Source organism: Apodemus sylvaticus, chromosome X (assembly GCF_947179515.1).
Source record: "Apodemus sylvaticus chromosome X, mApoSyl1.1, whole genome shotgun sequence".
NCBI lineage: Eukaryota > Metazoa > Chordata > Mammalia > Rodentia > Muridae > Apodemus > Apodemus sylvaticus.
The window spans coordinates 1,459,478-1,582,003 of NC_067495.1; the positions used below are offsets into that span (position 1 = coordinate 1,459,478).

At 38.5% G+C, this 122,526-nt stretch overlaps 1 protein-coding gene and 3 pseudogenes across 2 annotated transcripts; 1 reads left to right on the plus strand and 3 right to left on the minus strand.

Annotated features, from left to right (window-relative positions):
* Positions 1-8,926: 8,926 nt before the first annotated feature.
* On the minus strand, positions 8,927-9,023 carry LOC127675859 (uncharacterized; annotated as a pseudogene).
* An 11,140-nt stretch (positions 9,024-20,163) lies between these two features.
* On the plus strand, positions 20,164-24,080 carry LOC127675464 (NACHT, LRR and PYD domains-containing protein 5-like; annotated as a pseudogene).
* A 362-nt stretch (positions 24,081-24,442) lies between these two features.
* Positions 24,443-27,797, minus strand: LOC127675465 (NEDD8-activating enzyme E1 catalytic subunit-like; annotated as a pseudogene).
* Positions 27,798-31,135: 3,338 nt separating this feature from the next.
* On the minus strand, positions 31,136-119,533 carry Jade3 (jade family PHD finger 3). Of its 2 annotated transcripts, none has more exons than XM_052171093.1 (13): positions 119,454-119,533; positions 115,762-115,836; positions 111,659-111,746; positions 82,104-82,160; positions 81,141-81,220; positions 69,594-69,751; positions 60,115-60,305; positions 56,484-56,695; positions 50,849-51,016; positions 47,775-47,891; positions 40,518-40,988; positions 39,443-39,560; positions 31,136-34,077 (listed from the first exon to the last, which is right to left on the minus strand). In XM_052171093.1, the coding sequence occupies exons 4-13, from the start codon at positions 82,150-82,152 to the stop codon at positions 33,173-33,175; spliced, it is 2,469 nt and encodes an 822-aa protein (XP_052027053.1). In that variant the 5' UTR covers positions 82,153-82,160; positions 111,659-111,746; positions 115,762-115,836; positions 119,454-119,533; the 3' UTR covers positions 31,136-33,172. The 2 variants fall into 2 exon arrangements, with proteins under 2 accessions (XP_052027053.1, XP_052027052.1); XM_052171092.1 differs by lacking the exon at positions 119,454-119,533 and adding an exon at positions 119,044-119,359.
* Between the last annotated feature and the right edge of the window lie 2,993 nt (positions 119,534-122,526).

The window sequence follows — 122,526 nt, forward strand, 5'->3', positions numbered from 1 at the left end:
CTCTCTCAGAAATACCCTATGTTAGAGCCATGGCTAGAGCCTGGGACCTTAACTCTGGTGGACATTTTTAAAAACCCTGTGGAGATGTCAACAGCCCTGGCTCTGATGAGGTTGTCCAAGGTAGCAATGCAACAACTCCTGACCAAAGTGATCAACTGGTGCGGAGAGAATTCTACAGCCTCTTGATGGGGATGAAATGCAGTAGCGCAGGGCCACCTTGCAGGGGCGCTGTGGGGACTGCTTGCTCTCAGCAGCTTCTCCACACAGAGACAATGAGAATAGGGCCATGGAACTCACCATGTATAGCAGGCTGGTCTTAAAACTCACAGAGATCCAATTGCTTATGCCTCCTGAGGGCTGGGATTAAAGTTGTGTACCGTCACTTACAGCTGGGATAACTTTACTTAGGGAAAAAACCCTCATCATACAGAAAAGCTGTGTCCTGATTTCTTTTCTGGTGCTATGAGAGGGGAAGAAGTTTATTTGACTTACAATTTCAGGCTACAATCCGTTATTGAGAGGAAAGCCAAGGAAGGAACTGAAGCAGCTCATTACATGCAACCCACTGTGGCGAGCAGAGAGCAGCGACCGCCACTTGCTGCTCACCTGCTTGGACAGGCGGGGGGGGGGGGGGGGGGGAGGAGTGTCTAGCCTAGAGAGAGACACCACTCCTGGGCTGAGTCAGTTCTCAAGACAATCCCCTAGGGACATGCCCATAGACCAACCTAGATCTAGAGATTTTCCTCATTGCAATTCTCTTTCTAGGTGATTCTAAGTTGTGGCCAGTTGACACTTAAAACTAACCAGGAGAAGCTGCAAAACTAGTGTAAAGAATTTTTGATTATCCTTCATCTGGATTCCTTAAATGTTGAGCAGTTCTCCCTCTGTGTCTCTCTCTGTCTCTGTGTCTCTGTCTCTCTGTTTCTCTCCTCCAGCAGTGAATCTAGGTTCTCTCCATGCTGCTATACCACTATACAAGCACACTACAGAGGTACAGTCTAACCCACAAAGATATTCTCTTACATAGCGATAGAGCGAGAGCCACAATCAAACCACCAAGTTCTCTGACTCATGCCAATGAGAGCACAAACCATGAATAACCGCGCCACATCGCAGCAACAAAGCTTTAGATACAAACAATGCAAGGATTTGGCCCTGTGTAGAGTATGAGGACCGGATGCTGTCAGGAAAGGGGGATAATTCTATGATTGGGTATTTACATTTTATTATTTTACACGTATAGGTGTCTTGCCTGCCTGTAAGTCCGTGCACATGTGAAGGCTTCCTCCCTGCAGAGGTCAGCAGTGAATGTGGGGTCCTCTGGACTTGGAGTTAGTTACACATGGCTGTGAGCCATCGGGCAAGTGCTGGGAGTTTAGTCCAAGTCCTCTAGAGGACCAGCCAGTGCTCTTACCTGTGGAGCCTTCACTCCAGGCCCTAGTTAACTTCTTAAAATCTATTTTATGTATAGGGATGTTTTGCCTGTATGTATGTCTGTGCGCAATATGCATGTCTGGTGCCCGTGGAGGCCAGACAGAAGAGATGGATTGCCTATAGTGATTGGATAGTTGTGAGCCGCCATGAGGGTACTTACAGGGAATTGAATCTTGGTCCTCCAAAAGAGCACTTAGTGCTCTTAATCATCGATCTACCTCTCTAGTTCCCCATGATTGGCTATTTTAATTCTTGTCAAGAGGTGAACACAATGATAGAGACGTAGCAATTGTTTAATCCAGGATAGGGTAGTGTTTGATCATTTCTGTGATCTGGACATCCTACTAGTCTCCTTTTTCTTAATATTCTTTTTTCCCTTATTTTTATTTTTTATTTATTCTTTAATTTTTTTTAACAGTCCAGGCTTTATCCCCATCCTGGTCCATCCTCTGACTGTTTCTGCATCTCATACTTCCTCCCTCCTTCTCCCCCACACCCTACCCCCATCTCCAAGAGGATGTCCCCATCCCCACTCCCCCACCCAACCAGACCTCCCTACTCCCTGGGGCCTCCAGTCTCTTGAGTATTAGGTGCATCTTCTCTGACTGAGTCCAGACACGGCAGTCCTCTGCTGTATGTGTTGGGGGGGGGAGTGTCTCATATCAGCTGGTGTATGCTGCCTGGTTGGTGGTCCGGTGTCTGAGAGATCTTGGGGGTCCAAGTTAGTTGAGACTGCTGATCCTCCTATAGGGTTGCCCTCCTCAGGTCTTCCAATCTTTCCCTAATTCAACCACAGGGGTGAGCTGCTCTTGTCCCTTGGTTGGGTGTAAATATCTGCATCTGACTCCTTCAGCTGCTTGTTGGGTCTTTATGAGTGCAGTCATGCTAGGTCCCTTTTTGTGACCACTCCATAGCCTCAGTAATAGTGTCAGGCCTTGGGGCCTCCCCTTGAGCTGGATCCCACTTAGGGCCTGTCGCTGGACCTTCTTTTCCTCAGGCTCCTCTCCATTTCTATCCCTGCAGTTCTTTCAGACAGGAACAATTATGGGTCAGCGTTTTAGACTGTGGGTTAATTTTTTTACATTTATTTATGCCTCTCTATGCATGCACATACTGTGTGTGTGTGTGTGTGTGTGTGTGTGTGTGTTTTGTGGGGAGAGAACCTAAGGCTTTGTGCATGCTTGGCAAACACTCCATTACCTACCTATATCCCCAGCGTGGAACAATTTTTATGAGATCAAATTGGGCTTAATGATGGGAAGAATTTAACAAGCAGAATGAGTCTCCAAAAAGAAACATTTAAAACAATGTTTAAGGGAGAAATATTTAAATTTCTGTCAACTAACAGTTAAATTCAAAGTAGTGACTCTGGTCTGAGATGAAAGCCATCAAAATGATTTATTTTTTTCAACTAGGTGTGGTGGCATACACCTACCATCCAAGCATTTGGGGGTGGGGGTGGTGTTGGCAGCAGCAGGGACAGAGGCACAGCTCTACACTGTAGCCTGTAGCAGCCTCAGGAGTTCTCTTAAGTGGTTAAGGACCTTGATGAGGCAAAACCAGATCCTTGGCCCCACCACAGAAAAGATTCTGAGGATGATCCAGTAGGGAGCAGAGGTGAACTTCATTAAAAATGGGAAGAAAGGCAGGCCGGGGAAGAAGCCAGTACACCCAAGAGTATGGGTATGAGATTTTCAGAGAGGAGTCACTTTGAAGTCTTCTGGCATTGGCTACATAGATGATTTTGATGGTTCTCAAGTTACATTTCAAAGGGCTGCTAAGCAATCCTCAAAGTTTTTGATAAATGAGATTATAAGGTGGCTCTGGAGGAGCCTTGGATGGGGCTACAGCTGATAAGATAAAATCAGGAGCCACCAGGGCTACTCGAGGGATTAGGATGTGTCTTTGTAGAGACTCTAAAGGGGTATCTGGTGAGATTCCTAGATCATTGCAGGTTTTCATCTGGGAGGGGGGGAAAGACAAGACGTTCAGCAGTTGTGAATTGTGTTGGAAAAAATTCAAGTTTTATGTATGTGCGTGTCTTTGTGTGGGTATGTGCACATGAGTGTGGGTGACTGAGGAGGTGAGGCTGTGGGATCCCATGAAGTTGCAGTTAAAGGCAATTGTCAACTGCCTGACATGATTGCTGGGAACCAATCTCAGGACTTCTGCAAGCACTGTCAACCACTGGAAGAGCCATCTTTTGCACCTGACCTTGGGAATATTGATTCTTGGTTGCCGAGAGGCTTCAATCAGACTTTGGGGTGAGGGACTCCTTTCCTTTGTCCCTATAATTTCCTCTGTCTTTCTATCCTCCTTCAGGGGCAGGAGGATTTGGAGTTCAAGGACAGCCTTACCACTAACAAAGAAACAAAAATGATTTGTGGGGTTTTTCTCCCTGGAAGGGAAGAAGACTCTCAGAGGTAAAAAATAAATAAATAAATAAAAATGAATGAATGAACGAATGGCTGAATCAAACTCACTTGTGCATATACATACACTACTTATTTTCTTTATCTGTTAGAACTGCTGATGGACACCCAAACTGATTCTGTAACTGCCTTCTCATGTTGCTGAGAATGGCTATCAGCCCTGGACTCTTCTGCTTCTTCATCCTAAGTACTGCAGTTATAGAGCACGCACGACCATCCCTGGCTGTTTTATTTTTTAAAACAAGGTCTTAACTCTGTGGCCCAGGCTTGCCTAGAACTCACTATGTAGCCCAGATTTATTTCAAACTCTTAGCAATCCTCCTGGCTCAACTTCTCTGGTCCTGGGATTACAGGCATGTGCTACCATGACTGGTACTACATCACTGCACAACAGATATATGTACCCCCCCCCCCCAAAAAAAAAAACATTTCTTAAAGTCACCAGATCAAAAAAGGAACATAGACTGAGTGTCCTTCCAGTAGGCAGCCGTGTGAAGTCCAATAAGCAGGATGAAGTGGGAAAGGGGAAGAAAGATTGCTGAGGAATCAGGAAATTAGCCCTGGACTGAAGTGATCTATTTCTTAGTCAGTGGTTTCTGGAGGGTTGCTAAGAATTCTTAGGGTTATTTTTTGGGATGAGAAGGTTGGGTGCTAGGGATCAAACAGAGCCTGGTGCGCACTTACTACCCAGTTACATTCTAAGCCCAATTCTTAAAGTGGCCCTAGGGAATGACTGTTCAACGGTCCCAGCAAAGGATGTTTGCCAAGTCAGGAAACTGGAATTGCAGCTTTGGAGTTTTATGTGGTATCACCAGCTGACAGTGCCTGATAAGGTCTTTTCCTTTAAGTCTCAAGGGCAGTTTTTTTTCTGGCATCTTTTAGAAAACCCAGCCTTCAGGTTTGAAATTTTTGCACAGGTTTGGGGGTGGTTTTTCCTCTTTGCAGCTTTGGTGGTGAAACTCAGGGAAGCCTCCTGTTGAATTCCGTTCCCAACTGAAGGACTGTGTTTGGAAAATGCCACTTTTGCCTATTGTTGATTAAGTTGAAATTATGTTTGAGACCCTGCAATGGTTGGCCATATCCTCTTAGGATAAGACAGAATTGGGAATTGGGAATACTTTCCAAGTTCCTGGTCAAATTGATTATTTTTCCTTTACATTTTTAAATTATTATTTCATGTGCATTGGTGTCTGTGTGAGGGTATCAGATTTCTGAGAACTGGAGTTACAGACAGTTGTGAGCTACCATGCGGGTGCTGGGAATTGAACCCTAGTCTTCTGGAAGAGCCGCCAGTGCTTTTAGCCAGTGAGCCATCTCTCCAACCCTGCAAACTTTATTATAACTCAGAAGGAGGTAAACTTGAGACTGCCAGAAGAGACAGAGCTTTTTGTCATCAAAAAATGACAGCAAGCTAGGCATGGTGACACACATCTGTGATTCCAGAACTTGGGAGGCAGAGACAAGAAGATCAGGACTAGTTCCAGCCTTATACAGAGTTCAAGACTAGCCAGAGCTATACGAGATCCTATCAAAACAAAACAGCTGTCTAAAATCTGGTGAGTCAACTATTTCTTCTGAATGATTAACTTATTTAATGGTTGTGTTTTAATTTTCATCTCTGTTATATCCATCTGTGAATATAGTCAGGAAAAATGCAACCACATTTTTTTTTTTTTTTTGGTTAGAAACACATGTTAAAAGTAAACATTTTGAAGATTTTTTTTTTAACTCATAAAAGAAACTGGCCTAGAAGATTTCCCCCTTTGAGGTGTCATTCTTCTTTATTTTGATTTGATTAATTAATAAATCAGTAGTGAGTCTTTAAGTTTGTTTATGTAGTAGATTGTATTGATGGATTTCCGTATATTGAACCATCCCTGCATCCCTGGGATGAAGCCTACTTGATCATGGGTGAATGATTGTTTTGATGTGTTCTTGGATTCAGTTGGCAAAAATTTTATTGAATATTTTTGCATCAATATTCAAAAGGGAAATTGGTCTAAAGTTCCCTTTCCTTGTTGGATCTTTGTGTGGTTTAGGTATCAGCGTAATTGTAGCTTCATAAAACGAGTTGGGTAGTGTTCCTTCTGTTTCTATTTTGTGGAATGATTTGAAGAGTATTGGTGTTGTCTTCTTTGAAGGTCTGGTAGAACTCTCCATTGAACCCATCTCGCCCTGGGCTTTTTTTGGTTGGGAGACTATTAATGGCGGAGTCTATTTCTTTATGGGTTATGGAATAGTTTAGATCATTTATCTGATCCTGATTTAACTTTGGTACCTGGTATCTGTCTAGAAAATTGTTCATTTCATCTAGATTTTCCAACTTCTGTTGAGTATAGTGTTTTGTAGTAGGGTCTGTTGATTTTTTGGATTTCCTCAGTTTCTGTTGTTATGTTTCCCTTTTCATTTCTGATTTGCTGATTTGGATATCTGTGCCCTCTGGTTAGTTTGGCTAAGGGTTTATCTATCTTGTTGGTTTTTTCAAAGAACCAGCTCCTGGTTTGGTTGATTATTTGTATAAATTTTTTTTTGTTTCTACTTGTTTGATTTCAGCCTTGAGTTTGATTATTTCCTGCCGTCTGTCTACTCCTCTTGGAGAAGATGGTGGCCTCACCTCTAAACATGGGAGCCAAATCCTTCCCTGTAGAGCAGTTCTCCCCTGACAGGAAAGGTGCACAGACGGCTGTGGCGCTGCCCAGCTTCTGGGTGCAGGCAGGGCCCTAGCAGACCCTGTGCCTGCTGTTCTGGCACCCAGGTGTTCCATGCACTCCTGGCTGTACCTGACTGCTCAGTCGCAGGAGCCAGTTGGAATCCTCTTAAGGTTATGTTTATTTCAACTATATTGCATGTCATTCCCTGGAAGATGAACTTTCAAATACCAACTTCTTAGCTTATGAGAATGATGTCTGCAGGGCTGGCAAGACAACTCAGAGGGTAAAGGTGCCTCTACCAGGTCTGATGACCTGAGTTTGATTCCAAGGATCCACAAGGTGGAAGGAGAGAACCAATTCCAGGAAGTTTTCCTCTCTCTCTCTCTCTCTCTCTCTCTCTCTCTCTCTCTCTCTCTCACACACACACACACACACACACACACACACACACACACACGCGCGCGCGCGTGCGCACACACACACACACACACACACACACCATATACCCTAATATATACACAGAATCACAAATGAACACACATGGTATGTACTTGCTGATAAGTGGATATTATCCCAAAAGCTCGGAATACCCAAGATACAACTCACAGACCTCATGAAGCTCAAGAAGAAGGAAGACCAAAGAAGTATGGATACTTTGATCCTTAATGGAAAGTGGCTCAAAATACCCATGGCTCACAGCCATCTAATGGACTGAGCACAGGGTCCCCAATGGAGCCGCTTGAGAGAGGACCCAAGGAGCTGAAGAGGTTTCAGCCCCATAGGAGGAACAACAATATGAACCAACCGGTACCCCCTAGAGCTCCCAGGGACTAAACCACCAACTAAAAAGTACACATGGAGGGACCCATGACTCCAGCTACATATGTAGCAGAGGATGGCCTGGTCAGACATCAATGAGACGAGGGACCATGGGTGCTATGAAGGCTATATTTCCCAGAATAGGGGAATGCAAGTCAGGAAATTGTGGGGGTGGTGGTGAGGAGGGGGAGGTGGAATGGGATAGGGGGTTTTCGGAGGGGTAATTCGGAAAGGGGATAGCATTTGAAATGTAAATAAAGAAATATCTAATGAAAAACTCACAGTAAACAAACAAAGAGGATTCAAATGGATGACACTGTGGTTGAATTTGTTAAGTAGAATGACTTAGACAAAAAAACTCATTCACAGGCAAAAGGTATTCATAAGATTTCTGTTTACTTATCTGTTTTTACTTTGTAATTCTTTGTAGTCCTCAGAAGGCTTTTATTGTAAAAATAAAATCTATCCTTTCGCTTAGGCTTCTTCCTTTTCTCTTTCTTTCTTTCTTTCTTTCTTTCTTTCTTTCTTTCTTTCTTTCTTTGGGTAGTGTCATTTTAGGAAAGAAGAATAAAATATTGTATTCATTGGCCAGTATATGTTATATGTTTCCTACTTTGAACTGTCGGTTTATAATCTGTCTAGTGTATTTATTAACCAACTTTTAAAAAATGGGTATTGCATTTGTTTATTCATTTAGTATGTATACACATGTCTGTAGGCACAAGTTTGCCATGGCACGCATCTGGAGGTCAAAAGACAACTTGTGGAAATTGGTTCTCTCCTTCTATCAGGTGGGCCCTAAGGAATGTAATTAAGATCAGGCTTGGTGGCAGGCACCTTTACCTGAGGAGCCATCCTGCTGGGCTCCCAACTTAATATTGTATCCAAAGTTTTGTACTTAGAATCTGAAAGTTTCTGTTAGAGCTAACACAAGAAATCCTTATCATTTGAAGCAGCAAAGTGAAAGTTTTATAAGGTTGGACTTTTTTTTCCAGGATGTCTGTTTGTTAGCATTCCATTTAGCTGGTTTCCTGTGTGTGCCATTGTAGAAACAATGGAGACTCACTTAACTCATGGGGTGGGGTGGGGTGTGTCACTAAGAGGCAGAACTCTTGTTCCTTACACAGGAGGCTCCAGACTCCTTTTGTAGCATTGCACAACACAACAGCAAAGCCATAGAGAGTTAGTTGTACAGGGAACGTTTAAAAGTTTAAATAATGTAATCCTTATTCTGTGCAAACTGAGAGTCCATATATGTGCTGACAACTGAATTTTTCTTTATTCCCAGCACTCTGTGAGGCCGAGGCAGGCAGATCTTTGAAGACTAGCCTGGTAGTGAGCTCCAGGACAGCCAAGGCTATGAACCGAGAACCTGCTCAAAACAACAAAAAGCAAAACCACAGAAGACTCAGCTGTATCAGAAGCTCTTTTCCTTTTATTTTTATTCGATATATTCTTTATTTACATTTCAAATGATTTCCCCTTTCCTGGATCCCCCCTCCCCGAAAGTCCCATAAGCCCTGTTCTCCCATCCACCCCTTCCCACTTCCATGTTCTAGTATTCTCCTACACTGCTGCACTGAGCCTTTAAAAAATATGGAATGCTTCACGAATTTGCGTGTCATCCTTGCACATGCTAACCTCTGTATCGTTCCAATTTTAGTATATGCGCTGCTGAAGCGAGCACAGAAGCTCTTTTTCATATTGGAATTAAGTTTCTTTCTTTTTCTCATGACCATAACAGAGGTGTCTTCTCAATTAAAAATATTCACAAGATCCACACCCACACAATTTAATAAACTTTTCTTTCCTACTTATAGATACGGCACATTTGATGCTTTTATCTGGACACGATATTCGTGAAGTGTACCTATAACAACTAAATGGTTTCTTTTTTTGGGGGGGGGTTAATCCTTAACATTTTCCCAAGGGGAGTAAAAGACAGGGAAGGCAAACAACACCAATGAAAACTTCAGACGGAGCTTCCTTTAGACAAATGTGCAGTTATCACTGTAAAGGGCTTTGTTTCTTCTTGAAGACCAGAGAAGAATACAAATATACAAAGTTCATTTGGATAAATGTACTGTGAGGGAAAGGAGCTAGATTGCAGCAGGTTCAGAAGATAACTTGACTTTTTTGGGGGTGGGCAGTACTGGGGATAGAATCCAAGGTCTTGTTCATGTAAGTCAAGTGTACAACCAAGGAGCTCGAGCTTTGGTTGTATTGACGTGTATCTCATGTAACCCTGGAGAGCTCTGTAGAGTAGGATATTCTTAAACTCACAACTGGCTGGCTTCAGTTTACTAGATTCTGGGATTAGGGGCACAAACCATCATATCCATCTTCAGCACTTCACAATTTTGCCAATCTGGGGAAATGTAAGGTTAACTACTCCTTAATTCTTGAAATATAAAAGCAGAAAAAGTGGAGTATTTTACGTTACATCAATTGATGTAAAAGTGACCTTTTTCTGAGATAAACCCCACCTGCATAATCTGTTGACCTATTGTGGGATTCAGCTTACTAAAATTTGCTTTTCTTAAGGTTTTTCTTAAAAGCTGTCCATAGATATTTATGGAGAATATCATCAGTCTGTGGTTTTCTTTTGTGTTTGTCTGACTTTGGTACCAGGGCAATGCTGGCCTCCTAGAAAGGACTGCAAACTCTTTTCTCTTGCTCATTTTTGGGGGATTTACTGTTGAACTAGTCATATCTGTTCTTTGAAAGCTAGTTAGATTTAGTGGTGATGCCATCTAGACATGGACTTTCCTCGAGAAAGTTTTCAGCTCTGTTTTTCAATAATTAACATCTATGCAGGTATCCAATTTTTCTGTAGTGAGCTTTTAATGTGTCTTAGGTACCTGTCCACTATCCAAGTGTTCATCTGGCATTGACTTTTTAGGTATGATTGGTTATCATATTTTGCTGTTATTTCCTTAGTGTCTGTACCATCTCTTCTTTCATTTTCTTTTTTAACTTTTTCCAAATGATTTATTTATTTTATATATGTGAGTACACTGTTACTGTCTTCAGACACACACACATCAGATCCCATTACAGATGGTTGTGAGCTACCATGTGGTTGCTGAGAATTGAACTCAGCACTTCTGGAAGAGCAGTCAGAGCTCTTAACTGCTGAGCCCCATGTCTCTCATTTTCATACTGATAATTTGCCTGTTTCTTGGTAAGTCTCATAAGACTTTTATTTATTTTATTTTAGTTTTTGAAAGAACCAACTTTGGAGCCTATAACCCCAGTATTGAGGAGGCTGAAATAGGAGATCAACTTGTCATCTTCTGCTGCATAGCCAGTTTGAGGCCTATTCCAGGCTACATAGTAAGATCTTTCAAGCAACAATAACAAAGGTAAAATAAGTCAGCAAGTAGACCAAGCAACTTTTGGTTTCAAGACGTTTCTTTTTTATTTCTTTTTCATTAGATATATTCTTTATTTACATTTCAAATGATTTCCCCTTTCCTGGTCCCCTCCCAAAAGTCCCATAAGCCATCTCCCCTCCCCCTGTTCCCCAATCAACCCCCTCCCACTTCCCTGTCCTGGTATTCCCCTACACTGCTGCATCGAGCCTTCCCAGGACCAGGGGCCTCTCCTTCCTATGATGTCCAACAAGACCATCCTCTGCTGCCTGTGTGTCTGGAGTCATGGGTCCCTCCATGTGAATTCTCTGGTTGATGGTTTTCTCCCTGGGAGCTCTGGGAGTACTGGGTGGTTCATATCATTGTTCCTCCTGTGGTGCTGCAAACCCCTTCAGCTTCTTGGGTCCTTTCTCTAGCTCCCCCATTGGGGACCCTGTGCTCAGTTCAATGGCTGGCTGAGAGTGTCCCCCTCTGTATTTGTCATGCACTAGCAGAGCCTCCCAGGTGACAGCTATATCCAGCTCCAGTCAGCAAGCACTTGTGGGCATCAATAATATTGTCTGGGTTTTGTAACTGTATATGGGATGGATCCCTGGGTGGGGTAGTCTCTGGATGGTCTTTCCCTCAGTCTCTGCTCCACACTTTGTCTCTCTGTCTCCTCCTGTGGGTATTTTGTTCCCCTTTCTACAAAGGACTTTCTTCCACCTTCTTGGGCATCATTTGATATGTGAATTGTGTCTTGGGTATTTCGAGCTTCTGGGCTAATATCCACTTCTCAGTGAGTGCATACCATGAGTGTTCTTTTGAGACTGGGTTACCTCACTTAGGATATTTTCCAGTTCCACCCATTTGCCTAAGAATTTCATGAACTCAATAGTTTTTATTTTATTTTATTTTCTATATTCTTTGTTTACATTCCAAATACTTTCCCCTTTCCTGGTTCCTCCCTCCCCATATGTCCCATAAGCCCTCTTCTCTGCACCTATTCCCCAATCACCCCCTTTCATTTCTCTGTCCTGGTACTCCCCTACAATGCTGGATCAAGTCTTTCCAGGACCAGGGCTCTCCTTCCTTCTTCATGGAAATCATTTGATATGCTAATTTTGTCTTGGGTATTCAGAGCTTCTGGGCTACTTAATATCCACTTATCAGTGACTGCATTCCATGTGTGTATATTCTTTTGTGATTGAGTTACCTCACTTAGGATGATATTTTCCAGTTCCAACCATTTGCCTAAAAATTTCATGAATTCATTGTTTTTAATTGCAGAATAGTGTTCCATTGTGTAAATATACCACATTTTTTTTTTGTATCCATTCTTCTATTGAGGGACATCTGGGTCCTTTCCAGCTTCTGGTTATTATAAATAGGGCTGCTATGAACATAGTGGAGCATGTGTCCTTATTACATGCTGGGGAATCCTCTGGGTATATGCCCAGGAGTGGTATAGCGGAGTCCTCCGGAAGTATTATGTCCAATTTTCTGAGGAACTGCCAGACTGATTTCCAGAGTTGTTGTACCAGCTTGCAACCCCACCAGCAGTGGAGGAGTGTTCCTCTTTCTCCACATCCTCACCAACACCTGCTGTCTCCTGAGTTTTTGATCTTAGCCATTCTGACTGGTGTGAGGTGAAATCTCATGGTTGTTTTGATTTGCATTTCCCTGATGACTAAGGATGTTGAACATTTCTTTAGGTGCTTCTCAGCCATTCAATATTCCTCAGGTGAAAATTCTTTGTTTAGCTCTGTACCCCATTTGTTTTTTGTTTGTTTTCGAGACAGGGTTTCTCTGTGTAGCCCTGGCTCTCCTGGAACTCACTCTGTAGACTAGGCTGGCTTTGAACTCAGAAATCTGCCTGCCTCTGCCTCCCAGAGTGCTGGGATTACAGGCATGGGCCACTACCGCCTAGCCTGTACCCCACTTTTTTTTTCAAGACAGGGTTTCTCTGTATAGCTCTGGCTGTCCTGGAACTCACTCTGTAGACCAGGCTGGCCTCGAACTCAAAACTTCGCCTGCCTCTGCCTCCCAGAGTGCTGGCATTACAGGCGTGCACCACCACCGCCCGGCTGTACCCCACTTTTTAATAGGGTTATTTGGCTCTCTGGAGTCTAAGTTCTTGAGTTCTTTGTAAATATTGGATATTAGCCCTCTGTCGGATGTAGGGTTGGTAAAGATCTTTTCCAAATTTGTTGGTTGTTGTTTTGTCCTATTGACAGTGTCCTTTGCCTTACAGAAACTTTGTAATTTTATGAAATCCCATTTGTCAATTCTTGATCTTAGAGCATAAGCTATTGGTGTTCTGTTCAGGAAAATTTCCCTGTGCCCATGTCCTCAAGGGTCTTCCCCAGTTTCTTTTCTATTAGCTTCAGTGTGTCTGGCTTTATGTGGAGGTCCTTGATCCATTTGGAGTTGAGCTTAGTACAAGGAGACAAGGATGGATCAATTCCCATTCTTCTGCATGCTGACCGCGCCAGTTGAACCAGCACCATTTGTTGAAAAGGCTATCTTTTTTCCACTGGATGTTTTTTAGCTTCTTTGTCAAAGAACAAGTGCCCATAGGTGTGTGGGTTCATTACTGGGTCTTCAATTCTATTCCATTGATCTACCTGCCGGTCACTGTATCAATACCATGCAGTTTTTAACACTATTGCTCTGTAGTATTGCTTGAGGTCAGGGATACTGATTCCCCCAGAATTTTTTTTTTTATTCCAGATGACTTTGAGAATTGCTCTTTCTAACTCTATGAAGAATTGAGTTGGAATTTTGATGAGGATTGCATTGAATGTGTAGATTGCTTTTGGCAAGATGGCCAATTTTAGTATATTAATCTTGCCAATTCACGAGCATAGGTGATCTTTCTATCTTCTGAGGTCTTCTTTGATTTCTTTCTTCAGAGACTTGAAGTTCTTTTTTTTTTTTAAAGGTTTATTTATTATATGTAAGAACACTGTAGCTGCCTTCAGACACTCTAGAAGAGGGCATCAGATCTCATTTTGGATGGTTGCGAGCCACCATGTGGTTGCTGGGATTTGAACTCAGGTCCTTCGGAAAGGCAGTCAGTGCTCTTAACCACTGAGCCATCTCTCCAGCCCCAAGACGTGAAGTTCTTGTCATACAGATCTTCCATTTGTTTGGTTAGAGTCACACCAAGATACTTTATATTGTTTGTGGCTATTGTGAAGGGTGTCATCTCACTAATTTCTTTCTCAGCCTGTTTATCCTTTGCGTATAGGAAGGCAACTGATTTGTTTGAGTTAATTTTATATCAGATCACATTGCTGAAGTTGTTTATCAGCTGTAGGAGTTCTCTGGTGGAGTTTTTTGGGTTGCTTAAGTATACTATCATATCATCTGAAAATAGAGAAAGTTTGACTTCTTCCTTGCCAATTTGTATCCCTTTGACCTCTTTATGTTGTCTAATTGCTCTACTAGAACTTCAAGTACTATATTGAATAAATAAAAAGAGGGGGGCAGTCTTGTCTAGTCCCTAATTTTAGTGGGATTGCTTCAAGTTTCTCTCCATTTAGTTTGATGTTAGTTACTAGTTGGCTGTATATTGCTTTTACTATGTTTAGATATGGGCCTTGAATTCCTGATCTTTCCAAGACTTTTAACATGAAAGGATGCTGAATTTTGTCAAATTCTTTTTTCAGCATCTAATTAAATGATGATGTGGTTTTTCTTGCTTTGAGTTTGTTTATGTAGTGGATTACATTAATGAATTTCCGTATCTTGAACCATCCCTGCATCCCTGGGATGAAGCCTACTTGATTCTGGTGAATGATCGTTTTGATGCGTTCTTGGATTTGGTTGGCAAGATTTTTATTGAATAATTTTGCATCAATATCCATAAGGGAAATTGGCTTGAAGTTTTCTTTCTTTGTTGGATATTTGTGTGGTTTAAGTATCAGTGTAATTGTGGCTTCATAGAATGAGTTGGGTAGTGTTCCTTCTGTTTCTATTTTTTGGAATAGTTTGAAGAGTATTGGTGTTAGGTCTTCTTTGAATGTCTGGTAGAATTCTACACTAAAACCATCTGATCCTGTGCTTTTTTTGGTTGGGAGATTTTCAATGACTCCTATTTCTTTAGGGGTTATGGGACTGTTTAGATGGTCTACCTGATCCTGATTTAACTTTGGTATTTGGTATCTGTCTAGGAAATTGTCTATTTCATCCAGATTTTCCAGTTGTGTTGAGTATAGGCTTTTGTGGTAGAATCTGATGTTTTTTTTAATTTCCTCAATTTCTGCTGTTATATCTCCTTTTTTATTTCTGAGTTTGTTAGTTTGGATAATGTCTCTGTGCTCTCTGGTTAGTCTGCCTAAGAGTTTATCTATCTTGTTGATCTTCTCAAAGAACCAGTTCCTGGTTTTGTTGATTCTTTGTATAGTTCTTTTTGTTTCTACTTGGTTGATTTCAGTCATGAGTTTTATGATTTCCTGCCTTCTACTCCTCTTGGATGTATTAGCTTTTTCTGTTCTAAAGCTTTCAGGTGTGTGTTAAGGTGCTAGTGTATTCTCTCTCCATTTTCTTTTTGGAAGCACTCAGAGTATGAGTTTTCCTCTTAGCACTGCTTTCATTGTGTCCCATAAATTTGGGTATGTTGTGCCTTCATTTCCTTAAATTCTAAAAAGTCTTTGATTTCATTCCTTATTTCATCCTTGACCAAGGTATCATTGAGTAGAGCATTGTTCAGCTTCCATGTGTATGTGGGCTTTCTGTTGTTTTTGTTGCTATTGAAGTCCACCCTTATTCCACAGTGATCTGATAGGAGGCATGGAATGAGTTCAATCATCTTATATCTGTTGAGGTCTGTTTTGTGACCAATTATATGGTCAATTTTGGAGAAGGTACCATAAGGTGCTGAGAAGAAGGTATATTCTTTTGATTTAGGATGAAATGTTCCATAGATATCTATTAAATCAGTTTGGTCCAAAACTTCTGTTAGTTTCACTGTGTCTCTGTTTAGTTTGTGTTTCCCTGATTGGTCCACTGAGGAGAGTGGGGAGTTGAAGTCACCCACAATTATTGTGTGTGGTGCAATGTGTGCTTTAAGCTTTAGTAAAGTTTCTTTTACGAATGAGGGTGCCCTTGCATTTGGAGCATAGATGTTCAGAATTGATAGTTCTTCTTAGCAGATTTTTCCCTTGAATAGTATAAAGTGTCCTTCCATATCTTTTTCAATGAATTTTGGTTGAAAGTCAATATTATCCAATATTAAATGGTTCCAGCTACTCTGGCTTGTTTCCTGGAACCATTTGCTTGGAAAATTGTTTTCCAGCCTTTTACTCTGAGGTAGTATTTGTCTTTGACACTGAGATGTGTTTCCTGTATGCAGCAAAATGTTGGGTCCTGTTTACATATCCAGTCTGTTAGTCTATGTCTTTTTATTGGGGAATTGAGTCCATTGATGTTAAGAGATACTAAGTAATAGTGATTGTTGCTTCCTGTTATATTTGATGTAATTTTTATGTTTGTGTGGTTATCTTCTTTTGGGTTTGTTGAAAGATGATTACTTTTTTGCTTTTTCTAGAGTATAGTTTCCCTCCTTTTATTGGTGTTTTCCATTCATTATTCTTTGAAGGGCTGAATTTGTGGAAAGATATTGTATAAATTTGGTGTTGTCATGGAATAACTTGGTCTCTCCATTTATGGTAATTGAGAGATTTGCTGGATATAGCAGTTTGGGTTGGCATTTGTGTTCCCTTAGGGTGTGCATGATATCTGCCCAGGCTCTTCTGGCTTTCATAGTCTCTGGTGAGAAGTCTGGTGTAATTCTGATAGGTCTACTTTTATATGTCACTTGACCTTTTCCCTTACTGCTTTTAATATTCTTTGTTTAGTGCATTTGGCATTTTAATTATTATGTGACAGGAGGAATTTCTTTTCTGGTCAAATCTATTTGGAGTTCTGTAGGCTTCTTGTATGTTCATGGGCATCTCTTTCTTTAAGTTAGTGAAGTTTTCTTCTATAATTGTGTTGAAGATATTTACTGGCCCTTTAAGTTGGAAATCTTCATTCTCTTCTGTACCTATAATCCTTAGGTTTAGTCTTCTCATTTTTGTCCTGGATTTTCTGTATGTTTTCGGTCAGGAACTTTTTGCATTTTGCATTTTCTTTGTTTGTTGTGTCAATGCTTTCTACACTTGATCTTAGCCAAAAGGCCGAGAAGCGATGTGTCAATGCTTTCTATGATATCTTCTGCATCTGAGATTCTCTTTTCTGTCTCTTGTATTCTGTTGTTGATTCATGATTCCTGACTTCTTTTCTAGGTTTTCTATGTTCATAGTTGTTTCCCTTTGTGATTTCTTTATTGTTTCTACCTCTGTTTTTAGATCCTGGATGGTTTTGTTCAATTCCTTAACCTGTTTGTGCTTTCCTGTAATTCTTTAAGGGCTTCTACCTGTTTACCTGTGTTCTCCTGTATTTCTTTACTGGAGTTATTTATGTCCTTCTTGATGCCCTTTATCAGCAGCATGAGCTGTGATTTAAAATCCAAATCTTGCTTTTCCAGTGTGTTGGGGTATCCAGGACTTGCTGTTGTGGGAGAATTGGGTTCAGATGGTGTCATGCTCCCTTGATTTCTGTTAGTAACATTCCTATATTTGCCTGTTGCCATCTGGTTATATCTGGAGTTGGTTGTTCTTGCTGTCTCAGGCTGGTGCTTGTCCCTCCTGTGGACCTGCAAGCCTGTCTCAGTACCCCTGGGTGACCAGCTCTTCCCTGGCAGAGTGCTGTGGCACTGTCCAGCTCCTGGGGGTAGGTGGGGCCCTGGTAGACCATGTCCCAAGTGACCTTACAACTTGGATGTTCCCTGAGTTCCTGGCTACATCCGTCTGCTCAGTCATAGGAGCAAAGATGGGGGCCTTACCTCTAAATGTGGGACTCCCTGCAGAGCAGATGTCCCCTGGAAGGGTAGGTTCATAGAAGGCTGTGGTGATGCCCAGCTCCTGGGTGCAGGTGGGGCCCTGGCAGGCCGTGTCCCAAGTGATCTTACACTCCGGTGTTTCCTGCGTTCCAGGCTGCACCTGTCTGCTTAGTCACAGGAGCAAAGATGATGGCCTTCTTTTTTATTTCAACACCAATGTTTATAATCGCCTTTCTTCCCCTTACTTGAAATTTCTAAACATTTATTCATTTGTTGACTATTTATATGTATGTGTGTATAGATGTGTGTGGCATATGCACTTGTTAGTGTGTGTACATGTGCATGTAGAGGCCAACTTTCAACATCAAGTGTCTTTCCTGGGTTGTTCTTGATTTTAATTTCTTTAGACAGGGGCTCAACCTGAAGCTCATCTGCCCATCTGGGTTTGCTGCTCCATGAGCTCTTCCTGCCATCTAGCTGTTGGGATTACAGGTGTGCACTGTTAGGTCAGGCCTTTGACATGGTTCTAGGGCTCTAAAGTCAAGTTGTTTTGCTTGTATGGTAGGTACTTTAGAGACTGAGGCATGTCCCCAGCCAGTTGTTTTGTTTGCTTGTTTTTGAGATAGGATCTCATTATGTAGCCCTGATTGAACTGGAACTATGTAGACCAGGCTGGCTTTAAACTTGTGTCAATCTCTCACTGTCTGCCATCCTAGCATTATAGTCTGCCAGGACACCCACTGGACCTTTGCTTTCTTTTGTCCTATAATTTATTTTTTATTCACATTACATCCGAATCATAGTCTTTTCCCCTCCTATCCTCCTACTCCCACCCTTACAAATCCTTTCTCCCATCACCCTCCCCCCTTCTCCTCAGAGAAGAAAAGCCTTCCTTGGGTACCACTCCACCATGGGACATCTAGTTTCATTGAGGCAGAAGCAGGCAGTCCAGGTAAGGAAAGGGGATCCAATGGCAGGAATAGAGTAAGAGACAGCCCCCTACACCAATTGTTAGGGGACCCATTTGAATACCAAACTGTACATTTGCTACAAATGGGGGGGTCTAGGTCCATGCCCTGAATGTTCTTTTGTTGGTGGGTTGGTGGTTCAGTCTCTGTGAGCCCTCATGTGCCAGGTTAGTTGACTCTGTAGGTCTTCTTTTTTTTTAAGTAGACAATGTTCAAATTTATTAATAAATAGTGCAAAAGCATCAATGGTAGCTGTTTAAACATTAATTTTCTTTGAACAGCCATGTCTTGGTTTAAATTTGTGTATACTGTTCTCTGTGGCATTGCAAAAAATACATGAAAATATTTTGTATTTTTTATGCACAGGTGTGAATCTCTAATAATGTTTATATATTATTATGGACAAGTTAAACTGCATAATTAATACACACATGGATAGTCACAATCACAATAATGAAGAAACTGCATATGTTTGATATACTTTAGATGTCAGGTTGTAAATATTTAATGTTCTTAAGACATAATTCCTCATTTCCATTCAAGGATACATTTCCATACACATGGATGCTCAAATGCACATTGAGAAATATGCTCTTTGACCATAACAAACTTATACAAAAGACAGTGTTTGTCCTGCTTTAAAAAAGAAATACATTTGTTTATAATCTTTCCTGGAGGCATAGATTTCCATATCACTAAAAGGAAAATGCTTACTAGCTCAACTCCAAAGTTTAGTCTTCAAGAGAAACTTATAAAGTTAAAAAAGAGTCATATATATATGTATATATATAAAATTCTAGCTACACTAATGCTAAAAATGACATCAATTAATTTCCTTTCTTGATTTTTGCACCAGGAGACCAGGGAGCCAGGCGGCCTCACAGCCTTCTGTGCACAGCTCACCAGGAGAGAGTGATCTCCCAGCAGCGCTTTCACTTCTGAGCATGGAGGTAAGATCTCCACCTTCTCTCTAGAGGGGAACAGTGAGGAGAACGCAGGGTATAAGATCAGTGGAGCAGCTGGGACAGAAGTCTTCTGGCCACCATTTGCACCAGGGAGCCAGGAGACTTCACAGCCTTTTGTGCACAGACCCTGCCAAAAGAGAGTTGGTCTCCCAGGAGTAAGGACACAGGCTTACAGGCTCTCAGGAGGAACAACCTCCAGTCAGAGACAGCAAGACCAACTAGCACCAGAGACAACCAGATGGCAAAAGGCAAGCATAAGAACCCTACCAACAGAAACCAAGGCCACATGGCAACATCAGAACCCAGTTCTCCCACCACAGCAAGTCCCGGATACCCCAACACACCGAAAAGCAAGAGTTGGATTTAAAATCTCAGCTCCTGATGCTGATAGAGGACTTCAAGAAGGACATAAATAACTCCCTTAAAGAAATTCAGGGCTTGGCAGTGGTGGTGGCGCATGCCTGTAATCCCAGCACTCTGGGAGGCAGAGGCAGGTGGATTTCTGAGTTTGAGGCCAGCCTGGTCTACAAAGTGAGTTCCAGGATAGCCAGGGATATACAGAGAAACCATGTCTCGAAAAAACCAAACCCAAAAAACAAAACAAACAAACAAAAAAAGAAATACAGGAGGTAGAGTTGGCTCTCTTTTTGCCATGGCTATAGTTTTGCAGAAAGTAGGATCTGCACTTAGAGAAAGCACAATGAGTTTTCCAGAAAAAGACAGCAAAGTAATCCTGAAAGAACACGGACCAGAAGAGGAACAGGCATCAGAAAGCACAATGAGACCTCTAGAAAAAGACAATAAAGCAATCCTGAAAGACCAAGGACCAGTGGAGGAACAGACATCAGGAAGCAAAATGACTCCTCCAGAAAAAGATAATAAAACTCTAAAATACCAAGGACCAGACTAGGAACGAACATCAGAAGCCTTACAAGCTGAGGAAGGAGATGCAATGACAAAGGGGTGAACAGGGTGACCTACAAGACTACAAGGCCCACGTGATAGCTAAATTTGACAGAAGTGTGGATCTACACTATGACAGCCCAGAGATGAAAGTATTGTCTTATGCTTTTAAAGCACACTGGAAATCCTTCAGGCCTCACACCATTATCCTACATGGAAGACCAGGAGGTGGGAAGTCAGCTTTGTTCTGGGCTGGGCACATTGTAAACTTTACCAAGACATGTCCTATGTCGTCTTCTTCTCTATTAGAGAAAGAAAGTGGACAGAGAAGGGCAGTTTGGCACAGCTGATTGCCAAGGAGTGGCCAGACTCCTGGGCTCCAGTGACAAAGATCATGTCCCACCCCGAAAGACTAGTGTGTGTCTTATGTCTTTGTTTTTTTGTTTTTGTTTTTTCTGAGACAGGGTTTCTCTGTGTAGCCCTGGCTGTCCTGGAACTCATTCTGTAGACCAGGCTGGCCTCTAACTCAGAAATCCTCCCAGAGTGCTGGGATTACAGGCATGTGCCACCACTGCCCGGCAGTGTTTGTCACAGATGGTTTGGATGATGTGCATGCTGTCCTCCAACATGACAATATGACACCCTGCAGACTGGAAGGATGAACAGCCCATATACATCCTAATGTACAGCCTCTTGAGGAAGGCCCTCCTACCCCAGTCCTTTCTCATAATTACCACCAGAAACACAGGCTTAGAAAAGCTCAAGTCGATGGTGGTGTCCCCCCTCTATATACTTGTTGAAAGACTGTCTGCATCAAGGAGATCTCAGCTGATCCTTGAGATCATCTCTGATGACTCTCAGAGAATGCAAGTCTTCCATTCAGTGATAGAGAATCACCAGCTATTTGACCAATGCCAGGGCCCCTCTGTGTGCTCACTGGTCTGTGAGGCTCTACAGCTACAGAAGGAGCTGGGAAACAGATGCACTCTACCTTGCCAAACTATCACTGGTTTGTATGCCCCATTGGTGTTCCACAAGCTCACCCTGAGAAGGCCTTCCCAAGGCACACTCAGTCAGGAAGAACAAATTACCCTAGTGGGTTTGTGCAGGATGGCCGCTGAGGGAGTGTGGACCATGAGGTCAGAGTTCTATGATGATGACCTGAAGACCTACAGCCTAAAGGAGTCTGAGATCTCGGCCCTCTTTCACATGAACATCCTTCTCCAGGATGGCCGCAGCAGTGAGAAGTGTTATATTTTCTTCCACATCAGCCTGCAGGATTTCTTTGCTGCCCTATATTATGTTTTAGAAGGGCTGGGGAAATGGAATCAACATTTTTCCTTCATTAAAATCCTAATGAGCATCATGGAGGTGAAGAGATCCGACAACACTCACCTCCTCGGGATGAGACATTTCTTTCTTTTCTGTTTTCTGTTTTGTTTTTGTTTTTTTTGTTATTTTGTTTTGTTTTGTTTTTGAGACGTTTCTTATTTGGCCTCATGAACAAGATATCTTGAAGACTCTGGAGGTTCTGTTTGGATGTCCTGTGACCCTGACTGTTAAGCAGAAGCTGGGACACTGGTAGGACACTATCTCTCTGATAGGTCAGCAGGTCAATGGCACCAGCCCGATGGACACCCTGGATGCCTTCTACTCTCTCTTTGAGTCTCAGGATGAAGAGTTTGTTCACACGGCTCTCAATGGCTTTCAAGAAGTGTGGCTTCTGATTAACCAGAACATGGACTTGATGGTATCTTCCTACTGTCTCCAGCACTGTCAGAACTTGAAGGCAATCTGGGTGGATATCAGAGACCTCTCTGGATTATACTCTCCTGTGCCCCGTTGTTACTCTCCCGGAACACAGGACTCAATGGAAGCCCCTCCTCATAGAGTGGTGGGGAAACTTCTGCTCTGTGCTTAGCACCCACCAGAACTCGAAGGAGCTGGACTTTGGTGACAGCATCTTGAGCAAATAGGCCATGAAGTTACTCTGCCTCAAGCTGAGGAGTCCGACCTGCAGTATAGAGAAGCTGACATTTAAGAGTGAAGAGGTCATCTCTGGCCTGAAATATCTATGGAAGCTCCTTGTTAGCAATAAGAACTTAAAGCACCTCAATCTAGGGAACACTCCCATGAAGGATGATGACATGAAGTCAGCCTGTAACACGCTGAAACACCCAAGCTGCTCCCTGGAGACTCTGAGGTTGGATTCACTGATGAGAATCTCCACACTCCTCCTTTCAACCACCAGTCTAAAGTGTCTTAGCCTGGCCAAAAATAAGGTGGGAGTACAGAGCATGATATCCCTCGGGAATGCCTTGAGTAGTTCAACGTGTCCACTGCAGAAGCTGATTCTGGACAGCTGTGACCTGACACCTCTCAGCTGCTGCATTCTGGCCTCAGCCCTTTTCAGCAACCAGAATTTGACTCACCTGTGCCTGTCAAACAACAGCCTGGGGATGGAAGGAGTGCAACAGCTGTGTCGGTTCATGGGGCATCCAGAATGTGCTCTCCAGCGGCTGATACTGAATCACTGCAACATTGCAGATGATGCCTACAGCTTCCTGGCATTGATGCTTACAAACAACAGAAAGCTGACGCACCTGAGCCTGACCATGAACCCCATAGGAAACGGTGCAATGAAACTACCATGTGAATGGAGTACTATTCAGCCATTAGAAACAATATAATTCATGAAATTCTTAGGCAAATGGATGGAGCTGGAGAACATCATACTAAGTGAGATAACCCAGTCTCAAAAGATCAATCACGGTATGCACTCACTGATAAGTGGATATTAGCCTAGAAGCTTGGAATACCCAAGACATAATCCACATATTAAATGATGTCTAAAAAGAACGGAGGAGTGGCCCCTGGTCCTAGAAAGGCTCAGGTGCAGCAGTGTAGGGGAATACCAGGGCAGGGAAGTGGGAAGGGGTTGATTGGGGAACAGGGTGAGGGAAAAGGGCTTATGGGACTTTTGGGGAGGGGGGATCCAGGAAAGGGGAAATCACTTGAAATGTAAATAAAGAATATATTGAAAACACACACACACACACACACACACACACACACACAAACGAAAGGGGCTTGCCTACCTAAAATCAAAAATAATAGAACTGTGTGGAAAAAAAAAACCTACTGTGTGAAGCTTTAAATGAGCCCACTTATTCCCTTCAAGCCCTGGAATTAGTAGACTGCCAGCTCACAGAGAACTGCTACAAGGACCTGGCCTATATGATCACAACAACCAAGCACTTAAAAAGCTTGGATCTTGGTAACAATGCCCTGGGTGACAAAGGAGTCACAACCTTGTGCGAGGGACTGAAGCAAAGTAGCAGCTCCCTGAGGAGGCTTGGTTGGGTTGGGAGCATGTGAGCTGACTTCCAACTGCTGTGAGGCATTGTCATTGGTCCTCTCTTGCCACACGCACCTGAACAGCCTAAACCTGGTGAAGCATGACTTCAGTACATCGGGGATGTTGAAGCTGTTCCGACGTCCTGACTCTAACCTGTGGATAACTGGCCTGTGGAAGCAGCAGTACTATGCCCAGGTGAGAAGACAGCTGGAGGAATTGCAGTTTATCAAGCCCCACGTGGTGATTGATGGATTGATAGTGACTGGTATGCTATTGATGAAGATGACCGTGACTGGTGGAAAAACTGAAGACATGAGTCCCCTCTCCTTTATGTCCTAGGACTTCATTAACTAGGAAATGCTTGTCTCACTCGGAGGATGTAGTGAGAATGAAATAAACACAAAGCATTTAGAAAATAAAAAAATACAGGAGAACATGGGTCAACAGGCAGAAGCCCTTAAAGAGGAAACGCAAAAATCCCTTAAAGAATTACAGGAAAACACAAACAAACAAGTGAAGGAACTGAACAAATCCGTCCAGGATGTAAAAATGAAAATAGAAACAATAAGAAATCACAAAGGGAGACAGCTTTGGAGATAGAAACCTTGGAAAGAAATCAGGAGGCATAGATGCAAGCAACAACAACAGAATATGTGCAGATTTATTTTCCTTAAGTAAAATGAAGTTTGAATAGTACAGCCTGTGGTGACATCAGCAACAGCCAGTTCTTATCCATCAACTAGTCCCAGTTCTTTTTTGTTGTTGTTGTTTTATTTTGTTTTTGTTTATTTCGAGACAGGGTTTCTCTCTGTAGCCCTGGCTGTCCTGGAACTCACTCTGTAGACCAGGCTGGTCTCGAACTCAGAAATCTGCCTGCCTCTGCCTCCCAAGTGTTGGGATTAAAAGGCGTGCACCACCGCCGCCCGGCAGTCCCAGTTCTTTTACTGTTTTGGAAAGATTGGGCCTTGTTTGTTCTTCAATAGACATTACTGACTGTAAGTAAAGTGTCCTATTTTCCCCCTCTAATGTGGCTGTGATAGCTGGAGACTTCATTTGCAGAGAAAAACTATTGGTTAGATAGTCTAAGACCTCTTGTAGTTTAGTTGATAATAAAAACTGAATGTTTTGAGGAAGTTGGCTACATGCAGAACAGTTTTCCTTTCTCTCTGCTTCAAATGTGTAAGAGTGCAGTCCATCTACATCACTGCTTACCAAGTAATTATTAAGGGGAATGTACACACTTGTAGCTACCTTGAAAACCTCAGTGGCACACACAGCTGCAATGACTGCATTTGTAGAAGCTACTGCAGGAATGATTCATTTTACTACCCCTTGAATGAGTCTGTAGGTAACACCTCTAATATTATATATTGTGATGCTCTCTCTACAGACGTCCACTGAATATGTTCAGGGTCATCTCCATCTAATAGAACCCCATCTCCAAAAGGCTGCTCTTTAGGCCACTGCAACATCCTTACATACTAGATATGGTGTTCTGGGACTCTGGGCACAGATGCAATGGTATACATAGGGAAATTGACCTGTGGTGGGTAAAGTTCCAAAGGGCACTCAATACAAGCCGTCATTCCAGGCAAAGTCATTTGGGCATTTCCTTTAAAGCCTTCTGTCCCCCCCACTCCCATCTCTGAAGGCACAATAGAGCTCGGATCCAACACATCGTCTTTATAATTTAGAAGAGATATCAACATTCCATTGATCCATCTTCTGGCTATGACAGAATCCAGGCCACATACAATAATATGAAATTGTCGGTAGAAAGTGTCATTAAAATCTTGAATCTTGTTGAAATGTGGGACCACGTTGCAGTTAGGAACTCTGTCATTTAGGAATTCTGCAGCAACTTTGGCCTTGGGTCTTCCAACATCTTTAGGCCTAAATAAAAACTGCCTATTTAAATTGGAAACATCTATAGTGTCCATGTCTATAACATAAATTTGGCCGGGCGGTGGTGGCACACGCCTGTAATCCCAGCACTCTGGGAGGCAGAGGCAGGCAGATTTCTGAGTTCGAGGCCAGCCTGGTCTACAGAGTGAGTTCCAGGACAGCCAGAGCTATACAGGGAAACCCTGTCTTGAAAAAACAACAAAACAAAACAAACCATAAATATGTCTAAAAGTAGACAATGCCAGATTTTTCAGAAGCTCACATTGTAAGCCACCAGCTTCAATGACTAGAACTTTACATAATAAGGCCCTGGGTTTTATTCCCAGCAAGTGCACAAAACTATGTTAGTTAGGTTTAAGTTTCTCAAGAGCACCTCTTTCAAAGCAATGAGTTAGAGCTGGAGAGAAGGCTCAGTGGTTAAGAGCACTGTATGTATGAATGCTGAACAAATGCTCTGTTATTGAGTCTTGGTCTATCTTAATAAATGTTTCTTGCTCACTTTTGGTTTGGTTGGTTGATCAGTGTATATTAAATCTACCTACATGAATTTTTATTAAAATCTACATTTTTTTACCGTTTTTCTATCATTTATTCAGACTATATTTGTGCAATTGTCAATTTCTCTTTGTAATTCTATCATCTATCATTTGATGTATATAAATGTAAGAATGAGAGCTAGAGCTGAGAGAGAGGTGGGGGAGAGAGGAGGGGAGAGAGAGACGGAGGAGGAGAAAGGAGAGAGAGAGAGAGAGAGAGGGAGAGAGAGAAAGAGACAGACAGACAGACAGACAGAGACAGACAGAGAGAGAGAACATGCTACACTGCATATATGTAGGTCAATGGACACCTTTGTGGAGTCAGTTCTCTTTTCAGCTTTACTCGAGTTCTAGGAGTCAAAATTGGGTCATGAGGCTTCTGTGGCAGGCTTAGTTGCTGTGCCAGTTCACTGACTGTTTAATGTATTGTTTATGCTCTCTTGATGAATCTGTCTTTGTAGGCTATTAATATAGTGATTCCAGTCTTCTTTTGCTATCTCCCTTTTGTTCTTTTTGAAAAGCTGGGGCTTCACTCTACATCTCAGGCCAGCTTCCAATCTGGTATCCTGTGTTAGCTTTGTGAGTGCTGTCACACCAAGAGTGCCACTAGACCCAACCTCTAGCACTCTATTTTCTTGGATTTGTTTGTTTGTTGGGTTGGTTGTTTTGGGGACAGGATTTCTCTGTGTAGTCCTGGCTGTCCTGAAACTTGCTTTGTAGACCAGGCCGGCGTCTGACTCAGAGATCTGCCTCCTAAGTACTGGGATTAAAGGCAACTGCACCACCGTCTGGGTTATTCTTTTGGTTATTAACTTGTGTCTTTACATTTTATAGGCATCATAGAGTTGTGTTCCTTAATTCACTAGCTCTACTCAGGTGTCTGGCCTCTCTAAGAACTCCCTGTCAGGCCACTCACTTTCTTGTACGTTTTGTATCACTCCTCTCTATGAGCTAGTCCTCCCTTCTATCCTCTCACATCTGGATGAAAACTTAAGGATTTATTTTTACTTTCCAAGGACACTGCTTCAGACAGTAGGAATATACAAACTTATGCCAACCTTACAAGCAGTGCCAGACTTGTAGGGTACTGGAGAAGTACTGAGTGCTATACTGGAAAAATTTTGAAAGGCAGAAAACAGAAAACTATATTTCTGTAGGGGAAGATTTTACTGATAGGAAAAAAATAGTCATATGCTTTTCATTTCAAGAAAGTGTTTCAGTTAAGAGCAAAAGTAAGGGCTGCTGCATGGGTCAGTGGTAGAGAGCACTTTCCTAGCATGCACAAGGTCCTAGATCCAGTCCCTAGCACTTCAAAACCAAAGTGAAAGTACAGGACCAACTTCAGAATATTCCAGTCTAGATAGGTCTGTTGAGGACAAGGGGCACCTCTCTGAGAGGCTGGGAAGCAATTGCTCTATGCCCAATGTATTGGTTTCCTACTTCTGATGCAACAAATTGTCACAAATACAGTGGGTATTTTTATTCTTCAGAAGTCTAAAATCACAAGGTAGGAAAACGCTGAGTTCCTTCTGGAAACTTCTAAGGAGAATGTTACCTGGCATCTTTGTACTTTCTGGAGACCATTGGATAATGGCTCTTCCATTGTCACATACCCTGCTAGGAACGTCCATCCCTTTACCTTCCTACTTTGTACAAAGTACCCTCTGGTGGTATTGGATGAGCATGCCTAACAATACAAGATAAGATAATCTCCTTAGTTCCAGGATTTTAACTTTAATTACATTTGGAAGGCACCTTTAACCAATACAAGTAACACAGTAGGTTCTGGAAATTAGGGTGTGAGTGTATTTGGAGAGTCATGCCTTAAGTTTTCTATAGCCAGTTAGAAGATTGGCTAATTAGACAGAAAATAAGACCTCCAGGTTTTAGATTTACTGTGGGGTTTACCCTGCTCAAATTTGTGTGAACTATTCTGTTCTTTGGATATAAGCTTGTTTGCTTTTGTATAAGTTGTCTAAATCTTTAAAGATTTATGTGTATGAATGTTTTATCTGCATGCATGTATCTCTACCATGTGCATACCTGGTACCCACAGAAGCCAGAAGAATGTGTTGGTGCCCCTGGAACTGGAGTTGTGGATGATTGCAAGCTACCATGTATGTACTGGGAACTGGGCTCTCTGCAAGACCAAGTACTCTTTCTTAATCACTCAACCATCTCTCTAGCCTAAGATGATTAATTTTGATTTATAAGTTCTATCAAAGATGGCAAGTGTCAAGTGGCATCAAATCAATGACTAGCCCTCAACAAAAGTTGTTTCATTCAGGGAGAAAATGTGTAAGGATTCTTCAAGAGGGTATCCTAGACACAGAAATCAATGATTGTATTGGCTTCCAGCTTGATGCTAGCTGTGGGGCCTTGAACAAGTTTAACCATTTGGTCTGCTTTTACATGTGCCAAAAGGAGCCAATAGTCTCATCTTCCTGTACTTGTGGATAAGCCCGACATATCAACATTTTATTTTTTGAAGTCTTAACTGGTCCCAAGTATATTTTCTGTTTTATCCTTGGTTGTTCTGTAAGGGACCTAAGTTACTGTCTTGGCAGTAACCTTTATCCTCAGTCCATGGGGGGGGGGGGGCGCTTGAGGTCAACAATGGGACAAATTCTCTGAGAGGGAGGCAAGCCTGTTCCTCACTACTCCATCATTACTATTCAGTTTGAAAGTATAACTGAAAAGGTCGAGTGGCCACTGCACTGATGCAGCCTTTCGAACCCTCTCACTGTTTTCACCCCTTTAGCCCCTTGCAGAGACAACGGGGAAGAATTGAACTAGGATTTCTGTTTTCCAAAGTAGAAGGAAAAACTCTGGTGAACAGAGGGGAAAAAAATGCAAGGATCACAGTGTACAGGGCAGGATTATCAAAGCATGAAGACTAATCTAGATAGAGACTGTCCAGGCATGTTTGTTTATAGGGCTGACGGCATTACTTCTAAATTTTAAGCTTTTAAGAGTTTAAGGTGAGAAATGACTAAAGCATCCCACGATTTCCACATGTGCTTCAGGAAAGTACCCCCGTTACAGCTCAACACTTTCCAAAACTCAGCAAAAGGCAGTTCTGCAGATGTTCTCTCAGCTCCAACTTCTGGCTGTGATGGGCACAGCTTGAGCTGCACAAGGTTCATCTTTCCTGACTGTTGCTAAGCTATTTGCCACTTATTTATCCTAACTGAAATGAAAGGGAATTGAAGTAGTAGTGAAGGAAGGGGAAGAATGTTTGGAGCCTTGGCGGGCAGGCCTCACAAAATGCTCACACCCCAATCAACCGCAACATGATGATAAATGTATTTGGAAGCATATGGCAGAGGAACTTACCAGTGACTGTTGTGCAATTCCCTGCCTGTCTCATTGCAAAGGCAAAGTTTAGATCATTTATTCTCTTCCATTCTGTGATGTAAACTCAACTGAACTCCCAGAAGCCTTCTTTAACAGTGCTAAACTAAGTGTTAACTCTGTTCCTTTAAAACCATTATCACACAATTGCTGATTTCCACAAAACAGTCATACTGAGAAAAATCAAATGCTATACAATACATTGTCTTTGAAATAATAACACATCAAAATTAATGGGTGCTGAATATACTTTTGCTGTTGGGTATTTTTCTTCAGTTCTAAAGTCAGTAAGGGGCTTTGTAGCTCAGTGGGAGAGTGCTTATCTAGCATGCTCAAAGTCCTGGTTTCTATCCTCAGCATGGCAAAATGGGGAAAAAACCCCAGCATTTTGATCTTTGGGGGGGGGGGACCTGGGACTGTGAATCGGCTGGCTTGCTCTCTACATTTAAACATTTCTTTTTTTATTGGATATTTTTGGATATTTTATTTATTTACATTTTAAATGTTATCCCCTATCCTAGTATCCCCCTGGAAGCCCCCATCCCATCCCCCTCCCCCTGCTTCTATGACGGTGTTCCCCACCCACCTACTCCTGCTTCTCTGACCTGGCATTCCCCTACACTGGGGCATCAAGCCTTCACAGGACCAAGGGCCTCTCCTCTTATTGATGCCTGACAAGGCCATCTCTGCTACATATGCAGCTGGAGCCACGGGTCCCTCCATGTGTCCTCTCTGGTTGATGGTTTAGTCCCTGGGAGCTCTGGAGAGTCTGGTTGGTTCATATTGTTGTTCCTCCCATGGGGTTGCAAATCCCAAATGTTCACCTCCTACTGGAAATGTACACATTCTTATAAACCAAATAGCCTTTGTTGGCTTTAACACAATATATTTGTAGTTTAAAGTCTTCATCATGAATTACCAGACCAGTTACTTATTAACAAGCAAGTAAGGTGGGCAGAGGCAAAAACAATCATTTTATCTATTTTTTACTACTGATTTACTTAATGACCTTTGACAACTTGAAAATATTTACCACACAGTCCTGCCACAAGACCATATAAACCTGATTATAAGACAGACCCCCAGAGCTCTGTGTAGCATGAGTATTATAAACAATAGCCTTTAGATAGGATCCTTGTCCCTGGCTATTTTAAATGATGATTCTAAAGTCTTTTCTTACTGGCCTGATGAAATCATGGTTTCTGGGCAAAGTACAAAGGGTTCTTTTTGCCTTCTGGTATTGACTTGAATTCTGAATGTGTGATTTTTCTTTTCCTTCTTCCTTTCTTCCTTCCCTCCCTCCCTTTTCTCCCCCCCTCTCTCTTTCTTTCAGACAGGGTCTTATTATGTAGCCCAGGCTGTCCTAGAGATTATTTTACTGTCTCAGCTTCCTTCTGGGTTGCTAGCCATGCATCATCATGCTCAGATGATTTGTGCTTCTAAACATTCAATTCTTCTTCCCTGAACCCCGCTTCAGTTTGCTTCATTTGTATGGCTTTTTAACATACAGTAAATTTAATGTAAAAAAATCAGTATGCCAGACTAGAAAATTATCACACTGACAGAGGTTAACAGTTTTCATAATTTAATGAAAAAGTATTGATAAAAAGGTGACATTTGAAAAAAGATTGAATTCATCTTCGAAACTTGTATAAGACAGGACAAAAACATTAACAAAGGTTAAGAGGTAATACTTCAAAGAACAAAATGTAGCAGATGCTTGGGGCATTTGGAATGTATACAACGGAAGGCTGGCTCATTTGTTTACCCAGGAAAAGTCTCTAAAAAAAAAATACCATTTTATCTCCCTGACTTGACTATTTCAGGCAATACTCTCTCAATGGCATTATATATGGAATTTGGCTAAAGCACTGTTTCCATGTTTGCTCCCCCTGCTCAGAATTCAAAAGCATGAAAGGACACAGGCAGCCTGCTGGCCTTTAAGGGATTTACAACTCAGCTTCATTATACTCATTACCACGAAAGTGTCAAATCTATATGTGCCCTATGAGTATTCAAGTCAGCACAGAAGCTGAGGGTATGAAGAAAGGAAATTCTCTTCCTCAGTTTTTCAACTAAAACAAAATACAGGACACCTACTATTCATGTTATGGTGTGTTCACACATGTTCATAGGCACAAAAGGAATATTTTGAAGATGCAGCCAAAGGAGAGGCAAAACACAGAATATTTCAAAACAGGAGAAAGCAAAACTCCAGAGAAGCCTTTAATGAGGCTCTAGGAATGCGGCGAAGGAGAGGCCACTGCAGTTTTAGCTCCTTCGCACCGGCACCTACTGCAGCTGGCTTCTTTCACCAGCAGGAAAACTTCAGAAATTGAAAATGGCCTCTTGTTTGAAAATTCTCTCTATATGTTCCTGAACTAGAAGAAAGAGAATATTATTTTAAGGCTAAGAAGAAAAGGAAGCTGAGAATTACAGTCTGCCTCACATTTTTACAAACTGTTACTTTCTCCTTTTTCTTAAATGGGAAGCAGATTTGTTTTATCCGCTGCTTCAAAATTCTCTTTGTCTAGAAATGAATCAAGGCTGATTATTTGGTAATGTGGTATAAGCAAGTTCTGAAAAATGGCTCCAACTTTTATGCTTGGGAAACGGCCTTGGATTTAAAATTCATACAAAGCTAAATTATATCCATGTGTTAAACACATGCTTTCAAATTTCTGACAATAAAATCTGTTTCAAAATTAAAGCAGGTAAGAATACTTAAGCCTCTGTGCATTACACTATATCTTAATTATTCCTCAATAAAAATTTTATAAACATTAAAGCAGGTATACAAAAACTGTCAGCCAAACTTTAGTCAAACTTATTTGAAAGCAACACAAAAAACCCTGACCTGGTACAAATATACCAGAAAAGGTCACACTTTGGGAAATGTTCTGGACATCTTCACAAATGCCTTGAGAAGCAGAGCATTTTCCTTGGAAGTAGTACTTCTGTACTTTTGTAAACACTATCCACAAGTTAGCTTGTTAGCTGGATAAGAGAGTTATGAGTGTGTCCCCAAGAAGCAGGTCTAGGAACAGGCACTGGGCACTCAGAAGAACTGACTTTTTTGATACTGTGAAAGAAACTCAACCTTGCATGAAGCAAGGAAGACAGCAGTAAGTGTCAGGATCTGAGGATGATGCTCTCCTGGTCTCTCTCATTAAGAGGTTTACAGATACCAGTGGAATTAGAAATTTTCTACAGATTTGAGCTTCAAGGAGTCACATGTTATACTTTCAAAAGGTAAGTAGTTTTAGTGTCTGTCACATCCTCTTGCAAATCCATTGACAATGCAAGGATTATTAATATGTAGATTAATCAGTGTGTTAATGTAACGGGAAAGCTGCCCTGAAGTACTCACTGAGCAAATACTCTGGGCCCAACTGTTCCCAGCAGCCTCCGACAAAGCAACCCCAGACAATCTGCAACTCTTGTAATGTGCTTATAAAAACTAGACCTGAAATGCTTTCAAAAACTTCAAACCATCATTTTCCCTGCAATTCCCCCTAATATACACTAGAATCCTTTTGGTGTTTAGATATCCCCTTAGTATACGGGGCAAAGGCAAAGGCTGGGTTACCCTTAGGCTTTTCTGATCACCTTTGCATTGAGCTGTGGGAATGAGGGTGTGTCTTACTTTTCCCATGGCACTCCCGGGCAGAATCATGGGAAGGATTTTCTCTGTCAGAACTCTCTCTCTTTACCCTTACTGTTTCTATATTCCCCTCCCCTTCTGCCTCTGAATCACTGGGCTCCAAGTCAGGACAATAGCCATCAGTTTCCTGATATGAAGCTCTTCCTGCAGACCTCCTGAGAAGCTGTCTACCCCACAAGTGCTCCTTAGAGCTCACATTCTTAGTTGGCTTAACACAGTACTGGAGATCCTCAGTAGGCTTCCCCCATGTATTGGTGGCCTCTTTAAAGGATCTGCTGAAATGTTCCATGCCAGATTTTCTAATGTTGCCCGGACTGGGCAAGTGGGAGCTGAGCATGGATTCCTGGTCACAGCATATCTCACTTGAATTAGCTTTCTGGGTGATATTCCCAGACCAGTTACCCTCCAGGCCATTGGAACTAGAAAGCCTGGAGTTAGGCTGACTCTTCCCATTACCAATAGAAGCCTGTCCATGGAGGGCAGCCTGAAGGGCTAGAGGCTTCCCCAATGACTGCCCAGGATAGAATTCTGCAGATGGAGCTCTCTGAGTAGGACTGGAGCTCCTGGTTTCACCTCGAGAATGGCTTCGGCTAGCCAGCAAACAGTTGCTTTCTGGTGGATATCTTGGATATATTTCCATATTCGTATCCAGTGGCTCCTCAGGCATCTGGGGGCTCCTTTTACTGTGACCAGGGGAACTGCTGCCAGGAGACGAGGGTTGCTGTTCAGTTTCTGTGGAGCTGTCTCTGCAATCTTCTGAGGTTGATTTAGGCATTTTTAACTTTAAGGTAATTCGTGGTGGTGGGTAAAACAGTGAGTTCTCTAGTGCATTTGTCAAAGAAAGACCTGAAATAAAAAAGAACGATTTGTTTAACAACCGGTTTAATTATTAGCATATATGTTTATCACCAATTAAATTCACAAACCTATTTGTTCTAAGTGTCTAATGAGCACCTGTCTTTGATGATACGTATACCATGGTGAGTAGCTAAAGTGAGCTGCAGTAGAGGATGAACCCAGAGACCCACAGAAAACACTATCCGTGGCTCCCATCCTTTCTATCTTTGCTTTCCTAACCTACAAAACAAGCTCAACAACCAGTGTGCTGTCATACATCCCTATCTCCATGTCTTTCATTTTTTGTGTATGTGAGGGTGCAACTGTACACACATGCATGCATGTGGAGGGAGGTTGGTGCTGGTTATTTTCTTCAATTGTTCTCTACCTTATTTTTTTTATTAAACTATTCCCCTTCCTGGTCCCCCCTCCCAGAGTTCTTCACTCCATCCCTCTCTACCTTTTTTTTTTTTTTTTTTTTTGAGACAGGGCTTTTTAACTGAACCTTGAGCTCAATAACTGCAGAGACTAGCATACTTATGGGATACTCCTTTTTCCACCTAACCAGTGCTAGAATCATATTGTAAGGCTTTTGAGTGCTGGGGCTTGAACTCACAGAGCTCTTCCCCTAGACTTTTCCTTGAATTTCATTTCTATAAAGAATGTCACTCAGTGGTTTAAAATGAGTTTTTTGTGTGTTTATGACTGGGCATATGCATAGTAAGCAGGACTGAAGATATGCCTCATAGGTGTTTCTGATCTTATTCTCCTATCATCTCTGATAATTCAAATAGAAAACCTCAGAAACACAAAACAGTTTTTTGTGGGGCAAAGGTAAATATGCATTTTAACTTGGCTTTAGGAGCAGTGAGTGGCTCCTGAATATTTCATGCCCTTAATCTCTAATTTCATGATTATAGGGTATAGGATAATTTAAAAAAATATTACTGGACCAATGTATGGGCACAGGAATATGTATGTAGATGTGTGTAGAGGTAGATGACAATTTTATTCAGTCAATTCGTTCCTTCCATCATATATAGGTTCTAAGGATCAAAGTTAGGCCACCTGGCTTTCAAAGCAAGTGCTGTTACCTGCTGAGCCATCTTGCTGGCCCTGGGCAAAGTATGATAGTGGTAAGGACTGCAGGAAAGAATGACAACATAAAGGATTATCCAGAAAAGTATTAATTATCTGGATGTCACCCTACAATTGGCCTTTGCCCTTTATCATCTTACAACATACAGCCTTTTAAAAATGAGGTATAGAGAGGATGGCTTGCAGGTATCCTAAAAGGCAGCATGTATTCCCCAAGGGTCCATTTTGAACAACTACAGTTCCCATGTCTGCCAGGATTTGCCATTTGTTGATGTTGTAAATCGTATTTTTTTCCCTTGAGGGTTTCTCTGTGTAGCCCTGGCTGTCCTGGAACTCTGTAGACCAGGCTGGCCTCCAACTGAGAAATCCTCCAGCCTCTGCCTCCCAAGTGTTGGGTTAAAGGTGTGCATCACCACTGCCTGGCTCATATTCTTATAATCAGAAGCTACTTGGCTAAACCCAATCTCATTAGCACACAGGCTCCTCCCTGTTGTCTTTTGCTTCTTATTGCCATGGTAGTCATGTTATAGGGTAACCTTGTGGCTGAACAGCTCTGCTACTTCCTGCTATGCCAGTTAGCTGTGACCTATAGTCATAAAGCTTTTGACATCTATTTTATTTTATGGTTGGCTTTTAGCAGGTGCTGATTTTATACATTAAGAGCAACTCTTAGTATTCAGGTTCTCTCACCTATCTTTATCTTAAAAGAAACACGGGGAGGTGTCACTGTATATGGCTGTCATTATTCTAGTCAAGCTTCTGCTTTGGTACTGTAATCATCATCATCATCATCATCATCAATCTATCTCTCTCATTGTGGTGGTTTGAATATGATTGGCCCATGGGGAGTGGCACTCTATTAGGAGGTGTTCTTGGAAGAAGGGTGTCACTGTGGGAGTGGGCTTTGAGGGGTCCTAGTGCTCAATCAAGCTCTGCCCAGTGTGGAATGAATCTCCTTCTAGCTGTCTGCAAAAGATGGTCTCTTTTTGACTGCCTTCAGATCAAAATGTTGAACTCTCAGCTCCTTCTCTAGCACCATGTTTGCCTGCTCACTGTCATACCTCTGGCTATGATAATGGACTAAACCATTGAAAGTGTAAGCAAGTCTCTAATTGTTTTCCTTTATAAGAGTTTCCTTGGTCATGGTGTCTGTTCACAGCAACAGAAACCCTAACTAAGACAGGTCCCAGGGACTGGGATATTGATATGATAGCCCTGACCATGCTTTTGCTTAGAGGAATGTGGATTTTGGGACTTTGGTTTGGGAAAGCAATGGAATGCTTTAAGTGGGAATTAATGGGCCATCCTAGTAGGAATATGTAAGACATTGGTACTAAAGGTGATTTGAAATGTTGGGGCATGGCTCAAGAGATTTCAGAAGAGAAGAATGTTAGTATGTAGCCTAGAGACTATTTTATGATATTCTGGTAAAGAATATGGCTGCTTTTTTGCCATTATCTGAAGAGTATGCCTGAGGCTAAAGTAAAGAGATTTAGATTAATTGCATTAGCAAAGGAAATCTCAACACAGAGTGTTTTGATGAAAAAGAACAAGCTGAGAAAGGAAAAGATATGGTTAAGGTATTAAAGGACGCCAGGAAGTAGAATGGAGCTGAATCCTATGTTCATGGAAATAATCAGATTAAGGGAGTAGTGACCTCAGGTCAAGATCCCACCTAAGTTTATTGTTTATATGTTTGCAGTCAAACAAGGGATAGTTATTTCTAGGCATTATTATACCTGGTTCTTGTTTTCATTTGGACACATATGTCAAATTGACAAGGGGTGGATTGTGATGGCTATTCTCAATTGTCAACTTGACTATATATGGAATGAACTACAATCCAGAACTTATAAAGATCTTGTGAACATTTTTTTTAAACAACTTAGGCCCAGGCATGGTAGTACATACCTTTAATCCTAACATTCAGGAGATAGAGGTATGCAGATCTCTGAGTTTAAGGTCAGTTTACAGAGCTAGTTCTAGGATAGCCAAGCATAGGCAGTAAAGGACATAACAGAACAAGTGGGCAAGGTTCTAGTCCTAGCAAGCAGCAGAACTTGTCAGTGTCAGCCACATGGCTCTAGCTTTAGAGTCCAGAATAGAAGCAGTTATAGGTACAGCTGATGCTGGTTGGCTGGAGCTAAGAAATTAGCAGTGATTAAAAAGAGACCAGCATCACGAGGTGAAATCTGGGAAGTGTTTTCTGAGAGCATAAAGAATCTTGTGTTCCAGAGATAGCCAAGGTTATACCTTGTGCTGACGTTGGACTTGGTAATGTGTAAGAGTCACCCAGGTGGTACTGGTTTTGAAGGCATGGAGGGGTCATGAAGAGCTGCTGAGGCCATGGAAGGCATTGGTGAAGGTGCAGCCTCAGTTCCAGTTGATGGCCCAGGACTGAAGGGGTCATGCAAAGGAGTTGAGGTTTGGCACCATGAAGAGAGTCTATGAAAGGCTATTGGTGAAGCCTAGTTGCAGAGGAAGACCTCAGTATATTGGAGATACCAGTACTATGGGATGACCACCAAGAACAGCAGCATCAGTGGAGTAGATCAACCTGAACTTAAGAGTGCTACAGAGGGTAGAGCTGGCGAAGTGATGCCAGCCCTTTGGAGGAGCCCAGGAGATCATGTGTGGATCCCAGGCACTGGAACAAGAAGCCGTGAAGCTGAAGTTGCCTTGGAGACCTCAAAATGTTAGACACTCCAGAGCTGTGGGACTCCTGCTGGGGAAAGCCGTTAACAGGGAGTGGAAACAGCCCAAGACAAAGAATTGTGTTGCAGTCAATAAAGGTAAAAGAAGTTAGACTTCAGATGTGGAGATGCAGAGTTTGGAGCTTGCCCGGCTCATTTTTGTCTTGCTTTGGTCCTCACAGTATTTCCTCACTATGTGATCTAGTTTTTGGTATTGATCTTATATGGGATTACAGTTAAGAGAGTGCATGAATCTCAGAAGAGACTCTGAACTTGGGACTTTTAAACGTTGTTGAGACTGTGATAGACTGTGGGGACTTTAGTATTTTTCATTATGTGTTGGCTATGTATGCCCTCATAGACTCATGTGTTTGAACAAACCTATGGGGGCCAGGGAGTGGAATGTGGTAGTCTGAATATGCCTGGCCAATGGGAGTGGCACTATTAGAGGGTGTAGCCTTGTTGGAGTAGGTGTGTCACAGTGAAGGTAGGCTTTGAGGTCTCTATACTCAGTTGTCTCCCAGTGTGGAATGAGAGCTTCCTCCTGTTTGCCTGCAAGACAGTCTCCTGTTGCCGCCTTTGCATCAAGATGTAGAACTCTTGGCTCCTCCAGCACCATGTCTGTCTGGACAATGCCATGTTTTCAATCATGATGGCAATGGACTGAACCTCTGAAACTGTAAGCCAGCCCTAATTAAATGTTTTCCCTTGTAAGAGTTACCTTGGTCATGGTGTCTTTTCACAGCAAAACAACCCAAATTAAGACACTTACCAAGTGGGTAGTATAGAGAGTCTCTCTTATTGACTACTCTTTCTAGTTTATTTCTTAATCCCTAGAACAGTGGTTCTCAATCTTCCTAATGTGGCCAATCTTTTAATAAAGCTCCTCATGTTGTAGTAATCCTAGTAATCTAAAACCATAAAATTATTTTCATTGCTACTTTATAACCATAATTTTGCTACTGTTATGAATCCTAATGTAAATAACTGTGTTTTCTGATGGTCGTAGGCAACCCCTGTGAAAGGATTATTTGACTTTCTCCCTGGGGTTTCAACGCACAGGTTGAGAACCACTGCCCTAGTAGCTTCTCAATAAAAGTGAATAAATGAAATATTATCAATATATCTCTTTTAACTTCTGGTTGAGGAGTATTTTAACAGATGACTTTTAAGAGTATCGGTTATGAGTAACACTAGAATTAAATGGTTTCTGGGAACTGGGATTTGGTGCTAGCTTCTTGATTTTAAGTGAATCTGATAATTACAAAATACTTCATGGCTATTATTAATGGCATTAAATGTTTGTTTGGGATCTAGATTATCTGCCTCAAACTTACAACTTCTTAAATCCTATCCTGGAATTTCTTTTCCTTCCTTATTTTTTTTGGAGTGGGAACATGTTTCTTTCCAGGAGTTTCTTACCTTGCAAGTTGACAGTAAAATAGGCCACATTAATTATCAGGATTAGACAGAAAGAAATGAAACAATTTTTAGATGATACAAGAGATATGATACTAAATTGTAAAAGTAGGATATAACTAGATTCTCTATATTTTCTCGGACAACTTTAAGAAGCATTTTACCTTCTGTAATTTCTTCATTGATAAGCTGGACTTCCAAACCGAAGATCTGTTCCTGCACTTTGGTGTGTGATAGTTTCAGCTTCTCTCGTCTGCTTATCATGTAGCACAGATTTCGGACCTGCAAGAAAATCCCCAGAAAATAAAGATGTTTGTCATATTAAGCAAGTTTACAGTTGAAATTGTTCAGCCACATTAAGACTACTGAATTCTGGTGGCTATGGGAGTAAGGAGTGAAGACAAGACCCAAGGGCCACAAACCATGACCAAACCTCTGAAACCTACTCTCTAGTCTACAATGTAGTATGATCAATTTAATGTACACAATCTACCAGGCGAGATGATAATGATATCGTAATTTAGCCTTCCCTTTCTATCCCCGAATATGAATGATAGCACTTGGCATCTGTATCATCAGGCCTGGCTCATTTCAATAATTATACAATTACAAAATTCTCTAGAGTAAATACAGCACCAACCTTTTCTTTGAATTCTTGTAGCACTTAATTTACCTGATGAATATATCATAAGTTAAACTGCCTGGTGAAGTGGCTATCAACCAGAGGTGATTTTAACCCTTAGGAGGAATCTGGTAAACTTGGAAAACAATTCTGGTTGTGAGAGCCAAGTGTGTAAGGGATGATATTAGCATCTAGTGGGTACAGATCACTGATGCTAAATATCCTATTCTGCCACTTACAATAAATGGCAGCCCTGCACAATAAATAACTATGCAGCTCAAAATGTCAATAGTGCTGAGTTTGAGAAAACCCTGAGACAGTATTTTTCTGGAGAAAGCTCATTCTTTTAGGCTTTAGTCTCAGGAATATGTTAATAAAATATAGCTGAGCCATTTTAGACTTGACAGTGAACAATCAACCGAGAACAATAAACTCAAAGTTAAAGTTCATAGCACAAATGTATCAAAATTTAAACAGAACTCAACATCTGGAGCCACAGTGAATTCAGACAGTAAGAAAGGACACAGAAGTTCACACTATAAATGGGTGGTCATTTTAAAACTCAAAGTGGTATCTTCTAGCTCTATGCAGGCATTAGTCAAAGCTGGTCACCTTACCCTCTCTAGGTCCTGCCGCAGATGCATAAACATTCTCATCCGAGTGTGAATGCTTTCTTCTTTTGGCTGAACCAAGCCATTTTGTTCATCCTCTTTTGGGGGGATTAATGGCTTATTGAAGTTGCTTTTGCGCTTTAGTTTCCAGTAGTTATAGATAAAGTCGACAGTGAACGTAGATAGCTCCATCTCTTTGGCAACATCTTCTACCTGGACTAAGGTATAGAATTCTTCTTCTAGTTCACGAAGCTTCTGTGCCCGTAGGCTGATTTTCTCACTTTTTGCCTGGCTCTGCTCGGCAACTCTGTGGTGGTGGTACTCAGCATCCCCGAGTTTTGGCTTGTTTTGGCTATGCTTGAGGCAAAATGACTTGAACTTTACTTCATCCCCCTCATCTAGGATGGTCTTCATTTCCAGGCCGTGCTCAAAGGCACAGGTAACATGAAAGGCAGTGATACAGCTTTTCACAGAGCACTAAAGGAGAAAGAATGTGTCAATATGGCAGATGGGTATCCCTAGGTCCCTAATGTGAGCTTATAGAAAAAGGGTGGTTTGACCATGAGAAATATTTTACAAGTAAAGAAAAAAAAATGAAACAAAAAGGAAAAAAATATTTTACAAGTAAGAAAACTTTTATAAGTTATCCAGGAAATATGCTTATATAGAAAATAGCAAAATAGAAACAAAAATATAAAATTCCCATTTTTAAGGTTTCAATTCATGCAGCACCACATTCAGTTGCCTTTTTTTGGGAGAAGTCTCTGATTTATGTAAAGTTATATGGTTTCTTCTCTGTGTCCTTCATATCACCTATATATACTTTTATTGTAGTACTTTTCACATACTACTTACTAATAACTGAAAAAAATCCCTGGCCATAAAGCTTAAGACAGAAGCTATGTCAATTACATATATACCTGTATGTCATCAGTTCAGGCAACACCATACACTACTCAAAAAGCAGTTGCTTAGAACAAATGAAAGAAAAGGCATAGTTTATATTGTTGCCAGGACATCCATGACCGTAAAAGTCCACAGAAACTCTAATACTTAAACAACTTAACTTCCTAAAATTGTTCTTATACATCTGAACCATCCATCAGATTAGACAACTAGTCATGAAAATCCATTTAAATTTAAATTAATTTCAATATAGCCAAAATGTTGTTCCCCTTTAGAAGAACACTTCTGTTGCATGTGCAAGGCTCTAGGTTTCATTACCTAAACTAAAAAAGTAAAATATTAAAATTACATAGAACGAGAACAAATGGCTCAGTATGTAAGAGGGTCGGTTGTCAAAACTGATGACAAATTTAAACACAGGACCCACAAGGTAGGAGAGAGCTGACTCTTACAAGGTGTCCCCTAATCTCCACACGTGCTCCCCTCAATAAATACATGTCATTTTAAAAAATGACATACACTGAAAAATTTAGCTTCTCAGTCATATTAGCTACATTTAAGCTAAACTAGACAACACACACACACACACACACACACACACAATTTTCATCACTGTAGCCAGTTTTACTGGAGAATATGGTTAGAGGCATTTTAAAATTAAGTTTGCACTATTTAGCTTCCCACTGATAGATCTAACATATTTATTAAACATTACTATGGATCACATACTGACTACTCAGAGATAAGAGTAGGAAGAACTTGATCCATGACAGATGCATTCTTGTGCTTAAGCTCTCCTTTTTAAAAACATAGGGGCACACATACATGTTACCACAAGAGATTTTATTTCTAAGAAACTGGGATGATATCATACACACTCTAAAAACCTTCTAGATTTAGTCTTCTAGATTTAGTTAAATGTCTTTAGTTATTTGAATTAAAAATTAAGAGTAAATATTTTTTAAAATGAAAGGAAAATGGTGGGATTTTTTTCCATAGTTAAAGCAAGTGTTAATTCTTTTGAAAGCCTACCATTTGGAGGTCACTGTGCTTAGTATACACATGTTGGAATCTTGATAATTAAACAGAGAATAAGCTTGGAAATGAATAAAGATAGAAAGAACACAACGTATGACAGATCTTAGAAATTCAAGATACTCAATAGAAATGAAAACAAAACATTTGTACGAGTTTTCATACCAGCATTATTTTGTATGGTTGGCTTTTCTTCTTACTACCAAATGTAAACCTCCAATTATAATACCACATGACTTTAAAAATATTTTATGTGAATATGTATGCATGTTTACTATGTGTATACATTACTCATGGAAGTCAAAAGAGGTGTCAGATCACCTAGAGCTGGAGTTATAGAATTGTGAGCAGCTCTATGTGGGGGCTGGAAACTGAATCTGAGTGCTTTTAACAGCTGAGCCATTTCTCCAGCTCCTAGAATGATCTTTTCAGCCTGGTCTACAGAGTGAGAAACCCTCTCTCGAAAAAACCAAATCCAAAAAACCAAGAGAGAGAGAGAGAGAGAGAGAGAGAGAGAGAGAGAGAGAGAGAGAGAGAGAGAGAGAGAGAGAGATTAAACTCAAGTGTGGGATATGGGCTGCTTCAGATTGTCCACAGCAGCTGACTATGATATACCTCCTGCTCTACCAGGGACATGATTTTGTCAGCTGCAGACAGTTTCTGCGATTGTGTGACATTTGGAATTCTGGGGACTTTTCAGAGAATATAGAAACAGTAGGGCTCCAAGGGTTGTTCATTGCTGTTGGCTGTGGTTTGTTAAATAGGTGTGCAAAGAAGAAACAATAATAAGAAATTATTAGATATCTTGACAGCAAAGATCAACCTTGCCCTAAGGAACTCAACACCCCTAATCAGCAGGAAGTAGTTTAATGATAACACTGACCCCCTTTCAATCCCCCTGACATTATTCAGTGTTCTCTTTCCTTTCCTCTCTCTTATCTAGTGATAGGGGGTTGAAAGGGTAAAGAGCAAAAGAAAGAAGAACACACAAAATAGCCAAAGAGATCTACAAAGGTTATCTGGAGAAAGAGGTACAGTTTGGTTATAGAGCACTTGCTTAGCATGTCTGAGGAATTGGGTTTGACTCCCAATTCTGCAAATCAACAAAAATAATATTAACAAAAACGCATTTGAAATTTAGAGCTTTGTGGGTAGGTAGTGTCTTTACTGCTACCTGCTATCTACTGCACACTTCCTAGGACTAAAACATGACTTCATGCAAAAAATGATTCATTTTTTCCTTAATCCTTGAATTGATTCATTTCAGCTAATGATCTGGCTTGCTACCTCAACTAAAGAAATCAAAATTATCAAGAAAACTGCAGATTCTCATCAGCAAACCTACCTTCAATGACACTCAGTTTACCTTTACATATATGAATCAGAAGAACTATCTGTGGTACCTCAAGAACCTTCTACTCCTACATTTTGTCTCCTCCTTCTCATCTTGTGAAAAAGCCTTCCTCTTCATTGGATCACTCCCCATTTGTTTTGTATGTACACTGTTTTATCTGTCAACAAGTATTAGCACAAACTTGCTTGTCCCACCTTAACATAAGCTTCGTAATTCCATGCTTCCAGTCCTTTCCCAACACCCACACTGGTAAATTCAGGGATCCGTGAGAAACCCTCAGCTTATCTGACAGTCTTTTTTTTTTTTTTTTTTTTTTAATAGAAAAGGGCTTTTTCTTGAAATATTTTCTTCCCTTGTTTTCTAAACCTGATTGGCTTTTTCAATTATTTCCCTGATGATTTGTTTCAGTCTCCTCTGCTAATTTCTTCAATTTATCTTACAGACCTGTGCCATTTGGGTTTATTAGTTAAACAATTGCTATAGAAATTTAAAAACTTGTATAATAGATTACAATAATAAACTTTCATATACTTATCATCCAGTTTCACTGAGTGTTGGTACATGGTGGATCTTGTTTACCTTTAAACCTCACAGCTCCCTGTCTTCTATATTATTTTTATTCCATAGAATGATTTCTAAAATAATATTTTAGCCAACTCCTGTGCTTTTAAAACTATCAATGGCTCCTTTGATGTGAATGTATGCTACATGGACAGACAGAACGGATCTTCCCTAAACTCAGTGAAAAAACAAAAGATCTTATAAAGTCTCTGGAAGACTTTGTGAGGAGATGACAAACTATGTGGCACTAACTAAATGCAGACACTTATCTGTTTTTATAGTTTTGGGTGGCTAGACATTAAAACTGGAGCTTTTAATATGCTAGTAAAAATCATATGAAATTTAAGCTTTAAAGTATATAAGCACTGGTATACAGATAATTAGAACATGGCCACATTTATTTGTTTAAATATTGTCTATGGTAGCCTTTGTAATGCAAAGCTAGTGTTGAGCACCTGTGACAAGAAACTACACAGTCCACAAAGCCTAACAAACATATTTATTCCATTTTCATCTTGCTGGATTCTTTCTTGTTGATTAAGTAGGCCAGGCACACTCCTATCTCATGGCCTTTTCAATGGCTGTTCCCTCTGTCTAAAACACTTTCATCCTAAATATCTACATAGCTTTTTCTGTTGCATTGCAGTCTTTGCTCAAATGTCACCTTTATAGTTAGTCCTAACCTATCTACTCCACTTAAACTTTAATTCATACTCCCTGCCTCACACTTCCCAACTTCTTACTGCCCTCCACATTTTTCTTTGCCATAGCACTTGTCATCTTCTAACATTTTAGTTAACATCTATTGTGTATTATTTACTTTCAGAAACTAAAATATAAACTCCACAGTGTAAAGTTCTTTGTTATTTCATTGGTAGACCCAAACACTATACACAATTAAGCATATACACTTGCCGAATAAATTAAATCCCTTATACTCAAGCTTGGGATGGAGACATAGTTCAATAGCAGAACATTTGCTTAGCATACTTGAGATCTTGGGATTATTCCCTAGCACCACACCAAAACCAAAAATGCATAATAGTCTCAATAGTAAAATTTCTCTAAAATTAAGAATCTGAACTTTAAGAAATAAAAATAAGAATTGTTCTGCAGATGTGAAACCTCTAGAATGTCTACTCATATATCCATCCATCCATCCATCCATCCATCCATCCATCCACCCACCAATTTTGTATTTATTTATTGCCTGTCTGCCATGTCAAGGTGTGGGGAAAAGCTAAGGACAAAACTAGGAAAGATAAAACTCATAGATGAGCAATATTATAGAAGACAGAATGTGGAACCTAAGGCTACAATACAAACTCATGTCTGCAAATGCTAAGGTCAGTGGTTTCTGTACTAATTATGTTACTGATTACTAAATGGTATAAAAATAATCTTTGACAGCTAAACAATGGGAAATACAGGTACTATAATGAGGAGAATAAATGTTATTGAATAAAAATTCAATGTAAAATTATTAAATAATGAACATGGAATTGTTTCTATGGAAAACATGTATCATAAATCTGAAACATTAAAACATATATGCATTTATTCAATGCACCTTAAATAAATACTAACAATGAGAGAAATTCACAGATGAATGGTGTATCATCTTGGTCTTATATAGGGAGATAAACAAAACACTGTTTTAGGTTAGTAGCTTAAGATTTCTATTGCTGTGATTTAAAAAAAAAACACAGCCAAGAGTAACTTGGGGAGGAAAGGATTTATTTCATCTTATCCTTACAGTCCATCATCCAGGGAAGTCAGGACAGGAGCCAAAGATAGGAACTGATACAAAAGCCCCAGAGGAGTATTGATTCCTGGATTCTTCCTCATGGCTTGTTCAACCTGCTTTCTTACAGCATCCAGGACCACTAGCCTGAGAGTAGCACCACCATGGTGGCCTAAAATCTCCTACATTAGTCACCAATCAAGAAAATGTACCACAGGCTTGTTTACAAGCCAATCGATTTGGGGGCATTTTCTCAACTGAGTCATCTCCAAAATGACTCTAGCTTGTATCAAGTTGATAGTAAATATATATCAGTGAGAGATTTTTCCACTTATAAACACTAAAATGTTTTATAGTTAAGATAAATAAAATGAGCCAAGGTTAGTATTCATATTTTTCAGATGATAAATCTGCAACTTGTTATGCTAAACAGAAGAGAAGTAAATAAAACATCTAGAACCACTGCTCTAAGGTATGACATTATAGAGACCCCCTTTCTCTGAGGGTCTATAGGCAAATCTGATGTTAATCACTCTGCAGCTCACATGCAGTAAGTTTAAGTCAGTCAGTCCTTCCTTCCCTCTTACGAGCAGAGCCAACTTATTATGTTTGGATTAGAAACTGAAATAACATTGTACCTTAGATATCTCAAAAACATTACCTGTACTACCACATGCAACATATATGACTATAAAAATAATTTTTTAAAATTTATTTTTACTTTACATGCACTAGTATTTTGCCTGCATGTATACCTATGCAAAGATGTGAGGGTGTCAGATCTTGGGAGGTTCAGACAGTTGTGAGCTGCCCTGTATGTGCTGGAAATTGAACCCAGGTCCTCTGCAAGAGCAGTCTGTGCTCTTAAGCTCTGAAGCATCTCTCCAGCCCCTTTAAGAATGATTTTTAAAACTAGTCACCAGACTTTTTTCTATTCAAATGTACCTTTCCACACCCAAATGGTTTACAGAACCATCTATCTAATTATATTGGATCTTAAATGAATAGACAGTTAGTGGATGAAACTCATCAGAATGTGGGCTATATATTTTAGAGTTATAGCTTATTCCCTCTCAGAATGAAATCACTCAGCTTTAGAGTCTAGTTGACACATGAGCACTGATACTAAAAGATGAAGGTTTTTATTCATTATGAATATTATTCTGAGAGCTGACTTGGAACTCCTGAGGTAAAATGATTTTCTTCTGCCTCAATTTCTTGAGAAGCTGGGCCAAACATGTCTGTCACTATTCCTGATAACTGATATGAATATTGAATAGAATAGGCTAAGGGTTGGAGATAGCTTATTGGTTAAGAACATTTACTGCACTTTCAGAGGATCCATGTTCAACTCCACCCATGCTAGGCAGCTCGCAATCACTTGTAACTCCAGCTCCAGGGAATCCAACACCTTCTTATGACCTCTGGGGGCAACCACCTACATACACATAAATAAAAATAAATCTTTGGGGGAAAACCAGGCTGAATGGTCGAGACACAACATCTGAAAAAGATTTCCACAAATGGTCTGTGGAGTGGCAGCATCCTACACATGAGTGGATAGCTTCTTAAGTGATTTTTGGGTTGACGGGACACTCTTACTGGGACCATGGGTCAGGTTGATTTGGTTTTAGCTTACTGCACCATTTCTCAGGGTACTTACCTGAATACAAGCCCCTGTCTTCAACTTGCACAGGTTGCAAACTAAGGCCCACCGGCTAGGTGGGATGTGGGAGATTTTTGTGACAGGCTCCATTCTCTCAGGGCAAGCGATACTGACCTACAAATAAAACATCATCATAAGGCAGAAGCACCAAGACATGTCAAAACACTTTTCACAAACTATAAATGATGTTATATGAAACTGAGGATATTAAAACAATGAGGCAAGCCATATCTTCCAAGGTTAGTACAGACTAAGAATAAACAAAAGATGTTTCTTTCCACTGCTCAGTCCTTCAATCATTTCTAGTAATGTAAACAATTCATATCTAGGATGAGAGTGCAGGAGTGTACACTAGGTAGGCATGGTTACCTAAAAGAATCAACATATATCCATCTTTACTTAGAAGAAAGCTACTTAGGAAAGGAAATAAAATTTAGAAATTCTAGAATCTGTTTTATGTCTGATATGGTATCACATGCCTTGCCATTTCATTTAATCTTTATCTTTAACTAAAGATAAAGAAAGGCAGTGACGGATCTTTCTATTTGGTTTATAAAGCAGCATAATATTGTTGTAAAGTAACAGCAAATTTATGTAATGAAGGGACTGCAGCATGTAATTAGAAAGGATGAGGATGATACCACTTCTAAACCCCAAATCTTTAAGACTATGTAACTATTATCATCATCTTACCCTACTCTCTCAGCCAAAGTAGCTTCAAAGTGAAATTAAGTCTTTGGGAATGCTGAAAGGAAAAGGACACTTTAAAAAAGATGGAAAAAATTTCCATATGGAAATAAAGGGTTATGTAACTACTGGTAAAAATGTGTTCTTGTTTCTTTTTTTTTCAACTTTATACATGTACAAATGTTGTATCTGTGTACATGTCTGTGCATCACATGCATGTAGTGTGTACAAAGGCCAGAAGAAGGCATTAGATTCTCTGAGACTGGAAAAACGGATAGCTGTAAGTTATGTGGGTCCTAGGACTGGAATTTTCAAAAAGAGTAGCCAGTGCTCTTAACCCCCGGACAAGCTTTCCAGTACCAGAAATATACAGGCTTTAAAAAGCAATAACTATCAAAGAAGGATGATTCATCTACTACAAGTTTTGTCCAGATCAGGAAAGAGAGATCTTTAATAATCCAAAATGTACTGGAAATCAAGAATTGAGAAGCCTAAGAAAATGGTAATGTTTTTTTTTAATTATTTGTTTTATTTTACTTATTTTTTATTTACTTTTTGAGATAGGGTCTATGTAACCCAGGGTGGCCCTTAACTCATGATTTTCTTAGTCCAGCCTTCTGAGTGATGAGATTATAGGTGATTTATTTTTATGTATGTGGTGGTTGGGATCAAGCCCAGACTTTGCACATGGTAAGCAAATAATGTCTAAACTATGTTCCCTGGTTCTTGTTTTTTGTCTGTTTGAGACAAGGTCCCACTATAACTTAAGCTAGCTTTGAGATTACTATGAAGCACAGGATGGTTTTAGCTTTTGATTATCCTGCTTTTTCAGGGTTGGGGATTTAGCTCAGTGGTAGAGCACTTGCCTAGCAAACACAAGGCCCTGGGTTTGGTCCTCAGCTCTGAAAAAAAAAAGACAAAATATCCTGCCTTTTCATCCAAATATGAAGGATTACAGGCATATGATACCAGGCCTGGTTTCAATCTTTTTTAATTTTAATTCTTTGATAGTAGAGAGTTTCCTTGTTCATAATAGGCAAATACTCTACCACTTACTATGCCCTACCCCAAGCTATTGGTTTTTGTTTGTTTGTTTACAGAGTCTAGCTATATAGGCTGGCTTTGAGCTTACTACACATCTCCAAGATGGCTTCCAGATCTCAGTCCTCCTGCCTCGACCTCCCAATTATAGGGAATAGAGGAATGTCCTACCATGCTCAGTTTAGAAGCCATGTTTCAATTAAGTTAATTAACAATAGCCATTAAAGAAATATCTACAATTAAAGGATAGGCTGATAACAAGGAATACACTTTGAGTAAAAGCCTTAGGTAAGTGTTGAGTTTAAGCACGTAAAAGAGCTTGTCTGTTTGAGGGACAAATAGGTGTGGTGGTCCTTAATACCAGAATTTGGGAGGCAGAGGCATGTAGATTTTTGTGAGTTCTAGGGCAGCTAGTCAGTTAATAGAGGGAAACTCTGTCTTTAAAAAGGAAAAAAAAAAGTTGCAGAAAACCACCATGGTGAGCAAGAGTGATTGTTTACTTTATTTGTAACAGCTTAAAAGAAGAGATCCAAAGCAGAATAAATACAATATCCATATAATTATGAACTACTAAGCAATGAAAATTAATGAACTATTGATACATACTACAACATGGAGTTCTAGCCAGGCAACAAAGAAAACTTACTCTAAAAGTTCCATTTATATGAAGCTTAAAAACAGACAAAACTTATCCGTAGTGATAGAAATTAAAATGGTTTACTTTCAGGATCTAGGGACCCGTCCAGGATACCATTTATATATTTCTGTGGTGTTTCATGTCTTATTTTGATTTGTAGCTACAGGTATTTTAAGTTAAGCTTTACTTTTAAAAATGTTTTTTTCTCTTATGTTTCTCTTTTTTAAAAAAGTAGTTTATTTTAAAAATATTTTTTAAATATTTATTTCAAAATTATGCATATATATGTGTGTGTGTGAGTATGTGTATGTGTGTGTAGGTGCCTCTGGAGGCCAGAGGCTATCAATTTCCTGGGAGGCAGCGTTACAGGGAGTTAGTTATCTGTGAGCTGCTTGACATGGTGCAGGATGCTAAGCTTGGCTCTTTTGTAAGAGGCTCTAATAGCTAAGCTACCTCCATCCCCACACCCTGGTCTTTTGTCTCTTCTCTCATACAAATGTATCAAATACCACTGAAAATATCACCCACAAATACAGAAGTCTGGGCTAACAGGCACAGTTGTATACAAGAAGATGTGAGGAAGCACAGAAATATCAGAAATACAATTGAGCAGAAAGCATTTCCATGACCAGTCTGAGTCTGTCTAAACATCATGGGAAGGAGGGAACTGTGGAGGAAATACACCAAGATTTGGGTGGTTACTTACTTCTGGAATCCACAGGGCACAGCTGACATGAGCCCATTTAGTCCCTGTCCTGGTGGTCTTCATGGCTCCACCTTTCTTAGGACATAAAACACACTGTGGATAAATGCCCAGGACACAGGGGCGGCACAGCCAACTACCTTCTGGAACCTTGAGGATGCCATAGCAAGCCTGTAGATATGCATGAAGAAGAGATAAGCACACATAGCTGAACAAGTTCATATCCAGGATTTAGTAATTTTTAAACACTAAAAACCAAGCTTGTAGCATCATTTGAACTATGATTAGCATGCATACCTATGAGAAATAACTTTAATGAAGATAGAAAAAGACTAGGTGGTAATCCACATCAAGATTAGTCCAACTACTAATTAGTAGTCTAACTACTAATGTCTCTTGGATTATAGACATTTAAAATTTTTTTATTGAAATAATCCTTTTCCTGTATTCCAAACTTTCTTCAGTGTTTATATAATAGATCATCCAAGCAATAATAGAATAATTTCAACATGTCATGTAGTACTGTGATAAAAAAGTGAAATAAGCTAATGTTTATAAAGAGTCTAGTACCTGGTGCATTAAAAACATTCAGCAAATTATAAAAATTATTTGCTTGGGTTGAATAAAAAGGAGACTTGTGAATTGAATCACAATAATCCACAATGAGTTCCAGAAGCCTTTTTAATTCTTTATCGAATGATACTGGAAAATAAATAACTCACAGAGGTGGAAGATTACTTAGACTAGACTGCCCCCATTTTTGATTTTGTCCATTTGACCGTCTTTATTGCTCCACTCTATTTCAGAAGAAACCTAGTTGCCTTTAAATTCTTCACATGGCTATACTCTATCTATACCATCAACTGATTCAACCTAGCAGTTTCAAATTTTTTATGGGTTCCAAGAGATTCACATTTAGGTGAGATTCACTAAGAGTTATAACCATCCACTGCCAATCTTTCTTTCCTTTTTTATCTTCGAGACCAAATTCCCAGACTTTTACTTACTTACGTTCATCCACTGGCTCTTGGTGCTTGCACTTGCTTCTTACATTGAGACCCAGAGGCTGGCCTCCCTTTCCATCCCCATCCTCACCACTACTGCTCTATTCAACTCCTTGTCACACTATTCTAGGATGAATTTATTTCTAATTTGTTTATTCATTCTTTACAGCTTTCACCCTTCCTCTTAGTTATCAGATTTTTCTCAGTAAAATCCTCCAGGGATTTTTCCTGTTCTTATCTCATTTGCCCACCATCATCTAAACTAGGTGTTGACTACTGCTTAAGACCTGTTTATAAGACTAACAAACTTAGAAATTTTTTTCATATTTTAAAGAGTTCTAAGATGAGGAGGGACAACACGCAATAGGGATTATGCAGAGTTGGCAAAGTCTAAAGTATTTCTGACACTTTTAAAGAAAAGGTTTGCTGGCCTCTGATCTGAAGTTTTCATCTCCTTATACCTTAATATTTCTTCTCACCTCCCATCACAATTAAATACATGAGATCTAATTTGTATAGACAGGCCCCTCGATTTTCTACTTAACTGTCCACTTTAGTTCTCATGTCCATGTTTTTTTGCTAGTCTATAAAATCAACTTCCCTTTGTACAGTTAAGGCTTTCTTGCTTTCCACACCTGGATTACACTCTAGCCCCTACTCCAAAACTCCACCAAGGTTATGGTGGCCTTTTGTATCTGCTCTACTACTGCCTGTCCCATCCTCTATTTCATGTGATTTCTCTTATCACCTACATAGTCAGCATCTGTGTTCTCCTCTCATTTTGTTCTTGTGTTTCATAATCTCAGTGAGAATAGAAGATCATTAGGCAGATTTCATCACTGACTTTTCTCAAATACTCCTTCCCCCTAGTTGGTTTGTGTAGGTATGTTATAAGAACAAATTAATAATTAGGCTCATGAACCTAAGCTAGATGTCCAACTAGGCTAGACTTCAACCAGGCTGCTCTCATATGAACAAGACAACATTTTATAAGGTTACTACTTTTTAATAGTCATTCTTTATTTTTGCTTGTTTTAGACAAGGGTTTTTCTATATAGCCCTGGTTGTTCTGGAACTCTCTGTATAGATCAGGCTGGTCTTGAACTCACAGAAATCTACCTGCCTTTGCCTCCTAAGGGCTGAGATTAAAGGTGTGTACCACTATTCCAGCTCAAGGTTCCTATTTTTGAAATCCTCTTTTTCTCTAAGATCTAGAATATTGCCAGGTAATGACAAAAAATTCCTTACCAAATTAGAGCCAGTTTAAGGCTAGTAGTTGGTTCTAAGAATGCTGTTGCTTATTCTACAGAGTACAAAATAACTTACAGAGGGAGCCTCTTTATAGAAATAATTATCATAAGATAATAAAATCTTTTATATCATAGTAATTCTCAACTTTGTATGGATCATAAATGATGAAGGTTGACTTCTGTTGAGAAAATACCATTTGTATGCGAATATATTTTAAGCATAATTTCAGGATGTCAGACCCAGTGTTGTGTCAACAATATTCATGATAGATATAACAACTGTAAGAGTATGTGTGAGTGGTCAAATTCACTCCAATATCAATCTAAGTAGTCAATATCTGTACAAAGAAGTACACTACCAATATACACACAAAAAGGATTTGGGATGGTTTTAACTTTAACATAGTGTTAAAGAAAAAAGTTGTATGATGTTAAAAATCATACAACTAGTGATACAAACTTCTGAAGTACAAACTTATAGTTCACACTGAAGAACAATGAACATGATATGGTAGAGTAAAAAGGTAAGTTATATTTAACCAATCCAGATGCCAATATGCCACCATTCTTTTGGAGAGTAAACAAATATTCTAAATTATTATTTAAGTGACTTTATAGTCAACAGAGGGAGCTCTAACCTAAGTAGTTATTTATGACCTAAATTATAGCCACTTTATAAGAATTTCAGTATTTTATTCATGTTTCCTGGGGTCTTTTTTTATGAGACAGATATGTCTATCCCAGATTGGTCCTTCAAACTCACAAATCTCCTGCCTCAAGTATACTGCCATGCTCAGCATGGAAGAAGCTCTTTTTATGAAATTTCATATTGTAACAAATTACTAGCATACATATGTATCAGATTATACTCTGCAAGGCCCAGTCAAATGTTATTGCCAATGTGTGAGAGGGGTATCATTTATAGTCACCTGGCATATTTCTAAAACAAATGCCATAATTTGGACGGGGGATTATTATATTACAGTTAGGTCAAGGAACCTGAATATAATTCTTTAATATTTCTCCTAATTGTAAAAGATAAACATAGAAAATACATAAAGATGATCTCTTTCTAATTTCTTTCAAGCCTACCATAGGTTCAATCATTATCGATAACCTCTTTAGTAAGAAACATTATGAAGTTCAAAACTGTTCAGATCTTAGGAAAGGTATTATATAAGCCCAATGGGACCAGGAACAATATCATATATGTTAGTATTTCTATAAAAATATGAGTATTTGAATAAAATGGATAAAGACTATGAACAACCTCATATTAGCTAACTTCTGGTATTGTTTCCAAATCAGCTCTGGTTCAGAATTTCAGATAAAAGAGAAATCATCAGAAATTTTTAATTTTGGAATTAATTGTATGAGAGGACTTATCGGTGTGTATTATCTGATACTTTAAGTTCATAGTTAAGTCATAAAAGATTTTAGTTTCTACTTAAAATATGTTACAATGACAATAATTGATATAATGAAGATAAAATTTCCAAGTTTACATTTTTTGTTGTTTTTTGTTTTTTAGATTTTGTTTTGGTTTTTCGAGACAGGGTTTCTCTGTTTAGCCCTGGCTGTCCTGGAACTCACTCTGTAGACCAGGCTGGCCTCGAACTCAGAAATCCGCCTGCCTCTGCCTCCCAGAGTGCTGAGATTACAGGTGTGCGCCACCACCGCCTGGCTTCCTCCATTCTTAAAATACTCATAGATGCATGATTCTAACATATTTTGCCCACTCTTGACTACTTTCCATTAACATAGTCTGAACAGATCTTTCTGGATGTACTGACATCAGTTTTCATTCATTAAGATTCAGTGGTGTGTGTTATTTGCTGAAAGTTGTATTTTACCTTCATCATTTCCATGTATTACCACAGCAGCATGGATTTATCATCTGTAAAAGTTCCTGGACACTATGGTAAACTGACAGTTTCTATTTAGTCATTACACCATGGTCTACCTGGGGGAGGGACAGAAAAGCATATCTGGCTCTTCATTACTGTGTCACCATAATGTAGCACAGCCCAACTCATGGATGGTGTTTAGTGTGTATTCAGTATTTGTTCAATAAACTAATAATACAAATAGGATATATAACATATTCAGATAAATAAATCCAGTTAGGTAGGAGAAATCACGAACGAACATGAACTACAGCTTGGAAGATAAGTACATTTTGATAATGTGAGGCAGAAGACAAGATTGTGTATGTGCATGCTCACATGTATATGAGTATATACATATGTGTGGAGGTCAGAAGTCAATGATAAATATTTTCTTTCTCAATGGTTCTCCACCTTGTTTATTGAACCAGGGTCTCTCAATGGGCATGAAGCTTGATTTAGCTAGACTACTGGCTAGCACATACCAGGGAACCTCTTGGCTCTGCCTCTGCAGAGCTGGGGTTATAGATGTGGGCTTGTTTTTAGTTCTCTACATGTATTTTGGGAACTCAGGTTCTCGTGCTTTGGCAGCAAATATTTCATCAACTGAACCATCTCTAGCTCTTAGAAGAGATTTTTAAATTCAGACATTGATATAAAATGGAGACGGGATAGTACTACCAATATTCATCACTATACATCAAGTGACCTTGTTTCACCATAGCATAGAACATAGATAAGGACAAGAGTTGAAATGAGTACTGATATCACTAACACTATTATTATTATTAATATAATATTATTAATCATTACTAATATGTGGTAGAAAGAATGCCAAATAGCTTGAGTAAAGTCACTTATCTTTGCTTACACTGCTTGTAAAACAAAGGCATTAAGACAGTCCTTTAGAGTCCCAGACCCCTGTGGTCTCTAAAGGTAGGGTTGACCTAGGTTTCTGAGAATATTATATAGGGAAGGCCCTGGGTACTAAAATAAGAACTCTTCGCCTTCTATATATAGATTATGGATCATGGGGTCAGTGATGATGTCCTAGAGATTCTAAGGCAGAGAAAAACACAGAGGAGAGTCTCCTAGGCAAGAAGCATAGGGACTTCCTGAGTGAATCAAATGAGACAATCTCAATGGTCTGGACATGACGTGACATAATAAAGACCTAGGTTTAGCCTCTTGGGGATAGATGAAGCAGCTTAGGGATCATAAAAAGTAGTGTTTCTAGAATGAGTACTAAAGAAAGCAGAACCTAATTTTTATTTTTCATCTTTAAATGTAAGACATTTACATATGGGTATTAGAAATAAATAATTAATGAAATTTAAAAAATCTGACTGTTGATCAGGTAAGGGCACTTACACCAAGCCTGATGATCTGAGTTAATCCCTGAACACCAACACTAGAGGAACCAATGCCTAAACATTGTCTTCTGACTTTGGCACTGATATTGACCTTGTATGAGGGGATGTGCTCCATTTGTACTAACCTGATGCACACAGACGTTACACTTATCACAGAATACCATATCATTCCCTTCTTCACTGTCTGGAGACCGGCACACATCACAGATCACATCTTCATCATATTCTATTCCTAGCCCTTCCACTGTCTCAATAGCATGGTTCATATTTTCATGGCAGTGGCGTTCCAGAACTTCTATTGTCTTTTCCATAAGAGTCTCATCAATTGGGCCATAACCTGCACAGAAAAATATAAAATTGAAAAAAAAATAAATCCTTGTCTGCACAACTGATGGACTAAATATAGTACATACAAACAACTTTATCAAGCCATAAACAAAAATGAAATTCATAAAAAATGACCTTAATTAAGAGAGAAGTGTAGTGAAGGTAAAAGAATGTGATTTGCAAACAGAAGGGGGAATACTCAGAATGAAAGAGTTTAAGCAGGGATGGGAAGTGGGGAGACAAGGGACTGGGGACAGGGTCAACCAAAATTAAGTATGTATGAAAATGTAATAAATAAACTAGCTACCTTGTAAGCTAATTTTAAAAAGCAGAGTTATAGTATCTAGTTATGAGAATTTGGATTCAAATTCCAACTTTATCTCATATTAGCTATATAAGCATTGTTATTTTAATGTTCTTATATATAAAATAAGAATTCCAAAATATTATCTTGTGATAATGGGATATTTTGCTCATTATTTAGTATGGTACCCAGTATGTAGTTAGCATATACATTTAAAATTCTTTAATTTGACCAAAAATGCTTTATTTAATATTATTTTATATTATTTTTAAAAGTTTATTTTAAGCACTAAACTGTATGACTACAATACCATTCATTCTAAGGAAAAACTTGATACAAGGCAAACCTTCTAAAAAACTCTTCTACTCTTCTAAGGGGGCTAGAGAGATAGTAGAGCAGTTGTTCGTCCAGAGGACTCAGGATCAAGCCCCAGCACCTACATGGTAGCTCACGGTGATTTACAATTCCAGTTCTAAGGGATTTGATGCCTTCTTCTGGCCTTTGCAGACACCAGCATGTATGTAGCACACACATAATGACTGGTTTTATGTGGTATCTTGACATAAGCTAGAGTCATTAAAGAGAGGAAGCAAGCCTAAAAGCAGCATTTCTCCATGGCGTCTGCCCCAGCCCCTGCAGTCCTTCAGTAGTGATGAATAGCCACGTGGAAGTGTAAGCCAAACAAACTCTTTCCTCTCCAACTTGCTTTTGGTCATGGTGTTTCATCACAGCAATGGAAACCATAACTAAGTCAGAGGCAAAACTCTTATATACATAAACTAAAATGAATACATCTAAAAAAAAAAACTTCAAAAACTAAAGTTTAAAGAAACAAATACCTTTTGTTTAGTTTTGAAATTTTGAGATAACACATTCACATTTCTTGCTTCCCCTTTCTCCCTCCAAATCTTCTCATATACCCTTTCACATTCTCCTTCAAATTCATGATCTCTTTTGTTTCACTAATTATTGTTCCATGCATATGTGCATACACACACCAACATACCCCCAACACACACATGCGTGCCTAAATATAACCTACTTAGTCTGTATAATGAAACTTGAATGCATGTTTTCAGGGTTAATCATTTGTTATTGGATAACTAGTCACAGTACTCTTCCCTGGGGACATCTATTTCTCTTGCTCTCAGCATTCCTTAGTTGCCTGTATTTCTTTGTAAAGGGTTGAATATGGCACAATAACCTAAGTGTACAGCAGTGGTATGCATGCTGTGGAGGTAACCAATAGCTCTCTATTTACAAGAGGAAAACTAAAAACGGTACTAGTTTTAGCTAGTTATTCAGTGCAAACAAAGTCATGGATATTGAAGGAGAACTTACAACCACTATTTTATTAAACCAGCGCAATCTCTAATTACATTCTAAACATTTGTCCTTATACCCACAAATAAGCATAGTCTCCATTCTTCATCAAGGCAACTCATCTTTTAAACAGAGACTACTTCAGAATACCATAAGCAATCAAAATGCAGAGTTGTGGAGCCCAGTCCCAATGGCCATATATCTAAAAAACACATCCCAGAGGGAGCATAATGATCGTAGGAACCAGAAGACCAGAAAGTTTGCTATGAGGCTGTGTCTCCTAGTGATGCCAGAAGCTATACCCTAAAATCCTACCAATATGACTGCCTAAAGAGGAGCTGCACAAGGATGACACAATAAGCTAGACAGGGAAAAAAGCCTATGAGGCCTCATCCCTACACACACATAACACCTAAGATTAAATGTGGTGCCCTGGATGGGATCCTATATCAGAAAAAGATCAGTAGAGAAAAAAATGGAAAGCCCAGTAAAGTATGGAACATCAACCTGGGCTGGTTTCTTCGTCATGATAAATATATCATGGCTAAGAAATATGTTAATATTAGGGAAACAGAATATATCTGAGATGAACATTTATTTTCTGTACTGAATGTCCATTTTTTTCTGTAAATCAAACTGTTCCCTAATAAAAAGTAAAATCCTCCTCATCCAAAGAGTATTAAGTGTAAAACATTAAACACACAGGGCAGTTCTTTAATCAAAGGAAGCATTGTGATGACTGTGTTATCTATGTATTCTGCAAAACCACACACTGACGTACTTTCACTAGGTTGACATACTCTGTCTTTGCCCCTCTTTTATTGCCTTCTCTGTGATTTACACTCTTGTTTTAAAGAGATTTATCTATCTATTATATGTGAGTACACGGTAGCTGTCTTCAGACACCCCAGAAGAGGGCATCAGATCTCATTTCGGATGGCTGTAAGCCACCATGTGGTTGCTGGGATTTGAACTCAGGACCTTCGGAAGAGCAGTCAGTGCTCTTAACCAGTGAGCCCTCTCTCCAGCCCTGTGATTTACACTCTTAATTGGCCACCTACAACTCCTCTTAGAGGGCAAATAAAGAGAAAACAGAACATACTAAGTTTTTAAGAGCCAAAACTAAGATTATGTTGTTGACAGAATAACTGTCATCACCATGCCAAAGAAGATTTAATATAATTTTAACTTTTTTATATATATTCATATACTAGCTTCAACATAGCAAACTTAAAACTGAGTTTAAAACTAAGAACTGCTTTGGAGATATTTTTCCATTTAATTCTGAGCAACAAAATTAGAAGCCTTCTATTAAAGGATGGTCAGAGTAACATCACTTGTAGTGGGTGCTGTTAAGTGCTGTAGATTGACCTTTTTATACCATCTGGAAGACACACCTCAACCTGTGACCCTGCTCATTAATAAGAATGCTTTTCAGGACTAATCCAAGAATAGGTTTCAGTATCTTTTTTATAAGAAGTCTAATCAACCATCACCACACTAACATTTAACAACTTCATGAAATTTATGTGCCATCCATATCTGTACCATTACACTGAATTAAGGAAAGGTTATTTAAATTTTATTATTCTATTTTAATACAGATTAAAATTGATAAAGAAAAATACTACTATATTTTATGCATTTAAATAAATACCTCATTTGCTCAAAAATAAAAATAAAGTTAAAAGGTGAGTAAGAAAGGAAAGCAAGAAGAAAGCAAGTTTTGTAGTATTTTAACAACTTTAAAAAAACCACTGGCGAAGTCAAAAGCACAACTTACTTATAAGAAAAACGCTTACCCATTTCTCCAAGGTCTTCATTGAGTTCCTGAAGCCAGAAGATGTCCATGTCATCTAGGTCATAGCGGCATGTAGATGCTGCTAGCTCCAGGGTATTGATATAGCCAGGTTCTGCAGATTCTGGGCTGGAGCAACGGATATATTTCCGGGGCCGGACAAAAAGAATCTCCTTTACTTTTTCAGATATAATCCTAGAAAAGCAATAGAAAACATTGGCAACAATCAACAAAATGATAGATTTCAGGTGCTGACAGGATAAGCCAAATGACTTTGGTCATCCTGGGGAGCATGCCCTGCTTTGTACTTTGGGATGGCAGATCCCTTTCTAGAAGCAAATGATTCTGCAAATTCAGTTTCATCATTTGCTGTGAACTTATTGAATGATAATGATATGCTTCATTTACCTCCACATATCTAAGACCCTACTACTATTTATTCTAAGAAATGTTAATATATTGTGTGTTCTTGGTCCAACAGTCACCAAGTATATTTAGAAGGAAAAAAATCTGGTAATAAGTATTATGTTCACAAAGGTAGTATTAATACGTCTCAGAAAACTCATGATTTTCTTCTATAGATAGCAGTGCAGAGCACAGGTTTTAGATATACACAAGCATGATTTTGTTTTTTGTTTTTTTGCCATTCATTTGTAAAGTGGTCTTGAAAAATTACTTAATTTAGATAAAGTTCTGTTCTGTCGCAAAAAAGTAGAGACAACAATAATAAATTAATAAATAATAGCAAACTGGTAAGATTATTATGCTTATATGAAATAAAGTATTTAGTATGGTATATGATAAAATCAGCATTTTATCATAGCATTAGCAATTGCTATATGCTTATTTTTCATTATGCAAATGAGTTAAAGTAAAGAGATCAAAGACTTGCACAAAACTTAAGGCATTTCCCAATATACATGAGAGCAGCCCGAGGTCTGAGCCAGGGCAACATGATGGAATAAAAGATTCTTACTGTTGAATCAACTTTTGCAGAGAGCTTGAGCAAATCCATAGTGCTCTTGATACTCAAGAACCCAAAGCAAGAAAACCAATCAAAGAAAAAAATGAAAAAAGTCCATGCCCACAACTTATTCTACAATTGATGGTTTAACTGATGAAGTATCAGAAAAATATAACCAGGAGGAAATCTAGATTATTATTTCCTGGCAATTTTAAAGAACAGGGTTATTTAGAGAGAGGGGAGGCAGGCAGGATGACTCATGTTATCATAAAATAATGAAAACTATTCTTCTGGAAGGATTTGAGACTTAATTATAGCGTCATTATACATGTAGAAGGGTTATCAAGCATATCAATACATGCTACAGTTGATCATGTAAATGTAGAGAATATTTTCTTCTAAGCATTCTTCCCAAAGCCAATTCCAAATAATTAATTTATTTTGAATAAAGTTAATAACTATATATTTGTACATCTAAATTTTTATATAATATGGTAATTCAAAGTCAAAAGCAGTAAATGAGGAAAATGCAGAAACTTTAAGCATTAATTGAAACTCAAATTTTGGGAGCTCTATCCAGAGGCCTGGTTCCAACTAAAAAGGATAAAACATGCTCTCCAGAGACTTCAAGATCAAATATACTGCACTTCTTTGGTGCTTGGCCTTACAAGGCAATTACAGAATATTTGATTTTTCCCCAAGATATGTCTTTTTCTTAAAGAAAAAAGACATTATAGCTAAATGATTCATCTCAAGTACTTTAAATTATACAAGGGAAAATGTACATTATAAATTTTCTTGAATGAAGCTTATGTTTAAAAAGCTTCTGGAAGAACACAAAGGAGAATATATTAATAACATCAGAGTAGGCAAAGGTATTTTAAATCAAACACAAATGTCATCAAACACAAAAGGAAAAGACTGAAAAAACACACATCCTAAAACTCTGGTTATTAGAAGAGAGGAAAGAAAGCAATTTATGGGGTAGATGATATTTGCTACTGAAGATAGACAACAAAGGGCTTGCATCGATAATGTATAGTAAAGTCAATCAATTTGGAAAAGAAAAATAGTCCAATTAAAAACTAGGGGAAAGATTTAAGCAAACACTTCACATGTAAGGCTACTTTATGGCAAATAAAGAATTTAAAGGCTCTCAATCTCATTAATTATCACAGATATTTAAATCAGAATCACTGTTATCTATTAAAATAGCTTATATTTAAAAGACTGACAAAAAACTAGTCTATGAAGGGTTGAGTGATGGGAAGAAGCGAAAACAAATAGACCTGTAATTACACTGCTGGCTTGGGCATGAACTGATATAAGCCACTTTAGCAGCCGATGTTATAGTTATAAGGTATGTATTCAATATGAACAGATAGATGTCCTTTGACCTAGCAAATCTACTCCTAGGTATATATTTAATAAAAATTCACAGACATGAAAGACAAATAAAAAGGTTTAGTTTCTGTATTTTCTGGAAACAATCTAAATGTCTACTGAGGGTGAATAGATAAATAAACTGTGGCATCGTCACACAATGAAATGTGATGCATGAGTGAAAACTTAATGAACTACTACATGCAACAGCATGGATGGATCTCACAAGCATAATGATGAGCAAACAATCCAATCTCAAATGAATACATACTATAGGATTCTATTTGTATGAAGTTCGAAAACTGGCAAAACTGTTACCTACGGTGAGGGAGGTCAGTTACTGGCAGGGAGCAGAAGAAAGGCTTCTGGGGTGTTGGTAATGTTCTATTTCTTGATCTGAGTGGCAGTTAAATGAATATGTTTAATTCATGAGAATTCATTCAGGTATACAATTATGCATTCTATATTTTCTGAATGTACATCATATTTCAATGCAAAGTTTAGTATAATGACAATTAGAATGGTGGTATCATCTCAGTCACCTTTCATTAAATAAAATGAACTAAAGTCTGAATCTGAAGACTGAAACAGTAATACCAATGCAAGAAAACACATGGGTAAAAGGTCAAATGAATGCAAATTTACAAGGAGAAGTTGCTGAATTTAGAGAAGATCTGTAAAAATGTTACTTTGGGATTTTATTTTATTTTGCATTTTTGAGACAGGGTCTTACTATATAGCCCCGGCTATCCTGGAATTTGCTATGTAGATCATGCTCATCTCCAATTCATAGAGATCCTCCTGCCTCTGCTTCCTGAATACTGGAATTAAAGGCATGTACTACCATGCCTAGAGGATTTTTTTTGGAGACAGGGTTTTTTATTTTTTATTTTTATTTCTACAAGTACACTGTAGCTGTCTTCTGACACACCAGAAGGCATTGGATCATATTACAGAAGGTTGTCAGCCACCATGTGGTTGCTGGGATTTGAACTCAGGACCTCAAGAAGAACAGTCATTGCTGCTGAGCCATCTCTCCAGCCCTTGAGACAGGTTCTTGCTATATTTCCTGCTTCAGCCTCCCAAGGGCTGGGATTACAGTTGTGTTAGCATCTCTAGCTTAGGACTTTTCAGACACAGCTTCATTTACACACACACACACAAACACACAAACATCTGGTTATCAAAAGACACACTTAAGAGTATCATTTTGTGTGTATATGTGACTGGTATAGCTTTAGAGCAGTGGTTCTCAACCTTTCTAACACTGATACCACTTAATACGGTTCCATATGTGGTGACTACCAACCATAAAATTATTTAGCTGCTACTTCATAACTGTAATTTTGCTACCGTTATGAACTGTAAGTATCTGATATGTGACCTCTAAGGGGGATAACAACCCACGGGTTAAAAGCTACGCTTTGCTAAAGAGGAAAGTCTGGGATAATTCTATGATTTTCTTTGGATTAGGTATAGAGACACCATTAATGGCATCAGATCACTGAATAAATCAGCTAATGTTCACAAACCTAGAGATCTAAGCAATTCTGTCAGGACAAGGTAAGCCTAGATTTCAATTTAGACCCTTAGTATAAATGAATGTTTCAGTAGCTTTCTAAGATGATGGGCTTTTGTTAAAGGACCCACAACCATAGATCTAGGGAAAGGTTTATTCACTTGTTCTTTAGCCATGTACATCATGGAACAATACTAAGTCAGGTACAAATGGATACTGCTGTGCCACTGGGGAGTCAATTGAAAATGAAACTACTATCACTACTATTCTTTTCTGACCTAAAGTCTCCCAAAGTGTTTTACTGATAGTGACCACTCAGGGACTTTTTAATTGATCTAGATATTTGAAGGGTAGAGACTATACTGTTTCCTGGTGAATGTCTAGAATTACTTGTGAACAGTAGAAAATATGTAAATATCACAGTATTATATATTTTTAAAACGATTTGAAATGAATATCTTAAAATTAACTATTAACTAAGTCTCTCATGAAAATGTCTTTTTTTTTTTTTAAAAAAAATTGAGACAGTCTCAACTCTGTAAACTCACCATGAAGGCCAGGCTATCCTTGAATCATATTGATCCTTCTGTCTTTGTTTTCCAAGTGTTGGATTTATAGGAGTGAATCATAACCCCTGACTTCATAAATATATGTTTAGGTATACTCTCCTCAAATGCCCCTTGTTAATCTTGTTACTTTGTGATGACCTTTTCTTCCAAAGTTTCTGTGATTTAATGGATAAGACAGTTCCACTTTCATGACATAATGACATTTTTCCAAATTTCACATATTCTTTTACAATGTGACTCTGGTCTTCAAGTTTTCCTCCCTTTCAATAGAAAGTAGCTTATGATGGTTTGAACCAGCAGAGGTAATATCACGAGCACTATAAACTGGGTCATAAAAAGGAGTGAAGCCTTCACCTGGCTGTCAGGAAGGAACAGGTACAATTCAGAGTCTTGTGTCTTATGCCTAGAGCCTATAAGGAATATGACTGTGCTGAATTGTCAGACTATGAAGGAGTCAAGCCAAATGTAATTCTCATGTCATGCCAGTATAAGGACACAGGCATGTTTGTGCAAAGGCCTTTAAAAAGTTTCTATTTTTGATCCCCAGCTACTGTGTGAGGTTCAAACTTTAAGTCTAATTGCTCTCAGCTACTAAGTTTGGGGGCAATTTACTATGAACACTGAAACTTATAAAAGAAATAAAGACTAGGGAACATTTTTAAACTTCAAATAACAAACATGCAGGAAAATGCTCTATACATTGTACATGTTTACTCAATTTTCATAATCAAAATCATGAGTGGTAGAATTCTGTAGCCTAAAATGGAAAGGGAAGTGAAAAGTTATGGGGTAGGGGAAGTAGTTGGAGGTCCAGGAGGTCCCAGATGCCCAAATACTGCAGTGAAGTTAAAAGGCAGGCTTGTGCAGCCATGCATCATTAAGGGGCATTTTCTTTCAACTTAATACATAAAATCTGCTTGTATTGTGAAAGTAGAGCCAGGATCTCCTGTATATAGAAATTAAATAAGGGTTATAGGACAATAAGCAGTAAAAGATGATCCCAAGGATGTCTCAAAAAACCTTTTTCTCTCTTAGAATATTTACTGTTGAGCCATCCCATGTGTATGTATGTGCATCTATGTTGGTACTAAGAATCAAATTCAGAGTCTAGGCAAGGATTCTACCATTGTGCTACTGCCCCAGCCCCCTTGGAGTATTCTTGATGAGTCATTTCTTATTGAAACCTAGATATATGGGGAATTATAAAACCAGCGAGTTTATTTAAACCTTTAGTTTTGACTGGCTTCCTAGAAAACTATTATGGTTGGTCATGGGGTGGAAGGCACTGTCTTGTTATGGCCAAGAAGTTGTAGGTTACCACTTACTCTATATGGCAGGGATCTTCTGTTACTTATGGGGTGTGGCTGGAAATTTTGGCTCCTATTAGACCTTCACTGATACCTTCTTCATTGAGATTAGTAAGAATGACTGAATGGACTTCATTGACACATCAGTAAAGGAGGAATCATCATTATTATTAGGTAAAAATGAGAATATTGTTTCTCCATTAAGTCTTTGGATATAACCCTACACAGGTTGAGTCATGACTTCAGGGTTAAGATAAAGTCTAGGCCTCTTGCAGTATCTGTGCTAGAGAAGGGGGTAGAATGACAGTCCAAAGTGTGTTTCATAAAGTTTGCCTGGAGATGAACAAACTCTGAAAGATTTCTGACTCGATAAGCTGTCCCTTTCCAAGTCACTAGGAAGAGTAGGCTTTTCTTAGTTTTTTTTTTTTTAATCATTGGTGTCTGGTGCTTCTTAGTTGCCACTTTTTCCAGAATCTGGGAGCAAACAGAAAATTCAGGAAACAGAGCTGTGTTGTTTCAAAGGTATCAAGAACACTAGGTCCTCTGTCACCTTTTTAAAAATCTCTTAAGACGTTTGTGTTTTACAAGCTACTTGTGACTTTTGGTTGTACTTAATGGGGGGAAGTCACAGGGGAAGGTTTATCTACTTAATCTTTGTACAAATGAAAGCCCGGTCAAACTGTTGACTTTATATATAGCAGCAACAGAAAGAAAGTGTGCATATATACATATACATAAATTTGACAACTTAGATAAAATAGGCTAACCCTTTAAATCACCTAAGTACTAAAACTCACCAGATATGGACAAGATAACTGTGAAAGATTAAATTTATAGATAAGATACCAAACAACAAAAGAGCAGTCTCTAGATTTAGCATATTTCATTGGAGAATTCTATCAAACATTGAAATCAGAACTGAGGTTACAGAGATGGCTCAGCAGTTAAAAGAGTGTAACTGCTCTTACAAAAAAACCCACGTTTGGTTACTAGCATCCATCAGGCAGGGCAGCTCACTACCACATGTTACTACTCCTTCCCATTTTCCTTCAGCTATAAGAGATCCGATGAGTCTGCCTGCATGAACACATACTCACACTCATTCTCCCATACATAATTAAAAATAAAAACAAATTTAAAATAATTAACATCAATTTTATATAATCTCTTCTGAAGAGGGGCAGAATGTTTCCCTTTTTTTTTGGATTTGGTTTTTCAAGTCAGGGTTTCTCTGTGTAGCCCTGGTTGTCCTGGAACTCACTCTGTAGACCAGGCTGGCCTCGAACTCAGAAATCCACCTGCCTCTGCCTCCTAAGTGCTGGGATTAAAGTCATGTGCCACCACTGCCTGCTATTTCCTAATTTTCAAAATTTACTTTTCCTCTTTGATATCATTTTTATTCTTCTCTAATATATCACCTCCCCACCACAGTCACCCTCTCACTACTCCTCCCAGTCTCTTCCCTCCACCTTTCCCAATCCACTCCTTCCCATTTTCCTTCAGAAAAGGGTAGGTCTCCCAGGGATATAACCCAAACATGACATATCAAGGTTGTAATAAGGCTAGGCACTTCCCCTTGTATGAAGGCTGGACAAGGCAACCCAGTAGGAGGAAAGGGTCCCAAAAGCAGACAAAAGAGTCAGAGACATCCATGCTCCCAGTGTTTGGAGTCCCAAATGAAAACCAAGCTACACAACTGTAACATATGTGCAGAAGGTCTAGGTCAGACCCATGCAGGCTCCCAAGGTTTGTTTGTGTGTATGTATGTATGTATGTATATATGTATATGCATATTATGAATATATACACATATGTATATATATATGCATATGTGTATATATATGTGTGTGTGTATATATATATATGTATATACACACACACACACACACACACACATATATATAATTATGAGGCAGTAAAAGACCTTCAAACAATTTCAAGAAGGAAACTGAAGATAATATCAGAAGATGGAAAGATCTTCTATGCTCATTAGATAGAGCCCACTCCTGACACTGCCTAGAGGACCAGGACCCAGAGACTGAAGAGCTCAGAGACCCACAATAGAACCAAACATAAATAACAACAAATAGGGCAATGAAACGACTCCTAATGACATTCTGCTATACTCATAGACTGGTGTCTATCCCAGCTGTCATCAGAGGCTTCACCTAGCAACTGATAGAAACAGATGCAGAGAGACCCACAAACATTAGGTGGAGCATGAATCCTGTGAAAGAGAAAGAAAGAGGAAAGATAGTAGTAGAAGCCAAAGGAGAAAAGGATATCATAAGAACATTGCCCACAGAATCATCTAACCTGGGCTCGCAGCAGGCCACAGAGATTGAAGCACCAACCACAGGGAGCCTGCATGGGTCTGACCTAGGCCTTCTGCACATATGTAGATAGCTTGGTTTTCATGTGGGACTCCGAACACTGGGACCTTTGGGACCCTTTCCTCCTACCAGTTGCCTAGCCCTAATAGGAGAGGAAGTGTCTAGTCTTACTGCAACTTGATATGCTATAGCTGGTTGATGTCCATGGGAAGCCTGCCCTTTTCTGAAGAGAAATAGAGGAGTGGATGGAGGCAGGTAGAAGGGAAGTAGGGGGAGGGAGATAGAGGAGAGGAGGGAGGGGAAACTGCAGTTAGGATGTAAAAATGAATAAAAAGAAAAAATAATAAAAGACATAAAAATAGGACTTTTTTCATTCCTGGTGTTCTTCTGTTTAGGAGATGGCAGATGGTATCAATACTAAGCTTGGAATACGTGTTAAACAAGAAAGGGTTTGGAAGCTTTCCTTAACAGGGTGTGCGGCTGCCTGGGCCCGTATTATTAGAAGTGATTCAATAGGGACTTCTAGAGCATAAATAGGACATATGAACCTGGTGATAAGAGCAGATAAATTAAAGATACTTTCTCTACCCTTTAAGAATCTAACATATATCAGGGATGATGACATGTTTATCATCCCAGTACTCACAGAACTGAGGCAGAAGAACAGTAATTTGAAGCTATTTTGGGCTATGTAATGAGTTAAAGGCCTGCCTAGGCTATACAATGAGATGCTATCTTAAAAGGGGGGAGGGAAACTAATCAAGTGGTAGAAATAAATGTACAATAAGATCTATACTTTCTCATAGTGACCACCATGTTCTACCAGACCTTTATCTGGAGCTGTGTCTTCTATTTATTCATTTTTACATTCATTGAAACTTATACTGAACATCTTAACTTCATGTCAGACTTGGGTAAAGCACTGGAAACTCCAAAAGCAGTAGGACAAAATGGTTTCTAAAACCAGTACTCCTCTTTTTTTTTTTTCCCCAGTACTACTCTTGAAAAGCTTAATATTTCCTCTGAAATTAAAACTCTTTTCCACAAAACTCAATGTCTTTCTAAGGTCATGTAGTTTCTGTTTTAGAAGCTATATGTTTTGGCCACTTATTAGTACCATCACTAATAAGGTTCCAGTTATACTGAAGCAATTTCCTATGGGAAAGTTATCTCTTCAAAGACTAACAAATGCTACTGGTGGAAATATATGGAAATCTTGGCATCTAAGATCTTTCCCTAATTTTAGATTGTACTTCAAAACATTTCATCTTATGAACTCTTAGATAAATTAACTGGAATTCATTAATCAATCATGACGTGGTATATTTGTGAGTTAAATTAACTTCACATGTTAGAAAAAACCCAAGAGAGCTCTTTCCCTAACTCAAAGTTGTAAATCTGTCAATACCTGAGAGAAGGTGTTGGAACAGAATCTGGATTGGCTGGTACTTGGACTCCTTTTTCCCATTCTTCTTTCCATGTGTCAGTAAAGAGGTAATAGCTGTCAGGATTAACATGGTGAGAGTCAGGAATTTTCATGGCACTGATGAGGTCCTTTCGGAATACCTGGGAAGATACAATGCATATACATTAAAATGGCTATGAAATGGATACCATTTAATGTTCTCTTTTTAAAAAAGATCATTCCTTATGATCATGCATTCCTATAAGACAAACATTTCCTGATTCCTAAATGAGTAGGTCAATTCATGTTTGGGAAGATTTGACACAGGAAGAGGAAAGCCAGCTCTTCTGGATTTAATAAAGGGTAGGAGTACTTTAATAATAATAATAATAATAATAATAATAATAATAATAATAATGGCTCCTTGAATTTAAATAAACAATATAGGTTATTCCAAAGGAGTTTTTTTCTTTTTAAGTAAAAGAAACAACCCTCGACTCTATTAAAGTAACAAGCATCTGCTGATAACTTACAATTACTTAGGCATTACCTCATTGAAAATTTTACTTAGAAATAATTGTACACTTACAGAAACATAAAAATCGTACCACATTCTTATATATCCTTCAGGTAGCTTCACATACTAATAACATCTTAAATGACCTGGGTCATTTAAAAATTTTGTTTTGTTTTGAAACACGGTCTTATTTCATATTCCTGGCTAACTTGGAACTTGCTATGAAAACCAAGTTAGTCTTAAACTAAGAAACCCTCCTTCCTTTGGTTCTCAGTGATGGGACAAAGAGTATGTGCCACCTCACCTGGCCTCAGAACAAAATTATTTAAACCAGTATAGCCAAATTTTGATTTAGTTTTGAAACATGATCTCACTGTAGCTCAGATTGATTTAAAACTTACAGGAATCTTCCTGCCTGAGTCTCATAAATGCTGGAATTACAGGCCTGAATTGCTATACTGACTCCTAAACAAAGAAATTTATAAAATACTGCTGATTAATCTATAGAATAATCAATTTTCACCAATTTTCCTGGGTGGCTTTCTGTTTTGGAGTTCAACCTGGGATCCTGTATTCTTCCTTAGTATCTTCTAATCTGTGACAAATGCTCAATCTTTCCTTGTCTTTCATGACTGACACTTAAAGAGAATATTTTGGAGTTGCAAATATTTTTGGAGTGCATCCTGATAACTGGGATTTATTGAGTGTGTTCTCACTGGTTTGAGGATATACATGTTTGGGTTTTAGGGTTTCTTTTGGTACGAATATCAAAGAAATAATGCTGTGTTCATATTCTATTATATCAGGCATGGGTGATGTTAAATATCTTGTTTAATGGTGATCATCTGGTTACTCAGTTCAGACAGAAGAGTCTTGTTAGATTTCTTCAGATGCTATCTTACTGGTTTCCATGGCTATTATATTAGTATAGTTTACTTTTGTAATATTCTCAAATTGTTACATTTGTTTGTTTCCTATTTAATGGAAATCATTGATGTTGTATGAAAATATTTGATCTTATTCTGCATATATATTTTTAAGGCACTGAAGGTGTATTCTTTATTATGTGTAGGACCAAAATACAGTCTCATAGATATTAGTGAAATTTACCTTACTACCTATATTCTTTAGAACTTCTATTTCCTAATTTGTTTTTGTTTACTTAATCTCTCTCATACTTTAAGATGTTTATAAACTTTTCCTCCCTGTGGTGATAGAGATTCAGCCCTGGGCTTCATATCTGCCAGGTGAATGTTCTGCTACTAAGCTAAATAAATATCCATGCTCTCTTTCTGTTGTTTGGTTTTTTACAAAGCAGGGTTTAAGACTATAGCCCAGGCTGGTCTCAAACTTGCGACAATTCTCCTACCTCAACTGATAATCACAGGCATGAATTATCAAGCATAGCCTTTCAGCTATGTCATATTTTATAATTACATACACTATGCTATATTTGTTATGTTTCTTTCTCTCTCAGATGTGCATTTTTTGTTTTTTGTTTTTTTTTTTTCTTGTTTTTTTTTTTTCCAGAGACAGGGTTTCTCTGAGAAGCCCTGGCTGTCCTGGAACTCACTTTGTAGACCAGGCTAGCCTCAAACTCAGAGATCTGCCTGCCTCTGCCTCCCAAGTGCTGGGATTAAAGGCATGCACCACCACTGCCTGGCTCAGACGTGCCTTTTTTTACTCAAATGCACACATGAGTACATGCATGTGCACACAGAGATACATTACTCTTTGGAAAGTTGATAGTTTTGTTCTACTTATCTTAATACTCAAAACTTCACCTTAGCCAGCTCATCACTATTTTCCACTATCAATGAATTACTCAAGAGTGAGAGGAATAAGTACACTGTGGCAGGAAAGAGACTCCTAATGAAGATTTTAAATTCCATCTCTTTCAGAGAAACCTAGCTGAGAAGTTCAAATGTTGGAGGTAGGGCAATGATTAATATACACAATTACAGTTTAGACTCATATAAACATGATTTAAATATTTATGGAAGCCAACTTTGCAATCCTGTCTCATCACCAAAAAAACAAAAAGGTATAACACAAAATCTTAAGCTAACATGGCAATGATTTTGATAATAAATGTCAATTAACATCTAAGCAGTAAGGAATCACATTTTTACATGAAAGCATATATACATCGGTCTATGCTTCACAATGTCTTCTACAAAAAGTCATACCACTTAACACGACTGGGATAAATTTATCTAGATTTCTAGAAGATTAAGGAAAGAGATGATATCAAGTAAATTTTAGTCTTTAATGCTTATCAAGTTTCATAAAGGAGAATGTCCAAGTCCTGTGTAACATGAAAATGGAAGTATATAGTATGATCCAATAAAAGTACAGAATACCCAGGGTACAGTCCACAGAACTCAAGAAGGTCAACAAGCTGAAGAACCCAAGTGAGGATGCCTCAGTCCCACTTGGGAGAAAGAAGAAAGCAATTACGGGAGAAGGGGGGATAAGGAGGGAGGGACCTGGGTGGAAGAGGGTGGGAGGGGAAAAGGAAGCATGATCAGGTATTGGGGGGGGGACAGGAGTGAAACCCTAAGAGCCAGCAGAAAGGATGGAAACAGGCAACCTTGGGAGGTAGGAGATGGGGGGGGGGGGGATCTAGAATGCACCAGCCACCTGGGAGGTGAGAAACTCTCAGGACTCAAAAGGAGGGAGGGACCTTAGATGAAATGCTCTACAGTGGGGAAAGGGAACCTGTAGAGCCCACCTCCAGCAGGAAGACAGGGCATCAAATGGAGGGGTGGGGTTGCCCTGAGTCAAAAACTCTGACCCAGAATTTATTCCTGTCTAAAATAACTGCAGGGACAAAAATAGAGAGGAGCCTGAGGAAAAAGAGGTCCAGTGACAGGCCCAAAGTGGGATCCAGCTCAAGGGGATGCCCCAACACTATTACTATTACTGACACTATTACTAAGGCTATTGTGTGCTTACAAAAAGGGGACTATCATGTCTGCCCTCAAGACCCAACAAGCAGCTGAAAGAATCAGATGCAGATATTTACAGTCAACCAATGGACAGAAGCTGTTTACTTCTGTTCATTGAGTTGAATTAGGGAAGGCTGGAAGAAGCTAAGGAGGAGGGCAACCCTGTAGGAGGACTAGCAGTCTCAATTAACTTGGACACCCCCCCCCCCCCAAGATCTCTCAGTCACTGGGCCACCAATCAGGCAGCATACACCAGCTGATATGAGGGCCCTACATATACAGCAGAGAATTGCCTTGGTCTGGCCTCAGTGAGAGAAGATGCACCTAACCCTTGAGAGACTTGAGGCCCCAGGGAGTAAGTAGGGAGGTCTGGTTGGGTGGGGGAGTGGGGACATCTTCTTGGAGATGGGGGGGGGGGAGTTATGGGATGGGGAAAGGTTGGAGGGCAGACCATGAGGTGATAACGACTGAACTGTAATAAAAGTTTAAATAATAATTAAAAAAAATAAAGTGGAAATAGATAGTATGATCCAATAAAGCAATGAATTCTCAGGGGTTACAATCAAGTTTCAACTGAGGTCATTTTTACAGAGTATAAAGCTAAAGTATCACATAAGCAAATGGTGCCATTTAAATGAGGAAGAGGTCATTCCATTTCCTACTTTCTAGGGACAACTTAAAATGTTTTAGTTTCACTTAGGAAAAAAAAAAATTGGGCACAGCGTGGAAGAAGTATACATTAACACAAAGGTGGCCAGGTGTCAACAAAATCATCTTACTAAGAATCCTGGCCAATTAAAATTAATTGGGTGCTGCATTGGAAGAAAGCTAAGGCTACAAGAAACAAAAATTGATGGTTTACTACATAATGCTTCATATAAGTGGATAAGAAGTTACAGACATATCTGTTTACCATGTTTTGCATAGAGTTCAGTGTTCTGAGTGATTAAGAGGAGAGAGTACATCATTTGCTAAATACTACAATCCATTTTTATAAGTTACTAGAGTGCCTTTAATGAGCCAGTGGTTAAGTAGCAGTGACAGTTTATAAATATTGTCTTTGGGGAAAGGTAGCACTTTAAATCATATTTTAGATCTGGAGATGACAACTTGAACTATAAATATTTGACAATAGCTCCAAGTGACATTCTTTTAAAAAAAAAAAGGTTTACTTTTATGTACATGAATGTTTGCCTCCATAAATGTATCTGTACCACATGCGTGGTTCTTACAGAGAAAAAAAGAGTATCCAATCCCTTGAAACTCTGAATTACAGGTTATTGTGAGCTGCTATGTTCATGCTGGGAACTGAACCCAGTCCCTCTACAAGAACAGTAAGTGCTATAAACTGCTAAGTCATCTCTCTAGTTATCTCTAGTCATCGCCTCCTTATAAAATATATCAAGTGATTATAAAATCACACTATGGACTTAAAAAGGCTAAACCAGCCGGGTGGTGGTGGTGGTGGTGGTGGTGCACACCTGTAATCCCAGCACTCTGGGAGGCAGAGGCAGGCAGATTTCTGAGTTCAAGGCCAGCGTGGTCTAGAGTTAGTTCCAGGACAGCCAGGGCTATACAGAGAAACCCTGTCTTGGAAAAAACAAATCCAAAAAACCAAAAAACCAAAAAAACAAACAAACAAACAAAAAAAAGACCAAACCATCAAATGACACAGTATAAGTATGTTCATACTTTACAAGTCTGCTTATGAAAATATGTTCTATATGGTTTTATAAGAAGCCCAGAAATGCATTAGTAGGATGAATGGCCACATCCTAATTTTCAGAATTGATAGATGTGTAAATGTTTAGAGAAAGAGGTTTTCCAGCTTTATTAAGGATCAGGAGGATCGGGAGAAGGAAGAGGACTAGGAGATGATGATTATGGAAGGCCTGGATAGATTTTTAAGTCTGGTAGTAAGTGTCCTTACTAGATAAAGGTGGAAGAGATTTTTGAGAAGAATAGAAAGAGGCAGTGATTGGGTAATGCACTGAATTAATCAAACATATCAAGAAATGCCACCAGAAACAAAAGAAGAATGAAATCAACCCTAAAACCTCTAGAGGGTTCAGATGGGCTGATTTTGGACTTCTAGCCACCAGAACAGAGACTAAATCCTTATTATTCTAAAAGCCATCTACTTTGTGGTAATTTATTGCCCCAGGCCTAGAATGCTAGTACATATATATTTACCAAACATATGTAACTAAAAGACTATAGACAAGGCAATATAAAAGCAGATATGACATTGGGTCCTTGTCCCTGGCTCCAGAAATACTTAATTAACCTCCAGGGATCAGGCACTCTGTAAAGTTTGGGAAGGCTCAAACTGTAGACTATTCAACCAACTTAACAACCATTTCTCTTACATAACTCAAAAGTAAATCTAAGAGCTAGTACAGTTTTTCCTTCCCCTTTACAGAGAAAAAACATTACTTAAATGGTCAACAGTCAGGCAAATAACTGCAAAGTGAATAAAATATGTTTTCTACACTGCTCTTTGTTGTTGTTGTTGTTGTGAACCACCACGTGGGGCTGAGCACCAAATTCAGGTTCTTTTCAAGAACAACCAGTGCTTTTAATTTCCAAACCATCTCTCTAGCTCCAGTTTTTATTTTCTTGAGAATTTAATCACAAAATGGTTTTACACAAATCACAATGAATACTTGATGTTTCTGATTAAAACTTTGGGCTCTGGTCTCAATTAGCCTGAGAGACCGTCCTATCTACTAACTCTTAAATGCTAAGACCTGAAAGTTAACAGCTGAAAGAAGCTAAGAAGGGTGACCCTGTAGGAGGACCAGCAGTCTCAGTTAATCTGGACCCCCAAGATCTTTCAAACACTGGACCACCAAACAGGCAGCACACACCAGCTGATGAGGCCCTCAACACATATACAGTAGAGGACTGCTGGGTCTGTGTTCATTCCGAGATGATGCACCTAACCCTCAAGAATCTAGAGGACCTAGGGCGTTTAGAGGTCAGGTGGGGTGGGGAGTGGGGACATCTACGTGGAGGCGGGGGTGGGGAGGAGGTATGGGATGTGGAACAGTCGGAGGTTGGATGGGGGGGTTAAAATATGGAGTGGGAAAAATAAATGAATAAATAAATTTAAAAACTCCACATACTGTATGATTCCACTTTAAAAGAAATGTCCAGAATATGCAAAGGTGGAGATGGTCAGTAGATCAGTGGTTTTCAAGGGCTGAGATTAGGAAGACAAGGGATTTCTTACATATAGGAGTGGTGAAAAGATTCTAAATTTTAGACTGTTGTAAAAGATATATAACTATGAATCTACTAGAACCCATTTAATAATAAAATGCTTCAACTTGATAAACTTCATGTTATGAGGACTATTTTTCAAAAATGTATTTAAAAATTTTTGAGACAGAGAAGATATGTCTCAATATAGTCCAGGCAGGTTGTTCTCTAACTCACTGTACAACAAGAGATGACCATGAACTTCTGATTTTCCTGCCTCTGCCTTCTGAGAGATAGGATTAAAACCAGGACTTTGTTTATGCCAGGCAAGTGCTTTATCAACTGAGCTGTGCCCCTAGTCCATGGTTTTTATTTTTAAAAGGTAACTAATATGGTATTAACATTAGTTAGGAGTCCCCTTTGTCAAGTTGGTGTCAGTAAAGACTAGGTAGATAGCCTGAGCTGTTATCACTGCACATCAGTAACATGGTATCTTTCACTATTAACTCTCCTATTAGAGGAGGCAATAAGCTAAGTATTACCATTCCTACCAAGCAGTAGCAAAACTTGGTGTCTTCTAGATAAATAGAACTGCTAAAGGGATCCCAAGCATCCCGTCACTGGAAGGGACAGTACTTTTATTCTGACAAGCCAGGTTATAGCAGAAGTTTGCCAAAACAAAAGATTTAAATAAACCAAGTGTCTTATAATATAATACCAAAAAAGCATCTAGAAGACAATTGAAAATTACTTGCCATACTAAAAATTGGGAATGAAAAAGACAATAGGCACCAACACCAAGATGACAAGAATGTTACAATTATAGAACAAGAATTTTCAGGCATCCATGGTAATTATTGCCTCAATGCAAAACTGCTAACAAAAAAATCTCAGCAAAGTAATAAAAGATAAGCAAATAAAAATTTCAGAGTGGAATAATACAATAATTAAAATAACAAACTCTTGGGTCAAGCTCATCTAAGAATGGAATTAATAAAAGAAAAAAACAGGGCTGGAGATAAGGCTTGGTGGTTCAATGCTTGTAGAAAACTGCTGATGCCTTAGTTTTAGTTATTACCACTCCTTAAAAACAAACAAACAAACAAACAAACAAACAAACCAAACAAAAACCATCAAAAAAGAACCAGCGAATGACAGAAATCACAGAATCTCAGATTTTGTGAAGATATGCGATCTTAAAGAATCTGTGGAAAATAACAAAAGTAACACTCATGCAAAAATTACAAAAATTAAGTAAGATGGAACTTAACAAATATTGAAAAAAATAATGGTGACAGTTTTCCCCAAACTTGGCAGAAGATATAAATCTGAGATTTAGGATCTCAAACAGAATAAATATAAAGAAATCCATAGAGTTGGAGACATGGCTCCATAGTTAACAGCACTTGCTGTTCTTGCAGAAGGCCAAAGTTTGTTCCCAGCACTGGTGGTACATATATATATAATTACAGTTCCATTCGATCTGATACATTATTTTTACATTTCCAAGGTACAACCAATCACCAAAATAAACTATACCTTGGTATCCCTCAATGGAAGAATGGATGCAAAAAATGTGGTATATGTACACAATGGATTACTATTCAGCCATTAGAAACAATCAATTCATGAAATTCTTAGGCAAATGGATGGAGCTGGAGAACATCATACCAAGTGAGGTAACCCAGTCTCAAAAGATCAATCATGGTATGCACTCACTAATAAGTGGATATTAGTCTAGAAAACTGGAATACCCAAAACATAATCCACACATCAAATGAGGTACAAGAAGAATGGAGGAGTGGCCCCTGGTTCTGGAAAGACTCAGTGTAGCAGTATAGGGCAAAACCAGAACAGGGAAGTGGGAAGGGGTTGGTGGGAGAACAGGGGGAGGGAAGGGGGCTTATGTGACTTTCAGGGAGTGGGGGGCCAGAAAAGGGAAAATCATTTGAAATGTAAATAAAAAATATATCGAATAAAAAAAAACAGTAAAAAATACTATACCTTGGGCTATAAAACAAACCTCATCAAATATAAAATATGTGGAGCCTTATAGTCTTCTCTGACAAAAAGTACTCTAATTGATGTGTCGAGACTCACCAAATAAAATACAAACTTAAAATTAAATATGAAAATTAATAGAATACAGCTAAAATTGTATTTAAAAGAATTTTATAGTACTAAAATTTATTTTAAATTTATTTATTTATTTAAAAGCAAAAAAAGAGACTTGGAAGTGTAGCTCAGTGGTAGATTCAAAGAATTGGGTTTGATCTTCATCACTACAATCAAAAAGGGAGAAAAATATGTCTCATTAATAACTGAAACAAGGGCTCAGTTGTAGAGCATTTGCCTAATACCTAAGTATTCATGCCAAAAAATATAGAACAACAAAATAAACCTGAAGAAAATACTATAAATAAGAATTAAAAATGATGGAATTGGAAGAATAAAAGAGATGATTTCATTGATATAATGGAATAATTTCAAAAACACAAAAATTATGTAGGATAACAACTTTAAGTATAAAGTAGGGTGGGAATGTAGATTAAAAATAAAGTGCTTACCATTGCATTTGCAAGGCCCTAGGTTCAATACCTAACACTTCTAAATGAAGCCTTAAATATAAAGTATAAATATGTATATATATATATATATATATATATATATATATATATATATGCTCATATTGAAATAATGTATATAATCAAAAATTTGTTTTATTTACTTATTCAGTACATGTGTATGTGTGTAGGCATGCATATACCACACCTCAAGTGTGAAGGTCAGAAGACAACTGGTTGGAGTTTTTCTCTCCTTTTACCATGTGGATTTTGGAGACAAAACTCAAGTTGTCAGACTTAGCAGAAAGTGCCTTATCCTGAGCCATCTCACTAGACAGACAGACAGACAGACAGACACACACACACACACACGTCACACTCAGTGTAGACTCCTGACCCATAGAAACTGAGATAATACATGTATACTGATTTAAGCCATTAATCTTGTTATTATTTGCAATGAAGAAAAATATATTTAAGATAAGGAGAAGACATACTTCTGCACAGAGTATTATCAAATATATTTGTTAACTAATTCTTTCCTTCAGAAAGTAAATTCTTGCCTAACATCATCCTTGTGTTTTAGTATGCCAGTCTTAGTGAACAGAACAAAAAGAAAGAAAAAAGTAATGTTATATCGGAGAAACTTCATGTTAATCAAATGATAACTCCCTTGATATAATGTGACAAGAAAGGCTCTTCATTCTGTTATAGTATTCTCCTAAACTTTAATTATAGTCATTATAGTCTAATCACGAGACAAGTAACAAACTCAGACTAGAGAGAAGTCTACTGAATACTCAATAGTATTCTTTAAAATTTTTTTACATTAATTTTTATTCTATATGTATGAGTGCACTCTCTCTCTCTCTCTCTCTCTCTTGCTTTTGTGTGTGTGTTAGGGGTGTGATTCATGTGTGCCTACTACCTGATGATGCCCTGGAAGTAGAATCATAGCTGGGTTTGAGTAGCCACGTGGATGCTGAGAATCAGGAATCAACCCTATATCTTCTGGAAGAAATGCTAGTGTCCTTAACTGCTGACGTATCTCTCCAGACACCCCCCACTCCTGTTTTTGTACATTATATTCCCAAATTTTTTCCTGTACAGCAGTCACTTATAAAAATACTCTGTTATTCTACCAGGCCCACAAAGATATCTGACCAAGTGACCTCTGAGAAAGGGAGATACACTTGAATGAAAAGTAATCCCCACCAGTTATTCCATTTCTGTTAGAATGAGTGGAACTTAAGACTTGATTCTAACCATAAACTATGGCAAATATTCTAGATGATAAAGCTATGTGGGGTTTTTTGTTTGTTTGCTTTTAGAAGCACTGATGTCACACTATGCCATATAAAATTTCATTTCAGCATATGGAAGAGAAAGAGCCTCTTTCCTTCCCCTGAGAAAGTGGCCCTGCCGTAAGAGAAGGCCAGATGGCAGGAAACTATAAAATCCTTCAGAACTGAGTGCTGTCAAAAGACTGCAGGAAAACAAGGATCTTAAGTCTTTCAGCTTCAAGGAAAGGAATTTTGCCCATAACTTAAAAGTGAATTCTTTTCTAATCCCCAGTGAGAACATTCCAGTGAGCACAGTGGTTGCAGCCCTGAAAGACTTAAGAACACTCAATACAGATTCCTGACCACAGAAACAGATAATAAATGTATACTGTTTTAAGCCACTAATCTTGTTATTTGCAATGCAGAAACAGATAACTATCTAAAGAATTTTACTTATAGTGAAAATGAAGATGCATAGGGTCAATGTCTAATAAGTTAATTTCCACTGAGGAAAATCTTTATGACCCACTAAATGCCAAGTACAATCCTGGTAGTTTGGTGCTCTTAGGGCAGAGGCTGAGCATCAGAGAAGTGATCTATTTTTTCTGGGCTAGTAATGTTTCAAACACTGTCAGGACTCAGTCTTTTCCTTCTCCACCCACGGCCTCTTTACCTATGCCTTTCTTGCACTATTTCCCACCCTCTAATGCAACTCTTTTCAATATGAGGCTATAAGATCTTGGGATCTTTCAAAGATTTCCCCCAAGTCTGATTTCTTAGCTAGGGGAAGACTACTATAAAGCTGAGAACTTATTCTTCAAATAAAATCAGTGTAAAAATTACTACTTTTATAAAGGAGAAAAGAAAAAAATCTTTTTTGGAAAGTAAGTATTATCCTAAGTAAATAAGCCTATCTATATTGGCTCACTGGTATATATTTCACTTGGCACTTTTACAAATTCTGGGTATTGTTAACATTGGCAGGAGGCAGATGCTAGTTTTTAAGTGTAAAATTGAATATTTTATCTCACCTCAGCAGACTTCTTGTGTTCCTTAGGATTTTTTGACTTCTTCCTATACATTGAGCTAGAAGTAAAGGAAGTAGAAGGACCTGCAAAAGATAATTAGAAAAAATACTGAAATATATTACCCACTACTTTACATGTCAACTAACTAAATATTTGAAAGATATGACAGAAGACCACAAGATCTCATACTACTGAAAAAAGTATTCAGTTGTACCCAAGAGAGTCTCAATGGTGTTTAACATTTATTAGTGACAACCCAGATTCTGAAAGCTTTAACAATGGCTGTGAAGATTCAACTTGACATACTTGACATAATGTCTCATAATATTTTGGGACAGACGAATTTGTGTTCTGACTGGAGAAAAAAAATCTACAGGAAGGAAGGAAGGAAGGAAGGAAGGAAGGAAGGAAGGAAGGAAGGAAGGAAGGAAAAGAAAAGAAAAGAAAAGAAAAGAAAAGAAAAGAAAAGAAAAGAAAAGAAAAGAAGGAAGGAAAGAAGGAATGAAAAGAAAGAAAAGTCAGTCAGTCTAGAAAAACCAAGAATGTGGAATAAATAATCTGTCAGCATTTCCCTAAAGGCTATTTTAAGGCTTTAAACAAACTTATGATTGACCCTCAACCAAATATTTAGTACCTTAGTTATAATCAAAATCAGGATCTACAGTTTATATTTTCAATACTTTTTTCTTTCTTTCTAGAGAAGTTCTGTTAAAACATTGGTAGATCTAGATTTTTGTTATAAGTAAATTTTAAAGTGAAAAATCCAAGTGCTGTATAACACATAAATCGATTCTTCTACTTAATTTATAAATGTCTAATGAAATTAAAAGAGTAAAAATAGATCCTGACCTTCCTTTCTTAGAAATATTTTAACTGTTGGAGGAAACATGAAACAAGTCATTCTCAAGTCAAAGAAAATATCCTCAAGGGCCACAGATACATAGGTTACTAGCTAGTTCTACTCACACTCATCTGAACTCTCACTGCTGCTGACAGGTCTATGCCGTTTCATCATTGTGCATCCTGGGAAAGAGAATAATGATCAATATATACTTGTCCTAGAAGTCAGTTAACATTGTCCCACATTAAAAAGTTGACACCAAAGAACTGCTATGAATTAAAAAACAACCAAGATCATAATAGAGAGAAAAATCAACAAACTATAACAAAATAACAAAAGCAAACAAAATAAAAACAAAAAACCGTGTTCCCTAGACCCCAGAGCAGCAGCAATAAGCAAACTTTAGAAAGTAAATGGTTTCTAACAAACATACTCTGATATAACCTAGAATAACGGGAAGAGAATATTATTATTAAATCCTACAATACAAAGTATATCCGAGGTTTGGTAAGGCCATAACATTAGTCCAAATCGTAGATCCTGAGTGGTACACTGCTGACCAGAATCAAATAACAGGATCTAGCTGGGTTATCTACAGTCAGAAACACCAATAAGTACATGAAAAGTAACAGCAGTCAGGAAGACATAATTATCAAGGGCCTAGGCTAAAAGGCATAGAACACGGATGGCTAAAAAGACCATACAGCCTTTCTTCCCTGCCCCCTTTCTTGTTCTCCCAAAGAAGAAGCCTAATCTAAAATATCTCAATGTACACATAAGTTTTCTTTTTAAAGTTACAATAGTGTGAAACTTTGGACTGTATCTTCTACTGCTTCCAGTGTTGCCAACAATAGATTAAAATATTTTTTTATTCTATTAAAATATAGATTAAAAAGAGTCCATCACCTTTCTGGGAACACACACTAGAGTTAAGGAAGACACAAACATTTAAAAAAAGAGTGTGGAACATCTAGCTTTAGAAAGTAGTGATAGTACTATTGAATAGAGGGCAACAAATTTCAAAATGGGTGATGGTGAAAAAGGCAAGAAGATTTTTCCCCTGAAAGTGTGGGAGGCAAGCATAAGACTGATCAAATCTCCATGTTCTGTGCAGAAGGAAGACAGGCCAACTGGATCCTTTTACACAGATGCCAACAAAATCAAACGCATCATTAGAAGAAGATATACTAGTGTAGTATTTGGAGAATCCTAAAAAGTACATTCCTGGAATAAAAGCCATCTTCACCGGGATTAAGAAAAGGTACAAAATCAGACCTAGTAGCTTATCTTAAAAAGGCTACTAAGGGATAGGGGGCTGTGGGGGGGGGGGAAGGGGATACTATTTAAAATGTAAATAAAATGTCCAATAAAAAGAGAAAAAAATTTAAAAAAGACTATTAATAAGTAATTCTACTGCCTAATTTATTACAAAACAAATGTCTTGTGGCCTTTAATATATACCACAATTTAATTCATATAGTATAATTCGGATCATGAATGCTTAGCAATGTTTGTTAGATAGTCTTGATTTAAGTAAAATGGACTTGTAGTAAAATGGATATGATCTTTGTAAAAATAACAATTTCAGATGGAATAATAAATACTGTCACTGTTCTCGCTTTCTCAAGATAGGGCTGGACTTAATTAGCAATGTTCAACTTTTCTCTAAGATGGGATGTTATCTCAAAACCCACTGAAAGGTTTTATAGTTAGATTTATATAATTGGCATTTGATTATGTTTAAATACTGGGAAAATTCTCTCACTGTCTCAGAACCAAGCAGAAGTTACACATCTTTCAGTTTGTGTTCTCTGACCTGCTACAGACAATGGTTAAACTTCAGGAAGTTAACAGTCTATTCTTGACAATGCCAATTTAATTAGAATTCCCTATGTCTAAAGATGCTGACTTTTACTGCTGAGAGGCCTTTTAGTGTGGTTTATGAATAGCCTCAAATAGAATACTTAATACTTCTTTATAATTAATCTATAAATATACTCTTAAAACTTTGCATCTTAGACTCTTATTTTTAAATTCTTTATTATCTAAGACTAAGTGGTAATTCTGAATTGTCTCATTCAGAAATGTACAAAAATGGAACTACTGTACACATGTGATTGGTAGTGGCATTCTTTGCAAACTTATTAGATGGAAAGACTGAAATAAAGGAGATAGTCTGTAAGTTGTCAACAGTAAGAAGTTAATTAAAAAATCACAGATCATGAAAAGACAAACCCCAAATACTTAGAGTCACAAAGACAGCATTAATAACATAAAGGAGAAAAGATCTTCATATAAGTAAAGACTGACATCCTTTTATACGTCACAACAGAAAGTAAATGAGAGTAGGCACTACTGGGGTTCTACATATAAAGACTGAAAGTATTGACTTCAAGCCACTTACAATCTACCAAGGAAACAGAAGTCCAAGTCCATGACCACTATTGAGTAACCATGAGCAACAAGAGCCACAAGACTGTTAAAAGGTTTACAGAGTTCTCTACTTTGGGCATAATTATACATAGAGTTTCATGGATCCATTCATTAATTAAACTGACAAAGTTATTTCAGCTGAAACCATAATAGCCAACCATTAGAAATCTCTAGAAATAACCACAAGGATATATCACAAAGGAAGGAATATCTATTCAAGACAATCTACTAAAACTCAGAAGGCAAATTAAATAAATGATGGTCTATGGCATTTAACCTCAGTTCATTCTCTCTGTCTCTCCAGCACAGACTAATAATCCAAGTTAGTGTCCTTACTTTATGATTGCTTAGCAACCTTAATTGTCCTTTGCTATGTAACCTAACATATTCATGTTTAGACTGATATATTTTCACTTTATTTTGAAAACACTTCCATACATATACAGGAAATTGAACAAACTTCAAGTAGGATATATGCAAAGAGAGCTATTATAGTAGAATTTATGAAAATTTATAAAAATAAGGAGAAAAAAATCTTGAAAGGGGTCATGGGAAAAAACAACTCACTCATGAAACCCACCCCCAATAAGATTAACAACTGTCTTCTCATTGGAAACAATAAAAGTCAGAAAACAATATGCTAGCAAGTTTAAGGTGCTCTGTGGTGATGGTTGTACATATCCATGATGATATTAAAATCATTGAAATGTATAATTAAACAGGTGAACTATATGGTAAATTTTATCACAATAACACTGCTATAGAAGCAACAATAACAAAAAATCTGTGCCAAAAGTAGTATGTTGACCAAGCATGGTGTTGTACACCTTTAACCCCAGCACTCAGGAGGCAGAAGCAAGTGGATCTCTGTAATTTTGAAGCTAGTCTGGTCTATGTAGTGAGTTCCAAGCCAGCCAAGGCTACATAGTCAGCCTATGTCTTTTTTTTTAATATTTTTATTTTCTATATTCTTTGTTTACATTCCAAATGATTTCCCCTTTCCCGGATCCCCCCTCCCCATATGTCCCATAAACCTTCTTCTCTCCACCCATTCTCCAATCACCTCCCTCCTTTTTCTCTGTCCTTATTTTCCCCTCCAATGCTAGATCAATCCTTTCCAGGATCATGACCCTCTCCATACTTCTTCATGGGAGTCATTTGTTATGCAATTTGTGCCTTGGGTATTCAGGGCTTCTGGGCTAATTAATATCCACTTATCAGACATGCATTCCATGTGTATTCTTTTGTGATTGGGTTACCTCACTTAGGATGATATTTTCCAGATCAAACCATTTGCCTAAAAATTTTGTGAATTCATTGTTTCTAATTGTCAGCCTATGTCTTAATCAAACCAAAATAAACAAAAACACTTACTATTCCCTATTGAATGCACAAATTTATGTAGTACTTATTTTGTGTAATTACATCGAATATTAGTCTCTTTATATCTATCTATATATCCATATATAATATAGATGCACACATATCTATGTATGTATGTATGCACGTATGTATGTATGTATGTATGTATGTATGTATGTATGTATGTAACTATCAAACATTTATAGTCCTATTTGTCAAGAGTGATAGTGTATGCCTGCCATTCCAACTACTTGGGAAGATGAGGCAGGAAGTGTTCAAGTCCCATGCCAGCCTATACTACATAGTAAGACAATGTCTTAAAAGAATAAGCAAAAATTAAAAAACAGAAATAAATTCCTAGCCTATCGGAATTTCCTAAAATATCTAGTTGTTAGTGTCCTAGTATTACAGTGACAAATTACCATCAAAATAGTGGCCTAAAACTACATTTATTTTTATGTTTCAGTGGGTCTGGCTAAACTGGGATAAAACTAAAATGCCCACAGAGCTGCATCTCTTTCTAGAGAATTTTTTCCTTGCCAAGCCCAGTTCTAGAGTACTCATATTTACTCCATAGATCCTGGTCATCTTTAAAGCAAACAATGTTACATTTCTCTGATAATAACTTCTATAATTAGATCTAGACCCCTATTCCATTTTTCCATTTGCAAAGACCCCTGCAATTACATTCAGCCGAACCAAATAATCCAAGTTAGTGTCCTTACTTTATGATTACTTAGCAATCTTAATTGTCCTTTGCTATGTAACCTAACATATTCATGTTTAGACTGATATATTTTCACTTTATTTTGAAAACACTTCCATACAAATATGACCAATCTATTTTGACAAAAGTATACATATAGTGTTGGAACAGTACTAGAGTGAGAACCTCAGCCAAGGTCTAACTTGTTATAAAATTTTAATTCAAGATGGATCATATATTAAAGGTAAAAGGCATGAAATCTTTAAATTTACATACTAATACAATGGATATGCTTAGTTTTTATATGAAGAATGGAATATTAGGTGACTGATACATCAGGCAAGGGGAAAATATGTCAATATTTTCCAAAACTGGTCATTTTTAAAAAATATTTTTGAATATGTGGTAAGAGAGAAAATATGCATATGTGCGTGCATGGGTGTGTGTGTGCGTGTCTCTGTGTGTACATGCGCATGCATGCCCATGTGAAGGCCCAAGGCCAGAAAAGGTGTTGGAATTATAGACAGTTTTTAGCCAAATGGTTGCTGGGAATCGAGTACACCAAGCACTGCTAAGTAGCCTCTCTCTATCCCCATTTATTGATAATTTGATTCTCTCTCTCTCTTTCCTTCCTTGTTTCTTGGGTTGTTGTTGTTGTTGTTGTTGTTGTTTGAGACAGGACTTTTCTGTGTAATAGCTCTAGCTGTCATGGAACCTACTTTGTAGACCAGGCTAGCCTGGAATTCAGAGATCAGCTTGTCTCTGCTTCCCTGATGCAGACTAGATAGCATGAATGGATCCTATTTATCTCTTCATTACTCTAGAAAAATAAAATTATATATAAACTAAAAAGAAACACAGATAGGAATATGCAAAGAAAAGGAAACAGTATATTTCTCTATATGCTGTCCTTTCAGAGCCATTTTAGTTATTTCAAGCTAGTATTTTACAAAAAATATGAACAAATATAAAACTCTGAAAATCCTGAAAAAGAACTGTTGCTGTACAATTTGTATAAATTAAAAACCTGTCAAAAGTGCTTGTAAGTTGAGAGCATGACAGATGGTTCATCATGCTGAAATTTTTCTGGAGTCCAAGTTTCAATGTTTTCTTATTTAAGATTTTTGTTTAGTTTCATCCCTTGAAACCAAAGGCAAATAAATTAACTTGGCCCAGTGATATAGAGAACTCTGCAGAGCTACCAGGAAAAAGAAAATCCATTCAATTGCAATATGTGATGGTTAAAACTGTCAATTTGACAGGATCTAAAAGCAGCTAGTAGACAAACTTCAGGGAATGTTTATGATGGAGTTTCTAGGTTGAATTAGTTGAGGTGGGAAGATCCACCATAAATATGGATAGCACCATTCCTTGAACTAGAGTCCTGAACTGAGGAGAAAGGAGAAACCAAGTTGGGCAGCAGCATTCCTCCTCTCTGTTTCCTGGCTGCCAATGTAATGTAACCACAGCCTCAAGTAGCTGCCGTCAAGCCATCCAGGCCAGGACGGCCCATGACCTCACACCACGCCCCAGAATAAACCCTTCCTTAAGCTGCTTATTGTCAGATACTTTTGTTTCACTGCGGAAAAAAACTACATGGAGCTTTTTTCTTTACATTTTTTCATACAATATATTTTGATCATGCTTTACCCCTTTCCCAAGTCTTTTCAGGTCCTCCCCATCTCTCTGTTAACCCAGCTTTAGGTGTTCTCCCTCCTTCCCTCCCTCCCTCTTCAAAAATAACACAAAAACAAAACTTAAAATAAATGAAAACCAATAAGACAAAAATGCCAAAACAAAAAAGCAATATAGAGAATTATTGAGAACTGAATATAAGCTAAGACTCCCAAAAGCATACACAAGTATATTTCTAGACAGCTGACCAAAAGATTCCTTTTACTCAACTATTTTAACAGCTAACTAACTAAAAGGCAGTCCATTCTAAGTTTACATCAGCTATAAATAAATGAAGGAATTATTTCATGTGTATAGAAAGCCTGCCTTTTAATTTCCAAATTTTGCATCTATCCTAATTTGATGTCTTATCTTTATTTTCAGCTTCACTAAATTTAGAATGACTTAGAGGACATATTTCTGGGAAATCTGTGAGAGTGGTACAAGAAGCTGAACTGAAGTGGGACCCAAACTGAATAAAAAGGGAAAAGTAGGATAGGGCCACTAAGATAGTTTTAATGGAACAAAACATTTGTTGTGCTGGCCTGATGACCTGAGTTTGATTTTTAGAAGCCATGGTAGGAGAGAATCAACTCCTCAAAGCTATCCTCTACTCTATATGCACAACATAGCATGCAGGTGCCCACAATTGCACATGTGCAGTTTGTGCACATGCATACAAATGCACACAAACACACACAAATGATGGTGATAAATGTAAAGGTTTAAAAAGAAGAGCCAATCACCAACATTCATCTTTCTCTACTTCTTGAATGAGCATGAACCACCTCATGTTCAAGCCTCCAGGTTTTGGGTCTGGCATAATGTAAGCTTACATCTGGCTTATAAAATGGAAGCCAAAATAAAGGCTCCCTTTCTGAAGTTTTTTTCTGTCTGGTGCTTTGCCACAACAACAAGGAAAGTAATATAATACACTGGTACCAGGAATGGTGTTGCTGCTATGATAAAGCTGACAATGTGGTTCATGGCCTTTTGAACTGGTTTTCAGGGATAATGTGAGAGAGTTTAGAGCTGTGAGCTAGAGAAGCTCTGGAATGCTGTAAGGCATTTAGCAGGAATCTAGAAGCCCAAAAATGCCAAGAGAAATGCACAGAGGAGGTCTGCTTCATAAGACGTCAAAACAAGGACCCTGAAGAAAACTTGGGCTAGAGGTTACTCTTGTCTGTTTCTGGCAAAGAGTCTGGCTATATTCTTTCCATATCCTAAAAACATAAGTTAGGCTAAATTAAAAAATGATGGACTAAGTTGTTTGGTGGAAGAAATTTAAGGGCAACATAATAAATATATCTAGGCAATGTTATGGTTACTGCTCATTGATCTTAGTCTCACAATGTTAAGAGAGCAGAGACCTATTAAAAATATGCAGTTTGGTGAGAGAAGCATTAACAAGTTTCAAGTCATAGACAAGGTGGATCTAGAGAAATTTACTTTTTAAAAGAAACCTCACACTTTGTGTTGGGACTATTGGAAAGGTGACCTGAAAGTGAGACTCTATAAGACTACCACCAAAGGCTCCAATGGTGAAAATGCAAATTCAGCTGAAAGAGAGTAAATGCCACTGAGGTGTGGGTTCTTAGTTCAAAACCAACTTTCTATGTTTTTCTAGTTTCAACATCCATCTAAGGTTGTAGATGGGGGCCAGACTACATCTTGATTTGGCAGTGAAATTTGGCAGCATCAACCACATGATGCTGATTTTTGCAGCCATACAAAATACAAGAATGAAGTACTCATAGAGGTTTTCAAAGCTGCTGAGCCTAGGTAGCATGCAGAATGGTCAGATTCCAATCAAAGAGTCCCTGAGAAGTCACTTTAGAAACTAGGACAGAAGCCCAAATTGCAATGCAGACCTTGGGATGTTAGAGATGCAAAGGGCATCTACTGAGAATAGCTACAGACACTAAGTGGAGCTATCCCAAGAGATAAGTTATAAGTGCTATATGGGCAAAAGAACTGGAAGGACAAGGCTGTTCAAGTCCATTAAAGTCCACGATTACAAGTTCCAGACATTGGACATGGAGCTACATGGTTCTATGTTGTCCTGATGTGAAACCCAGTCTTGCTTTGGGCCAATCTTTCCTTGCTATATCTCAAGTCCATCCATTTGGAATGGGAATGTTTTTGCACATATGCAAATTTTAAGATAGAAGGGATATAGAGACTTGAACAAAGGTTGTGTCATTATACACCAAGAATGAATTGTTTTGCCTGTCTTAGTTAAGACTCGGTACTTAAGACTTCTGAACAATGTTTTATCAAGACTTTTAAGATAGATTAAATATATTTTGCCTTCTGAGATGAACCTGAGACTTCAGGGGCCAAAGGTAGAATATCAGCATTTAAAATGATAGATCAGTACTGAGCTGACAAGGAGTGAAATTGTGATGGTTAATCTTCAATGTCAACTTGATTGTTTAGAATCACTTAGAACATACACCTCTGGGAACATCTGTGAGGATGTTTCCAGGTAAGTATAACTAAAGATACCACCTTGAACGTGGGGCACAACACCCCATAAACTGGTGTTCCAGACTGAATTAAAAGAAAAAGGTGATTAAGTACTAGGCTTCATCTCTGTTTCCTGACTGAAGATGTAATATGATCCCCTGTTTTATGCTCCTGCTACTGTGGCTGCTGCCACTGTCCCCATTGCCATTGCCACCATGGATGGCACTATGATGGAATGAACCATTAATCTATGAGCCAATCCAAATCCTTGTTTTCTTATGTTAGTCTTTGTTAACAGCCATGAATAAAGTAACTAAAGTATTTCTGTTAAGTTTCTGTCTACCTTTATACCTAACAATTTCTTGACAGTAATTCATTTTTTCTCTAAATAATATTCATTTACTTTCTTTCCCATCACTTGAAAATGTTTGACAAAGTCTACAACCTGTCTCTCCTTTTCCACTTTCAGTCTACCCTTGCTTGGCTTCTTTGACAGATTTTTGTTTTTAAGACAGGGTTTCTCTGTGTAGACTTGTCTGTCCTAGAAGTAGCTCTGTAGACCAGGCCTGCCCTCAAAGTCAGATCTGCCCATCTCTGCCTTCCAAATGCTGGGATTAAAGGCATGGACCACCACTGCCAAGCTGTGACAGATGCCTTAAACAGTCACCTATTTATATGTCCCCCAACTTTTATGTGTGCTATATCCCTCTTGAAACAAGTCCTTTGGCTTCTAAAAGATTTGTTTTGGTTTCCTATATTATCATATAACATTTTCCCTGTATTTTATAAATAATGGTAGTTTGGCTCTTTCTCTCCCCATTCATTCTGCAGCTTTTTGTAGAATTTGAGATATGGGAGAAAGAAAGAAAGAAGTGTGGAAAAGAAAAATAAGGGTAAAGAATAGAAAAGCATATATGAAAATGTCATACTGAAACCCTTTACTTTGTAAACCAAAAATATATATATCAAAAGAGAAAATATTAGAAAAATTTAATAGAAAAGAAAGTGAACCAAAAAAGAAAAAAAGTCCCTCCAATTTCTGCTGTCTCTTCCACTTTTCGTGTAGTTTCAGTAACATCTTCTTTTAGTTACAAAATCTAGAGTAATTTATGTTTTTTCTTTATCTCACTCTGTATCATCTTACGACTCATTAAATCTTACCATGTTATCCACTAAAAAAATCTTCTAAATCAACAGTCCTTTCTCATCTCAGCAACTATTTTCTAAGTTTAGGATAGTGTCTCAAACAAAGAATACAATGATAGCTTCCTAACTGGTTTGACTCTAATAGTCTTCAAATTTACCCCCTTCCAACTACTATAGAGTCTTATCTAAAATATAAACTGAACATGTTACTTTGTTCTGACTTTAATAGGTGCCTTTTGTTGCTAAGACCTATACTAATATCTTTGCCAAGGCCAGCAGGGCCCTCCACAATTAAGCTGCATCTACTTTTAGTTTGATTCCTCTCCATACTCTCTCTGCCCCAGTTGTATGTCAAACAATGCTAAACCTCTGTGTTGCCACTTCCATGCTTTATATACTCAAACTATCTTTTCAAACTCTTTATCAAAAAATACTTCTTAAAATTTTGAAATCTCTTAAATTTAGGCCAGTGATAGGTTCTTTCAGAAAAACAAACAACAACAACAACAACAATAAAAACTCTTGCTGCTAAGCCTGACAAGCTGAGTTTGATCTATGATACAGATATAGAGGAGGAAGGGAACTGAGTACCAGAAGTTGTCCTGTGACCTCTGTGGTTTGTGTACATAAATACTACATCCCCCCACCGCAGGAATGAAGTTATTTCATTAACAAGAAAATGAATGCAACTAGAAATAATCATATTAAATGAATTAAGTGCAGTTCACTAAGGCGAAAATCACAATGGCATGCACACCCACTCTAAATAAATACATGAATGAATAAATCAATGAATAAATACATTTTTAAAAAATTAAATTGTTTTATTCTTTTTTAAAGAAAAATTGTGGCATTTTCTTGGTGTATATATGAGCTGCTTTATTCATGGTAGAAGAGGGGTCTAGTCTTTTACAAAAAGTTTTAATTCTATTTTTGTGTAAATGAGTGTTTTTTTTGTATGCACGGCTGTATATCATGTACATGCCTGGTGCTTGGGAGGCTAGAGGAAAACATTGGATGCCCTGGAACTAGTGTTACATATAGTTTCAAACCATTGTGTGGGTGCTGAGAATGGAACCTGGGTACTACTCTACAAGAGTACAAGTATTCTTAACTGCTGTTCTATTCAGTCACCAGCTTTTTGTTTTCACAATGTCTGAATATGCAGCTCTAGCTGGCCTCAAACTTGTGAAGCTAATGCCTCTACTTCCCTAGTGCTGAGATTATAAATGATACCATATTTAGCTATTATATTTTTATTTTTCTTGCTCATTTATTTCTTGTCAACCCTGGGTTACATAGTTAAATGGTTGAAAAATAAAATAAAAATAATTTGTAACACATAAAATTTGGTTGAATTGCCTTTTCAGGGTCCATAAAATTTTTACTGGAATACAACCGTGCCCAGTCATTTATTGACCTACTTATTGACTGCTGAATAAAAAAAACTGTAAAACTTAAGAGGCTACCACTTTCTCACCTCATGAATTCTGTGGGTAAAAAAAATAAAATGAGACTAAGAATTGCTTTTTCTACATGTTGGACTTATGTATAGGATCTCAGTTGAAAGATTCAAACAGAATCATCAGACGCTTCTTCACTCATCTGGCACCTCTGACCAAAATCAATGTACTTAAGCTGAAAACTATCACCAGGGCATTTACACGAAGCCTTTCTGACCTAGGTAGTATATCAGTCTGACTTTCTCACTGCTGTGAGCAAAGCACGAGAGGAAGATTTATTTTGGCTCATGGTTTTAGTCATTACAGCGATATTATGGCAGGACAAACAAACTCAATTCAGGACATCCAAAAAAATGGGCCTAGAGAGTAGAGAAAGGGAGAGGGGAAGAGCAGGCTAGTAACAAACCTAGAGGGAGAGCGAGACAGAGACACCTTGCTAACAAACTTTCACCTTTCTCCCTATAGTACTCAGTCTATGGGATTGTACTAATTAAATTTAGAGTAGGTCTTATCACTTTATTCTTTCCTTGGCCTTTGTAAATCTGATCAAATGAATTATCAATATTAACCACCACGGGTAAGCCTCATATCAAAACATTTTGTGGTACTAGGGATTAAATGGAGAACCTCATATATACTAGGCCACATGCTCTACCATTGAACTTTATACTACCAGCTTTAGTTAGCTGTCTGACAGCTCAAAAGTATTCCAATTAATAAGGCAGTAACTGTATCACCTTTTAAGGCTTAGTCACATAGGTAACAGAGGATACAAGCTCTATATCTTAAAAAGAGTAGTACCAAGAATCTGTAGCTATGTTAATCTCCAGTTAAGGTTTTCACATAATCTGTATCAAGGACTCAGAATTATGATTCTGACTTAAAACACAAGGAACACATAGACATGCAACCATTCAAGTTCCACAAAGGACCGTAATCATGGTCTTCACAATGGACAATTTTAATACCTTCCTGTTTATTTCAAATGAGTCTTTAACCTCTGAACATACGGATTATATACTTTTTTAATGTTATAGGAGGGGCTGGGGATATACTCACTGGTACTACACTTTGCATGGACAAGATCTGAGTTTCTATTTCCTCAGAACTATAAAAAAATTAAAAAGATTACTTAGGAGTAACATTTAAGAATCTAGAGAGATCTGGGTGTGGTTAACATACATCTATAATCCCAGCATTTAGGCAGATAAATCAGGAGTTAAAGCCAACCCAAGCTACATAGTGAGATCCTGCCTCAAAACAAGAAATAAACCTAGAAAGTGAAACTTACCTCAGTTCTCTATATTTTCTTATTTTTTGGAGGGGTGAGACAGGGTCTCATATAGCTAAGTCTGTCCTCAAACTCTTGATCTATACTACAACTTCACAAGTTCTGTGAACATAGTTATAGACTACCATGCCTAGCTCTATCTTTTTATATCAGTGTCTTTTCAGGGTGATTGTATGGCACTTTGACTCCGAATTGCCTTCTGACTTGGTTAGAAAAATAGGGCACATATAAGTTGGAAGCCTAGGCCTCAGGAAGCCTTGCTGTTTCTCATTTTTATCAACTTTCCTAGACACTATCAGCAAGGATTAGTTGCTGTTAGTTGAATGAATGACATGCAGTCTAGAGTTCTTATCCTTTATCTTTGTCCCAATTGTCAGACGGCCAACTTAGAAGCTCTTCTAACTAGTAACATAATCAACTGATACAAATTATAAAGCAGTTATTAATGATGCCTACTATTACTGAATAAATTTAGATACAAGCTAAACCTACAAAGTATACAATGTTACTAGGATCCAATAAGGAAGATAACATAACTAATATTATGATCATAGAGTAGCTAAACACTTGCTCAAAAGAAGAAACCTTAAGAGCAGCCAGACAAATATGAAATATTATTCTATCATAAGCTTCTCATCCTATTGAATGAAAAGGAAGCCATGAGATATTTTTATAGAGCAGAGATAATGGTACCTGAAACAAGCAGTTAACTAGAATATCACAGTTAACATTACAATTTCTCATTTCAAGAGACTCACAGAGTTCAAAATCACTCAGGGATATAACTAATTTTATACAGTGAAACAATAAAAAGCACTATCATCATAGTTAAAGGATACATGTGAAGGCCAGGAGAGACCAGGCAGAGTCCAAGAGTCTTCTCCAACTATAGATACAGAATACAATTTGTACAGCAACATCTTATGACAACAGATGTGATCTACTAGGGAAACTCACTAAAGATTCAGTGGGTAATCTTTTATACTGGGGTATATTGGGATTAATCATGGAGTTGCCTTCTGACTGGCATATACCAAAATTCCAAACTTAAGAAAATATGCATTCAGCATAAACCACATCCCTGTATCAATAATTCAGGTATAATAAGCTACCTTTATTAATTCCAGGAATGGCAGAGTGGTCCTGAAAAGCAAATTCCCAGACAAAAGTCCAGGGCCAACCCTGTAAATAGGCTCTTTCAAAATAAAGCCTACTGATAAACACATTTTTCTTTGGTGAAGATGCCAATCATTAGCCTACCTGGGTTCCCAGATTTCCTTCTCAGACCTAAAAGAGGTAAACAACCAGAGAGGAGGGAGGGGACTATAAACCAGAATGTAAAGTGAAAAATAAATAAATTAATTAATTTAAAACAAAAAACTGGTAAATAAAACTGTGTGACAGTACTATGATTGAGAGACTAAAGGAACAATGGAGAAACACCTATTCTCCCTAGGCACATGGCCAAAATCCCTGCACTTAGGAGGCAGAGGCAAAAGCATTACTTTAAGTCCAAAGCAACGTAGTGGTTCAAGGGCAAGGAAAGGAAAGATGAAGAACTGCCTACTTTTCCTGATAGCAAGAAAAGACAGCAAGAAGTACTTCCTGGGAGAGCCAGAGCCAGAGCCAGAGCCAGGTTTGAACATATAATTGATAATGTATGGTGTTTAGATTTAAATCCTAAGTATGTGAGCTTGGCTGGTGTGGTGGGTTCACGGGAAATGGTACTATTAGGATGTGTGGCCTTGTTAGAGTATGTGTGTCCTTGTTTGAGGAAGTACATTGCCATGTGGGTGGACTTTGAGGGCCTATGCTCAAACTTCACCCAGTGTAAAGACTCTCCTCCTCTTTACTGCCTCCAGATCAAGATGTAGAACTCTTGACTCTTTCATGACCATGTGCGCCTGTGAGCTGCCATGCCATGCTTCCTGTCATGATGATAATGGGCTGAACCGCTGAAACTGTAAGCCAGCCCCAATTAAATGTTTTACTTTATAGGAGTTGCCGTGGGCTTGAGATAGCTCAGTGGTTAAGCACTGGCCCACAGACTCCTTGCTGTGAACAAGCTCAGTTCTGGTATTTGTCAAAAATGAGCTAAGCTGATGGCACATAATTATAAACCCAGGATCCGGAAATGGAGGATCACAAGTTCAAGCCAGGTCTGAGGTAATAAGCTCTAGACCTTCCTGAATACAGTAATATTCCATCACAAAACAAGAAGGAGAATAAAAGAAAGAAAAAGGGAAAAGAAGAGCTACTCTAACTGGGAAGTACAGCAGGTATCCAGGCTAGTTATTACCTTAAAAATTAATTGGTGTCAGTAGAAACTAAAACAGAAATGATATCTCCAATAGGCTAGTTAAAGTAGTAGTCATTAGCAGCCAGTTTGGAATCTGAAAATATAACACTCTGAACTTACTTGTAGACATACTTTTGTTTTAGTCATTCAATTTATTTACTGAGAAAATTATAGATATATAAAGTGGCAGCTTTATATACCTCTAATATGATTTTCCTGTTGACAGGTTGAAGGATCTAGACTACAGACAGATAGGATGGAAGGAATATGGAGCTTTGCTCTAATCCTGCCTTAATCAGAACTCTGACAGTGACCCATGGTTATGAACCCTGGGAAGAATTATATAAATCAGCAGAAAGGAGAGAACTCAAAAGCTAATATTATAAGTATAAAAAGAATAGGACATATGGTAAAAGTGACTAATTTATTTTAAATGCCCAGTCTTTTTTTGCAAGATAACAGAAGTTCAGCTTTTTTATACAGAGGGGAAATCCCTTTAATTATTAATTTTCCAGACAATTCTTGGCTGGTCATACTAGTCTGAAATATTGACCCAAATTTCTCTATCACTATATAATACAGTTCAGTTTTTGATGGCAGTAAATACTAAACAGTGATACAACTACTAAATATGGAATAATTCAGAAACCTTACCTTGGCAACAACTGTATAACTATATTCTAATCTAAGTATTGATATTAAACAATGACCAATGAAAGTATATCCAGGGAGAAAAAAAACAAGTTAGAAAATATTTTGGGGATTATTTTATAAGAGATAACAGCTGAAAGGATAGGAATTTAAGCAAAAATATCCATATACTACTATGAACCAGCAAAATCTTTCTAAATACACATCCTGGAAAAGCTCTCCCAAGTATATAAAATTATCAAAATATAATTATTTATAAAAGTGAATTCAGTAACTTAATCTTCTGTCAACAGGAAAATGGTTAGACAGAATAAAATTCATTCAAACTCTAGGATACTTGCTGAAATGAACAACAATGAAGAAGATCTACATATTAATTACAGTGGGCTAAGAAACTTAAAATCCAGTGGGATAACACAGCTAAAATTTTTTCTTATGCTGTTTCAAGTGAGTTTGGAGAGTGGTGGTTGGAGAAAAGACTCAGTGGTTAAGAGCACTAGTTACATTTCCAAGACTTTTATCATGATAAAAGTCTTAGAAAGATCAGGAATTCAAGGCCCATACCTAAACATAGTAAAAGCAAATCAGCAGCCAACATCAAACTAAATGGAGAGAAACCTGAAACAATCTCACTAAAATCAGGGACTAGACAAGGCTGCCCACTCTCTCCATACCTATTCAATGTAGTACTCAAAGTCCTAGCCAGAGCAATTAGACAACAAAAGGAGGTCAAAGGGATACAAACTGGAAAGGAAGAAGTCAAAATATCACTATTTGAAGATGATATAGTATACTTAAGTGATCCCAAAAATTCTACCACAGAACTCCTAAACATGATCAACAACTTCAGCAAGTGGCCGAAACACTCAAAAAAATTAACTCAAACAAATCAGTGACCTTCCTTCCTATACTCAAAGGATAAACAGGCTGATAAAGAAATTAAAGAAACAACACCCTTCACTATAGTCATAAATAATATTAAATATGTTGATGTGACTCTAACCAAGCAATTTGTATGACAAGAACTTCAAGTCTCTGAAGAAAGAAATCAAAGAAGACCTTGAAGATGGAAAGATCTCCCATGGTCATGGATTGGCAGGATTAATATAGTAAAAATGGCCATCTTGCCAAAAACAATCTATAGATTTGATGTAATCCCCATCAAAATTCCAAATCAATTCTTCATAGAGTTAGAGAGCAATTTGAACATAAAACCCAGGATATCAAAAACTATTCTCAACAAGAAAAGAACTTCTGGCAGAATCACCATCCCTGACCTCAAGCTGTACTACAGAGCAATAGTGATAAAAACTGCATGGTACTGGTACAGTGCCAGGTAGGTATGTCAATGGAATAGAATGGAAGACCCAAAAATGAACCCAAATACCTATGTTCATTTGATCTTTGAAAAAGGAGCCAAAACCATCCAGTGAGAAAAAAGACAGCATTTTCAACAAATGGTGCTGGTTCAACTGGTGGTCAAATCTATCCATTCTTATCTCCTTGTACAAAGCTCAAATCCAAGTGGATCAAGAACCTCCACATAAAACCAGATACATTGAATCCAATTGAAGAGAAAGTGGGAAAGAGCCTGGAGTACACGGGCACAGGGGCAAATTTCCTGAACAGAACAAGGGCTTGTGCTCGAAGATCAAGAATCAACAAAAGGGACCTCATAAAACTGCAAATTGTGAATGTGGCCTTTCTAAGTAACTTGTGTAGAACTTAGCAACTTCATCATATGCTTTTTTCCCTCATAAATTCAAGAACTTTTACCATTCTAATTTAAAGGAAGAACTTAACAGCTTCCCTTTGGCATATTTAAATAGTCAGCATCACTACTTTTTTATACTGTTGAGTCATTAAGTAAAATGAGAGTTAATTGACAAGTATTCTGGTAAAAGGGATAGCTACCCAGCAAATATGGGTGGGTGGCTAGTATAAAAATAACTTTGATAAGCTGTACAAAGTAATGATTTATATGCTGGGCAATACAATGCAAAATCTCATCACACCATTCAGAACAATATTCCATTTAAAACTTATGACTTGTTTATTTCTGAAATTTTATGTCTAGAATTTTCAGGTTTATGTCTAGAATATTCAGGTTATGGTTAATGGATACTATAAAAAGAGAATCTGAAGAGAAAAAATAAGCCCAAATCAACACAGACATAAGAATATATATTGTATAATTTCATTTATATGAAGTGCAACAACAGGAAAAACTATAATCTATTGTGAAATAAATCAGAACAGTAGTTGCCCCCTGGTTGAGGGAAATTGAATAGAAAAAGATGGTGGTACTTTCTAGGGCAGTGGTTTTCAACTTTCCTAATACTGAGACCCTCTAATACAGTTCTATATGTTGTGGTGATTCCCAAGCACAAAATTACTTCATTGCTAACTTTGTTACTGGCAATGGATTGTAATGGATTGTAAAATAACTGCAATGGATTGTAATGTAAATATCTAATATTCAACCTCAAAGGGTAGTGATCCATAGGTTGAGAACCATTGTTCTAGGGTGACATAAATGTTCTGTATCCTCAGGGTGAGGATCACCTAGATACATAAATTGATCAACGCTCAAACTGTATTCCAAACTTTTTTAAAAATTTTACCGTATACAAAACTGTATCAATTAAAAGAAATTAAGAAGCACTATATGGGGACTGACGAGATGTCTCAGCAATTAAGATGTTGTTAATCTTGGAAAGGAATCAGATTTGGTTAGCAGCACCCCTACAGTGGCTTACAACCTTCTCTAACTTCCTACCCCTCCAGCCTCTGCAGGCAGCAGGTGTGTATACAATGTACTTACCTACATGCAAATAAGCATGTCTACACATTACTTGGGAGGCTAGTAAGGTAGGGACAATCATGAGTTAGTTCGAGGTAAGCCTGGGTAATACAATGAGGCATCATCTTAATGAAAAGAAGAAAAAGAAAGCTACAAGATATATTGTTACTTATCAGAATGGCTAAAATTGAAATCATCAATAATTGTTGACAAGACAATGTAGTAAAGTGTCACTACTGATATACTGTCAGTGAGAATATAACTTAGTATAAAGGCTTTGGAAAGCTGTGTGATATTGTCTACTAAAGCTTATCAATTGTGTGCATACCCTATAACCCAGCTACTCTACTTTTGGTCATATTTGTCAGACAAGTACTAATGTTCTAATATTTGCTCATATATGTTCAAATATGTACTACTATAACAACATCAACTGAAAACACCTCCAAAACTATTTATAAACAATAGAATGAACTTTTAAATGGTATGCTCTGCCAGATGCAGTTCTGCACCCTTAATTGGAGTACTTTAGAGGCAGAGGCAGATGAAGCTCTATGAGTTTAAGGCCAGTCTGGGCTACAAAGTGAGGTTTGGGCCAGCCAGGAATACAGAGTGATACCTATCTTAAAAATATATTGATATAGATGCTTCATTTATGAAAACTGAAGAAAAAACTTAGGAACTTTGGATTGTTGTGAGAGCCTAGGAGAAGCACAAGAACTGAGAAGCTTGAAGTGAAAGTTCACAACAATCTTTTTTTTTTTTTTTTTTGGATTTGGTTTTTCTTTCGAGACAGGGTTTCTCTGTATAGTCCTGGCTGTCCTGGAGCTCACTCTGTAGAACAGGCTGGCCTCGAACTCAGAAATCCGCCTGCCTCTGCCTCCCAAAGAGTGCTGGGATTATGGGCGTGCGCTACCACCGCCTGGCGATTCACAACAATCTTATTGAAATCCTGCCACAGTCATGCCCTTTAGGACCTTGAAGGGATACAATACTATAAGCCTTGTCCTTTCAGTTATTTATTGTGAAAATCACATAAAATTTTAGTGACCCAAAAAAAGACATTTTATTTGCTCACAATCCTGTAGATTAGCAATTTTGGCTACAATCAGCTGGATGGTTCTGTTAATCTTTTCTAGGGTCTTTCATGTGGTTACAATAATGAATTGGGACTGAAAGGTCTAAGATGGCCTCACTCATGTCTAATTGCCTATTAACTGAGCCATTCTCCTCATATCATATTTCTTCCTTCAACAAGCTAGCTAGCTAGAGCTTTGTATCACTGTTTCAGGGTTTCCAGAGAACAAGAAAGAAGGTCCTTCTTAAAGTCAGGAAAGTCCCTTACAATTAGCTTAGATTGTAGTGTATCTGCCAAAGTATGTCATAAAAATATCCCATACTCTAGGAGTAGGTAAACAGATTCCAACTTTTAACAAGAGACTGCAAAATCACACTGCAAAATGGTGTGCTACACAGATGAAAAGACACTGAAGCCATTAAGTATTCTATCATACTGTCTCGTGTTAGAAATGAGTACTGAGCATATTTAGCCCCAACTCAGAAGTAGGAAGAACCACTGAGGTGAAAAAGATGAGATATTAAGGTCTATCTAGCATGGAACAAATCCACAAGAAGAGGGAGCTCTCTAGACAAACACAGTACAGAGGAACAGAATAAGTTGTGCTTAGACTTTAATACAAACTTAGATAAAAGAGGTAGAGAAGAGGATTTTAAAAGTATAGGTAAAATGATAAGGAAACTTATGATTATGAGTCAAAGATCTTGACTACCAGGGTCTCTGGTATAAGCACATTATCTGCTATGCAGTGATCAGCCAGGGCCCTGTAGTAGCCTAATGGCAGTGATAGTTCCAGGAAAAGAAGGAAGCTTTTAGAGCCTGCACCTCTGTACAGAGTATTCTAAAAGTAAGTTAAATTGGATGTGGGTGAAGGAATGTACTGAAATCATGTCAAAAAAAAAAAAAAACAAAAAAAAAAACAACCCTACAGTCTAGAGAATTTCCCTTAAAAACAGATGCTTACCTAGAGGGGCTAACAGTTTTATAGGTTTATTTCTTTAGTAGTATAAGGCTGAATATTTAAGTTAGTGATCCTAGTGCTTAGCTAAATTTAAATTCATGATAAATATGCAAAAACATGTATGCATCTACCTCTCCTTATAAGATATAAACTTCTCTTCTATGATAATCTGACTATGCAGCACACAGGTGGTAATGGCTATTAGTGCCTCCTTCTCCTTGTCCTATTATGAAACAGTCTCACTATATAGAGACCAAGCTGACTCCAAATTCACAACCCTATCGCAGCCTCCTGAATTCTGGGATTCTAGGCATGTGCTATTATAGCCACAGAAGAGTTAAGTTTCATACGAAACAAGTAGGATATAGCTGCTTGCAAAGTTTAAATGTATACATTTAAAAAGACAAGGACACTGGATATGGTGCTGTATGCACCATCTATGACAATATTTTTCAAATATCTGCAAATTTTATGTCACCAAAAGTCCTCCCTCTACACACTGTTTCAGATTTACTCCACTCTCTTGGGTGCCATCCTTTAATCAATGTCCAAATTTCCATTAAATTGTTTTTCTAATCACTGCGGCAACTGAATGTCTTATTTCCTTATCCTGTAACCGATTTCATATATGTATTACTTGCAGGCACATAACTGACCTATTTGCAGAGTGTGCGACACTCTAACATTTTCTCCATCTTATTGCTCACAAATGTATAGAGAATTTCTGCTTCCTAGTCAAATAACCAAATATTACATAATGGACAAGAATTCTACCACTAATTTCAATACTTGGTCTATATAGTGAATTCCAGAATAGTCAGAGTTACATAGTGAGAACCTGTCTCAACCAAACACACACACACACACACACACACACACACACACACACACACACACACACACACACACAGTGCTGGAGAAATGGCTCTTGCAGAGCACCTGGATTCAATTCTTAGTATCCCCAGAGGCAGTACACATCACCTATAATTCCTGTTCCAGGAGATTGAAAGCCCTCTTCTGGCTACTGTAGGCACTGCATGCACATGGTGCACATGCACATTCAGTTTGGATAGTAATTGAATAAGTGGCAGCAATTCTCCTTCAACTATTTGAAAGCAGTATGATGTAGAAAACTTTAGAGTGTCCCACACTCTGCAAATAGGTCAGTTGTGTGCCTACAAGTCATACATGTATGAAATTGGTTACAGGATAAGGAAATACGACATTTTGTTGTCACAGTGAATAGAAAAACCAGAATTTCACAAAAGTTTGAACATGGATTAAGGTATGGTACCCAAGTAAGTAGAATGAATCTGAAGTAGGGTGTCATGGGAGGTCTTTGCTAACATAGTATTTACAGACATTTGGAAGATACTGTCACAGGTAAGATTGACAGGGCATTAATAGAAGAATAGTTCAACTGAGAAAAAGGTTCAGGATGCGTAAATATGAAAATGAGAGATTACTGGTAATGCAGAGGAAGGAAGACAGCAAGAAAACAGTTCAGAAAACAGTCCTGTGAAGGACTACTTGAGACTTATTTAATTTAGTTCTCCTGAAACCTGAAGCAGGCAAAAAAAAAATGTCTACAATTGAGACATTAGAGACTGAACAAGAAAAACACATTATTTATGTTCCTTGTCCCACATACTCAATTATAGTCATCACTTGGTGAGTCAAAAGAGAAAATTCTTTAAGAGACACTCATCCTCTCTGCTGCTGGTGCTGCCTGAGCCAGCTCATCCTACACAGAAGCCATGGAGGAAAAGTAATTTCTATTACACATTCTAATGATAAACAGGGAGATATTTAAGTGGGCATGAAAAATGTTTTATATTTTTTCCTCAATATGCTCCTCAAAATGGAAGAGATTTTTCCTGTAAAAAAATGTTTTTTAGGGCTGGAGAGATGTCTCAGAGGTTAAGAGCACTGACTGCTCTCCAGAGGTCATGAGTTTAATTCCCAGCAACCACATGGTGGCTCACAATCTGTAATGGGATCCAGTGCCCTCTTCTGGTGTGATCTGAAGACAGCTACAGTGTACACATATACATAAAAATAAATAATTCTTTTAAAATATTTTAAAATTCTTTTAAAATGTTTTTAATGTAACACTTGAGAAATCATAGAGACTCATATTCTGAGGTCTCCAAGAAAACAGACTTTGTCAGTGTCAACAGTATTTTGAAAACGTATAAGGATTGCAGAAATATAGCGCAATGGTAGAATACATGTTTAGCAAACTTAAGTCTTTGGATTTAACCTCCTGCATCAAAAAATAAAAAGGGGTAAAATGAAGTTTAATAGTTTCCAAGTGGCTTATTTTTGGGGGAGTTACTGAAGTTTATATACTTAATGAATAAACATTCATCAAGTTTTACCTAGGATTCCATATAAAGATAGCATGACCTAGAAGTGAATGTTTGGTACAGATATATTATAATTAGTTGATTCTGGGCTATTTTAATAGCTTCTTGTATAAAATATGGGAATATGCTCAATTTTTGGTGAACATGACTCTTCCATGTTGAGAATACAATTAAAACCATCCAAACTTAACATTTGATTCAACATCTCCTACTCCATATTCATTATGGAAGATTCAAAATTTTTTCACACATTTTGAGGATATCACTACTAAGAACACTATATATTACTTAGTTATTCTCGCTTCAACTAATGAGAGAAATGTTTTTGACAAGGAACAATTCTGTTAAGCATAACAATGTACTCTGTGTACTAAATATTGCTCAGTATTTTATCCTTAATATGCTAATTATTTCATATAATAATCCCAGATATTTGTTTTACAAATAGAATACACAAAGAAATTAAATTCATATAAAGTTGTACAGCCAATTTAATGAAAAAGTCAGGATCCACATATGGGTTTCTGACACTATTTCATCCTTCAAATTATATATAGTTAACTGGTCATTGCAAATGACAGTATAATTCTAACAATCTCAATCTCAGGAATTTACTCTAGAAAAATGTAAACTTACATGCACACAAATATTTGCATGTGAATTTTTACAGCTGCTCTACTCATAATGACCAAAATTCAAAAGTAATCCACACGTTTCCACACTGAATGACTAAACAAACTAATATCTGTACCATGGACTACTCTATACAGCAATACAAAAGAAATAAAATATTAAAATAACAACTTGAATGTGGACTCTCAGCATTATGTTGAGTGAACAAACAAGATTCACAAGATGACATTCCGTTTAATTATTAGCAAAGTAAAAAAAATATGGAATACAAATTAATGGTTTCCAGATATGAAAATATGAAGTTAATGTGGTTAATAAGCTAGCAAAAAATATTTTTTCTGGGGCAAAAGAACTATTCTGTACTTAGATTGAGCTAGTGTTTTTTGTTTGTTTGTTTTTGTTTGTTTGTTTTTGTTTTGGGGGGGTTGTGGGTTTTTTTTGTTGTTTTTGGGTTTTTTTTGTTTTTTTTTTTTTTTGGAGACAGGGTTTCTCTGTATAGCCCTGGCTGTTTTGGAACTTACTCTGTAGACCAGGCTGGCCTGGAACTCAGAAATCCACCTGCCTCTGCCTCCCAAATGTTGGGATTAAAGGCGTGAGCCACCACTGCCTGGCAAGCTAGTGATTATATGAAAGTATACATGTTAAAATCCATACAAATTCATACAAAGGCCCAGATTTTCCATTTAGCTTTATAATTTTCTAAAAGTCATGATGTCGGCTTTTGGTTAGTACTAATTGCTGTATTTCCTACTTTCTATATATTTACTAGAACAGTTGTACCTACCACTAACAATATGATTTTATATTAAAATAGTTATATTGGAAATGTCACTATCCTTCACAGAATTTTTATTGCCCTTGGGGACCCCTTACTCTTTTTTACCAGGTCAGGTAAATAAATACTTTAAATCTCCTGTCTTAGTCATAGCACAGTGTGCTCACAAGTTTAGTGTTTGCTAAACTACTTGGTCTGGCAATGTAGTGGAAAAGTGACAAATATATCATTTATAAAATCTATACCTAGATAGACTAAATCTTACTCTAATTTCTAATGAAACAATTACTAAGTTGTTAATGACATGATCGATAATAAGGCATACATAGAATTTTGAAAGAAAACCAGGATACTACTAGTAATACAGAGGTTTTTAAAGCTCAAAATAGGCAGAACCCAAACCACAATTTTTTTATGTTCTCTAAATCATAAAACCAATTCGATGTGTTAAGATAAAGAGATGTGAACAAAGATATTTGAACTGACTTTTGAAGTGTGATGTCCCTACATTAGGCAACTTACGGCAGGAATCACATTTCAGTTCAGACATGTAAAGCTTTCAGAGGCCATCATTCTACTCATTAAAAAAAGCTTGCCAAACTGAAAGGCTATCTGGCAAGGAAATTAAGTTGCAGGACAAACTACTTCCCTATATCCAAAGAGACCAGGGACCTGCAGAGAAACTCAGGTTTGAACACACAAGCCTGTAAAAATTTTAAACCAAAGATTCTATGATTAACTACAGTGTGAGATTCCTGTGTTCCATAGAATAGTTTCTACCCCTTTAAAGAACTTTTCCACACTGGAGAGATGGCTCAGGGGTTAAGAGCACTGGATGCTCTTGCAGAGGTCATGAGTTCAATTCCCAGCTACCACACGGTGGCTCATAACCATCTGTACTTGGATCCAATGCCCTCTTCACAGAAAATAAATAAATCTTTAAAAAGAACTTTTCCGGGGTGGGGGATCAGGAAAGGGGATAACACTTCAAATGTAAATAAATAAAATATCCAATTTTTTTAAAAAAGGAAAAAAAAAACAACTTTTCCTACAGGAATCCTACCAAGCTCATGTGGTGAAGGTCAGAGGGGGAAAAAAAATCTAAGAAGCTCCCATAAGATAACTGAATGGCTGGGTGACTAAAACAATCTACTGTGAAACTCACCAAGACCACCTTTCCTAATCTTTAGTACCAAAGGAAGAGATAAATCTTCAGGGAGGAAGACTTAGGACCCATGGCTTAAAGACATTAGTATATGCCCAATGGGAAGACTTAGGACCCATGGCTTAAAGACATTAGTATATGCCCAATGGGGTGTGGTATGAGATTGGGTAGGGTGAGAAAATTCCTACATGTGAAGAATGAACAGTAAACCTTGCTGGGAACACACTCAAAACCCAGGTTCTCATATCTCACCAACCAGATCATCAGAGAGAACACCTCTTCCCAAACCAACCACACCTGATACACTACCAACCTGGTAAAAGTGGAATACAATTGGAAAAGCTGTAAAAAACAGATTTTGGAAAGCAGTACAACAACCAAAATCCAAGAAGAGTAAAAACTGAAGATATCATGGGGGCCAGATGAGAAAGATGTCTCAGCAGTTAAGAGCACTTACTGTTCTTATATAGGATCCACGTTCAGTTCCCAGGACCCATACAATGGTTCATAAACATTTATAATTCCAGTTTGAGGGAATTAGACTTCTATGGGTACCAGGTACACAAGATAGCACATAGACATACTCATAGGCAAAACCCACATAAAATAAACACAAAAATAAAGCTATCATTAGAGGAATAGGAAATTTCTGGTGTGCATACTCTGTCCCTCCTATATACACAAGGCAACAAAACACTGAACAGGCCAACTCCTCACTAGATTATCCAAACTAGACACATAGGAAAAGAAATCAGATCTATCAAAAATTTATCAGAATCTCTTGCCGATGTGAAGTTTTAAGGACATTCACAAGGTGTATCAAAAGGCACAAAAATATCCCAAGTACAAGGCAATCACTGGGTTCAAGCACCATAGTAGATGTTGGGACTACCAAAAATGAAATTTAAAGAATTATGATTCATGTTAAAATTGAGCCGGGCAGTGGTGGCGCATGCCTTTAATCCCAGCACTTGGGAGGCAGAGGCAGGTGGATTTCTGAGTTTGAGGCCAGCCTGGTCTACAGAGGGAGTTCCAGGACAGCCACGGCTACACAGAGAAACCCTGTCTCGGAAAAACCAAATCCAAAAATAAATAAATAAATAAATAAATAAATAAATAACAAAAAAAAAAAACAAAAAAAGAAAGAAATACTAAAAATAAAAAAGTTTAAAAAATCAGCAACTCAGTGGGCTCAACAATAGACTTTATGCAGCCAAGGAAACAATAGCTTGAGGGTCATGTTTATTGATCAGGCCACTAAAAATCAAAACAAAGGAGGATGAAGAGAGAAGAAAGAAGGAAGAAAGAGAAGGAGAAGGGAGGAGGAGCAGAGGAAGGGAGAAAGGAAGGGAAGAAAGAAGAGAGGGAGAAAGGCAGGTAGAAGGGAAGGAAGAGGAAGAGGGAGAGGAAGAGGAAGAGGAAGGGGAAGAGAAGAGAAAAGAAGAGAAGAATCACTACCACCCAGCATACTCTGGAATGACGGCTCAGGGCTCAGTGTTTAAGAGCACTTGTTATTCTTGCTGAGGACCTGGGTTGGATTCTGAGAACCTACACGTGGCTCACAACATTCTGTAACTCCAGTTCTAGGGAACTCAACACCCTCTTCTGGCCTTCACAGGCACTGCACACATGTGGTGCACTGACATACATACAGGCAAAAATACTTAAAAACAGCACAGATTATTCAAGAACTGTGAGCCATTAACAGTGTAACTTGGAATTGGAATCCTAGACACACAAAAGCAAAACAGGCTGAATTATTTGAAAAAATAGCTGAAAAATTATACACAGAAACCACAGATAAAGGGAATTTGAAGACTATTAAACAGGATAAATAAGAAAAAATATAAAGCCACATCTAAGTATATCTTATTCAAATTGCTTAAAATCAAAGGTAAAAGGTAAAAAGAAAACCTTTAAGGTTGTCAGCAAAGAGAGACATTAGATGTACACAAGGATAATAATTATACCAGACTTAACTAGATGATATGAAACATTGGAATAAAACATTGAAGGAGGGGGAAAATCTCTTCCAGTCATTATTCTATATTGCACAAATGATCTTCAAGAATGAGTATGAAAACTTTCTCAAAGAAAAACAATATGCTGCCATTAGACCTACCCTAAAAATGCTTAAAATTCCCTTTTTCATTAAATTTTACTTTAATATATTTTATTAATTCTTTTGAGAATCCCAGACATGCAATGTATTTGATCATATTCACCACCTACACTTTCCTCTAACTCCTCCAGGATCCACCCTCACCTCTCTTCCAACTTCATATACTTTTTTAAAAAGCTAACTCACTTAAAGTCCAATTTGTGCTGTTCATATATGCATGAGTATAGGGCCATCCATTAAAACATGGATAATCACCGGGCGGTGGTGGCGCACGCCTGTAATCCCAGCACTTGGGAGGCAGAGGCAGGCGGATTTCTGAGTTCAAGGCTAGCCTGGTCTACAGAGCGAGTTCCAGGACAGCCAGGGCTACACAGAGAAACCCTGTCTCAAAAAACCAAAAAAAAAAAAAAAAACCAAAAAAAAAAAAAAAAAAAAACATGGATAATCTATTAGGGACTACATTCCTAAAGAAAACTGACTCTCTTCCTAGCAGCCATTACACTCAACACCTCAACTAGAAGTAAGAGCTTATGATTCCCTCCTTCCCCTCCATACTAGAATGTTATCTAGCTAAAGAAAATTCTTTAAGCAAGTCAGGAAACTAGGATCAAGAAAAGAAATAAAGAGCACTGGAAAGGGAATAAATGAAGGTAAGTATGACATTTTTCTAAAATGTTTAAGTCAATTTTCCATCCATCAACCAAAGGCCAATTTTACAACTAAGCCTTCTAAGACAGCAGCTTCAAATCTGCTAAGGCAAACTACTTTCTACAGAAAAGAATATATACTAAAACAAAAAAGCCCCAAACCAAAATTCTACAGCCAGTATTATTCTCAATGAGATGGGAACAAATTTAGTGATCCCTTTTCGCTACAATTCTAAAGAAGAAAAATATCAAAGTATTAATATTACATATTTCAAGATTAACTACAAAACTATAGTACTCAAGAAAGTATGTTAACATAGTATATCATAGCTGGGGATGAGGTTCAGCGCTAGAGCGCTTGCCCGGCATGCTTTAGGCCGTGGGATCCACCCTCAGCATTGCAAAGAAAAGAAGGTAGTATAATTAATGGAAAAATGGTTAAAACATGCAGATTTATGGAACAGAGCTGCTCAGAAATAGATGCACAGGTGTAAAGACAATTGAAGAAATAGAAGACAGACTTTTAAACAAATGATGCCATAAAACATCCCATATGCAGGAAAATGAACTTCAATACATACTTTACTTTCATGGCTTATTGGAATCCGAAATGACAGAACCCCTTTGGAGGACAGTTTGTCCACTTCTGTCAGATAAAGATCAGTAATCCCATTTCCATGTATTTATCCAAAAGGAACTGAAAACTTATGCTCACACAAAGACCTATAAACTAATATTTACCACATCAGTTTCCTCTAGCCTACACAAACATAATTCAAAGTTGGAGATGTAGCTCAGTGGTACAGTATGGATGTGGTACATGGAAAAACAGAAAACTCTGGATAGGTTCAATCCCCAGCAACACACACAAAACAGTCAGAACTATACCAAGAAGCATTTCAAGGGGGAAAAACACTTATCTGGATTTTTCTTCTTTTAATCTGATCAAGTCAAGTTGGAAAGGAGTCATGGGAATTCCTATTAACTATATATCAGCTCTTCTTAAAAACACATTTAACTTTTGAAATAGGAAAACAACACATCTTAAAATTCAAAAGGTATATACAAAAGAACTTATGCAATGAAAAATCTCACTCTCAACCACTAGACCATTCACTCCCTGAAACTGTCAGTGCTTAAACAGCCTGTCTATGTTATCAAAAATTTATATATTCTTGCCATCACTATCTGTTTTACATAGACGGTAGCAGATGCTCTACTCTGTTGCTAATATACAGTGTAGTAATACTTTTTTTGTATAACTAAGTCCTGACTGATATTCAATATATCACTAATCTTCTGTTACTATAAGCAACATTCCAATTAACATATAAGTATTTGTTGAATTAATTCTTGGATAAAGTGCTGAGTCAAATACTATGTTTATAAAATATGGACAGCTCTTTTCAAGCTCCTGACTTAAATATCAGGAATTCTAAATTTTTATCCTAGGAGGAAATAAGAAAACCTAAGATTCTGCCATCACACAAGTTTCAGGAGGTATATATATCCACCCCTATGATGTACAAAATGAGCATTTTACTCAGTTTCCCACATTTCCAACTACTACATTTTATATAGTAAATTTCAGTCCTCAAGATGTGGAAAAAATCTGTTATGTGAAGAATGTTACCTTTGAGAGCTTCCAAACTAAGGTCAAAGTCTGATGCCTCCACACTGGTAGATCTTGGCCACTACACAGTAAGATGCTGGATTCGTCACTGCAACCACAGAAATATTTTAAAAAGTGAAATAAATAAAACATTTACAAAGAATCCTTTATCCATATTACAATGCCCAAATTCTTCTCTTAGGTAAAAAATATATTAAAGGGGGGAGGAACTGGGGACCAAGGCAAAATTGCCACTTTTTTTCCATCTCCTGATGGTGTTGAGGAAACACAGGAACTCGTTTGATAAAAGCTATATCAGAGAGCAGTTAACCCATTTGTGAGAATATCTACTTCCAAATCCACACTGCCTCCCTATGGCTTTCCATTCATTACCAATTATTATGCATTATTGCTATAAAAGCTCCCAAATTATTGTTTCAGTCTTTCCCGCCTCATAAATGTGCTTGCTGTCTACCATTACAGATGGCACACACACAAAATTTAAAAATGACAAATTTCGAGGGGCTGGAGAGATGGCTCAGCAGTTAAGAGCACTGGCTGTTCTTCCAGAGGTCCTGAGTTCAATTCCCAGCAACCACATGGTGGCTCACAACCATCCATAATGGGGTCTGATGACCCCTTCTGGTGTGTTTGAAGAGAGCTACAGTGTACTCATGTGCATAAAATAAGTAATTTAAACTAAAGCCTTGGGGCTGGCAAGATGGCTCAGAGGTTAAGAACACTGACTGAGCCAGGCAGTGGTGGTGCACGCCTGTAATCCCAGCACTCTGGGAGGCAGAGGCAGGTAGATTTCTGAGTTCGAGGCCAGCCTGGTCTACAGAGTGAGTTCCAGGACAGCCAGGGCTATACAGAGAAACCCTGTCTCAAAAAAAAAAAAATCCCCCCCCCCAAAAAAAATAAATAAAAAATACTGACTGTTCTTCCAGAGGTCCTGAGTTAAATTCCTAGCAACACATAGTGGCTCACAACCATCTGTAATGAGGTCTAACGCCCTCTTCTGGTGTGTCTGAAGACAGCTACAGTGTACTTATATATAATAAATAAAATCTTTTTAAAAAATAAAGTAAAGCCTTATATTCCACTGTTCCATTTGTAAGTCTAAATCCGAGTTTCCATAAATTATTTTTCCTCTCAATTCCAACTGTTTGTCTATTTCATGAGGCTTAATGAAAGTTAGATAACTTTCCTAATGCATCCTAAAGTGTAAGATATGAAACTAATTAAACTTCTTTCTACCAGCATTCTGAAGTGCCATCTTCTTTTAGCATGATGGCAACTCTTCTAACAGTAGTCATAGAGACAGGCCAAGTTACCTTTCTATGCATCTGGCATAGGTTTCATACAGATACATCACCTATACTGGAATGCAATGTGGAACAGTGAAGAAATGACATAAGCTTTTCTTTTCTTTTTTTTTGGGGGGGGGGATTTGTTTTTGTTTTTTTTTTTTTTTTCCGAGACAGGGTTTCTCTGTGTAGCCCTGGCTGTCCTGGAACTCACTCTGTAGACCAGGCTGGGCTCAAACTCAGAAATCCACCTGCCTCTGCTTCCCAAGTGCTGAGATTAAAGGCGTGTGCCACCACTGCCTGGCGACATAAAGCTTTTCTTAGAAACCACTGAATACTTTTCTGAAGTACTCGCACATGCGGTTTAGAAAAAGTTTAATAAAATACCTTCAAGTAGCCTATGTTTACCTTTAAAATAAAGTGCAAGCTTCTTAATGAGGTCCCACAAAGTCAATCTTCTGCCTACCTCATTTCTCTTTTTGCAGATCCAATCAAACCTCTGTGAATCCTTTATTCCTCTGTCCTACCTTAGTGCTGTCACAATACCTCCTATTCCCTCCACTTGCCAATCTCTTCTCTCTTCATTTTTCCTTGTTTATTATGATTCATTCTTGAAGTTTCAAGGGCACTCAGCTGGTCAGTCAGAGGAATTAATTCTATCTCTTCCTTACTGTGAGTGTGTGTGACCTTGGGCAAGTTGGCTCTGTCTCACCATTTCAAGATTCACACCTCTAAGAGATATCCACTGCTCAGAAAGCTATTCAGTACTCAACATAAGAGAAATGGTTACCACATCATGATTGCTATTGTATTTATTTTCCCATAAGGTAACTGTCATCATCTCTCCTAGCACAACTAACAATTCGATATTTATCTGTTAAAAAAAAAAGAAATTCCCACTTGAATCCTACCTTAATACCTATTATTTTTTTATGTTATTCCCAACATATTGTATTTTTTTTTGTAAGAGGAGATGAAATGAATGTTTACAGAGAAACTATTACTTCAACTAAATTCTCATTACCATCATCAGAAATGTGATTTGGCACATGAAGAAACTGAGGCATAGAGAAGTAAACTAGCCAATATCAAGTAGAAGAGCCAGAACTTGAGTCCAAGGTTGCCTGATTCCATTGCCTGTAGTAGATGCATGACATCAAAGGATTCCCTAACTCATGAACTTGTCATCTAAGAGCAGAAGGCCTTAAAGATGGATATGTACAGTTGCATCCAGTTAAGTGACTCCCAGATGTCTACTCTTCAGCTCCTTAACCAGGCCTCTGTTCCTATCAGCAGAACATTCCTCCTCCTATGAGAAGATTCCTTGCATTCTTTCCACTGGACATTAAACTCTTAAGGGGATGAGTATCTTTCACTTTTTATACCTCTAGCAAACAGAAAGTACTCAGTATGTTTGCTGAATGAATTAAATGGCGGCTATATTAATGGCCACAAAACTAAGGGGTTTCATGGTATTAAAATCTGACAGAGGAAAGAAAACATGACATGAACAGTGAAAGGGAAAGGGTATCTTAAATACTTTTATAATTTGTCATGACTTCTTTACCTAACATCAGAGATTCTACTAGATTTACAAACATATGCTTGGTAGCTACACAGGGAATTTATCTCTGGGGCCCTGCCCCACCACCAATGTTCTGCTATACCAGTGGCTGCATCTGAGACATTCTTCACAACAGGATAGCCTTGACAAATACCACTGTGTTTACGCTCAAATGATTTGTAAAAAGAAACAGAAAGAGCAAATGAAAACAAACTGCTGATAACTGGTGACCTTGGATAAAGGGAATATGGTAAGTTTTTATACCAATCTTGTAATATTTTTGAAAATTATAATACTTTATCAAAATTAAGTTTTCAAAATCTAGAAAAGAATAATACCAGCAAGCTTCCCAGAAGATTTCAACAGACAGTCCAGTGTACAGGCCAAACTGATTTCTCATTCTCTTGTTAGCTAGTCAAAAAACATTCTGGTTAAAATATTGCCCATGCCTTAGAATTCCAGAGCTCAAAAGGCTGAGGCAGGAGGATCATGAGTTGGAAAGCCAGTCTGGGCTACACCATACTATAAAACCCCATCTCAAAACAACAACAAAAAAACCCCACACTGGCTTAGGTATCTTTGCCTATCAATAGGTATCAGAGGAAATGTTCTCTTTTAGTAGTGGGGCATAGCCACAGCTTCTAAGTTGAAGCAAAAAAATTGTTTGTAATTTGAAGAGTACTGATGATATCATAGATGTCCCCCACTGGCTAAAGTCTCATTATAACTTCTTTTTTTCCTTGGAATTATATTTTTTATTATACTGTGTTTTCTTTTTTTTTCAGATTCATTTATTTATTATACATAAGTATACTGTAGCTGTCTTCAGACACCCCAGAAGAGGGCGTCAGATCTCTTTAGGGATGGTTGTGAGCCACCATGTGGATGCTGGGATTTGAACTCAGGACCTTTGGAAGAGTAGTCGGTGCTCTTACCGGCTGAGCCATCTCTCCAGTCCCTATACTGTGTTTTCTAAGATTTATTTATTTTACATATATGAGTGCTCTGTCTTCATGCATACAAGAGGGAATCAGATCTCATTACAGATGTTTGTGAGCCGCCATGTGAGTGCTGGCAATTGAACTCAGAACCTCTGGAAGAACAGCCAATATTCTTAACCACTGAGCCATCTCTTCAGCCTCTATACCACCTTTTTGCCAGATCCTTTTTCTTCAGAGCAAATCAGGACTACTAGGTACCCACAAGAATATGCATGTCCTCATGTTCAGAAAAACAGCACTTTGAGTTCTTACCTTCCCTTTCCCAATGACTCAGCACAGAGGCACTTTTGAGTATAGAAGCCTTGCGTCTGTTGTCTATGGGAAGACCTACAGAGAGGACAAAACCAGAGCATGGGGGAGTTACAAAAACAGAAAAACTTAAAACAGTAATAAATTAGTCTGTAATGATCACCTGCTAGCACCCTCTTATTCATTCATCACTTCTAACCATCCATCCTAGAATCTCCCCACCCCACAAACCTGTCTAAAAGCTGAAGATGCTTTAATTTCTTTAGCCATAGTAAACTAGAACAATACAAACTTGTGAATCAGTCAAATGTCCCCACTTTATAAAGGTATTGAGGTAAGGGGTAGATAGCTAAGTGGTATAATGCTCACTTAGCATGTGCAAAGCTCTGGGTTCAATTTTCAACACCAAAAACTACGGCTAGGATAGAGCCAGGTGGGTTATCACCCAACACCCACCTCTCATCAAGAAAAATGAGGCCAGTAAAGATCACAATAAATTATCCCCTAATGAGAGATTATTTTACTATAAATCAGCATATCAGTTCTATTTTCTTCAGCTCCTGTTTTTTGTAAGCTCCATGAAGAGGTATGTACATTATGTCCCATGATAATATTCAACCTCATTTTTTAACTTCCCTCTCTGCATCCCTGATCAAAGCTTCTAAGAGCTCTCTAATGTCTCCATAAACACCTGATATCTCCTGATTCCCTCAACACCCTCAATATATGTGATTAGTTTCAGCTAAACCTCAAAGTCAAAACACAAAACAAAACAGGAGATGGCTTTGTATAGCTTATAGGAGAAACATTTGTTATGGTTGGTAGAACATTAAGGGATAAAATAAATAGTATAAAAGAAGATGGCCATCAACATCCTTGTAACTCGTATGTCTGGGGCATGATAACTGCCCCTGAATCTTTAGCTGTGATGATACGGAGAATCTCTACAGGCCTGAAAGTAGTTCACAAGTGTTCTAAAAACTTGTGTGTCCTGAAAGCAGTCTCCAAGTCTTTCCTGGGTACTTCATTTTGAACTGCCCATGACCAAGATTCATATCCCAGTGCCATGGTTTGATTCAGAAAAAAAGAAAGAATGGGGATGCTGGAGTTAGAACACTGTAACCTATATTAGTTGCTGACTAAAAAAAAAAAAATGTGAGGGGGGGGGAGCTGGAGAGATGACTCAGCAGTTAAGAGCGCTGACTGCTCTTCCAAAGGTCCTGAGTTCAAATCCCAGCAACCGCATGGTGGCTCACAACCATCAGAACAAGATCTGATGCGCCCTCTTCTGGAATGTCTGAAAACAGCTACAGTGTACTCATATAAATAAATAAATCTTTTAAAAAGGTTTAAAAATGTGAGGAACAGTATTGTATTTTAAAGCAACAGTATTGGAATAAGAGCTCTTCTCTAGTGAATAGAGGTGTGCAGAACACATGTGAAAGAAAGGTGACAATGATGGTAACTAATGTTGAGAGCTTAATATGAACTGGGCACTCTTCAATTTAGTATGAACAGCATCTCCCCTCCCCAACTTCTGTAATCCTTGACGGTAGAGTTTATCCTCTAATAATTTAAGTATTTGAAGTCAGAGCTCATCTAAAAGAAAAAAAGAAAATGTTAGTTATGGAAGTAGAATACTCTTAAGGTTAAACAAAAAAAGAAAAAATCTATTTTTACTTATCCAGAATCATCACATGTGTAAGAACCACACTATTTAAAGGGTATAAAGGCTAGGCTCTACGTTCCTACCATTAAAGATGTTATAGAAATATTAAACTAAATAAAATACAATGTTTTGTTCAAGTGGACTCTGTTCTTCTCCCTACCCCCATTCTCCTCCACCACCACCCTCGCCTCAGGCGGTCAGAAGTGGCTGCAGGCAAGGTATTTAAAGTGAAGCACTATGGGAAAGAAGATTCTGGTTAGGATGAACTAGGCAAAGATGTTGTGCAACCAGTTTCTACCTTTTTTTTTCCTTTACTTTTCAGAGTTTTGAGAGTAGTAGCTTTATCTGACTGAATGCAGGGAATGAGGTCACCTTTCCCTGTAGGACACTGAAATCTCTGTCACCATGGTTTTGATTTCTTATACAATCAAACTGTGGCGGGTGGAGGGCGAGGATCTCATCCTCAGCTTTACGGTTACGTGTCTCTCACAAGGCGGGGTCAGTCGACCCTTGTACACATCTCCGAAGATGGATTTCCTTGGGACTCAGAACGTCAGTGGAGTGGCCAAACAAGTTTCTTGCGAAACCCCTACAAGGTACATGTCCTAGGGCTGCAGAGAGATAAACTCTCAAGCATACCTTCACATACCACCATTAAGGACACTCACTGGAGATCCCACCCAACTTTTCTTCCTCACTAATAGTGAAGGCTATTTAAAGCCCAATTCCACCCAAACCAAGACTCTGCTCCGAAAAGCAAGAGAAAAAGACTGGGAGGATTAAAACATAAAATAGAATAAAATCGATGTGGCTCCCTCAGAGGAGCTAGAGAAAAGTTCACAACTGTGCCCGGTGGCAGAAAAATCTCGCCGTAATTGGCAAAGCCCTGGCGATTTTGCCATCCCTAGACCTCAGGGCGCTTGCGGGCTTCGAACACTCACAGCGTCCTAACAATGATTGGAGAAAGCAAAGTTCGCGGACCGCAGGGCGCCCGCGCTCCCACTAGGTTGGCATTTCAGCTCTCGGGGTGACCCGTTGCTCCCCGCACTGCCCATCTTGCCCTCTCCGGGCACTCAGTATCTTCCCGCTCCGCAAGGCTCAAACAGCCAGGGTGCGCCCTCTCGCTGCTCTGACCAGCCAGCCACAGGCAGCAGAAAGAGCATGCCCTCTAGCCCCGAGGTCTGGCCCCACGAGTCCCCGATAGCACAGGACGAGCTCGGGAAGGGGCGCCCGGAGGGGACTCCGAAGGGAACGGCCACCACAGTTATGGCGCTCAATGCCTCCGGAGGTGTCCGGGAGGTTGTAGCCCAGCTCGCGTGTCCGTGTCCGCGCGCCCCCCCCCAGCCCCCCGCCCGGGCCACCGGGCACAGCGCGCCACCAGCAGAGGGGCGACTTTACCTCAGCCCACACACGCTCTCCATTCCGCGGCTCTCAGGGGACCCCGGAGCCACCGCTACGTGGAGCCGGAGCGACCCCGAACGAACGGAACGAGGCCGGGAGCCCAAGCTCCACGCCGCTCGCGTCCCACTCCTCGAGGCCGGCCGCCACTCCCGCCACTGAACCCGCACTACGCCCACAACCTCGCTGGTGCCGCGGCCGCCCTCGAGAGCGCCTACCTCCGGCGCAGCGTCCTGCTCCGCTCCTTCCTCGCCGCACACTGAGGGCCCCCTCAACGTGCAGGGCGAGTCTGGCTAGGGTGGTAACCGCCCCCTTGCCGCCCGCTTTCTTCTCTTCCCTCCCTCGCACCTGCCCCCTAATCTCACCCCGCCCTCCTGCCCCGGCCTTCCGACGAGCCAAGGGGGCCGACCCCTAGCGCTCTGCTCCCGCCCCCGGCCCTGGCCGCCTGGCCCTTCAGGCCTCAGCCCTGGACAGGCTGCTGGGCGGCGGCAGCAGCCGAGGCGGCGCGGAGCACTATTGTATTCCTGACACTGTGCGCTCCCACGCTCCGCCTCTTCCCTTTCCTTCCTCACCACCGCCACTCCCCGCCCCCCCCACCCCCCACCCCCGCCGGCTGCGCTCGCCCTACCCGACTGACTCCCCGCCGTCTGCTCGCCGCGCGTTCTTCTGGCGGGCTGGGCGCCGTCACCAGCGCCACCGGCTTAGAGGCTCCACCCACCTCGGGCTCCCGCACGCGCGGCGCTGCGCGGCGCGGCGCTTCAGGTGGGTTCTCCTCCCCTCCTGCTGCGCGCGCTGCTGCCCTGAGGAGTCCCAGCCCAGCCAGGCGCTTGAGCCAGCGAGGTGCAATGACTCCTGCTCTAGCAAGGTCCAGGCTGAGCTTTCCAACCCTCCCTGCTGCCTCAATTGTAAAGTTTGACGAGTACAATTCGTCTCTAAACTCTAAGACGACCATTCTTTCTGACGTTAATGCTTGAAGCATGGATAAATAATAAAAGCAAGGAGGCAATGGACAACACATTAATCTAGTTGTAAGCAAAACTGCTCTATGATGGTGTGGAACTTCTTTCTTTTTCTTTTTTCTGATGGCGACCTAGCCTACAGCTCCCAGTTATCCAAACCTCCGTCCAGGTGTGGGGAGATATTTTGGTACTGTAATTAAAGAGCGGTTGACTTAAAAGGAGGGATCATTGTCTTGGACAGTTTAGGTAGGCCTATCAGAATTATCTGGAAAAACCTTTAAACTAGGGCTGAGACAGACAGAGAGGATTGGACAGATAGTGTAAAACTGGTCTACAGAGCGAGTTCCAGTACAGCCAGGGCTATGCAGAGAAACCATATCTCCAAAACAAACCAAACAAGAAAAAGTTCACCATAGATGCCTGCTTTGGTCTATTGTATGCCCCTGTGTTCTGGCTTCCTGACCTTACCACCCTGGTCATCTGGCCTACAACTTTTTGTTTTGCTTAGCCGTTGTCACAATTAAGGAAGACAATAGCGTCGAATAAATAAGGGAGACACGATGTATAGTAGTAATATGTAAAAGAACTGTATATAATTTACTACTGGTCCTGGACCTTTGAAATACAGATGCTTGAAAATAACTTTTTATTTACCTTTCTAGAATTGAAAATACATCATTCACAATTGTGATGAACTCATATAGTTATTTTCACTTATATTTCTAAGTTTAAACAGTTATGTGGGCTCTTGTACTTTGCCTGTTTTTAATACTGTAGATGTGATTCTACTTTATTTTATGTAAATCTATGACTGGTAAAATTTTCATAGTCCACATTTATTGTTATATTGATTTATTTAAAAATAAAAAAATCTACAGAGTCATAAAAATTCAAAGAGGTCCCATGCACCTTTCTAAGCACTTCTCAGAGTTTTCTCCCAATAGTAACCTTATATAACTATATCAAAACCAAGATAATGGCACTTGTCCAATCTGAAGAGCTCATTCAAATTTCATCTACTTCACAAGCATCCATTTCTGAGTCTGAATATGTAAGTTCTATACAATTGTATCACCTGTGGAGATTTTTATGAGCAACACAACACCTCAAAGATTCCCCCTGGTACCCTTTATCAACAGTCACATTTTAACAGTTTGTCCATTGAAGGACATTTGGGCTGTTTACAACTTTGCTTGCTGCGCCATGGAGATAGCTCAGTAGGTACAAGTATTAGCCATCAAGCCTGATGAAAATTGTCCACATAGGGGATACACATATGCACACACACATACACACACACATACACACTTGCACCTTTTTGGTAATATGTCTGCTCATGTCTTTTGGACATTTTCTAATTGGACTATTATTACTATTAAATCTCAAATATATATATTTCAGTATATATATATATATATTATATTATATATTATATATATACTCAATCAGATATGTAGATAATCAGTAAATAGCTTTCCCATAAACAGCTAAGAGGGTTTCTCTGTGTAGCCCTGGATGGCCTGGAACTCACTCTGTAGACCAGGCTGGCCTCGAACTCCTTGAGATCTGCCTGCATTTGCCTCGCAAGTGCTAGAATTACAGGCGTGCGCCACCACCACCCAGTGTGAATACTAGTCTTAATTGTGATAGCTATAGAATAAGTGTGGAGAGCAGTCCCTTACTTTATTCTTTTTACAAACTGTTTTGACTATCTAAGGTAATTTGTCTTTGTTGGTTTTTGTTTGTTTGTGGGTTGGTGGTTTTGTGGGGGTTTTGGTGGTGGTGGTGGTGCTGCTGGTGCTGGTTTTGTTTTGATTTTTTCAGGCAGGGTTTTATGTTGTCCTGGAACTGCCCTGGAACTCACAGAGACTCACCTGGCTCAGTTTCGCAAGTGTTGGAATTAAAGGCATGCGCCACCACACCTGGCTGGTAATTTGTATTTTTACATACCTTTTGTAATGGACTTCTTTTGTATTTACAAAAAAATTGATGAAATTTTAAGAGAAATTGCATCAAACATTATATCTATATAATATATAATATAGATATATAATATATATTTCCATATATGTTTGAGAAGAAGTGACATATTCGCAACATTCTGTTCTAATCCTTCAACTTGATAAATTCCATCCCTCCATTTAGTGATAATCTTTGGCTTCTTCTTTGGCACTGTGAAATTGTCAGTGTATAGATCCTATGCACATTTTGTTAAGCATGTACCTAAGCACTTCATTTCCTTTAGAGTGCTTAGAACTGGTAATGTGTTTTAAATTCCAGCCATATATTAATGTCAGTATAACATAGAAATGTAACTGGTGTTTATATGTTGATTTGAATATCTTGTCACATACTGAACTCAATTATTGGTTCAATGAATCTTTAAGCAGGTACTTTGGAAATTCTAAGTAGAGAACTGTGTCATTGGCCTGGTAAGATGGCTCAGTGAATAAAGGCAATTTACACCAAGCATGAAGTAAATAAATATAATGTAAAAGAAAGAATGAAACTTGTGTTGCATGGGAGTGGAGATGGTTTTATATCCTTTTTAATCATGTGCTTTTTATTCCTTTTTCTTACCTGATAGCACTAACTGCAGCATTTGAATTATGTGCAATGAAAGTAATAGGAGACAACCTTTGTTTGGATAGATCTTAGGAGGAAACATTTCATCTTTCACCACTAAGTATGGTACTAGTGGGTTTTTAGAAGGTGTTCTTTATCAAGTTGAGAAAGCACCCA

Excerpts from the sequence above, each read along its gene's own strand:
- Jade3 (XM_052171093.1), bottom strand. The coding sequence starts at position 82,152 with ATGATGAAACGGCATAGACCTGTCAGCAGCAGTGAGAGTTCAGATGAG. Across the intron at positions 69,752-81,140 it reads AACACAAGAAGTCTGCTGAG|GTATTCCGAAAGGACCTCAT; the intron begins GTGAGATAAAAT and ends GTATCTTCCCAG. Across the intron at positions 60,306-69,593 it reads GTTCCAACACCTTCTCTCAG|GATTATATCTGAAAAAGTAA; the intron begins GTATTGACAGAT and ends TTGCTTTTCTAG.